The 138,481-nt window shown below is 43.2% G+C and overlaps 13 protein-coding genes across 16 annotated transcripts; 6 read left to right on the top strand and 7 right to left on the bottom strand.

The window, feature by feature from the left end:
- Positions 1 to 42,800: 42,800 nt before the first annotated feature.
- paxbp1 (PAX3 and PAX7 binding protein 1) lies at positions 42,801 to 49,015 on the top strand. Its single transcript, XM_037270687.1, has 18 exons — positions 42,801 to 43,229; positions 43,417 to 43,527; positions 43,692 to 43,886; positions 44,074 to 44,292; positions 44,363 to 44,463; positions 44,573 to 44,796; positions 45,027 to 45,216; positions 45,926 to 46,049; positions 46,648 to 46,750; positions 46,816 to 46,931; positions 47,008 to 47,207; positions 47,286 to 47,433; positions 47,543 to 47,664; positions 47,746 to 47,822; positions 47,901 to 47,967; positions 48,049 to 48,195; positions 48,264 to 48,418; positions 48,505 to 49,015. Exons 1-18 carry the CDS (start codon positions 42,935 to 42,937, stop codon positions 48,623 to 48,625), a joined length of 2,715 nt encoding a protein of 904 aa, XP_037126582.1. The 5' UTR covers positions 42,801 to 42,934; the 3' UTR covers positions 48,626 to 49,015.
- A 259-nt stretch (positions 49,016 to 49,274) lies between these two features.
- Positions 49,275 to 60,863, top strand: slc7a1a (solute carrier family 7 member 1a). 2 transcript variants are annotated; one of them, XM_037270688.1, is made up of 13 exons: positions 49,275 to 49,456; positions 53,480 to 53,754; positions 53,822 to 54,004; positions 54,263 to 54,421; positions 54,496 to 54,673; positions 55,152 to 55,285; positions 56,009 to 56,231; positions 57,046 to 57,182; positions 57,597 to 57,699; positions 58,120 to 58,313; positions 58,398 to 58,549; positions 58,626 to 58,734; positions 59,015 to 60,863. In XM_037270688.1, the coding sequence occupies exons 2-13, from the start codon at positions 53,568 to 53,570 to the stop codon at positions 59,191 to 59,193; spliced, it is 1,938 nt and encodes a 645-aa protein (XP_037126583.1). In that variant the 5' UTR covers positions 49,275 to 49,456; positions 53,480 to 53,567; the 3' UTR covers positions 59,194 to 60,863. The 2 variants fall into 2 exon arrangements, with proteins under 2 accessions (XP_037126583.1, XP_037126584.1); XM_037270689.1 differs by lacking the exon at positions 49,275 to 49,456 and adding an exon at positions 51,717 to 51,959.
- Positions 60,864 to 61,019: 156 nt separating this feature from the next.
- Positions 61,020 to 82,477, top strand: mtus2a (microtubule associated tumor suppressor candidate 2a). Its single transcript, XM_037270686.1, has 16 exons — positions 61,020 to 61,112; positions 67,539 to 69,700; positions 69,780 to 70,032; positions 71,574 to 71,795; positions 75,507 to 75,671; positions 76,218 to 76,316; positions 77,219 to 77,385; positions 77,456 to 77,581; positions 78,004 to 78,070; positions 78,294 to 78,508; positions 78,598 to 78,703; positions 78,778 to 78,851; positions 78,927 to 79,025; positions 79,086 to 79,205; positions 79,267 to 79,364; positions 79,429 to 82,477. Exons 2-16 carry the CDS (start codon positions 67,769 to 67,771, stop codon positions 79,850 to 79,852), a joined length of 4,167 nt encoding a protein of 1,388 aa, XP_037126581.1. The 5' UTR covers positions 61,020 to 61,112; positions 67,539 to 67,768; the 3' UTR covers positions 79,853 to 82,477.
- Positions 82,478 to 83,210: 733 nt separating this feature from the next.
- Positions 83,211 to 85,951, bottom strand: stoml3b (stomatin (EPB72)-like 3b). Its single transcript, XM_037270690.1, has 7 exons — positions 85,776 to 85,951; positions 84,534 to 84,637; positions 84,380 to 84,452; positions 84,229 to 84,311; positions 83,906 to 84,109; positions 83,696 to 83,830; positions 83,211 to 83,577 (listed from the first exon to the last, which is right to left on the bottom strand). Exons 1-7 carry the CDS (start codon positions 85,837 to 85,839, stop codon positions 83,389 to 83,391), a joined length of 852 nt encoding a protein of 283 aa, XP_037126585.1. The 5' UTR covers positions 85,840 to 85,951; the 3' UTR covers positions 83,211 to 83,388.
- Positions 85,952 to 86,413: 462 nt separating this feature from the next.
- Positions 86,414 to 92,215, bottom strand: proser1 (proline and serine rich 1). Of its 2 annotated transcripts, XM_037269723.1 has the most exons (12): positions 91,618 to 92,215; positions 91,473 to 91,538; positions 91,314 to 91,382; positions 91,124 to 91,218; positions 90,935 to 91,028; positions 90,689 to 90,799; positions 90,509 to 90,604; positions 90,305 to 90,383; positions 90,039 to 90,131; positions 87,830 to 89,078; positions 87,217 to 87,361; positions 86,414 to 87,127 (listed from the first exon to the last, which is right to left on the bottom strand). In XM_037269723.1, exons 1-12 carry the CDS (start codon positions 91,666 to 91,668, stop codon positions 87,005 to 87,007), a joined length of 2,271 nt encoding a protein of 756 aa, XP_037125618.1. In that variant the 5' UTR covers positions 91,669 to 92,215; the 3' UTR covers positions 86,414 to 87,004. The 2 variants fall into 2 exon arrangements, with proteins under 2 accessions (XP_037125618.1, XP_037125619.1); XM_037269724.1 differs by lacking the exon at positions 90,039 to 90,131.
- A 187-nt stretch (positions 92,216 to 92,402) lies between these two features.
- vps36 (vacuolar protein sorting 36 homolog) lies at positions 92,403 to 95,636 on the top strand. Its single transcript, XM_037269725.1, has 14 exons — positions 92,403 to 92,587; positions 92,698 to 92,766; positions 92,839 to 92,909; positions 93,046 to 93,160; positions 93,311 to 93,400; positions 93,797 to 93,883; positions 94,008 to 94,040; positions 94,122 to 94,199; positions 94,265 to 94,399; positions 94,464 to 94,529; positions 94,618 to 94,682; positions 95,042 to 95,126; positions 95,197 to 95,273; positions 95,348 to 95,636. The coding sequence occupies exons 1-14, from the start codon at positions 92,492 to 92,494 to the stop codon at positions 95,427 to 95,429; spliced, it is 1,149 nt and encodes a 382-aa protein (XP_037125620.1). The 5' UTR covers positions 92,403 to 92,491; the 3' UTR covers positions 95,430 to 95,636.
- Positions 95,637 to 96,344: 708 nt separating this feature from the next.
- On the top strand, positions 96,345 to 100,730 carry LOC119133808 (thrombospondin type-1 domain-containing protein 1). Its single transcript, XM_037269964.1, has 8 exons — positions 96,345 to 96,494; positions 97,037 to 97,148; positions 97,438 to 97,826; positions 97,957 to 98,620; positions 98,743 to 98,904; positions 98,986 to 99,373; positions 99,442 to 99,874; positions 99,953 to 100,730. The coding sequence occupies exons 2-8, from the start codon at positions 97,097 to 97,099 to the stop codon at positions 100,544 to 100,546; spliced, it is 2,682 nt and encodes an 893-aa protein (XP_037125859.1). The 5' UTR covers positions 96,345 to 96,494; positions 97,037 to 97,096; the 3' UTR covers positions 100,547 to 100,730.
- Positions 100,731 to 100,760: 30 nt separating this feature from the next.
- fgl1b (fibrinogen like 1B) lies at positions 100,761 to 102,524 on the bottom strand. Its single transcript, XM_037269965.1, has 9 exons — positions 102,404 to 102,524; positions 102,274 to 102,330; positions 102,006 to 102,210; positions 101,785 to 101,944; positions 101,622 to 101,719; positions 101,466 to 101,554; positions 101,273 to 101,398; positions 101,146 to 101,210; positions 100,761 to 101,072 (listed from the first exon to the last, which is right to left on the bottom strand). The coding sequence occupies exons 1-9, from the start codon at positions 102,407 to 102,409 to the stop codon at positions 100,892 to 100,894; spliced, it is 987 nt and encodes a 328-aa protein (XP_037125860.1). The 5' UTR covers positions 102,410 to 102,524; the 3' UTR covers positions 100,761 to 100,891.
- A 408-nt stretch (positions 102,525 to 102,932) lies between these two features.
- On the bottom strand, positions 102,933 to 105,670 carry LOC119133880 (transcription factor 7-like 1-D). The gene is made up of 7 exons (XM_037270075.1): positions 105,503 to 105,670; positions 104,844 to 104,921; positions 104,688 to 104,746; positions 104,339 to 104,489; positions 104,125 to 104,232; positions 104,006 to 104,042; positions 102,933 to 103,880 (listed from the first exon to the last, which is right to left on the bottom strand). The coding sequence occupies exons 1-7, from the start codon at positions 105,668 to 105,670 to the stop codon at positions 103,330 to 103,332; spliced, it is 1,152 nt and encodes a 383-aa protein (XP_037125970.1). The 3' UTR covers positions 102,933 to 103,329.
- Positions 105,671 to 106,361: 691 nt separating this feature from the next.
- On the bottom strand, positions 106,362 to 110,563 carry acer3 (alkaline ceramidase 3). The gene is made up of 11 exons (XM_037269941.1): positions 110,335 to 110,563; positions 109,121 to 109,231; positions 108,977 to 109,029; positions 108,789 to 108,841; positions 108,627 to 108,708; positions 108,526 to 108,561; positions 108,269 to 108,327; positions 108,079 to 108,180; positions 107,884 to 107,988; positions 107,758 to 107,803; positions 106,362 to 107,608 (listed from the first exon to the last, which is right to left on the bottom strand). Exons 1-11 carry the CDS (start codon positions 110,435 to 110,437, stop codon positions 107,555 to 107,557), a joined length of 804 nt encoding a protein of 267 aa, XP_037125836.1. The 5' UTR covers positions 110,438 to 110,563; the 3' UTR covers positions 106,362 to 107,554.
- Positions 110,564 to 110,868: 305 nt separating this feature from the next.
- On the bottom strand, positions 110,869 to 113,645 carry LOC119133672 (serpin H1-like). The gene is made up of 5 exons (XM_037269730.1): positions 113,446 to 113,645; positions 112,182 to 112,786; positions 111,827 to 111,925; positions 111,487 to 111,719; positions 110,869 to 111,404 (listed from the first exon to the last, which is right to left on the bottom strand). The coding sequence occupies exons 2-5, from the start codon at positions 112,774 to 112,776 to the stop codon at positions 111,102 to 111,104; spliced, it is 1,230 nt and encodes a 409-aa protein (XP_037125625.1). The 5' UTR covers positions 112,777 to 112,786; positions 113,446 to 113,645; the 3' UTR covers positions 110,869 to 111,101.
- A 1,637-nt stretch (positions 113,646 to 115,282) lies between these two features.
- On the top strand, positions 115,283 to 121,105 carry gdpd5a (glycerophosphodiester phosphodiesterase domain containing 5a). The gene is made up of 16 exons (XM_037269729.1): positions 115,283 to 115,557; positions 116,515 to 116,689; positions 117,025 to 117,128; positions 117,206 to 117,299; positions 117,377 to 117,436; positions 117,507 to 117,605; positions 117,712 to 117,805; positions 118,038 to 118,183; positions 118,291 to 118,373; positions 118,442 to 118,592; positions 118,657 to 118,878; positions 119,065 to 119,210; positions 119,367 to 119,514; positions 119,643 to 119,725; positions 120,266 to 120,378; positions 120,441 to 121,105. The coding sequence occupies exons 2-16, from the start codon at positions 116,573 to 116,575 to the stop codon at positions 120,548 to 120,550; spliced, it is 1,770 nt and encodes a 589-aa protein (XP_037125624.1). The 5' UTR covers positions 115,283 to 115,557; positions 116,515 to 116,572; the 3' UTR covers positions 120,551 to 121,105.
- Positions 121,106 to 121,647: 542 nt separating this feature from the next.
- On the bottom strand, positions 121,648 to 126,344 carry samsn1b (SAM domain, SH3 domain and nuclear localisation signals 1b). 2 transcript variants are annotated; one of them, XM_037270064.1, is made up of 15 exons: positions 126,196 to 126,344; positions 125,784 to 125,915; positions 125,565 to 125,608; positions 125,444 to 125,484; positions 125,261 to 125,335; positions 125,086 to 125,162; positions 124,415 to 124,553; positions 123,974 to 124,341; positions 123,425 to 123,499; positions 123,260 to 123,352; positions 123,030 to 123,153; positions 122,776 to 122,921; positions 122,496 to 122,684; positions 122,261 to 122,414; positions 121,648 to 121,982 (listed from the first exon to the last, which is right to left on the bottom strand). In XM_037270064.1, exons 1-15 carry the CDS (start codon positions 126,217 to 126,219, stop codon positions 121,813 to 121,815), a joined length of 1,851 nt encoding a protein of 616 aa, XP_037125959.1. In that variant the 5' UTR covers positions 126,220 to 126,344; the 3' UTR covers positions 121,648 to 121,812. The 2 variants fall into 2 exon arrangements, with proteins under 2 accessions (XP_037125959.1, XP_037125960.1); XM_037270065.1 differs by having other exon boundaries at positions 125,261 to 125,329.
- Positions 126,345 to 138,481: the final 12,137 nt, after the last annotated feature.

Raw genomic sequence — 138,481 nt, 5'->3', positions numbered from 1 at the left:
GAGATTTGTGCAAAGTAAATGATGTGCCGAGACTGACTGGCAATACAGGTGAAAGGATGTTTTGTGCTTTGTGTGTCAGTGACTTGCTGCATAGCTTGACATTGAAGCCTCTGTTCATGTGTGTTGGCTTTGTTCTATTCGAATATCAATAGTATCCCCTATTTTATACTCTTATGTAAGCCAAAAGACTCTGTCATTTCCACTAATAACCCAGGCTAAACGTAGCTGCGGCTACGCATCACTTCAGAATATAAAATCCGTCCTATATTTCTTTTCTGATTCTTATGTATCTTTTAAAGCAAGGGTCTCAAAATCCGCTCAAAGATTTCCTGGCATAAACTAGATAAGGTTGCCCAAGAGGAAAAGAGGCAAGCCTTATTATCTTCATCTGATGCAAATGAGCAGATGAATGGATTTTATCACGTGACTTGATGGGACTGTGAACCGTCTCAGTTTGATTCCGTCTTTCAAAATGGACAGGCCTGCAGAATTCGACGCTTCAAAGCTTATCAAATCATTGGAATAAACGCGTCCATGTTTTTTTGATGATGATGCACTCGGGAATCCATGTTGCAGATATGAGAGTGGCCCAAATGTCCCAAAACATAAAGGAGGATGATAAAAGTGCTGCTTGTAATATCGACAATTTCAAGCAATGGTGAGAACATCTTCCCACACAAGTTGTACGGAAGGCACGCTGTGTATTTTTGCATCAAGAACAGCACCAAAAGAGAAACTTGACTTTAATTATAATGACTAAGTGTGAAGCAGCCTTAGTCTTCTCCAACCCCCCCCCCCCAAGTTGTCGCCAGCCCCCTTGGATGACTGTGCGAGGAATCACATTAAATATAAACAGAGATAAATGATGGGCAGAGAAATCAAATTGTTTAAACAGCATATTGAATTTTAGAGGGCTGTATTGAATTAATAGGATACGATTTCCTTGTTAAAAATTCATGGCGAGAAGGCGAGGATGTTGGCAGTAATTCCCTGAAAAGAAATGAGTGAAGGCACAGCGGCACTGGTTGGACTAGTCGCAAAGATTAAACCATCGCTGACCTTATTTAACTTTTAAACAAGTGTTCTTAAAGGATATTATACATGCAGCGTGTGCAGCCCAGGGGGTAATCAAATCCAATCCAGTCATTCAGAACAGCTAATTCTAAAGTGCCGCTCACTCTCAAGTGCAGAAAAAGCCAACACACACACACACACGAAGCAGCTTTTTCTTCCACGCCGACACGGATTTGACATACACGAGACCTCTGGCCGCTCTCTCCAGGAAAGGCTTGCAGGCAGCACTTCCGATTTATCAGACTGCCAGCCATCTGAAATCAGATTTCCCCTGAAGACACCATGAAATTATAGATATATTTTCTCTCCCAGTCCACCTCACTAGCAAAGCCCACAGGATAAATATCACAACTCTAAAGCCTTTCAAGCTGCTACAAGCTGGCACGCTGATGACATTTTGACCAGGCCTGTGTTTCTCCCCAAAGCCTGCCTCCAAGTCGCACACAGACTCCAGAATTCCGCGCCCCCGCCCGCCCTCTCCACGTCGCAGCCCCTCTCCACGTCGGTGCCTAGTGGCTGACTTAGCGGTGCAGTGATCCATGCTACCAGCCGCCTGTTTATCCAGGCTAAGTGTTTTTTGCTGTGCCACTCCACTTTTCTCTGTTGGCGCTGACCTGCTTGATTGATGAAGATCGTGAGAGCCAGCTTGTGGCCTTTCGGGTAATCGAAATACTTTAGGGAGCATGGGACAAAAGGGCCAAGCTAAAAAAATTGTCTCCAAGCTTGGGACACGACACGCTTGGGGAAAGTCGGATTTGAGGCGATTTATTGTTTAACGCATGTATGGTTAACTCTCGAGTCCCTATTGGCTTCCAGAATTGTCGTCATTTATAACAAGCAATGCTCTGTTCGCACATTTAGCAGAAGTAACTGAAGTATTTTTGCCATTATAAGAAAAAAAAACGACAACACTATAAAGTTCTCAAAAAATAAAATGCGTTTATTTTAATTCATAATTTGTTTATTATTGATCAATCTGTTTATTAATTTATCATTACAATTCTTGTAAACACGAGAATGTCAGCAAATTCATGGATTGTCAATTTGTCATACACGATTTCATGCGAGAACTAAAAAAAAAAAAAAAAAGTTCATGTTAACCTTTTGTCTCAGCTCGACTGACTTTGCCATGACACCAAAAAACAAGCCAGCCCAAAAGAAAGCATTCATCTCCAAAAGGTCAGCAAGTGTTACAGATGCTTTCACGCTTATTTTTCTGCCATTTCCTTTTGTACAATGTGTCATTTGAACAGGCAGACAGAAGGAAGTTCACCTAAAACCTCTAACGGATTCTCCATACAGTTTATGTCACACTCAAAGCAAGCAGGAGATTCAACTGTGGGCTGTAAAGGCACCAATGTCCTTTTTTTGGAATGACATGACAACTGCAGCCTATGCGGCCCATTTTCCAAAACACTTTGAGCCTTGTGTCGTTCACATCCTCGTGTGTGTGAAATGGAGCTTTATCGTCTCGCTCGGCTGCAGATTCTAAAGCACAAGGCAACTTTTGTATCCTAAAATCATCCGCGTCAATATGAGATGCTTCGCGACCAAGGTCAGTTGAGAAATAAGAAGGGATGCGACTTATGGTCTGGAAAATACGGTAGTATGTAAAATAGTTGGCAAATCGACTCATTTAGATTGCAACATACTTTGGCTTTTCAGCATCTCTTGGAATTCAATAGAATTCCCAAGAGAATTCAACATACTAGTTTCAATTTCCGTCTCAACAAAACGACCTTTGGATTGATTTTGTGTGCGCAAGATGCACCCGTCATCCTCTTCAATGAAATGATGTCATATGGGTCAAATCTGTAGTCCGGTCTCATATCTGATCATTTCAGCGAGTTGTTGCTCTGTAACTGGTGCTGCTGCTCTCCAAGTCTCCTGTCCGTTTATTTCACCGTCTTTTTCTCCCTCGCAGCTGAGCCCACGGGGGCACTGACCTCATCTAAACCCAAAGTCTACGACCACTGCGCTTCCTGTGTGTCCGAGAGGAGATGAGAGCGCCAGACACCTCTCTTATTAAACCTCTGTTTGGCTATAAAAGCTAGGCAGAGACGAGTGGGCATGACCAAACTGACTCTCTTTTGTCATATCCAGGATTACACACTCTAATTGGCTCCCATAGGCCTCTCTCATCTATCAAAAAAAATAAAACGAGTAAGTTAGCACATATAATTCACATGCAGACCAATGAACACTGATAATTGCATTGAAATACGCTTCAGTCTAAAAATTGTAAAAAAAAGGGGATCGAATATTGGAACCTTTTGCCAGATTCTTCCGCTAAAGGCTAATTGATAAGTATTGTTTACGACTTCCTTTTTTTAAGACAATAATTGTTCATGTTAAGTATATTGTGAGTCGTGAGAAGAAATGACATTTGAGGGACGTGAGTAAGACATTTCTCCAATTTGTGCTGTTTCCTTCAATCACCGCGACCGTCTTTGCTCCATCAACAGCGAGATAGTGAAAGCAAAGTCATTTAGGAATATTCCAAATTATTCTCATTTTCGACTCACTGAATCCCCCCCCCCCTCGCGTTTCATATGGCCAGCTCGGTTCTGATAAATCATCCTTCTTCCGACACCCCCTGCCATCAGGCGCATCTCAATGGCCGCTTCGCAGACTATAGATTAATTCACTTTCTCATATAACAATGTTTAATTACACAGCCTTCCGAGCAGCACAGTCACAGGTGGCGATTTATGTGTGTTTGTCTGCAGACATGAGGACTATATAACTGCTAGCTGTCAGATCCATCATCCCAAATAGACGGAAGTGACTTTAATTCCTCCCTCTGTTGGGATGTAATTACAGAGGTTTACTGAGATGGAGAAGACTTCTGACAGAAATAAATATGCAAACTAGCCAGCCTCGTCAGTTTTCTACACCGTTCTGAATTTTGCCCGCAGTCGTTGCTGGGATATTGCACGTTTTCTCCACGACTGAAACTGTGTGTTGATCATTACAAGCCCCCGCCCTCCCTCCCTCCCTCCCAAAATGAAATTCCGGAAACATGACCACTTTGGACAATTAAAACAGCCAATCAAGGCGAGAAAAGCATTTGCGGCTTAAATGATAGGAATTCTCCATAATGGCCATTATACCCTGATACACACGCTCTTGCAGACATTTTCTTTGGATCAGCTAATTGGTGTAAATGTTGGAGCCGCCTCGTTGAGAGGCAGCTGTTTATATCCGAAAGGACACAAAGGGAGAAACCTGCCCTCTGTAATTGGTTTAACCCAACAATTTGGAGGCTGTGGTGCAGCCACTGATTGGGAAGAAGGTGTTTTGTATTACCTCCGCCAAGGAGCTAATGTTTTTGGACACGAGTGTTTCTATGCTTGTTTGTTATCACTTGAAACTTTGCGGAGAGTTGGGACAACGAAGAATCGATTGAATGGTGGGTGTGGATCTGAATAAAGACCGCTAGTCTTCAACGCAAACCTACACCAAAGCCCTGTTAGAAATCTGTGTAGCTTCAGTTAAGCCTCTCCAGCGTTTTGTTTAATAATCTAAAATGGGTATATGAATTATTTTCCAAAGGATCATGACAGATTTAAAAATAGTTCAAAAGTAAACTAACAAAAACACTCCAGCCAAACTAATGTTTCCAATTCTATGTGCAGGCAAACACTGTGCTGATGTCAGCATGTTGCGACTCCTGTTTATCTGCTTTAAAAGGTACACAGTCGATCAATGCTGGGTTGCCGGGTAAATTATTAATTACTTGCTGTTCAAGTAAGGTCTCCACTCTCACTTTCCTGCTTTGGAGATTCTTCGGCCACCGTGAACACTCATTCTAATGCGGAAAGACATCTACAAATATGTAGAGGGCAAATAATCAAAAGGTCTTGAAAGGTGATTTTAAACAATGCAGCAGTCTCAAGGTGGATTTTGTCCCGAGAAATACGTGTGGCGTTATATTTCAGTCATGGAAACCAAGAGTGTGAGATGAGGTGTCCTTGGAGTCAATGTCTCCTTGGCACTCCTTTTGAAATCTGTAATAAAAATCCGTTCAGCTTTTCCACATTTAAAAGAAGATGGCATTTTTATTCACCCCTCGGAGATGTTTAGCATAAATGCACAAAGGCCACCAGTTGAAAGCGGAGAGAGGAAAATGCTTCGTATGTTCTAAGAACGGAATATTGGATTGAAGACAAAGGCTTCTGTGACTATAATGAAATTACCACCGTGACTTTGTCTGAAGCTAGTTGACAGTTATTAGTCTGCTGAGCCAAGTCCCCGGGGTGGCATGGCAAATAATCTGACAGTGGGCGTCAGCCTCAGCCGTAACGGAGAGAAGACCCGACAAGTCTAGAGGCGTTACGTACCAAGGAGGACGAAAGGTGACGACAAAATGAGGTGCTAGTACCGTAAAAGTAGGGCGACAGATTAATAGGATCGGGTTCAGAGGGCGTTACTGTACACGTGGAAGGAAGTACAGCCATTGCTCACTCTGTCTACCATCTGGGCACCAGGTGGCCCCAACCCACGGAACATTGGACGTCCAATCCACTGCCAGATCACGTCGCTCGATCCAGGAAGAATCTGGACCTCAGACCGCGACCTCCTAATGACGTGATTATGACATTCGATACTTGTGTCGATATCTCGAACAGATTATCGACTGTCATCGACTAGATACCATACAAACACAACATTACCAATTATGATACCTCCAAAATATATTTTCTACAACTTCACAAGAGTGTTACTCTACCGCTAAACCAAACCTAACTCTAACCCCTAAGTCCCAACCCTAACGAAAATCAAAACTCATACTGACTCGACCTGAAAGTAACTGGGGAATCTCGTCTGCCTGCCTGTGGCATCGCATTGCCTTTAGGGACACTTGCAATTATTCACCACGTAGCAACTTTAAGGACAAACTGTATCTCAGTCTTAACTTTGCCCCAAAAGCCTGCAGCCTATTTCTACCTGCACCTTGGGTGCTCGCTCGGTGAAGCAGAGCGGAACGTTCAGTCTGGGTGGCAACTGACCCAGATGAGCAGAGCTGAAAGATATTTTGCAACTTTTGACTCTATCGCCCTCACAATCGCTCTTTTACATTCAAGTATTGCTTTGAATACTTTTAATTTATTTGGGGGATATATAAAAAAAAAAAGACAGGCATTTCGTCAAATCAATCATTCATGATTGGAAATTTTTAAGCACCAGCAAAATACAAAAGGGTCCATCCTCAATTTCTTATCTTAATTGGCAACTTGTTTATGTATGTGTGTAAATATGCGTATGTGTCTCTGTCCGTGTGTGTGTGTGTGGGGGGGGGGGGGGGTATTTAGGGTGTGCTGCTCATCGCTCTCTCCCACATTGGCTCATTATATCTGCAAGGAACATATTTATCAAATCTTGGACAAAAAATAAGCATTGGACGACTGGATTATTTTTCTGTTACCAAACTGGCAAATGGTAAAAATATAATCAAACGAAACATATAAAGCTTTTTGTCTTTGGATATTTTTCCTCCCATGATAAATGCAACTAACTTTTCATAATGACCTCCATCATGCTTTAGTCATTCCAGATCAAATCGGGTCAGTGTTGTGGGAGCTTTTTCAAGGCGCCATCATTGTGTATTCTAAGCTGTTTTCACAAGTTGAGTCCACTAAATGATTCCTTGTCTGTGCAAGTGAATAATTGCACGGCTGATAGTTATCTTGCTTATTTGTCTGGCTGCCTTGAGCCATCCAGCCGTACCCAAAGCTCAGCATTCATTGCTGCTCCTCGCCTGCCACCTTTTCCTCATCGCCTCTGTTTGCCCTGCCGTCCTTTTGCATTTTACCTTTGTCTGCACTGGTTCTCTTCACCCAGTTATCTATTTATCTCACTTACTCCTATTATGCTCCCATCGTTAGGTCTATGCAGGAAAATCACATATATGCTATCTTCAATATAATTGTATTCCGTTTTTGCTGTTTTGTATCCCCACACAATGTAAGCAATTTTGAGAAAAAGAATCAATTATAGTTTTTTTAAGGAACTCCATTGGTCTATTTTTTGGGAGGCTTTTTCAATTCTGATCCCACAACAAAAAAGTCCCAGTGATGGCAACAAGAAAAAATCTGATCATAAATTGGGGATTGGATAAGGGGCCTATTGCAACAAAATGATAGTGCGGCAACAAAAGTGGTACACATGTCTCTTTCCAGGCTGCTCATTAAAATCTGATCAATCACAAAGCCTCGAGTCAAAATTGTTCTTGGGTGCGAATGGTTGTTTACCTATGTTTGCCCTGCAGTTAACTCGACTCAGTGCACTTTACAATACGTCAACAATATCATTGATAAAAGTATGCAGGCAGCTCAATGCCAACTCTCTGCCGTTTCTGGGTAGCACGTATGAAAGACAAAAAAAAGAGGAAAAAAAAAAAAAAGGACACCAAGCTCATATTACAGCACTGCCACAAGATGACAGGCCAAAGGTCACCAAGATGAAACGTAGCCCATTGCACATTGAAAGCCTGCATTGCAAAGAGTGACTGCACTAGCATTTTATTTGATATTTTTTTTACGGTTTAATTTTATGGGCTACGCAAATGAACAGCTGCTAAGGGCGCAGTGCTTTGTTGGGTGTTGTGAATAAAATATTCTTGCTGAAATGAAGGTGCTAAGAAGGTAGTAAAACAAAGGATTAACAACTCCGTAGGTGATGCAATTTGGCCTCTCAGTAGCTGAAGCTTGCTCAGCGGGTGAAATGGGTCAGCCTGTCAGCCTCCTGCTTATTAACATCACAATACTTCACAAACATGCAGTGAAGCAAAAATCTGAGCAAGCTCTTTTACTTTATATATGTTCTACTTTTATTCTACCCCCCCTCCACACGCAGGCGTTCAACACCATGCGGTGTTAGCTGCCTTTGACCCCCGTCTTGCTGTTTGAATAATATCCCATTAAGTCTGCACTGACAGTTGAACTAAATCATCGGTGGCTAAGTCCTTGTGATTTTCCGGGGGTCGGACGCGTATTGTCGGAGCGGAGAAGGCAAACATGGTCGTCTTTTCCCATGCGCGGTGAATCAAAGTGGTGTGGAGAGCCTTTCAGATGCACTCAGACAGTCTTTTATGCATTGCGGTCCCATTTGCGTTTTCTGTCGAGCGCTCACACGGCAGATGATGCTGGTGCACAACAACTACTATTAGAGGATGTTAAATGAAATAATGCCCCCAATTTACATTTCTTTTGGTATCAAATTGGGGCACGCCATCAATTAGAGGCCAGTCAATATTATGAAAGCAAGAAAGACAGTTATCTTTACCTTCCACTATACATCATACCAAGTACCTCTATAGAAAGATGTTCTCACAAGCAGTGAATGCTAATTTTTAGTTTTTCTTGCCATTTGAGATTGTTTAAATGACACTTCAAAATGTTGGTCTGTTTACTTTTTAGGGTTGGATAGTTGAAGGTTTCCACTCTTGGAATGTGCTTGAAGATGAAATAAAAACAAATGCGGATTAAGTGCTTGAGTTTAGAAAAAGTAATTTAAAAGTTTGAATAGAAGGATGAAGAGTAAGTGCTCGCTCTAGCCTTGAGAAGAACGGCAGCTCAAAGTGCGACTTAACATTGTCCATTATTATATTCCTATACAGGGACTGCTCTCAATTGAAACATACGTATCTAGCAGCCTAATGCAAATGAAACAATCTTGCTCCTGTATGTGTCCATACATTGACCAACATGTATTTGCAGAGTTAAAACACAAAAACAAAATGATTGCCTTCCTCACATACTCACGGAGCTGAGGTCTCGTGAGATGCTTTCTGATGCATTTTTCCTCACTCAACGTGCTTCCAAATTGCACAACCTTAAAAGGTTTTTGATTACTTTTGAGAGTCCCACATCACAACGTCTTGAAGGAAAATATGTACGAACATCTCATCTCTTTAATTAAATAACACAGACACTAACATCGCAGCACCTCACCAGGTCACAAGCTGTTGATGTACCAACACGCGATTAAGAATTACTGGACACTGATGAGTGGAGGAGGAGGTTATGTGTGTGTGTGTATGTGAGCTCGATGAAAAGAATAACGACTAGCTGAAGATGTTTGTAGAGACACCCACAACATCCTGCAGCTCCACCTAATGAGGAAGATGGTGTCCAGGACTTGCTCTTGTGTGGGCTACTGTGTGTGTATTTATGTGAGTGGAGTTTTGCAAGACCCGGTTTACTTTTAGACACAGCAGCACATGTGATACTGGCACCAGCGGCTTTTACGAGTGATGTGGCGGCTAAAATCATTTGCTGTGTGGGTGTTCAATGTATGACATTGAGCGCCACTATCAAATTGGCTCATGGCATTGACAAATTACGTTTTCTTTCACATAATGAATTAGAAATGACTATTAAATTCAAGTCTGCAATAATATCTGATGTGCCTTTAGGGCTTTACATGGACAATTTTTCCCCACTGTTACATAATAGATTACCCGAATTGGATGGTAGAGTGGACCGGCTAAAGTCTGCATTTTGGAATGTCCCTGGGTTTTGAACACAAACGGCGCAGCAACACATGCAGACAGGCAATATAGCAATTCCTATAGTGAATACGCACAGTGAAAATCCACTTGCCACGCAAGCGCCAAGACTCTCCGTAACGTCCGGTTGCTACCCAGGCTAAACCTATCTCTTAAGGCATTACAGGAAAAGCACAAGAATCCTGAATCGATTGCTTTTTTTTTTCTTCTTCTAACCCTAAAGCAATCATAAGTGTCATACCCTGGACTGGTCACCATCAGATTGCAATTTCCCAATATTGACTAAGCATTACCTATATACTTATTAGAGATTTTATGACAGTTAGTGGTTGACTGTAACAAAATGACTTCGGTGGATGTTATTTCCTATGGGAAGATATGTTCGAAATTAAAACAACTTGGAAGTGAACAAGGCAGCGACACGGAGCAGTTTGTTTGCCTTTGAGAGCTTTCCACATACATCACCATAAATGGTATTTCTTCATGAATTAATCTCCTTCCATAATGAAAGTCATTTGCGTTTCATACTTACAGCCCATGCAAGTTTGCATATTCAACAATAAACACCACTAACAGTCGGTTGCCTCTTATCGGCTAGATTAGGTTTTTGAGCACCTAGGTGAATACATTTGCATGTTTATTAGAGGAAATTGTTTGACATTTGGCAGCTTAAGTAGCTCTTGTATTGAGTGTGTGTGATGCCGGGTGGGCGTGATCCGAGATTGTTGCAGATGAGCTTGTGTAACTGTGGAGCTGACATTTCATTCTGGCAAATACAATACAGTATAGCTTTTCTTTTTTTTAAATGTTTTGGAAAGCTCACACACTGTCAATGGGGTCAAGGGAAGAATTTATTAATTGGTGACTGCAAGGCTCATAATGCCACATCATCTCAATGTATTTATTTATTTATTTATTTATCTATTTATTTCTTTTTAAGTAGAGACATTTTAATGAAATCAAAATAAAAACTATTTGAATGACATTATAATAATATGTGGCAATATTTCTAAAAGGTCCGGAATTATTATTATTAATATTATTATTATTTTATTAAAGATTATATGACTACAGCTGTGATTCTGTGTGTGTGTTTCTTGAACTCTCCCCATGTCTAGTTTACAATATTTGGTAAAGTAAAACTGTAAACAGGCTCACTTGTCACGGGTCTTGTTCCACTGCCCATGATTAGTTAAACGTTGAATCTTGTCCCCCCTGAAAGGTCACCCTCAACTAAGTCTTTTTGACACGCGCACCAACAATAATTATTAGAAGATGAACACACACGTCACGTCTGGTCATTTTCCTCCTGCTTATCAAGAACAGGCTCCATTAACGCCTTGTGATTTATCGTTATTGATTGAGACATTATTGAGAGCGTGACATTTCTACTCCGATACAATCTTTCACCTCACGTCCGCTTTGTGGCAGCAATCCTATCCGATGCGTGTTCTGTCGCCCCCCCCCCCCCTCCCCATCTTAACAACTCTGTCAGGGTATCTTAGCAACACGTCAATCTTCATTCAACAGGCCAGGTAATTTGTAGGCAGGGATGGGCCATGAAACAAGACCATGCGCTCAGCTGATTGTCAGACTGTCTAAATATCTTAACGGCTGCTTTGAATCAAAAACACGGAGGACACAAGAGCCTCATTTGTGCTTGTGAAGTTTCGCACACCGTCTTCCTAGCAGAATAGCAAGCGATGGAGGAATAAAGGCAGCTTGCCAGCTTCATCCCTGCTCCAAGACGCTCTGTGATCACTCTTAGTGCGTCTCCACCCTACAGCAGTCCAACCTTAAATTCAGCTTCCACCTATTTCCTGAATCCATTATGCGTTTTATGCAATTCATCTTCCATCAGCCCCGCTGCGGGGTTAGTCACTTCCTGGAACAAACTGACGAGAGCATGGAATGGGACGAGGGGGAAGTCGCCAAGGGCAACCAAAATTAATCTTAAAGGTGCAAAATAAGATACGCTAAAAATATTGACAGGATTTGCCATCACTCTGGGCAAAAATTGACTTCCAAAACATCAACCATAAATGCAAATCATCAAATACAGTATATATTTATACATATACTGTTTATATAGATTAAAAGCAATATTCTGTAGAGCATTTTGAAGAAAATGCAGCAGTGTTCTCCAACCCAACAGGATCCAAAGATGATTCATTATCATTTAATATCTTTTCCAATTACGTCTTTAAGGACTCGGGAAAGAAAATGATCTCAACGACATAAATCACGAGAAACATCCTTGAAACATAAAATGGATGAAATGACATAAACATCCTGATTGTGCCAACTTGTTTGGGCTCCCAGGTGCGTTTTAGTATTCCCTTCCTGGCGTTGTGTTTTCGATAAGGTCCATTGCTATTCAAGGGTCCCGTCTCAGGGGCTTGTTTCAACACACAAATTTAATGGCTTGGAGGGGGAAGAACACAACATAATAATATTTAGAATATGATGGAACAAGCCAATTAAAGATGCCGAGTGTCTCAGTGGGCATGCGTAAGTGGCCCGGGTTTAATGGAAGTGGAAAATGAAAGCTCGGTGAGGTGCTCCCTTTTGCATTCAAGCTTAGAACAAGCAGTCATGCTTGCAAAGCCTGTCAGTCAAGCGTGGGGATGTCTTTATTCATGAGCAGCCACTGGGCGACCCACTTTCAATTGTTCCAGGCACGATGACATCATCAAATGTCCATCTCTTGTATGGAACGAGAAGTTTGAAGCAAGAGAGTGAGTGGATTACATCATTAATAGCGAGACATAAGAAGGCTAAATCAACAGAGTCATAAAGACGGAATCCGAAATGGATGAACGGGGGGGGGATGGAACTAAATGAAGCCTCTTTGTACCTTCTATTGCCTTCTCCCCTTTTCCGTGTGCAACCTCAGGCCCATTAAACTCACTTTAACATTTGCTACATCTGTAACGTGGCATCTCAGCATCCCTTCCACCCTCCCCTGGGACACCGGAATAATCTCTACTAAGCCTTCAGGGGAGGGAGGGGGAGGGAGAGAGAGAGAGAGAGAGAGCGAGAGAGCGAGAGCGAGCGCGAGAGCGAGAGAGAGCGAGAGAGAGAGAGAGAGAGAGACAGAGAGAGAGAGAGATTTTATCCTTGCACTGACACATAGAGAGAGGGAGAGAGGAAAGGAGCTGGCTAGTGGAGGATAACGACATAGATAATGAGATGGCTGTCAAAAGACGTTTTTTTTTTTTTCTCTTTTCTCTCCCCACCTCGTCCTTCCTCGTGTCCCGATTCCTCAACTTGCCCTGCTGCTTAATCGCTGCAGACTTGCACTGGCTTATTATTGCTATCTATCTATTAGCCTATATCTGCCATTGTTTGGCAAGCGGGTGACCCGAAGAGTGGATGGACGGAAAGAAAGAGGATTATTTTGAGTTCTTATGGTTGCTACCGTACTCGATAATACTTGTGCATGGTCAAATTGCAGAAGTGGTGCTAGCCTCTGTGTTTCCACAATGTAGGTGACAAGTCAATTAGTCATTTACACGAGTGCATCTAGACAAGCTGGTATTGATGTTGTTGTTTTAGGTTTTGGCTAAACAAAATGAAGTGATAGAATTCTTCCAATTGGTGCAAAACTGGAGGAGTTCTGTTCATGTGATGCATTGGATTGTTTTGACAGTTGGCTTGCTCCGTTACTGACCCGCCATTAGATTTGTTTTGCTGAGTGGATTCATCTTAGAGTACAATTTACAGAAAAGCCAAACAATTGGAGGAGCTCTTTATAAAGTGCTCAGTAATGAGGACGCGAGCTTGTTTTTGTGTGCCACTTTTCTGATTACCTCCAAATTGGAGCTTTTAAGGTAAGCAGTGAACGTAAGAGCATAATGAGACAAGACAGGTAGTCACTAGATAACAAATTATCCTTCTAAAGATTCTGTCTGTGTGGAATTGTTCTACTAATGAACTTGTTAAAAAACAAAATAGCTCATCAAAAATATAATCTGCAAACTGAATCGAAGCTGGTTCCATGTGCTTAGCAGACACAGTGCTCTGTTTTGGGAGCATTCTGGTCAATGTCAGGTCATCGCAGCAGACCATTTTGATGTTGACAAGCTTGACAAAGACATAATTCACGCAGCTAGCGGGAAATGTCAGCGATAGGAGCCAGCAGGGGGGCTGCGTGCGGCGGGCGGAAGGGAGACAGACGTGGGACTGACAGAGGGAGGGGGACTGGACCATAATACCAGCAGCATCGGGGAGGGGACCCTTGGGTGACAAGTGGGGATTTATGAGCACAATTATAAGAAAATGTGCAGCCAGGGAGCCTCTGTTGAGCAATGCTTGCTGTTTGGAGATTGTCGATCGCAAATACATAGAAAGTCAAGTGGCTTTGTCATTGTTTATTTATTTAGTGTGGAGTAAACATTTTGGACTCACCAACTTGAGCCTCGGGAGCTTTGCTGAAACTATTTTGGAATATCCGTCACTGATTATTGAAAGCTGCTTGAACAATGAGCCCCTGCAGAAAATCATTTGTGAATTTGGATCACATTGTATTTGCAACGATAAACATCAATGCAAATCAGGACAGAGCTTGCATCCAAAATGTGGCGCAATCAACATACATTAGTTTCTGTTGCGTATGTGAAGTCCTTGAAGATGAGCCAAGAGCAATCGGAAACGCAACAGCTTAGTGAACATGAGGGAAGCAATTGGGCCTTTCTTGTCAACCCACCAACACAGAAGCGCCCTTCAAGACGAGTATCACCGAGTTTCACTCTCACTGGAACAATTAGTGTAAAGGAAGGCTGGGCTCCTGTCAGCTCGCTTTCACTGAGCATTCATTAAATCTGCTATCATCTAAAAAGACTGTGGCAAGGCAGAAAGGCAAAAATAATTGTGTAACTACTTCACCGCAACTATAATTGGCTCAAAAGTACACTATTTAGTACGAGAGTGTGAAAATCTCAAATATTCTTCCATTCTCCACAGAAAACGTGAATAAAGCAGCACCTTTTGACCTTTCATCAAATCTCCTAACCTTTATACCAAACGTGATTAGCAGCAGACGAGATGTAAAAAAAAAAGAAGGTGCTTGTGAATTGTGTCAATCAGACTCCGCTTCTTCTCACTGATGTTGGAATTTTAAGGAAAGGAAAGTTCATTGCACCTGGACAAAAGCCAGGCAAGTATTCGTGCAAACTTAGCCACATCGGCACCGTGCTTCCGTGCTCGAGGCTGACTGAGTTCAATTATTTATTTAGCTTGGCACAGAACGTACCACTAAAAACTTCTCAAGCTTTTGTATAAAATGTGTTGTCTTTTCCCTTTGTAGCAAGTGTGTGAGCCTTCAACTAGCCAAATTGATTTGCAATCACCTCTCCGGCGCTCCAATGGGCTTACAGAGGTTACATTGTCTGTTATCCTCAAAGAACTCCCACCGCGTAAACAAATTTGGCATTTGATTTGGTCGGTCTACGAACAGGAAGAAGCTCTGTAATTTCAAATCGACGCTCATGTGAAAAGTTCAACGACTGGAGCTTATGTAACAAAGTGCTAGAATGTATTTTGCCCGAGGCTTCCGGCAAAGTTTGCTCAACTTTTGTCTTCCGTCATTGTGTGTGAAATGAAAGAAGGCATATACTTTGTGTGTGTCTCTCACTCTCGCAAAGTAGCAAAGGATACGAGTCTTTTGTACTTTTCAATCACAGTTCAACTCCCGTTCGACACCCCCTTTGCAGAAACCGACGGTGACTCATTTGTGCTCATCTACAACTACTGCGAATAAATTCCTAAAAATGACTTTTAGAACAAAAATAACGTGCAGGGATAATTGCATCAATCCCAGTAAATGGTCACAGTTGAAAGGAAGAGAAATAAACAAACAGTCTGGTTTATTCTACTGCAATAGCTAACCAGCTAGATTTGGTGAGACAACTGACAGCCGTGGTGACATTTAACAAACATCTAAAAATATTCTGACATATGCTAATGAGACTCCAGTCTGAATTTTAATTCTTGGATTTAATGTTGTTTTCCTCTGTGGCTAAATTAGTCAATGCAAATGAGTGACGGCAAATTGGACGACAAAACACCTTTTGACATTTTGCAATGATTTCGACATGGTCACCAAAGCGTCTTAAATGTGCTTCTCCCCCCCAAAACAAGAGAAAATGCAGGTATTGAACTGTTTTGACGGAGACACCAAGTGCAGTGACAGGACCTAAAGCTCTTTTCTTCGTGCGAGCGTGTCCTGTTGCAAGTGACACAGGTAGACGGAAAGAGACGCTGACGGTCAGACACTGTGACAGCTTGCGACTCTTTGTGTGTGTTTGTGTGCATTCACATCAGTGACTTTAGGATTTTGTTGTCAGGTTGACGCCTCGGGTGAGTTATTAAGTCGCCTCGGGCCGCCTGAGGACCTTCACTGTCTCCTCAGGCGGCGGGCGGTTGCGTGTGTCCTTCTACGGAGGTGGTTGTGACTTTCTTGTGCTTGCAAACGGCCACAAAAAAATCACAATCTATGCAAAGAAGGGGAAAACAAAAAAGGATTGGAGGGAAAACGGAATTAAGACATGTCTGCTTGTGCTAACGCAAATGAAGGCTTTTCTGGAGATACCTTTACTCGAAAGATTTGTGTTTGTCCTTATCAGGGGGATTCTAGTTTCTTTCACCCTAAGGTTTTTTTTAGATTAGGACCCCCCCAGGCAACCTGCGATAAGTCTACACTATCGGAATATTTCAGCTATGCACCCATTGTGTGCCGGACTGCTGCTGGAATAACAAACGTATACATCAAAGTGTGCAGCACAGCTACAGGTGAAAGGATTTGGTGGATGCACACATTAATGGATGCCACTATTTGGAATTCATTGTGTACTATTAAAAAAACATGCACAATCATTTGGAATGGGGCAATTGAATGAAAACTGAAAGGTTTTTTTCAAACATTGAAATTATTTTCTATCAGTTGGAAATTAGCGTTTGCATTGACTATTAAAAAATCGGAGAAAAACATTATTTGCATTTGGAACGTTGTGTGTTTTTTTTTAATGGATTGCCACTCTTTATATTTCAAATACTTGTTGCCCTCCCTCCCTCCCTCATCCAAAACACTTGTCTTCCATCGTCCTCATTGAAGCTAGTGGCCGGAGGAAACCTCTCCACTTATCTATCACGTTGTACGACACTACTTGCAAGGCGATGAAGTCACAAGCCTTACCGTGGGGAGGCTTATATTCCATTTTGGCACCCCTCACATTATTCTCTCTTCAATTTCAGTGCATGATGAGGAACCCCGGGTCTCAAAAGCTCGCAGCAACGCATCTTCACAGTTATTTCTCCTTCTGTCATAGCGCATTTGAAATGGGAATGTGGAACAACTGGAGACAAAAGCATCTAGTATTTCCTTCAGTGCATTCATTTACTGTGCTGCCCTCTGAGCTCAAATAGTCCCGGGGGGACAGAAGAGGGTAAAGGAGGTGAGCAGAGGGACACAAATATAAACAAATTGCATCGCTAGTGAGTCTGAATGTTATGAGGCGAGATCAAGAAGGAACACAAGCTGTTTGTTTTCTTGCGGCTTAATGACTTGATGAAGGTTGAACACAATGGTTGAGGTCTGATTTATTTGTTGAATTTATTCATTCATTTTCTATCGCTGGAGATGAACTAGGGGACGAGGGGCACAGCACACCCTGGGCATTTGAATTCTTGGCTATTTTGCTCCGCCAGAAGAACAAGAACAGATATTAATGCTCAATTTTGGGAGTGATTTCATAAGTCTCGCTGGAAGCAGGTGACATGAAATGACATGACAGGCCTGTAATAATGGTGGCAAGTGCACCGTTGGGAAGGTTTCGACCATTCTGGCTCTCCCGCTCGCCTCTTTGGGCGCTTCAAATCCGCTCGCCTCCCCGGACACTCTGACAGGCAGATGTTTGGGCTGTGAGGTGAGAAGGTGACTCCACTGAGAGTCATCTCCTCAGTAATTGGCTGTCACACACAGCTTCCCAAAGTTGGCAAATCGGATTGGCACCCGTGAGGGTGTGTGTGTGTGTTGGGAGGGGAAGGGGAGGCCTTGGATAATATGGCAGGGTGAAGGCTTTAACTGCAGGTGCAAGAGCGTGCACTTAACCTCTTTCTCACATTACGGGAGGCCTTCTGTCGCTCACCCACCCACCCACTCGCCTGTGTTACTTCCTCTGTAACTCACACCTTGATGGGTTACTCTAACCTGCTTATTTGCACAGCAGTAGGATGGCAAACGAGGTAAGGTTGTTGTTTTTTTTTCATTACGAAGCAGTTATGTGAAACAAGGAGCAGCTTTCTAATTATATGGAGCATTTTCTTTTCTTTTTTTGCAAGTTAGTCCAATGGAACTGAAGCAAGAGCTTTGTTGACCATGCCTTTTCTTTTTTTGTCAAATTGTTCTCATTTTTGTGCCAATACGCACACAAAAAAAATATTATTGGAAAAATACTCAAGATGTGGCTCTACTTTTCTCGCCTTTTTAAAAAAACTACTATTCAGTCTGATGATTTCTTAATCATGGCCTTATACAAGCAGGACATCCATCCTGCTGAGCTTCCCCTTTCATCAAATTCCATGTCTGAGATCATCACAGTAGCTGTGTGCTCCTAGAAGTGCCCTCTTATTTGTCTCCCTTCGAGTTGCATTGTGTTCCAAACACCAAGGAAAGAGCATATTTTTTGTCAGCAAGAAAAATCAAGCAAAGACTTTTGTATGGTGCGATTCAAAGAAGCAATTTGAAGAAGCGCGAAAACTCCACAGGAGACGCCAGTCGGCTATGTCGGAGTTGGATTCCCGCGGCCTCGGGCTCAAGCGCCAGATAACTTGATGCAAGTGACGTTCTGCGTCATGCCTCAGGTGGCCAGGTGCTATGTATGCGTTCAAAAGCTTAACTTTCTGGAAATCTATTTTGGGGGCACCCTGCTGATAGAATGTCTCAAGAGAATTCTCAAAGGAAGGGGAAGTTAACGTTGAAGAACTATGCGACACTAACAGTATATATGATACATTTCTGTCAATTTCTTTTTGGATTTCAATTTATGGAACACACACTTTGCAAATCAAAGCAAAGCAAAGCAAAGCAAAGCGCTCACTCAACTGTGATTCATTCTTTAGTTTGCGCTGGACATGTTGTAAGGTGAAAAGTGGCAGTGAAGCACGAGAGCATGAAGCCGCTAGTGTGGAAACCTCAGCTCACAAGCAACAAGTCTCTAAGGGATTGTGCCTCTGTCAGAAAGGAGTCTGAAAACATGTTTTTTTTCCTCGACAAAAAGAACCTCGGTCCTCCATGGTTGTTTTTTTGTTTTTTTTCGGGTGAGCACAAAGGGAGCAAAATTTGTTGTTGGGTATAGAAGAGATGGAGTGTTAATGCTGCAAAATGCAATCTATTCTCAGTAAGAGACACAAGCCCTCAAGTGGCTGTGTAGTAATTTGATGGGAGTGAAGCAGAAGATCAGAGGCGATGCAAAATCTCCCCCTTGAGTTTACATGTCAACCAGCTCATAGCGTGAAAATGCTGCTATTGTAGCCATAACAAAGAGAGTCGAGAGTCGATTCAAACCGCAAACCATGACCTTCTTTGTAAAACCCACCGTGCGTATCCACTTGATACCAAACAAAAATGGCCGTCAAGCACAAATAAAAGACAAGCAAAGATTTGATATCGACTAAATCCTCCATAAATCCGGCAGAGAAAAAAAACCTTTGGGTGGACTTTGGGAAAAGTGCAAGTTTTTCCAGAGCAAAGTTCCCAGGATTTGGTGAAGAAAAGCAGCAGTGAAACGTGACCAACACGAATAAAAACAACATCCTCGCACTTGTCAGGTAAGTGCAAAAGAGACTACATATACTGGAGAAGACATTGTCGTTTGATGTGATTCAAAATCTTGAATCCACGTAGCTGCAGCCGGTGTGCACTGAATTCCATAATTCATTTCATGAAGTATGTTCTTTAGTTTTGAGTATGTCGATCAATGTTTTGTGTATCATCTTTGGGGGGGGGGGGGAAATCCAGTGGAAGACACCTCAGCTGAATGTATAATAGAGATAGACCTAAGGCATCATGTTTGGATTTACTACAGTCATTTACATTCAAAAAAGTATGTTGAATTAAAAAAAAAAAGGCTAAAGATGTTAACCTAATGAACGCGACTTACTAAGTTAACACATGGGGCCTATCTGCGGGAGTTAAGTTGTCAATATCTTACGTATTATCAGACTTATTTCAGTCAGCCAGTTCAGTTTGAATAGATTTTTTTTAATGGAAGTGGAGATTATCAGTGGGGATAATTGGGGTCTTTGTTCTTCCCTCATCCCTTCCTACAAGGACACGCAACCTTCAAGAATAACACATCTCAACTCAGACAATGAAGCCCTTCAAATGCTAAATGTACAGCAACAAACACTTTCCATAAGCCTAATAATGATAAAAATATTATTATTATTATTACTATTATTATTAGGAAAACCTCAAGTGAAAAGAAAAGGGCAGACACGGAAGAAAAAAACATGCATCAAGCATACTTGCATTGCTGATTAATAAAAAGTGATTTTAGTGTTTTTTAATATTAAGACAGTAACAGTGAAACTTCACTGCCCAATTCATTTTTATGGGAACATTTACTGTTTAATTTGTTTGCCATCGCTTACTACATGCCAAGCAGGTGTGAGCATGGTCTGCTTCTGCCATCTTCCCGGTGTGACCGTGTTAGAAGAAGCTCATTAGGTTGCAATGATGTTCAAGTATCAATGTGAGCGTGAACAGCGCTACAAGGTTTCCCTTCTGGATTGGTGAAACTGACAATGACAAGAAGATTGATGGGTGGGTGGAATGAAAAGCTGATGGATGAAGCTCACCTCGGTTGCGTGTCAGTAACCATCGGAGTGGAATCCGAGCTGTAGCTCAGCCCTTCATTATGGAGACATCACTTGTCCTCTCGCCGTTACGTCAAGAGAGCCTTTAAGGACGATGGTTTTCCATTACGGCAGCCCCTCGTGGTGAAGAGACTAATTCAACTCTGTATGAAGAAAGTGAAAACAAGTAGTGGTGTTTTAGTCAACAGTTCAATTTGTTGAGAGCAGCTTTTCATACAGCGTTGTTTGTGTGCAGCCATTAACGGGCCCTCGGCACCAGCCGGCTCACGTGTTTTGAGCCACTTCTGAAATTGTACGCAGAGCAAAGCACCTGCAAGAGATAATCACTGCCAGAACTGCTGAAAGGATTTTGTCATGGATTTGAAGCACACACACAAATTCCCTTCCCAAAGCGAGCATTGTCTCTCCATTTGGCAGTTCTATTGAAAAAGGCTGAATTCACCACTGGTGGCAAGAATAGAAGTACAAATAGTTTGGTTTGTTTTTTTACATGAGCATATTATTGATTGATATTTTAAAAAAGACACAACAAAAGGACAAGCTCAACAAGGGCAAAGGTCCAACATCAATATACAATTCTTATGCAGGGTTGAAGAAGTCACCATCAGCAAAGTTTCTCGCAGCAAGCAAACAATGGATACTGCAGGACGCGTACAGTCGTCACCAGCCTACCATTCACAGAAATCCACCTCATTGGCCAAACGTCTTCGCACTAATAGCCAGGATACTCCATATGATTGAAGACACCAACTCAATTTCAGATCTTTCTTGAAAAAGGACGACTAGCTTTGTTTCTCCAAAGAAAAAGGACTTGTTGCAATACCAGACTATGCTAACGAGGCACATTGGGGCCTGGTCCAAGTCTTCTTGGTATCTGTCCAGTATTTGAAGAGATAGCTGTCGGACCTTTTGTTTTGTCCGTGTTCAATGTCACTCCCTTTTTTGTTGGGAAACGTTAACATTTTGGACCTACCAATCACAAAATGAATGGAACACGTTTGGAGGACAAACCTGAATAAATTCATGCCATAATGTGGAAAAAAACGCACATTTGAATTAGTACTGAAAGTCCATTGACATTGTCATAAAGGGTAGAATCACTAAGGTCAACCACAAGCCACTTTTGAACTTCCATCATAATAGGAGAAGTTAAATTCTATATTATATTATACATGCCATATGCAGTTCAAGGAACATTTTTGAAATACAAAATGGCAAGAAAACAGAAGTAACAGCATAAAATAGTTTCTTGAGTCAAGCTCAAACTCCCTCAAGCTGATTCATCTCAGGTGAACTACATTATACCTCACACAATGAAATGTCTCATTCTGCTCCTGGTGCAGCATCAATGATGAAAGTTGGTCGAGAGGGAATGACACTGTGTCTTTTGGGGAGGGCATATGAGCAGCAGCAAACCCAATACCTTGTGTTCCCAAAGGGGGGATCTACTAGAAATCCGAGACAGTTGCTCAAGTCTTCTGCCGATGCCTTCCACTTTGCAAACTCCATGAATTTGTTTTCCCCGCATGTCCAACTTTCTTTAAATCATGAACATGGAAGCAGAAAAATATGCATAGAGGAGGCAGAGTTGACAGAATTTTGTGGAGAAAAGACTGCCACCTTTGTCAGCCTCATTGTATAAGGACGTGTCTGTGTGTGTGTGTGTGTGTGTGTGTGTGTGTGTGTGTGTGTGTGTGTGTGTGTGTCTGTGTGTGTGTTTTGACAACAGGGAAGTATTACCATATTCTGCCAAGCATCCCTACTGAATATCATTAAGTGGCGGGTGACGGGAAAGATACAACATCACAATGGCGCGTAGTCTTGGACCGGACTACGGCAATGAATAAAAAGGGGAAAACGTTTTTATCGAACATTGCATCTTTCAGGCAAGCCTTATCAAAACCATTTTATCAGTGATGTTGCACATCCCTGAGTATTATTTGATCGTATAACACAGGATTGAATAGATTATCACGCTTGAAGAAGGAAGTCTGCACTATGTGTGAAGTGGAATTTTTAAACCGCATAAAAAACAGACAATCCGGACAGTTCAGATCATTTGGATAGTGCTAACAAACATCCCATAAAAAAGATGATTATTCATGATTAAGTCACAAGTAAAGATAAGAATATATTTGAGGTACTCAACATGGCAATCCAAAATAAATTACAAAAGGAAATGATGAAACAAAAATCCTGGAAAAATTGGAAAACCAACAACCCAACAGTCAAATATCTGGGTCCAAACATATTTCAGAGGGGGACAGTGTCCCCCTTGCTCCGCCAGTGCAGCATTGTGCACCTACAGAGAAGTTAACACTCAACTTTTCAAAAGATGTTCCACCCAAGACTTTCGTCATGATGCTGTACGTTTTATGTGTAACCGGCTTCGACGCAGGAGTCGTTCCAGTTGGGCTTTTTACAGAAGCCATGGGACAAAAACCTGTATAATCGGTGAAGTTGCATGAGCTTGCAACAGAGTAGGGAAGGATCATGGCTATCATTGGCTTTAAACTGCTCTTTGTGGAAAAGACAGCAAAAGTGATGGTTGGGAACAGGTCCCTCATGGTGCAAGTAGTGTAAAGCTTTTGCATTAACTTCTTTGTCAGACACTTCAAAGAGCTCGATACGTTCTGGAGCATGGCTGCTTTTCAACACTACATTCTTGCACTGCCCAAATCGAGTAGCGTAAGGCCACGCAAGACGCCGGTGACGGGAAGCAAGGTGCTGAACAAATCATGAGGCTGGCTGCAGTGGGAATTTGAAATATTTGCCCTTACCTTGCGAAGATTAGAAACATTTTGTCTTATCGACACTGACATCACTCCAAGTCATTAATATTCAAGTCAGGTTATTTTTGGAACTTTTCTGGACACACTTTACATCTCAATATATCTTCTGCAATGTTCTACAGTTGAAAATTATAAAATGGCATGGAGGGAAAAAAAACAAAATCTATAGGGTAGCTCTTCCTTCGGTCGATATAGGCGTCGACTGCAGACTGCTGATCATGCGTCGTTAGGCTTGAAGATTTTCGTCGTCCGTGGTAACTGAAGCTGCAATTTATTCTGTTATCTGAAAGTGTGATCTTTAGGAGCATACAATAAGACAGGTTGTGTACTACTCAATAAAAGGGGCCTCTGTATACGCTCTAAATATTTAATAATGTGGGTTGAGTAAGGGTTTTGATAGCGCAACCAAGGCGTGATAGCAGAATTAAAAACCCTGACAACACACACTAAAAAGAGGGCAAAGCCAGAGGCTCTCGGTAGGGAATCCATCTTTGCAAAGATGGATTTCAAAGTGCAGGTGTTATCTTCCTTTTTTTTTCATTCTTCTCTCCACGGCGTGAGGTGCTAAAAAGGCAGGCGCACAATAAAACGCAATACATAAAATTTTATACAGTATTCATCAAGTACATTTAAATTTTCAGGCTTATAGATCATCTTTCATTGCTATGGATTTGTCTGCTTCTTTATAAACGTGTTTGTGATTTTTATAGCTGTGTGTATATGAGGTGAACCTTTTGCTAAAGCTTCTTTTACCCAGTGACACCCAAGCTTGCAGCCAACCATTTCACATATTATTGACAAATATTTCAGACAGGTCCAAGGTCTGTCTTCACTAATGTATAGTTTTGTATCCAGTGAAAGCACAGACGTAATGATTGCTGGGACAGAGTAGTGCGATTACAGAAGGTCATAGCAAAGTGCACAGGACTTAAATGAGCGTTAGTATGGACCTTACACAAGATCACGCGTCCATGTGAGAGAATCCTAATTATAGCCTTGAACAATAATGCTGGCAGCTCTCTAATTGCCAATTACCTCAGGGTCACCACTGTTACCTCTCAATGGCACACGCTCTCCCTTGCTATGCCCCTTCTTCCATTCCTCTTCGCTGGCGTCTCTCATGTGTTCAAACCAAACGAGCTTTCATTTGTGCCAGGGCTTTTTGAAAAGCTGTGCGATGGCCAGAGACATGACAACTAACTAAATGGCGATCATTTCGCGTGGCCGCAGAATTGTCGGAGCTCCCGGATGCTTCTGCACCTCCCGCCGCTGCCTCGAAATCATTACACAATCCATCCCCCCCGACTCCGCCTGGCAACACAGCAAGATGCTAAATCACAGAAAGTAAATGTGACAGGCTAGCTAATCTAACTGTAAACACATTTGCTACTAATGCTGATATACAAACGGCCTTTAGACGATACATAATGGGAATAAGGTGGGGGGGAGACAAGTGTCTTAAGTAAGATGGCGACAGGACGCATCCTGATGATTCAGTAGCGGAACCCGCCGCATAAAATAACAAAGACAAATAAACCCAGACACATCGTGTACAGTAGATGAGCGATTCCCATCTACTGTGCCACACATTATCCCGTGCCAAGAAATAAAAAAATATATTTATGCAGTACAAATAATAATTGTTGTCACATTGCCCACAAAGACAATTTTAACATCTTTATGTACCTGCAAATTCTCATTTGAAGCATTCGTGAGAAAAAGAAGCAATAATAAATCGGGTGCAGGGTATCGGGGGCCGATTCAGAAACTTCTTCAGGATCAGGTCTAACAAGCGCCATAATACTATCGTGCAGCATTTCCCTTTTAAGTAGGCAGTTTAGTATTTTTCCGAGGAGTTCTTCAAACGTCTCCGCGAGAGACAAGAGTGGGTAGAGGGCAGGATGGTGGGAGGTGAGGCTGCCGGTGCGAGTAAAACCAGGGGAGGTGGAGGATTAAAGCTGACAGGGAAAAAGGCAGTTATGTCACCAAATGCTTCTTAGCACTGCAGGGGTAGCGAGTAAATAACGTGTCTATATTAATTTCTCGCAGCCTTTCCTCACCCCAACGCTTAAGCGAACAGCTCTCTTTCTTTGAGATCAGCATTTGCCCAAGACGGCAAAGGTTAAAAAGGATGACTGCTTTTCTATCCAACCCACTCCTTTCTATTGCATCACCTGCATTTACTTTAAGCCCGAGTGGCCATGGCAGCAAATACCAAAGCTGTAACGACAAGGTTTATAAACCCAATAGGCACGCTGTCAGGATAATGCTGAAAGGCTCAGACCGAGGCTTCTGTGATTAACCTTCGCTGCAAATTGAATTTACAGTAAAAAGGTCAGGTGTGTCACAAGAGAATATTTAGATCCACCAAAAGGAGGCAAAGTTGTGTCCTGAAGAGCGTGGCTATGTGGCTTTTTTTTTTTTTTTTTTTTTTTTTTTACTCTGGGCAACAGCAAATTCTAATCAGCCTCGAAAAGTACTTCTTTGGCACCGATTTCAGATCATGTGAGCGAATGCGGTCGTGAAAGTTCAAATGGCACCAGATTGGATGTCATCCACGCTTGCGCACACCACCCTCTAATGCTCTCTTCTGTTTGCTAATTTGACCATTTTGGTGCTCTTGAACATCTGACAGTATTGATCAGAGTTTTGAGGCCATAAGGGATCACTGCGCTGTTGGACAAGCCTGCGGTAACACTACTATTGGAATAAATCCATTAAACGGACCTTTTTTTTTTCCCTCCTCCACAAACTGGCCTTCCATCTCTTTATCTACCCCAGCAGATAAACACAGACACGCACACGCAAGGTGGCAAGCACGCACCTTTGACATATTTGGTATGAATAACAAGCTCTCCCGAGAGTTGCATTGCAGGCTTGAGAAATGTCGGGCCCCGATTTGCGTTTAACCCGCAGCTTGTTATGAAAGCAGGGGTTGTTTATGAACACGACTACTTCCAAATAAACCACAAACAAGCAACAAAATGACACAACGGACATCAGACATTCCAAACTCGCTCCGACACCACGGTCTCTCATTTAGATATGCAAATGCCGGCGCAGGCTCGGCCTCGGAAAAACCAGCAATAATTGGCAGCGGATAATGGAGACGTGTTCAAAAGCCTACGTCGATATTTGTGCATAGATTTAATTTGCGACTGCTGTTCACATTTTATTAATTGCCGCGTTCGGCGTGGGCCTTGTTTGTGTTGTTGTCCTTTGGCTGTTTGTCCGGACCAATTAGGGCTAATCCATCCGGGGGGGGGCAGGTCGGTCAGGGGTTCAGCAGGCAGACGCTTCAGATGTCTGCCTAAAATATTGATTGCTTTCATCCGGCCTTGCTATTGCACGTGTGTGTTTGTGTATGACAGCATGTTTGTTGAAAACAGATGGGGGCGGGTGTTTGTGTATGTGTTGGAAATGAGTCCATCTCATTTACACGCACACACTTGAGCAGAGGAGGGAGGGCATCCCGCATCCACGTTTGTTTGCCTGGCTATTTCCGAGCTCGCTCTCCCTGCCTCGGCACATATGCTCGTAGCACTGTGTCATTATCCTTCTCCGTCTCATTTGTCTCTCCCTACATCTTCTTTTGCCTCGCAGCTTTGCATTATAACCCTTCGTCACTGTCTTTTACTTTCCGGCCGTTCACCCTCCATTTTTCCATCCGAGGCCGCTTTCTATTATTCTGCCTATTTTTATTTCACTATCACTCATTCAGAATCCATTCTCATTGCTTATTCACTCATCTTCGCTAGACTGAGTTGGAATCTCCTCTTCTTTATTCCGCCATCCATCAGTTTTCTTTTTAAATCCCCCACGCCGAGACGCGAAAATATAGAAGACAAAGGTAATCATTCCAGACAAAATGGGGATGCGACTTTGTGCATCGCCCATTTGGATGTTGATTGGAAGGAAGCGTGATGTGACGTCTAGTGGAAACAAAGTCCAATGCGGTGAAAATGTGCTCGGCACTGCAGCATAACAGCAGGAAATGAATGGGGTGGCTCTTCACTTTGTGACATCACAATGTGAGGCGCCACTCTGTACCACCCCTGCAGACTAAGCACACGGCCAATTTCCCGGAGCTCTGCAACGTGCTCAAATACTAGTCATAGCTAGTTTTTTTTTAATGTAATTTTGAGATGTCCTATTTTATGAGAGGAATGAATCGAAGAGCCTTTTGCAAAGAATGAAAGTCGAGGCAGTACAGAAGTTCAAGAGCCATTACCCCAAGATGAGGCAAAAAATATATACCATTAGGGACTTACAAAAAGTGGAAAAGCCGAAGCATGGATAGGATTCAAGCACTCCAAGGAGAATCACAGGTTGGAAGCCAAAAATAGCTACAGGAAAATAAATCGAACCGCTCCGCTAATTTTGGAGTCGCTAGCAACTGCATGGATGTTCAATTCATTTGATTTTTTTCTTTCTCTGAACCAAAAAGACTAAACACAGCACAGAGACAAACTCAACAGAATTCGACATCAAAATTCACAGTGCAACATCCTGCTCTATCTTAATTACAAAAAAATACAAAAGTATTCAGAGATGTCAGCGTACAAAAATAGCTTCCTTTCCCTAAGCTTTGAAATCGCCGCCTTCCCAAACGGAGTGAGCAGATGACAGAACTCGGAGCGGAAAATCAAGCGCTGGCCGCTCTCTTTATAGTGATCATGATCCCATCACCTCTCGCTCATTACACAATTTACAGCTACCATTTCCATCCATCACCATCCGTTCTAGTGTTACTGTGGCAACCTTTACACTTTTACAGCGTGACTCACTGTCTCAGAGAGAGAGAGAGAATTATGTGGGGGCTTAGAGTGAGCCAGACTAGCGGCTATGCTCAACAGCCATTCCAATTTGCAAATAACATTACAACATTAGCAAGTGTGCTTTGTTTTCTTTAAGCGCATGCAAATTCCAAAAGGACCTGCCTGCTTTGATTTTGTATTGTACTGTTTCATGTTGAGAAAAGCTGTTGTTATTCTTGGAAACAAATCTGCATTAGCGCTAATTGCATTGTTTCACAGATGCATCTGCCGGAAAGTATTCATTTCTATTGTTTCAAAGGAATGAAGAGCGATGGGATGAAACACGTTTGGAGCGCTGGGGGGGGGGGGAGCTTTCTGTGTTGTGGAAAAGCAAATCAACTTGTTTTGACTGCAGTAATCATTTTTGATGACTCTAGTTTTATTTTATTGTTGTTGAGAAAAAAGGGATTTCTTGCACTGTTAGAGCATTACCTATAAATCCGGGCATTTCAGTGGATTGACACTCCTTCTTTATTCCTCATTTCAAAGGTTCTAGTTGGAATGCAATGAAATAAATGATTAATGGGGTAGATCAGAGGACCGCTGACTCCCATTAAACATGAGCTCCAATGCGATTGGTTATTTATAAGCGCAGCCACGCCCCAGATATAAGCGGGTGTGCACACTTTTGCTACTCCATTATCTCAGTTGCTTATTTGTGTGTGTGCTAGCTCAAAAAGATGCTTGTTTCAATTCTGCAACTCAAAGCACTTGAGTAAATAAATAACATGGCTTGAATCATAACAGGCCAAAGTGGAAGCGGTCTCAGCTGTTCCCTTTAGGATTTCTCCGGTTAGCGACTTTCAAATCTTAAAACAGGAACAAAGTTCAAACTGAAACAACAATCAGTGATATTTTAGACAAGGCTTTTTGACTGAAGGGAGATTTAAGATTCAAGCGGTTTGTACCGCTCTTTGTTTGACTTGCCTTCTTTGATACGCTCTCTCTCTTTGAGAATCTCCGTCCGTCCGTCCGTCCGTCCGTCCGTCCGTCCATTCCCCTCCTCTATCTGAAGACTGCCGGAGTTGAGGGCTCTATCATTTCATCACAAGGAAGCCAGGGGAATTGCGGGAGCTTGAAACAAAAGAGGGAAGGAGTGAGAGATAAGTAGCACACTTCTATTTTTTTTTATAGACTGAAAAGACACTTGTCTGCTACAATACTGCATAAAGATCAGAGAAATTCAAATGACACTGGTGTGCTTTAATATCTTCCATCACTTGTTTTGAAATAAAAACAGAACACAAAAGGTGATTTTTCTGTGTACCACGAGCTGTTTTGGTTGTGTTTTTATGATTAGAAAAGTTTTGTTTTGTTTTCTTCTTTCATCCATTTTTGCAACCATGGCAGCCTTGAGGAAGTGTTTTTGTTTTTTAGTTGAGTTTCTCTCTCTTTTTCATGTCTTCTGTCTTTTTTTAATTCCTAACATCAACACTTCAGGCATTGTGTCTTGTGAAAAATAATAAGGGGGGGGGGGGGGGGGGGGGAGACATGTAGAGCGCAGGCCATTACATGGTGAAGTGCTCATTTGTGGTATCATTTTAAGTTCTTTAATTAAACCCCAACGGGCAGAAACAAGACTGTGAATTAACTAATAATTGCTGCTTGTTCTTGATCGTTCATTTAAACTTATGAGCCAATGTGTTGAGATTAAATGAAGTGATTTTGATCTGGCGAGAAACCACACATTTACAATTAGTTTTTCTTTTTTAATCTGATTTAAATGAAAAGGAACAATGAACCCAACAACAGGGCAGACTTTGAAAAGTAGACACGTGTGGCCACATAGGTGGACTTACAGAAGTGACGGCGTCGTGTGAGGGACCTTGAGAGCAATAATGAAACACATACACTTTGAAACATTCCAATAAAGTGTCGCATGTCCTCCCGTGTCCTTTGTCTCAATCTCCATTCCGTTAATCTTAAACCCTCAACACGCTCGCGAATGGGCGAAAATGACATTTGTAATACAATTCATCTTCTTTGTGTGAGTCTTAACTTTGTTTTCTTTTCTTTTTCCTGTGGATGGAGTTGAGCTGCCGAAGAAGCGGAATGAAGGATAAGAGCGCTGGTAATCAAATGCAGGTTAGATGAGATAATTGAGGTCTTGAGGCAGACATGAGACGTCCTTGTGTCTTCATCCCCAGAGGTTGGCACATTCAACCACCACTTTTTCCTGCCCATAACAACTCCCGTTTTCCCATTCTTTGAAAATAACTTGAATATTTCTTTCAATTTGGGTTTGCATCGCTCCCCTTGACATCCATTAGCAGATGGAAGACAATGGCAATGAACGACTTCATTTGCTGTCAATTCCACTCGTACCTTGTGCCACTTTGATTTTGCTGGCCCTTTATTTGAACACATCACTGATGGAGAACTTCAGTTGCCATGGAGATAGAACCATCTTAAGCAGCATTTGTAGCATCCATATGTCCTCCAAATATACAAATGTGCATACACAGTGCAAAATCACCAGCTTGCTAATGGACAATTTGTTCAGTTGCCTATAAAGCACTCCCTCACTTGCCTCCATCTCTGGAATTATTGTGCCCCCTACTGGATGCAGGATGTGACCTCCACCAAGGCATTTCTTCACCCATTCATCCATTTTTTTCAAGCGCTGGTCCTCGTTAGAGCGGCGGTCCGCCTCAAACGAAACAACCACGAGAATGGGCCACGTGTTTTTACGAGAGCCGTCAAGGACAACCAAATTTGTTTTTGAATACGTGCACGCTGGAATGCTCGTGAAGGAGACATTACGTGAGCGAGAGGTCATTGTGAGCCCCCAACAACGGCTGATGTTGTTAAATTACACACTTGGTTACTCATAAACACTTAAATTCGTCATTTACGGTGCAAAGATATTGCCGTTTGAAATATTTGGCCTCTAAATTGTTCTAGTGAGCAGACCTTTAGAAGTTTGTTACAGCGCAATTATTTTGGCATCGCAGGGTACAGTGACACTTCCAAAAAAATTGTAAAAATGCTATTTACAAGATTACCTCTTAATAAAGTTTTTGGAATGGTGCCACTGGAGCAGATTATTTCTATTTGCATTGTTTCTTATGGGAAAATTCACACATCCAAAGCAAACAATCATTTCCCCATTGACTGTAGAGCATATCATAGCAATCCACAAATGAGATTTGGGGATTTAGCCAACTCTGGATTTCTGTTTGATTAGACCCAAACCGACTCAGAATTCTATGCGCTCAAAGTCCCGCAGCAAACTTGGAGCGGATTTTCATCTGATCAAGCGGATTTGACAAACTCCCCTATCCTGTGAGCACATAACACAATCCTGAATGTGCAGTGGACGTGTCACGCAAACTGCTCCAAAGTCACACTTTGACTTTTTATACAAAACAACCTCAAATGAACTTTGACCAACTTCCAGCAGCTTTCCTTCAGCCTTCTTCAAATCATTCGGAAAAACATCTCAGCCAGTGTCGCTAAACCGGCAATCACCGAGACCAAAAAAAAGTGTTTTCAATTGATATACGACATCTCACGAGAAGTTTTTATGAAGAGACAAACACCTTGATACATGTGCTCAACTGGCTCTTTTGTCTTTGTCAGTTGTTATTCCTCCATCTCACATCGCTCTCGCTCTCGCTCTCGCTCTCGCTCTCGCTCTCGCTCTCGCTCTCGCTCTCGCTCTCGCTCTCGCTCTCGCTCTCGCTCTCGCTCTCGCACACACACACACACACACACACACACACACACACACACACACACACACACACACACACACACACACACACACACACACACACACACACACACACACACACACACACACACACACACACACACACACACACACACACACACACACACACACACACACACACACACACACACACACACACACACACACACACACACACACACACACACACACACACACACACACACACACGGACACAGCTACGAATCCCCTGAGACCAATTTGCTCCTGCAGGAATATGGTAGGAGGTACAAGCCATGTAGCATTCACCCATTTACCAAAGTAATGAGGCTTGCGACTATTCATGGTCTCTTTTGCCTTTACACGGAAAAAAAACCCAAATGTTCTCGCTTTTTCTCCCCCACACAGTGAAGGAAAGTGCCCGCTTGAATTTGGCTCAAGTGTGGACAACACATTCCGATCCGGGCGAATTAAAGTGGTCTGAACGGCAATTTAGTTCTCTTTAAGGAAGGCGCAAAGACCTCAAAGAACAGTGCATCCACACGCAGTCGAGCTCCGCGCTCACCTGTGTGTAGTAAAATCGTTGGTGGGGAAAAAAAGGCAACCAAGCAAACACGGCGTCTCGAGGATATGAGTGGGATATTTAAAAAATAAAAAAAAAGCAGGAAAAATGCTAAGTAGACATAGATAAGCTGTGACAAGAGGAGATGGAGGAAGAGGAGGAGGTGACTTTGCTTTAAGGATCATTATGGTTTTCCTTGATCCAAAAACTGGTCCTCAGACATTACTCTGCCAAGATGACAGCAAACAAGAAATACATATTTAGCTGATTGATAAAAGCGACTCGCAGTTTGCATGATCGCTGACCTTCACTATATTTATACCGCTGTTTTTTTGTTGTTGTCGTGAGGCCAATGGCTTTCGCCACTAACTAAACTGCTTGGATGTCCAGTTCCAAAGGAAAATCCTTCACGATTAGTATCTCTTGGCTATCCCCCAAGTCAAAGCTAATGGTTTCCAGTGAATTCCAAGGGGATCTCTTTGGAGACACATCCGCCACTTTGATCTCCATGAAGCTCTCGTTGCCCCCTCGGGAAAGCCACGATGATCTTGACAGCTCTCAACCAACGACGAGGGAGCCCGGATGATTGGGCCTTCATCTGCCTTCCCAGTCGCTAAAGTGCCGCCACCTCTTCTGCCTGCCTGATCCCTAGTTGAGGTCTTCTTTGAAGCCAGAGGGCCCTCCTGCCTGGCTGGAGGAATTGCAATCATTTGACTTTCCAATCTATTGGTTACTACAACCACCACCGGTTGATGTTGATTATTAGTGGTAGCAAAAAGTAATACCTCAAGCCATTCTTGAATGTGCTGACAACAGCCATTGTGCTGAACACACAGCTTGTATTGCATGTTCAGGGGACCAATAGACATCAGCACAAATGAGCTAATGGTTATAATAATGGAGGGTGTGTGCTAAGAGTGGAGTGTTGTGCTGAAGTCAGGAAGATTTTTGTTTTATCTTCCAGTAGGTGTGCGTTGACGTTTTTTAAGCCACCAGAGAGTCTGAGGTTGAAATCCGAATTATAGTCATCAAATGTCTGTTTACCTGAAAGACATCCCCCTGCTGTGAGAATTGCTCAAGCAAACAGTCTGAGAGAAAAGACGTGCAATTATCGCAATATCCCACACAAGTTATAATTTCTATTGTGTGGGCGAGCTTCTCCGTATCAATTCTGACTGTCGCACTAGATTCCGAGCGCAGGAAACTGTCATCAATAGTATTCAAGAACTTTAAGCAATGTGAACATCTCTTGACAAAGTAAAGTTCAGGCTAGTGGAAGCGGGAGTTCTTTCTTTGCTGGAGGCAAGATTCAAGCGCAGAACCACAGAACTGTGGCGCACACGTGGTAACCACTATTCCACCGTACCGCAGGAAAAAGCAGCAAAATCCACTATTGTCTGACACAATAATCAATACTTGAGTCATTTTCAAGTCAAGTCACCTTTCCTTCTCCTAACTCATCACATCTCAGCCATCTCGTCATGCCGGCTGCCGTGGAGCAGCAGTAAAGGTTTGTGGCGGCGGCGGCGGGAGAAAGCCGCAATGGCAGCCAGATAACAATGCGGCAACAGCACACTAATTGGCCCGGGGCTTACTGGGAAAGTCGGATGTTCAGTCGCCTTGTATTTGGGGAGAGAAGACGAAGGGAGGGAGGGATGTGTGCAAATGTGTTATGGGGAGGGGGCGAGTGTCAGTTTTGATTACGGATGTGTGAGATAAGTCTAGTCGGGAAATGTTTGCGTGAGGTGGAAAGAATTGTGTGCGTAGGTCGCTTCATGCATTTCTGCCTTACAGAGCTCTAATCAGAAGGGATGGCTGATGCTTTAGCACCATTTTTGTATCAATCCGAAAGAAAAATCATCAACTATGCTCATGAAATAAATTCTGCCATTTGACGACCAACCATTGCATTTTGTTAAATGGCAATTAAAAAAAACAGGGGTTGACTGATACAATAAATCGAAAGAATGCAGATCTGGCTGTTGCAAAAATGTCAACGCAAAAAGCTGATGCAAACATTGCAAGCGTCATCATAGAGCTCATCTTCTTGCCTGCAATCTGCATCATAAAGTGCTCGGCTAAATGGAAAGATGCCATTAGGAAAATGGATTTCTGACATAGGTTGAAAGAGAAGTGGGTGGAAATCATAATGCAAGTTTAATGACGGCAACGGAACATATTTGTGTGTTTGTCTATCCATTTACCTGAATATGTAAATGCATTTCAGGAGGCGCTGGAAACTTTAATAATGTCATGTTTGTATATGTGTTATGAGCTCAGTCAGGTGGAAAGCTCTTAGAAGGATGTTTAGAAGAGCTCCAAAGCAGCCATGCTAGCACAAGTCGGACTTTTTTCTAATTGCTCTTTTCTTTCTCTGAGTGACGTGCGCGCACACTCAAGGCCCTCAATGAGGCACTTTAAAGGCTGCCACGTTCTTTAAGTTGTTATACTAATTGTGAACTCTAAGCCCTTTTTTGGTCGACCAAACAAATAGTTCTATTAGCCGGCGACCGCATGGTTGAGCAAGGGTTGCTAGTTTCTCCTTTCCGCCTTTAAAAAGTCACAGCGACTCTTTTCCAAGGGCTTGAGTCAATCGGTAAGCTGTCAGATGGAAAGCATTTTCAGCGTGTGCTTGTTCCAGCCGCCGCAGCTCAACTCAATCCCGTTTTGCCATTGTTTTCAGTCTTCCTCTCAAACTTGTTTTATTACCTTGACTCTATTGAGCGAACCTGGCTACCAATGAATCGTTGCCCGCCCCCCCCCCCCAATACCTGCACTCAACCTCATGCTTCTCAGGCTCCTATAAAAGAAGGGTCATGGTGGTGTCAGACATACTCAGCAAATTGGGTAGTGGGGGGGAAAAAAAAGACACTTTACAGTGAGTGAAGTTAATCCTGTGAAACTAAAGCACTACTCCACCTCTGTCAAGTGCCTCCGTCCTGCTGCCATTTTTCAGCTTTTTGGAGGGCCGACGTTTACTGTAAATTAGAGCCATAAAGTCGGAAGTAACGTTTGAGCACAAGTTTATTTCTGGTATGAAAGCACACAATAAATTTTGGTGAACAAGCCCCGGAATGTTTGCTTCTTCACATCAATGACATTGGCTACAAATCCACAGCTATATGAAACCATCGGAGGCCTTCGACTTAGCCCGCATTTTGGTTGCTCGGCAGCTGAGTCATTCTAAGATGGTTATAATACGAGAAGGTGAACAAGACGGCTTGCTTTGATATATTTTGTAAACTTTTATGTTTCCTCTTGGATCTAATAAAGTCATGTTTCAATGTGAAGTAAAAGGCTGTAACCTCCAGAGAGGTTTGCTCTGGAGACCGGGAACGCCCTTCAGCTCGGGCAATCATCAGCTGTCAATCATCCTTCGCTCAGCCTGCCAGTGTATGATTTAGATGATTGATGACCATCTTAATAACAAGAGGGTGGAGGGGTAGTTGCGCAAACTTCTACACAAAACCTCCAAAGGTGAACAATAAAATGTGTTGATCAACTTTAACATTGCTATGCATCGGGTTGCCCAATTAAGCAATCCAATTAAATCAATATAAAAATATACGCAAACCTCTGCCCCAAGTCAGCTCGGTTAGAACCAAAATGAACACGGCCCAAAATGATCTATAATCAACATCACAGTTTGGACTGTGCTCTCACACTCAGAAATGCAACCAATTATTTTTTTTTAATTAAACTTGATGGCTCATTTACTTAAAATAATGTTCAATTGTAATGCAAAGGTGCTCTGGGCGAAATACGCATCGGCTGTAATTAGCCACAGACAAAACCTACAGAGAGATGCAGTCCTTTCTTCATCAGAATCTTTGTGCATCAAAAGGCAGCGCCATCTCTCGGCATTACTCTGATGTCTTTTTTCTTTGGTATCAAGTTGCTATGGCTTTTTATATTTCCATTATCACCCTTTGTGAAGTCATGTTTGTCCTGTTTGGCATTTACAGTGTTGCTTCGTCTCGTCCATTATAGCGCGTTCAAAGAAGCACTTGGAGGGCCCAGGAAATGAAAAACGGCAAGTGCCACCTAAGATAGCATCAAACATCACTCAAAAGTGAGTGTGATGCCCATTTCCCAGAATAAATGTGGCTTCAAAACAAGCTTTGTTCTTCGATTGCCCAAGTTACTTGATGCACTTTTAGCCAAAGACTTGTGCTTGGTGACTACGGAAGCTCACTATTGAACAGAGAGGTTGTGGAGTTGTTCCACAGCGAGCGGATGTCAGAGTCAGAAGGGTAAAAACAACGCAAAATCATCCCTGAGACACACGTCGTTACCCAAACGCGTCCCAATAAACGGTAAGAGTTGGGCCGGGCACGCTTCTTCATCGACCCGTGCGAAAATGCCTTAAAGTGCATCGAGTGCGAACCCCAGTGAGAAGGCAGAGTCAATATGAGCCAACGGGAGCGATGATTGATTGATCCCACGCTAGCCTAGTGGCCTTGCCCCACTTTTCCTCTCCCTGCCGATCTTTGGGCTCGTGCACGAGTGCGAATGTTCCCAAATTGGATCTAGATTCAGTCAAGATAGATTAGCCTGCTCGAGTGGTGTGTGTATTTTTTTCCCCTCCCACATCTAATGCACACTAAACTGATAGTTTGCAGGACATTGTGTTCTAAGACTGAAAACGTAAACAGGAAGTGGCGACTCTGTATTCGGGGCAGTGGGGGGCGGTGCCCCACCAGATGCAAGAACTTGGTGCATTCAGAGCCAATCTAGTCAACTGTTTACGATTGGGTAGGATTTTCATTCCCTAATTTTGATTTCACAAATGTATGTTAAATATGTGGAAGCAGACAAAAAACATCCACGCTCATATTCACTTCGATGAACCTTTGACTAAGTTTTAGAATGAACCATTTTTCCTCCATTAGAAGAATACATCAGACAGAACACTATAGATTTACTTTTCTCGGTTTTCAATTAAAAAGACTCTCGTGAATAAATAAACCATCATGAAAGTCATCCATAGTTCAGATATGAATTCAGAGGATTTCCCTCGACTGCTTGAAAGGATTGCATTTTGCTCTGTGAAATTGTGATAACGATAACGAAGCAATTGGACTTTGCCGATAGATGTATCAACTCCTTTCTGACACAGTCAAGGCAACAAAATCAAATAGACAGCATTTCTTGGCCTTCCTCTCGGTCAGACGTGCGAGTGGAAATAATACGCATTACTTTTACCGTCGAGGAGGAAATTTCATGTTTGACTAGCGCCGTGGCGAGAATATGTTGAACTCCCCTCCGGATTCTTTATCAGGGTACATATTTTAATGAGGCGTGCACAGACGGAGACGGGAAGCGAGGTCAGCTTTAAACACGGCGATTAGCAGTTCAAAGAGAACAAGCGGGGTTTCATCTACCTCTCCTCCTCTCGGCCTTCCCTCCGCTCGCACTGGCTTCCTCTCATCTTCAAACGCGCTGGGTGGAGGGTGACGGATAGCCTCTCCTGGGTCCACCTACGGGGAGCATGGAAGATAGGACGTGTAAGGCTCGAGGACGCCTTTGTTGCCTGCTTGCTTGCTCGCTCCTCTCGCGGGGCATCGATTAAATCAAGGCCCCGGTGTGAGGCCTTCTGCTCTGTTTGGACCCCCGGTTACTTTGCTGCTGTTCTTCGGGGCCTTTCAAATGTCATCTATTTTAATTCAGGTTGCCCCGAAGGCACATTTTCTCCTTATGCAGGACAAATAAATCACTCAAAGAAATCTCACAGCCGCGCGGAATCCTAAGTAGTTTTTGCTAACCTGCTGCATACCAACTACTTGAAGAAGGACGGTGATGATTTTTCATTCTCAATAACACCTCTCTGCACTGTGGCAACAGCCATCATTTTTTCATTCATCATGACTCGTTCACCCAATGAAGACACACAATTAGAATGGTTCGTTCATTCCGATGTGCGTGACTTGGCCACTGGGGGGCACTATTATACACTCACGAAGACTCCAATGAAGAAGAGTTTCACTACCGCTGTGACTCGGTAATTATATTGGTCGTTTCTCGTAGAGGATGAAGGATATATGCTTATGTTATCTGTCTCTCAACACCAAGTGTGAGTAGCCTCGCCGCTATAAAATAGCTCTGCCACCAGTTGTCATGGTAATGAAATCCATACTCTCCATTAGCGCAGCAGTATAGCGAGGCAAGGGGGAGCAGTGGCTCATGTGGATGAGACAGGGCCGCTCCGGAAAAACCGGCTAATTAGAAAAAATGGAGTGTAAAGTCATCCTTGGGGTAGGAAAGAGACCATTTTGAATTTGGAGTGACTTTGAAGCCATTTTCTTCTTTTTTTCGACAAAAAAACTTTCACCCAACTCCTTGGAATATACAATTGAATTGACTTTCCGTGTTGAAGTGTCTTGAATCCTAATGACAGACATATGCATGAGGCGACGGTATCGATCCAAAGTAAGATTGGTGGGCCGTGCCAGAGGTGTCACGCATTTCAGTCGACATGCACGGAATGGATTTGATAATAGGCCAAAGAAAAGTTGAACAAAATGAGCTTTTAGAGAGAACTGTGGGAATGCTGCCCGTCTATTTTTTTTTCTTGAAGAGCCTTTGGAGCAATCCTCCCGTTGTTCCCTGTATGCAGTTGCTCTTGGCAACTCCCTGCTTGGCCTCTTTATATTCGGGCGAGTATGACACAGTGCAGTGCGGGGAATCTGGCATGAGGGCAAAGCCAAAACCCTGCAAAATAAAGACTTCAATTTTCTATGGGCTCTAACTCCTTCCCGCAAAGCACCAGAGAGCGATTGCAGAGCCAGAGGTGTCGTTCCAGTCGGCTTATCATGAGGCCCAACGTATTCAGGGAGTTATTCTTTTCTAATTGCTCTCAAATCAAGGAAAAATAACTTTGGTCAAGTTTTAGGAGACAAAAACTCCCCACCGAGAGCGATTGCTTGGCCTCAAGTGCTGCTCTCGATGACTCGACTGAATGATGCCACAAAAAGTCATCGTTTCTCTTTCCATGTAATCAAGCATGTGAAGCGACCAAACGTGGAGGGGAAACTCCTCAAGAGATGTTTGAGATCCACGCTGGGAGAGGATTTTCAGCGGGGAAAATGAGAGGGAAGGAAAAGTCAATGCAAGGTCAAGTCTTTTTTTTTTTCTTCCACACATGATGGACTAATGAGCAGTCAGATCCGATGATAAATGAGTAGAGAAAGCGTGTAAAAGCACTCATTTGGTGCAATTTGCCCTCATGAGAATTTAGTGGGAAATCTTTCACAAAGTTAAGTACAATATTGAGACAGTTTTACAGCTACATGAAGTCTAGCGTGAGCTGCACACACATACACACGGAAAGCTGCTTCCTATTTCACAGACTGGACGCATTGCTGTCATCGATGGGAAAAAACGATTTGATTTTTACTCGCATTGGAATAAATCACTAAGGAGAAAATACTGAAGGATTTTACTGAATACGACTAAATTCTTGAAATAACGAGGTATTATGTGAACGGAGGCAAATTAAATTCAACCGGATTGAATTAAAAGGGATTTTATTGATTATCATGGCGAATGAATGTAAATCGGTAACGATTGTTGGTAATCACCCCGATTTATCACCGCACTGCACTATTTTGCTGGTGTGCTGAAAATGTGCACAATGATACACTAATTAGCCAGGCTTCCACTGAATGGCATCTGGTTCATATTCTAAACACTCGCATTAAAAATTCTCTTTTGCCATTTTCTCCCGGCGTAATTCTCTCCAACAAGTGTCTCCTCGGCGCAGCAATTCCTGCACCCCCATAGCGGCAAATGAAAGCTAACTCGATGAGCGCTAATCTCAAGGCCATTAAGAGCATTGGCGGGATGAAAGAATGGTAGCGGAGCAGATGAAAAGCTTCTTCTTCTCCTCTCCAGCGCTGTCCGCTGATGAAGGAGTTCACAGAGTGTTGGTGGTGGTGGTGATCATTGAGGAGATAATAAATCTAAGTGGATGCGCCCTACGCTCTCTAAGACAACAACAGTTTGCGAGGCGCTCTTTGCCATTCACCTCAGTCTTTGACAAACAAACACGAGCTTGTGGGGAGCTAAAGAGAGGTTTGAGTGTGTGGCTATGACAGGAGATGAATATTTAAGCGCCGAGCCGCAGGTGGAGGAGCTGCAGCCATTTCAGCAGGCTTCTTGAGCACATCATTTATTTACCAGTTCAAGAGACTTCAAAGTGGGTTTAAACATCATCATCTTTTTTCACTCTGTTGGTCTTTAAACAGGCACATCGTTTCCTGCTCTGCAGCTGCCTGCCTCGCTCGCTCGCTCGCTCGCAGGTGCTGTGGTGGCGGAGAAGCTACAGATCACTCAAGGCAAGGCTGATTAATCGATTTCTTGTAACTTTCTTTTCTAAGTTGACCATGCAGGAAAAGCACAAGTCAATTTAGTAGGCTTCACAACTTTACGACAATATCAGGACATAAAGCTTAACTGAATTTTGTTGATGAATCGAGTTTTTTCTAACTTGATTTACCTATTTTTAAATTGACCATACAGGAAAAGCACATATGTGTAAATTTAGTAGGCTTCACAACTTTATGACAATCGTGTTGACAGCCGGCTGAAAACGGAGCTTTTCCATTTGTGGGTGACTCATTCTCCTCCGAGTCCCTTTCACTGTTCAAGATCTTTGACACAACATTCTACTTTTTGTTAGAGGCCATTTCCCAGTGAGAGCGTACACAGAAGGAAACAGTAAAGAAGGCTGCTGCGCAAGCTTGTTTCCAATGTTTTCTCTTCTCCTGTGTAGTGTGAACTATCAGTGTCCTTGAGGGATCCATATTTCCCTTCCGTGAGATTCCTTCACGAGCCAAGATGTGCAAGTGTGGCTCTTGGTGATTAGACTTTGATGCTACCTTGACTGATAGTTGCGGGAGGAGGAGGAGGAGGTGGAGAGCGAAAAGGCAAGCAGACACGCTGGTACTGCTGCTGACACAGTACTTTACTCTGATAACTTTCTTAGACTTTTAAAAGCGTTTCCTGCTCTTCTGCCACCAAAACAAGGTCTTCGCTTAGGGAGCAGCAGCGTTTCAATCAAAGAAGGTTGAATTGATGAGCTGCATCAATGTCATGTGAAGAAGCTGGACTGAAAGCACAGGACTCTTGTTTAAATCCCACCTTCCGGCATGCTTTGACTCAAGGTCGACCTCAGCGTGCGCCTGTGCTTATTGGCACTGTCTTACTCCAAGTGTGGTGGACTGGCTTGTAATTCCTCCTCAGGCGGAAGACTAAAATGTTCTTACCTGGCAATTTCTGATCCTTTGTTAGAGATAACAATAGTAATTCATCTACAGTTGTCGGATTTATTTTACATGGGCGTTTGTATCATGACGGCAATCTTCTGCCTTCAAAGGACGTTATTACCTGAAATCACAGGGATGTGATCATTCCAAAATTACATGTCTGCCATTTTAATTAAAAAATGGGCTAACAGTACTAAGAAATCATGACTGCTTTAATACTGCTGTTTCAAAAAAAAAAAAAGGCTAATTAATGAATTCTGACATCCTAATTTTCTCCAAGATACCAAACATAACCTTGCATTAATGAAAGTATTTAGCAAAAGGTGAAAGGTGCTGCTCTTGTTGCCCTTCAATTAGTGTGCCACTTGGAAAAAAATAATAACTCTATCTTCATTACCTCTTGACATGCACTCTGTGTGTTTAATAAACCAGGGTAGCCAACCCTGATGTTTGTTCCATCAGTGCAAATGAAACCAGGGACTTCAATCACCTTTTCAGTTTCTGTAGCCAGTGCAGGCAGTTGAGATTAACATAGCTGATTTAAGGCGCAATCCAATTGAGAGAATTATGAAATATCTCCTAGACAACGTTGCGGTAAGTTTTATCAAACATGTCACATAAAGCCGAAGGTGGAGGCTTACTTGATGACCCTTTCAAACTGCACTCTTGATGCAATCTGTAGTCGTGCTGGCTTGCAGCAGATACAGACTGGATCAAGAAATGTCATTGTATTTCATTAGCATTCATACATGAGTGAACTGTGAGGCCTATCTTTAGCCACTTGGAGGACATTTTATTAAAAGGGGCAACAGTGCCCCCAAATGGCTATGGACTCGATTCGCTGCTTTGCTGCTGATGTGATTCTTTACTCAATCTACTGCATAGTCTAATCAAAAGGTATTTGAAAATGAACCGTAGAATATTGTTATGGTAACATGTGGGAATTATGATGACATTTATTTTTAATTGCATGGTGTGTCCATGTGCCGTATGAATCTAAGATTACTGAACTCTTAATTTAGCAGTTCAAATAAAAAGTGAAAGACATATACATATATATTCATTGCACAAACACTGATATAGTTCCTAATTTAGCAACATTATTAGATTATTAGACTAATTTAGATTATTTTGTTGCTGACCGATGCACTTACTACTTTTGAGCAGTAGAGGGAGGTGTGGTCACTATAGACACTAGACCAGTTACATTTTGAGAAAGAAGAAGAAGCGCATTCCGGTAGAAAATGGCTCGTTCGGAGAATCGTTGTTGTTGTTAACTCAGCCGTGGTCGATCATCGCACTAAACTCTAAGCATGCTTGATCTCCGCTGACAGGCAAAATGTTTAAAAGGATCAAACGCGCAAATTTCCGGCGAAGAAACGAGTCCGACGAGGACGAGCGGGAGGAGAATGTGCAGCCGATGCTGGCGCCGACGTTGTTCGGGCCTGTTTTGGAGGAAGTCCCGTTCCTGGAGACGTCCAGCGGCAACAACGACGTTAGCTTAAGCCCAAGGAGCAATGGCTTCGGGGCCACTTTTAAAAGCACCAGGAGGGACAAGAAGGTGAAAGACAGCGTTCCGACTGTCGTACCCACAAAAGCCAGTTTGCTGAGTTTCGACGATGACGAAGAAGAAGGTACCGCACCGGCTAGCGTGTTGTGCCGCCATTTTCATATTGTTAGCCCATTTGGTGTTTATTGAAACTCACACAGCAACAGTAAATGCTCGGTTTTATGTAACAGGACAAATCATTAACAGACTGACAAACAAACGGGTGCTTGATCAATCCGTGTTTATCTGTGTCGTGACATGGCTACGAACAGAAGGACCAGAGGTCTTCCGAGTCAAGAAGTCCAATCATAGCAAGAAAATAGTCAAGCAGCTGAAGAAAGAATACAAGGAGGACTTGGAGAAGGGTGGTGCCGTCAAAACAGGTAGAGAATGTCCGCAATGTCACATGAGCTGCACCTTTTACTGACACCTGGAAAGAATCTACTGAGAAATTTGACAACGAATACACATTCACCGGCTCTCGAGCACTGTTTGGCACGTCTGCCTTTCACTTTGTTCATTGTCTACCTTCCTTTGTGCTCCATAGAAGCAGTGCCCCAACCTGTCATTTCTGTCAAAGAAGAACCAGTCAGCAAAGTGAGCAGTGAGCATGGCGAGGGCGAAATGGAGGTTGATAGTGCTGATGAGCCGAGGGACGACGTGAGAGGCTGTCAAGTGCAGAAGAGCAGCAACACTGCAACGACATTCAACACGCTCTCCTCCCTCAGCACTTTGAGACCTGGTACCACCATTTTGCACCATATGTTAAACAAAGGGACACACTGGTTTGCAAATGGGGTCTGGGCATCTATTCAAAGTCATTTGCAACCCCCCAAATGGACAAATGTTCCCCTGCAAGTGTTTTCCGGACCCTTTTGACACATGCGCTGGATAGCATTGTCAGGATTTCATTTTTGTTGCTTCTCTAGGAGAGATCCCTGATGCAGCATTCATTCATGCTGCCAGAAAGCGACGACAGCTAGCGAGAGAGCTCGGGGGAGACGCCCCGCTTGTCGAGACGGAAGCCCCTAAGAAACGTATGGCGCAAGAAGACCAAGACTGCAGTGACGACGAAGAGGAAGAGAAGCGGATCCGCTTCAGCGGCGTGCGGAGCAAAACCCAGAGGCAAAAGATCGCAGAGGAGATAGGCAAGTTACCTCGTTCGCCGCGTTGGGCATCCGCCTTTTGCCACCGTGACCGTTGGGCGCATGTGTGAAGGTATCGAAGGCAGCGACGACGAGACGTTAGATCCGGGTCAGGATGAAGAGGTGAGCCGGTGGGAGCAGGAGCAGATCAGGAAAGGGATCAGCATACCACAGGTGAGTAGCCACACAGCACTCTCTCCTGAAAAGCAAAACATATTTGGAGCAGTTGTTCTCCCCTACAATGCACTTAACAAATCGGCATCATCTCGTCTCTCTTGACCAGGTCCAAAGCAGCCAACCAGAGGACCCCACGGCCTACTACCACAACAGCTATGATAGTCAACCTTACGGCGCTGGTTACAGCATGCCCTTCACGTACACCACGGCGCCTCCGCAGGCCGGCAAGCCCCCGGGCTCGGCAGACGGCCCTTTGGCTCACTTTGGGCTGTCTGTTAGTGACTTAGCCCCAGTGCCCATTGATCTGGTAAAGAAACGTCTGCAGGATAGGTAGGTCATGTACAAGATTAGTCTCCCTGTGCTCTGGTGTCTGAGACCCCGTAAAGCTACATAAAGTACAGAGCTAGTCACGTACTCTGTTTTGTCAGAAATAACTTTGTACAATTTAAGCCCTGTGTTGCATCTAATTGCATTCTGTAAAGCAATTGTTCACTTGACCTACTTCCTACACCGTTGCCCCCCCCCCCCCCCCTCCTCTCCCCCGCACGTTGTTTCCGCAGGCTCGGTCATATGCGCACAGGCCACAACGGCAACGTCAATCGCTACATGCAGATCCAAGAAGACCTCACTGCCTCAGAGAGCGCCATTGTGCAGCTGGACGGCTCGTCCAATGACAATGCAGATCAATATCAATTCTTGCAAGAGATGCGAGGGTATGTTGGAGACTTGCTTGAGTGTTTCGGTGAAAAGGTAAGGGAGATGATCTGCTCTCTGCTTAGATGTTTTGTGTCTTTGTATTGTGACCACATGATGATGCTTTTGAAATAATCACACGAGATAAATATGATTCTATCACTTAAGGTATTTACAAGTAACTGCCATTAGGGGTGAAAGTCATTCATATTTTTGGGGCACTAACTTTAACCTCTTTTATGCAAAATTGGGGCATCATAGTTAGGACATCATTTCATTTGTTTTGTACATTGTCAATACTGTTGGAATGGATAAGTTGCATGTTTAAGTGTAAACCAAGAGAAGTCTGTAGAAAACGGTGCTATACAACACAATATGATGTTCTGTGTTCTAAATTGTAAATGCATGTTTAAGTCTAAAAGTTTGGGTCTTGCAGCAAGAACTACGAAGGAGCTACGCACATCTTCTAAACTTTTAATTCTAGGTATCGCTCTAAACATCACAATTAACGTGACATTAAGCATTGACTTTAAATGGATCCCTTCAATCGTAGCGGAATATTGCGTGTTGAGTAAAAGCAAATTGGTCCTTTTGCTGTAATTGACAGCTTCAACCAGTGGCGAGTGCTTTGCTTTTACTCCACAGCGGTTATATTCCACTTGTTTGTTGCATGTCACAATCTCCGTCCCGACAGCGAGGCGTTCCTGTGACTCCGAGCCCCGCTTTTGTGTGGTTCAGCGGTCACAAAAGCCGTCGTATGTTTCAGGTGCCTGCCATCAAGGAGCTGGAGGCTGCCATGCACCAGTTACTAAGGCAACGGGCCTCACGACTCGTCCAGAGAAGACAGGATGATATTAAAGATGAATCGGCGGAGTTTGCAAGCCTTTCAAGTCAGTCCATCTCGAAGGTTTTTATGATTCATTCGAACGGCCCCGTTAGTTGTGCGTGCGTGGGCGAGCTCGATCGAGTCTGCGTAGTTGGGACGGATACCCTTTAGCCCCTTTAAAAAAAAAAGTTTGATCTGGCTTGTATGTGTCTGAGTGAGCATGTACACGAGAAATACGTATCATCGAGTTTTGCACGGCCAGGTCTCACTGTCAACAGGATGCCAGTTAAGTCACTTAAAAGGTGACAAAGACTATTTTGTGATGAGGTAACAAGTATGTTGCAGTCTGGTAAGTGAACAGGGCATGGTCTTCACTAATTTGCTACCTTGAAAAGGTGTCATGAGCATTATTCTTCTCGGGGCTCATTTTTCCTCTTCTTTAAAACAGATTATTGATCCAAACGTCCATCCTGAGTACAAACATGGATTTGTGACAATTATAACTCATTGCCGGAAGCACATAACAGCTAAGGGGTATCTTACAGCAAAATGAAAAGATTTAAAGTCACTGTCAAATGTTTAGCAATGTTAAAGTGACGCGAGGCTATAGGATGATGTCATCCTAACCCGACTGGCCCTCACATTACTCTCATGTCTTACAGATAAAGCAGTCATGGCTCCCAGTCTGGACTCGTTCGGTCGCGATCGCGCATTGTATCAAGAGAGCAACCGCCAGAGGAGGATAGCGGAAAGAGAGGCCCGGCGGTAAGACAAATAAAGCAGAAGTGGAGTCCCAACACACCGTCTAATGCTAGTCTTGGTTTTGTCAGAGCTCGGCGGCGTCAAGCACGAGAGCAGAACGGAAAGTGGGCAGAGCATAAAGAAGGCTTGTCGTCCGATGACGAGGAGACCTCGACCGACATCACCGGCTTCGGCATGGAGCACGGTAGGAAAAACAAGATGAGACAGATTGTCAGCCATCAAAACAATAGATAAGCAAAACCTCGTTCGTTGCCTTTCAGAGCGCATCATCAGAGAATGCAAGAAGGTTTTTGAGGATGCGGTGGAGGACTTTCATTCCCTGGACTACATCAAATCCCAATTTGAAATGTGGAGGAAGGACTACGCCGACAGCTACAGAGACGCTTACATTGGCCTCTGCCTGCCCAAACTCTTCAGCCCTCTAGTTCGACTGCAGCTCATCACATGGAACCCTCTTGAGGTCAGCTCTGGTTTTTGGACTCCAGTTGTAAACTGGCAAAATCTCAAAGCTTTCTTTTTTGTTATGCCTCGTCGCCAGGCGCCGTGCGCAAACTTTGAGTACATGGTCTGGTTCGAGACGCTGCTGTTTTACGGCTTTGAGGAGAACAGCGCGTTGGAGAAAGGAGACAGCGACATCGGCCTGCTCCCAGCTATCGTAGAGAAAGTCATCCTCACCAAACTGACAGGTAGCAAAATGGACATAGTAGTACATTAGCGTTAGACCTTTTGAAGGTGCCACTGTAATTGTCAAGCAAAGCAATGGCGCCCACGACAAGTGTTTCTGTCTTTGCGCAGTGTTGTCAGAACAAGTGTGGGATCCGCTGTCAAACAGTCAGACGGCACGGCTGGTGGCTTTCATTCGCAGGCTGATGAAAGGTTACCCAACCGTGCTGCACGGGGACAACCAATACACGCGGGTAAGGTCTACTGGCAACACCATCCTCATAGGGATAGTCTTCACGCGAGTCTTCTAAACATACTCTGTATTTACTCGTCAGGAGTTGTTGAAAACAGTGGTCCTGCGGGTCAGGCAGACATTGGATGAAGATGTCTTCCAACCTCTCTACCCCAAAAAGTAGGCTGCACTTTTGCTAAAATTGTCTCATAAATATTGTTATACAGTATATTGCAATACTATTGTGATTTTGTTCAGTTTGCTGGAAAACAAAAATGGTGGTCCCTACTTATTCTACCAGAGACAGTTCTGGAGTTGTTTGAAGGTGTGTAGAAAATCCTCCACAAAGCCTTTTTTTTTTTAAATCCACTGCAAGTAACAGTTGCTGTTTGTCCTCTCGGAATAGCTTTTGAGGAACATCTTGCAATGGGAGGGGATCATCTCTACTTCTTGTCTGAAGGACCTGGCTTTAGACAGCACTCTGAATAGGTACATCCTCTCCGCGCTGCAGACTGCAGACGTCAGCGAGGACAACGTTCACAAGGCCCAGAAGGTAGTCTTGCTTCATCCAGATTGAGGCGAGTTGTTGCAATCGGGTGCTCATCATTTGCCTTTTTTCAGGTGGTGGACTGTTTGCCAATTCAGTGGTTCAACGGACTGAAGGGCCAGCAGACTTTGCCTCAGTTGGAGCCGCTGTGTCGCTACCTCGTCCATTTGGCCAACTCGCTGCAGCGCAGCAGCGTGGGCGCTTCGGATGTCGAACGACGTGTAACAAAGTAAGACCGTTGTTTAAAGTTAAAAGACCGATCTCAGCGTCCACTTTTTGGAAGCGTGGCCTTGACGCTGTATTTTATGCCCACAGGGATCAAGTGAAGGAGATTTTGAAGATGCTGATGTATATGAAGGCTGTGAACCACATCATTGCCGTGGCAGCTGATCAAGGAATTAAAGACATCAAGTCTCTGTTGGAAACCAAGTCATAGACAGAGACACAGCAGCACCGACAAGTTCTCCATCGTTGGGCTGAAATGTGCATACTGAATAAAACGCCCGTGTAAATATTGTGAATAATGTATAGGAAGGTTCTTGTCTTCATGCATTTGTCTAGTACTCTTGTATGATCCAATCTAAAAACACTGGCTACACACCAACAGTGCACATAAATACATTTGGATAAAACCGTCTCCAAAAATACAGTGCATAATGAGCTATGTAAAAACTCCTCTCACATTCATTTCTATATATGCTAAAAGTGACACACACTGCTGCACCACACAAAATAATCCCACCAGCACCAACCATACACAACACATCGAAAAGTCTGCTTGTTTTATCGTTTGATTGCTTGTGAATAAAGTGTACATTTGGAAATACTTTGGTTCTCTGACATATTTATGAGAATGGTCAATTATTTCTAAATGCTGAAATAGTCAGATCATTACAGTTACTGTACACTACGTCCACTTTTCTATAGTTATTATAGGCATACATTTAACATCTTTAATTTATGACTCCAATAAAAATGGGAATACTTTTCCGAAACTCACTTCAACGAACGAAGCCAGGTCGGTTACTATTACGCAATAACGACGGGGCGGGGCGGGGCGAGCGGAGCTACGTAATGCGCCTATGTGTAAGAGAGACCACGTTTTAAACCAAGTGTCCCCGAGAAAAACACCCTAACCTTTCTGCTCATCTCTTCCAACGGATCGAAAAAGTTTGGACTTGTACCTGACGCCGGTGCGCACGTGGTGATTTTGTGTGCAAGAAGATCGTTTTCATATGATCTGATGCTCTCGTTCAACTTGTACAAAGTAAGTAAGCGACATGTTGCTTCCCTACTACTGCATGTGCATGCACACAATACATAGCACTGTGTTCTCCTGCATGCAACGACGTGTACAGAAATTCGCTGGTACATTGCATATCACTTTTGAGCCCACGTCACGTCCACACAAAAAAAGAATTTAGGATTTGCTGTCCCATCAACAACATTGCAATCCGCCTATGCAGCAGCTCCAGTCCTTGCACGCATAATTATATAGAGCAAGAAGTAAGAGAAACAATGCATTTGTTTAGCTTGGTTCACATATAAACACTGCACATATTCACGTCCGAATTTCACGAATTCACTTGTTTGAATAGTGCAAACTTACTAGATAGGATACAATTAAGTTCTTTGAAATTGCATTTGAATGAAAAGAAAAGTATCACCAAGTGATCCAAAAGCTAATTTGGGTAATGACACTATCAGGGGAATAACCAAGTCATCTAAAACCTAATTGAGAGAATGACACAATCAAGTTGAAGTTAAAAACAGCAATGCAATCAGCAAAAGTGATGCTGTGAAAGGACTATCAGGGCCACGTTGACAACTGAAAGCACTCAAAATAAGACAATGATGTCAACATCAAATCTTATTTAAAGGATGTGATGAGGGGAGTGAAACTTATTGCAAAGCTAGTCGGATAAAGGGAACAAAAGCAGCTCATGTGTACTGGATGGAGTGCAATGGTGCAGGATTTAAATGGTATACAGTACGCCAGCAGTGCCGAGGGGGATGGGAAGCATGTGGAGTGATAGCAGCAAGTGGTTCCAAAGCAGACATGTGAGGAACACATCAAAAGTTGGGTCAAATACATCAAAAAGTAAGTTGCACTCGAAGTAAGCCACAACATGTAAACGCCACATCTGTCCTTTTGAATAACGTTCCATTTCTGTCCACCTTTTGGCATCTCGTGCATTTCCAGAGCGTCTAACTTTAGCCGCCGTGAAAGTGGGTCACCGGTGGTCTGACTGTCAGAATGAGAGATATCCTCGATGTTCAGCTATGTATATCTTATGCAAGCTTGTGTGGCGGCTTTCCAGGTTGTCTGAAATTGGACCCACTCGCCCGCCACTTCTATGGGCTGCTATCGTGTTTATGTTGTCAGTAAGACTAATGTACAAAAAAAAATTGGCTTTTAAAAGCAGTTACAAATGAGAGCAGTTGTTGCTAGAGTAAATAGATTGAAATGTGTACGTAACAAACACACAGACAAATGGATTCGTGTGCACAACATCACATCAAGGTATGAACTTGAATTTGTGAGAGCAGCTTTCTATGAAAATTTTCCAAATTGTCATGGGGTGCACTACCTCTGCTCCAGTGCATCTGTTCTAAGCAGGTAATAAATGAGTCATATGGGGACGTAATTATACTTGATGGGAATTTGAGTACTAATATGAGGAATTTGACCTCCTTCCATCTGTACACCAAAACAAGGACACGTCCAGCACGTGTTGCCTTTATTCTTGTTGACGAGCTCAGTTTACAAGGTTAGTCTAGTGTAGTCTTGCTCAACTAAACAATCATATTTCAGGGTTTTTCTTAATTCTATCATATTTTGTTAATCATATCAAATATTTTCATCAACCTACATAGAAACTACAATTATTTATTTCAAATAAAATGTTCTTAAAGATACAGAAAATGCATCCACTTACAAACCACAATTATTTTTCATTTTTTAAGTAGAAAAATTCTTGAATATAAAATGTATAGAACATATAAACTACAATTAATTGTTATCATCAATCCACCCATTTTAGCATCTACCAAAGAAACTGGATCGACTTGAAACATTTTTTAAAAATATATACTATCTTAATAACATATGTAGCTGTTTTTTTATATAGTCCTGCAATATTTCCTTGTGTTATTTTCAGAACGATGCTGAAGTGATCGCTAAGTGACCTGGACACAATTTAAAAGGCCTCATATGTGATAATATGCTTTCGATAAACACATTCCAACACTCTGAACATGATGTTACGGTTCTCTCGGAGCCACCGAAATACCTTCCACTCGACTCTTTGTTCTGTTCTGTTTTTAGCTCCATCAGAATTACCGCCATCAATCACAGTGCAGAAAAGAACCCTCACGCACGTAAATGTCAAGCAGTGTCTTCTCAATGCTCCATTTTGATTGGCTCTCAAGGAACACACCCTTGTTTTTCACTTGACACACCTCCATTGAAGGGCACTACTTCAAACTTGCATACACTCATCAACACAATGAACTCATTTCATTAACACTAAATAATCCAACTTGAGTGCTCATAAGTGGGTTTTAGCAAACCGTTCCAATTTCCGACTGTCCACCTTCACATGATGACGAGTGTGTATGCACGTCACTGCCGCTTGGAATAGCTGTGCCACGTGATTGCCGTTTTGGAACCCTTTAAGTCGCCGCACGCTTCTCGCCAGAGCCCAAAGAATAGAGAAGAAAGGTGCTATTTAATCTCTGGAGGTGCACATTAGCAGAAGACAAGCTAAGTAAGTTACTGTCACTATTTTGTAAACAACGTACCTGTTGCTTTGTTTCTTTCATCTATGAAAAAAAACGTATTTTTGCATTTGCGCTGGAAATGTTTCAGGAGTTTTTCTAACATTTTCTCTTTGCTTGGATTTAGAATTGCATTTCCCAGTTCCCCGTGGCTGATTTATGATGTCCAAATTTGCGCTGTTTAATTCTACCATCAGACTGCTTTTAACTCGGCACTCTAAACTTAGTCACTGAGGGTTCGTACGGTTCGTAAAGACAGCGTTGATTTACTGTTTCTGTGTGTGGTTCTGGAAGCACTGGACCAGTCAAACTATTTTTACGCACGCTTTATTTATCTCTCCCAGAGGAGGGGCTTTTAACGGTTAAAAATGTTGCAACACGTTGCATTGTGTAAAATGCACTGTTTGAAATGAATTTTGCCGCAATTATCTTGTATAACTGTATGAGGTGTGTCAGAAAAGTTCGAGGACAGGTGTTTTCCTCTTCAACGTAATCCATCCTGGAATCAAAAGCCTTCCCTTCCACAATTTCATGTACTCCAGGAAGGAGTGTCACTGTCTTCTTGTTTTCATCTTCCAAATGTATCCCTTGGATGAAGAGGAAAGTGAGCCATTTGGGCATCTATCTCTGTGAACGGGAGGGAGGGAGGGTTGAAATGTGTGACATGACTCTTATCACTGCGCATGACCTTGCAGAGTTTGTGTTACCATGTCAGTGAGTTAAAGGAAAGGCGCCATCGTCTGCATGACCGCATGATCATGCTTGAGCTCTCTTTTCCATGGGACATTGTTGTGGATTCTAAATAAGATCCACCTCCCGATCTATGCCTCAGCCTGCTCCCGTTCTATGAACTTAACACTAAGGAATGTAGACGAGCTGTCGGACAGCTTGTTATCATCCAGGGAGTATTTTCCACCAACAGCTGTGCCGTTATGCACCCCAAATCAGAGATGGCAACTTGGCACATTAACAATAAGGCATTTTGAGGAGAGCAAGACGAAACACCCAAAGATGAGCACACAGTCAGTTTTGGTGCTTGACCTTTCCCAACCGACTCGCAGTGAGGATGCTCCATTTTCGACTCTATGGATGGGGACTGTCCAAATGAGTAACTTCCATTTTGCTTGTGGATGACTAAGAGACTCAACCGTTGAGTTATCAATCTTTGTGTCAGAGGGAGTAGGTGAATTGTGTTACGTAACATGTCAACAACACATCCAGCAATAAGATCGACGTTTGACTTTTTGGATCCTTGTCAGAAAAGGTAGATTTGGGCTGTGTTATGTAACACAGGAAACTGCTCGACTTAAGTTTGTCCAGTATGTCCACAGTGTAGATCTGATTGCAAGTGCGGCCGCTAAAAGCGTTCCCACAGCAATGCCAGTGGATCAAACTTCTTCTGTATATAACTCTACGCTTCAAACTTGAGCTCATTTCCTCCAGCGACAGAGCCCGTTCGATTGTGTTTTATCACGGTCTTCCTTCCTTCCTTCCTTCCTTCCTTTCAAAGGTGTGCGCGGCGGCCTCTTCCCTGTGAGCCTTAAATCGCGGTCAACCGTCTCCACCTGGCCGGAATTTCCTTCCCCACAGTCGGACCAATGGGGCTGGACAAACTTGTGAGATTTGGGAAGCAGTTGCTGAGGGTCAAGGTGGTGGACTGTAACACGGATGATTCCCGCCTGTCGCGATGTCTCAACACGATGGACCTGGTGGCGCTGGGAGTGGGCAGCACGTTGGGGGCCGGAGTCTACGTGCTGGCGGGTGCCGTGGCACGGGAGAATTCAGGTAATGGAAAACGCCCGCCGTGCGCCGTTTCAAGACTTTAATTCTGAGCTTTGCGTTGACCTCCCAGGACCCGCCATAGTGCTGTCTTTCCTGATAGCGGCTTTAGCGTCGGTCCTAGCCGGCTTGTGCTACGCGGAATTTGGAGCTCGTGTTCCCAAGACTGGCTCGGCTTATCTTTACTCTTACGTGACCGTCGGTGAACTCTGGGCCTTCATAACCGGATGGAACCTCATACTGGCCTATATCATCGGTAAGCCCGCAAATACCAACAAGCGCAATGACTTCCAACATGAAACATTACCCCTAACCAGCCAATAAAATGTGACATGAAATAATCGGATCCGACAGAAGTGTGGCTGCAAATGTTCAGCGTGATTTCCGATGTCAAATTGCAGCCAAGTGAGCAGTCGAAATGAAACGGATCTAATTATAACTCGCGTCAAATGTCCTTCAAATGAGACAGATATGACAAAAGCATTGAGTCTCAATTGATCTTTCTGCAATTCAGGTACTGCAAGTGTGGCCAGAGCATGGAGCGCCACTTTTGACGAGTTGATAGGGAAGCGCATCGAGGAGTTCTGCAGAGGCTACATGCAAATGAATGCACCAGGTGTTCTGGCAGAATACCCGGACTTGTTTGCAGTTGTTATTATAATCACCCTCACAGGTAAAATAAATGGCCCCCAATCCACCCCGACCACGTGGTTGATTTTTTTTTTTTTTCCTCTCTCCTCACCTAAGGTCTGCTGGCATTTGGAGTAAAAGAGTCTGCAATAGTCAACAAGGTTTTTACTTGTATCAACATGCTAGTCCTGTGTTTCATGGTGATCTCCGGCCTGGTCAAAGGTACCTTGAAGAACTGGTACCTAGACCCTGATGAAATCCTGCATGCCAGTAATAGCAGTAACTCCAGCCTCAAGTAAGGACATGCTCACATACACCCACCCTCACTCACTATTATTGACTGTTTCAAGTTGTTTCAAGCAGCAATAATTCCAGTTTATGAAACCGCCACTGATTTTGTTGTGATTAAAATGTCGCTAGTAAACAGCACTGAAACTTTGCATCTCATCAAAAATGCACCAGTTTGGACCCGAACGATAAACGAGACACAACTGGCAGTCAACCACCGTACCAAAAATACAGTATTTTACGAAATAGTTCGAACTCAGTGTAATATTTTCATATGTGATCTCAATCGCAAGGTGTTGCCAATTGTATTTTTTAATCAATAATATTGCGATTAAGTTAAGGCGGCTAAAATTCTATTCTCACTATTTGCAACCTACAGGATTGAACATCTTGCAACTTTTGACTATTCATATGTTCATTGCACAACTTCCGTATATCCGAACTTCTTTCCAAATATCTCAGATGTCTTGCTCTCCTGTATTTAGTTTTACAGACGTCTTACCAACTCGAGAGCAACTCGGTGTTGGTGGCTTCATGCCATTTGGTTTCAGCGGCGTCCTGTCTGGAGCTGCGACCTGTTTCTATGCATTTGTTGGATTCGACTGCATAGCAACCACAGGTCAGTGTCCATTTACTCGGTCGGCCCTGGAGTCTTCCTCTCATTTCCCCATGTCTAATATCAGCGGACATACTTTTGGGGGGAGTGTAACTAGATCTGGAGCAGAGATCATGTCCCCAAAGCTTGTCCAAATATTTAGCGCTATTACCTAAGCAGGGCAAAGACAAACGTGAACGTTTTAGAGCGCTTGGCCCGATATGAACCGTCCGGGACGCCGGTAACGAGAACCATTCGGACGGCCTTCCTTTTATGTACTGTACCTTCTAATCTGTTCACTCTGTAAAAGGCTTGTAAAAGCTTCCTCTCACCTCCCCTCTATGTTCTGAATTGTAATTGGCTCCTGTGCCGGTCGGTATACCCTTGGCACTTACTCGAGTTTTATTTATGAAGGCGCTTCAGCCCGACACATGGCAGAAAGACTTTAGTGTGTGTAATCTGGGTCAGTCAGTGGATTTGACAGCAAAAGGATCCAGCCACACTCCCTTCATCGCAATGCGATTTTTGACTGCACAAGTCCCGAGTGTTGGTCTCAGGAACGCGATGACGTCGTTGAATGTGTTTCGGTCTCAGCGGTGCAAAATAAGCTCCTTGTTCAATATGCTAACTCATTCAATCAATCAGTTTGCCCTGTTTTTCTACCGTGTTTACCGGGATTCTGCACGCATCCATCGAGTCCGACATAATTAGGTTAACATTCTTGTGTTTTTAACATGATCCCCGCAGGTGAAGAAGCAAAGAACCCTCAGCGAGCAATCCCGATCGGCATCGTGTCTTCGCTGCTCATCTGCTTCGTGGCCTACTTCTGCGTTTCTGGCGCCCTGACCATGATGATGCCGTACTACCTGCTGGACAGTAACAGCCCCCTGCCTGTTGCCTTTAAGTACGTGGGTTGGGACGGCGCCAAATATGCCGTGGCGGTCGGCTCCCTCTGTGCGCTGTCCACAAGGTAGGCTCTACGTGTGGATGTGCTTTCAGTCTCTAGGTCTTGGCTTGCTAAGAATTCAGACTAATTTTGTGAACCAAGCAATGTTTTTAATTGCATGTCGTCCTCATCCTCACTGCATGTGTGGTAATATTGACTTTGTTATGTATGTGACAGACTATACTAAATACTACTTGTGTGAGATAATGCCATATATTTCTCACCACCTCACATATATGTTGGTTACAATATTTCCTGGTCCCCCTCCCCCCACTTCTGGTAGCTTACTGGGCACTATGTTTCCAATGCCCCGTATCATCTGGGCTATGGCTGACGACGGGCTGCTTTTCGAGTTCATGGCCAAGATCAGCCCGCGTAGCAAAACTCCGCTAACTGCAACCCTCGCCTCTGGCATGGTGGCAGGTGAGACACTAACACGCATGCTTTCGAAAGGTGCTGTCCTTTTTAATGTTGATAGAGGCCAGGATGCGGAAATGTCAGGAAGCAATACCTGAGCATGCAAAAGGAACCAACTCATCCTCTCTAATGTTTCCATTCAGAGGATGAATGCATGATGTCGATTATTTTGTAAAACAAGTGGGGTTGGTTCTTACTCGAGACAAACTTTCTGCACGCAAGCGTCAAACTAGCCCAACGTCACGGCCCTGCTGCTTATGCGCCGCTTTTTCCATCTGTGGCAAGACTGCGGCTTTCCAACATTGGCTTCCTGTTCTAACTCATCGTTTCCCTTCTCCCCTACTGACCTTTCTCAATCCGCCCCGTGCCCTGTTCTCATGCCTGTCACCCCCAATCTGTTGTTTACTCCACTCCACCCCAGTCTGTTGGGTTCCATGTTCCCCCTGCCTCGTATCATCTTTGCCATGGCTCGAGATGGCCTGCTCTTCTCCTTCCTGGCCCGCGTCAGCGAGAGGAAATCCCCCATAACATCCACTATGACTGCCGGGGTTCTGTCTGGTAAGATGAAAAGGGGACGCTATGACGTCTGCATGCTGATACACTTTTCGGGCATTTGTTGAACGCAACGACAGTAAAGCAAAAACGCAACGAGTGAACTCGTATAGAATCTGCTGTCGACCACAGCTCACACTCACACGCCACCTCTGAAAGGCACATATCTAACGCACACCACCATTTTTCTTCTGCGATAGCTTAGCTGTTAGAATACCATCAAACACAAGTCCAACCAACTCATCGGACAATTTCCAAGTTTCGTCATAAAGCCAGTTCAGTCAGGTTAGGTCAGGTCAGGTCAGGTTTCTAACTAGGAAAATGTTGATCTGATGTGAAAGATGCCAATAACTACACATCATATGTGGCAAATGTTTTTGTGATCAAATTCCTAACAATTGTCACTTTTCCCTTTTCAAGCTATCATGGCATTTCTGTTTGACCTGAAGGATCTGGTGGATTTGATGTCCATAGGAACACTGCTGGCCTATACATTAGTGGCTGCATGCGTCTTGGTACTAAGGTCAGTGAAGCACTGTCACAAGAATCAACAAAAGGTGCTTATGTCAGCCCCTTCAGCTACATTTGTCACACGAGCAGGACACAGTTTCCTGTCAAAGTCAATCTTGCCGAGTTTGCCCTGGGTGATGAGTAGTAATAATGCCTGCCACCAATAAGCGCTTCACGAGTACGGTCGCCACCCTCGCGCCGCAACGTCTGCTCTCCAGCAACCGTTGAAATTGAGCCCTGCATCCTTACTGAATGTAATTTCACACTTCATCATCTCTTAGACTGCCGCGCAGATTACGACAATTTACTAGAACTGCGTTTGCGGTCATTATGATTGACAGTACTCGTAAACAGGCTTGGTTGCAGCGTGATGGTGTATTACGGTGAAGACGCTGCTTTCCGAGTTGAATTCTGTGCTCGTTTGATTGCCCAGGTACCAGCCCCAGCAGCCCAGTGTGATGTATCAGATGGCCAATATGCAGGAGGAGCTGGAGCAGAATGACGGCAGTATGGGCATCCTTCCCGGTGTAGAGGAACGCTTCCGCTACAAGACATTATTCTTCCCGGACCACCATGAGCCAACCTCTCTTTCGGGCTTCACGGTCAACATCTGCGCTTCCATAATGGGTACGCCAACGTACCCGACCTACTTTCGTGCAGATGTCACAACATAGGCGTATAAATTAAATGGAACATTTTGTTGCGATGCAGGCCTGCTGATCCTTGTATTCAGTGCAATGGCAGTCCAGGGAGGCTCGGCTGTGTGGAACATTGTATTTCTCAGTATCATCTTCATCATGTGCCTCCTTCTCACTTGTATTGTCTGGAGACAGCCGCAGAGCAAAACAAAGCTCTCGTTCAAGGTTCGTGTGAAACGAATAGAAATAGCACTCAACCAAGTGAAACTGACTTGCTACTCTGTCTTATTTTGCTCTTTAGGTTCCGCTACTACCGATTCTTCCGGTGGTCAGCATGTTTGTTAACGTCTACCTGATGATGCAACTGGATCGAGGCACTTGGATACGCTTTGCACTCTGGATGGCTTTAGGTAAACATTTCTTTGGGTGTTGGCAAGTATGGCAGAAGCAACGGCGCTTTCTGACATGCGTAACGTTCGGCTGCTGACATTGCAGCCCGTCATATTTGTTAAGCAAAGAGACCGCCGTTGTTTGTTATCTCGAGCTTTTTAACAAGCGCTCAGCAGAGAAAAAGCATGCAGATGTTGCAAAGGCTTATCTTAGCTCCTTTCCAAACATGCACCGAGGGTCGAGCTAACTTCGGTGACATCATCGGGAGCTACAGTGACCCGTGCTTCTGCTTTCCTGCAGGCTTCTTGATCTACTTCTGCTACGGCATCTATCACAGCGCCGAGGCGGCGGGCGCCCGATCATCTCCGGGCACGGAGCTGATCGGCTTCCAGCGCGATTCTGTATCCACAACACCCGAAAAGGAGGCCTTCCTGAACAACGGCATCGATGTCAGGGAGGACGACGACGGAGACTTGTAGGGAGCTTTGTTTGACATACATGGCAGCAATGATAATGTGTCATTTTTCTAAACATTAAGGTATTGTTTGATAAAACTGTCACATTCATACACGGGTCGTATGAAGCTGCTATATTGGACATTTTGCTGACGTTTTATGATTCAGCTGTCTTATGTTCAAAGTTATTTGTTGCCGACATGAAACCAGTTCAAGTTCCTGGGTGACCGTAATACTTTCTATTTGTTTGTCTGGGTCAGATTAGGCCTGCAAACAAGCAGCTTCTTTTATTCCCTTACAATGAAATCAACATGACAGTGTTGGACAAGTGACTTCCAAAATGTTACAAATGGTCCGGTGAAAATTATGAACCGACGAAACAACGACCGAAAAGCCAACTAATAGCAGTGCGGTCAAACGAGCTGGATTTAAACCGAGTTCGAGGAATCCCAGATTTTAAAATGCCAACGGACACTTTGTGTTGGTCCAAAAAGTGGACTTTTCCAAGCAAAGGAACATTTTGCCACCCCAGTGCATGGTGAAATGATTTACCGTTCTGATATGCCTTCTATTAGTCATGCCTAAAGTGTTCCAACAAAATGGCAACGTATTTCTTGACATGCACCAGTATATTCTATAACTGTCAACGCTTATGTAAGTGATGTTGAAATGTTCCCCCTCTTCTGGCAGGACACTCCCAACACAAATAGCTCATCTCTAATGTTATTGCTGTCCTTCACTGGCAGCACAAATGGCTGACTGCACCTGTTGGGGCAGCAGCCGAGGATGCAGGTCATACAAAGATCAGGTGTCCAAAAAAGGTCAACTAGTTCTAGTTTGGAAATAATTGATCCATCTGTGACGAGTGCTGAGCATTTTCACAGTGCTGGCTGCTGTGTCCTTTAGCGCCCCCTAGCTTGTTACATTGTTTATTGTCAAAACAATGTGAAACAAATGCATTGTGTGGATTTTTTTTATAGACATCTATTTTATTGACTTATTATAGACGTCACAGTTTTGTATCATTCTATACATTTCCCCATTATCAAGGCCTTTCAATCAGTATTTTTTATTTTAGTTAGGAAATAATCACAACTAAACAAATGCCTGTATTTTTTTTTTAAAGTTTGTACAAATTAAATATGGCTTCTATTTACATTAGTCGTAACTATTTCTAGGTTGCGGTTAAGGTCTTATTTTTAAGACCAGCAAGTAGTGTGGTTATTTACAGAATATAATAAAAAATATGTATATATAATTTTTTGTTTATATTACTTCAAGTAAATTATTTATAAATGCGGGAGTGGTGTGTTATTTTCTATGTCTGGTGTATAAATTGTCTGCAGATGATTTGGTACCAGTGGGCTTTGTGTTGTACAGTTACAGGTCTTCTTTCTACAAGATTCTAAAGCACGATATGAATCCAATGCATCATCATTATTATTACTATAAACCAACTTGTGTCCTCAGGATTATTAAAAATCCCTCTCTTCACTAACCATTGGAAAAAGATGAGTTGTGAGTTGAACAGGTTTGTGTAAATAGGACCTTAGCATCTGCTTGTCATCTAATCTTTACTGGAGATGTAAAAATAAAAAAATGAAATATTGTGCTGTACAGCTGTTCGCTTCTTATAGTCAGAAATTTGCTGGTGCGTTGTCTGGAAGAATAAAATAATATCCCCATTGTTTGAATTATTGCTGTCTTCATTTTGTTTGGAAACAAACGTCTATGCTGGACAAATCCAGCAGGGGCCACTGTGGTAAAGAGCGATTAGGCTGAAACATTGCCAGGAGTGGCTGCAGCATCAGCACCATCAGCTCCTCCTCCTCCTCCTCCTGTCCGCAGCATCTCTCATCTCTCCACCTCTCTTAGCACCATTTCCTCCAGAAAGACGGAGAGTGCAAGGCAAACGTGTGTTTCTGCTGCCAGTGCATATGACGGTAAGTCCTGAATATTTTTGACTGAAAAATACATTTCGTGATTTTCTAGTTTGCATTATTTTCCGTCATTGAATGAGCATCTTACGCCTGACTAATTTACATTCATAAAAAAAAAAAAAATGGATGTTCACTTATTTCTATTCCTCATACGAGAGGACCGGGGGTTTATTTAGGTTGATATGCGCAACTTGAGCCGCAGACCCGACTGAAAAGCTGAGTGACGTGAGGTCAGACGGCAAACATTGGGCCGGTGTGATGGATGCGGCAGGTCAAGTCGCTAATGATCATGTGTAGCTTATCAGAGCTTGGGGTGGAACTCCCGCGATGATCCACTGTACACAGGGATGACACCGGTGGGGTGGGAGATATTAATAAGTGGCAGGCATATCAATGTGGACGTATGAACAAAGGGCCCAGTGAGTTGAAATTTCAATGTGATTTGACACACTGTGGTGCTGACTTAACTCTTTCCAGATGAGGCATGAACAATTGAGCTTTCTTTTGGGAACACGTTTCTATTTTGGTTCTTCGTCTCGAAAGTCATTCGTGGGCTTTTTCTATAATGTCCAATCCCGAAAAGCTTTGAGTCCGTTTTGCAAGCAAGTGTGTTTTCAGTTGATACCGCTGGCGCTGCGGGCATGTGAAGAGAAAAGGGAGGGGGTGGGGGTCAACAAAAGGTAAGCACATGGAGGACATGTCGTCCACAGACGGCCGTCCGTCTCTTGTCCTGATTGAGTGTTGTGTGACGGTCAAGTTGTCCTTGAACTGCACGCGTGCACAAAGGAGCTCACTCGTGTGCTTGTTAGTACTTCTGATTTTGTACAATTCTTGCACTGTACAATTATCTGATCCAAAAAAAATGAAGGTTGACTTGAACTAGATGTTGCCACAATTGCTTTTTAGTCTAATCTGGCCAATATGGGCACAGCACACAGACGTGTGATTTGACACTGCATCAAAGCGTGGTCGCCTACGGCCTTGGCTTGCGCTGCCGGTCGGGGATGCTGATGCACGCGTGATTGATTCATTAGGCCTGACCTCTGCGATGTCTGAACAACGATCAATTCAGCAGATCTCTTGCCAGCGAAGGGGGTAGGTAGGGAGGGTGCGACTTTGGTAGCTTGCGGTGTCGGTGCAGGTGAGACATGTCAGGGTGTGACCTTCAAGGTCATTTTATAGGACAGAACTGGGGGGCAAGGGAAAAAATAGAAAGAGGTGAAGGGGAAAGAGTACAGAGAGCATGCATGTGATGTCACAGAATCTTGCCAATCCACCCGGCAGCTCTATTGTGGGGCAAAGGAGCATTTATCACTTACGAGTCTGACCACATGATCAGATTGGGACAACTGTACTTATTTTTTGCTTTTTAATAGAGATAGGTGATATCAATCAGGAGCTAGTCATTTTATTTGAATGAATTTGATTATTTAATTGTTTATTTAGAGGGAAATTTTATGCATCAGCACTTGGTATTGGTATCAGTGACTAATCAAGATTAGAGTAGAACAGAACTAAAACAAGGTACTTACTTTTTAATGTTGCCATTGCACTCTAGTAAATCTTTTCATTGCCAGGTCTATTGTGTTTGTTGGCACATTGCTTGAACCCAAAACAAATGCAAATCTATTCAATTCTGCAGTGGTGGCTATTATGTCATGGATTTTCGAAATGTGTGCGAAACAACAAAGAGGGCTCCCTGATCTTTTTTATTTGGACTGTGAGAAGATGCAACGTGCGCGCTCCAAATTGCCTTTGTCTGGAAGGTGGCTTGCTTCAGCTCCTCCCCACAGTCACAGGCAGGACACTGGATAAGGAGGTTGAACGCAGAGAGGCAGCCGCTGCTCGCACTCGCTTACAACCAGCGTACACAAATCCACGTGCACACTCATTCGAACACGGCGCAACAATGCAAAAGGCTCGAATGCCTAAAGTGACCATTCAAGGATGGCACAAAACTGCCCCAACTAACATGAAGTCCAAGAGCTCATTCTGTTCATTTTTTTCACAAAAAAAAAATCAACACACTCAAAATAGAGGTCATATGTTAAATAAAATAAAAAATATCTGCTTCTCTCTATAGCAGCACCTTCCCTTTTTTTTTTTTTTAAACAGCCAGTTCAATGCATTACCATATTTTTTCCACCAGAAGCAGCTCGCTCTATGGTTTGCCTTCACCTCAGTGATTCTTTGCCAGCTCCCCCTCCCCCAGCCTCTTGGTGCTTCAGTGCCACTTGTTCATTGCATTTACACACTTGCACATTACAAGGCTAGAGGGAAAAAAAAAAGAAAATTGTAGCTCGCACTCTTTCTTTCTCTCGCTCTCTCTGTCTGTGCGGCACCTGTCGTACAGGGTTTTTGTCTTCTATAAGAGTAACAGACATGACTCAGACGATAAAGTGGATGCTTTCTTTATCCACGCTGTCTGCACATTTCCTGCTTTATGTCTGTCTGGCTGGCTGGCTGTTTGGTACATTTGTGTGGGCAACAGCGAACTTCCTGGCGCTCCCAAATGGAATCCCACGCATTTATGCAATCGCAATCTGGTTGCATTTCTTTCCTTTTCTTTGTCTCCTCCTACGGCCATGAATGGTTTTCGTCCAGGGTGGAGGGGCTTTGCTAATAACAATGCAGAGCCACCGAGCAAGAACTTCTCCCCGTGGCCTTTAGGTCCGTCGTCAATAAATCCATAAACACAAACCTGACAACAGCTCACACTCCGCATTCTATTTTTGCTTTCTTTTCTTTGTTTGCTTTGTTGTTTTTCCTCCGGTCCATCCTCATAAGACACATCGTTGAATAATTGCTATACTTGGTAAAAGCATGGTGTAACAAAACCAATCAAGGAAAAGGTTTGCCAAATTGGTTCTTTTCTTCTTTGTCTCCTCTGGCCAGTCGCCAACTGAGTGCGTAGGTGGCGTCTCGACAAACGGCGCACGTTGAAATGCGTTTGACTTTCACGGCCTTCCATTTTGAAGGTGTCAATTGTGTTAATGAGCGCTCTATTTTTAGCAGAGGTGTAAATGGCAAATGGAGTCAAAGCCTTTTGCGCATGCTCCCCGCAATTATCAAAACAAAACAGAAAAATCCTATTACTAGTCTACGAGTATTTTCTGATGCATTCTTAGCAGGTAGCGGACATTGCCCGCAACGTGCAAATAAATCAGCTTTTATTGCAGATGATCCGATTTCTACTTCCTCCTCATTCATCACGCTATGAACAAACACCCACTCTGACCCCAAATCCTGTTAGAGCCTGCCTTGTGGTGACAAATGAATTCCCCCTGGGTTACAAATGAGCATCGGAATATATCTGGGAGGGATATGAGAAAGGGAGAGGGTGGATTATTGGAGTTTGAGAATGGGGTTTGATTGCGTCAGCCTACTTCATTAACTCTTGTTGTTCTTTTTGCACATTCAGCTCCTCATAAAAAGAATCTTAAAAATTCCTATCAGACAGTTTTACATTTTTTAGCCCATTGCAACCTCTTGCATTGCCTGGGTTAGCTTATTTCACGTCCACAAAAGCCATAGGTAGTCTTTAGTAATTCTATTGTGTCTTCTTCAAGCGTATCTCTCTGCTGTTTAGCAGACGTGAAAGGGAGGAATGGCTGCATGATTAAGGCCATCTTATTCCTCAATGGATGCTCCCACTAAGCTTTATCCTACTGAGGGATTCCAAGAACATGAAAGAAAGTCAATGCGTAATAGGAGGGAATTTCTATTTTGGATGGCAAGACAAGCATGTTTGAAATCTATTGGAATCAATTGGCTGGCAAGCTGTCACGGAAACACAATTTCTCATGCATACCTTTGAGCCATGGGAAAGGGGTTAAAAATATACATGGATGAAAAGGGCGTCATTAGAGATGAATTACAAGCACGCAAATAAATGGTGCAGTCGCAGAGGAGAAAGTGTCCATGTCAAGCCATAACTGCTCGACTGCTTTTTTTATGTAAGCCCAGCGCTGAATCTAATTATGTGGTGTGCGACCACTCCACAGTCATAAATTAGAGCCATGCTCACGTCAACGCGCTTTCCATTTGTGTCCTCACTCTCTGGGAATTTACACATTGAGAGTGCGGATGATGCGGCAGGAGTGTGAGCGCAAGTGTGCGAAGTGGGCTTCCCCCCTGGGATCGCGCTGTGGACAATCTGGCTGCTCTCTGTTGGGGTGGGGGAGCTAGAGCAATAAAGGGAAGTGCCAAAGACAAATGGCTTCTGTAATATCCACATGTGTCAAAAGTCAAAGTCTGCTTTATTGTCAATTTCTTCACATGCCAAGACACAAAGAAATCGAAATGACGTTCCCACTATCCCACGGTGACAAGACAGTACACAATATACATACAAGTAAACAACACAAAAAATAAAAACAAGAAGGCACAAACAATGAATAAATAAGCGTGATGAATAAATAATAAATAAACAAATAACATTTGTGCTACTGGAGCCACAACAAAAGCCAGTGTGTGTGAGCACATGAAGGTTTGTGCAAAACAATGAGCTTCCCTTAACTGCATCCTACAAAAAATGTCAACAAAGGCTTTCTTGAACATCTGTAGACTACTTAACTTGGTCTTATTTGTCTATACATCACAAAAACAGACTTTTTATATCCACTGTGGCAACATACAAAGCTTCATTTCTTAGACCCCAATGACTGAAGTACTACTTTCCTATTTAGACAGCCAGCTTTTGTTGCATATTAAGAGTTTCAGATCGAGCGTCTGTTTCCCTACACGAGTAGCAACATTTGTGCTAAACATAACATCCTGTTTCTAATCGTTAATTAAATTCACCACTAATGTCAGCTTTAAAACTAACTGGGCTCAGATAGCACAACATAATATAGACTGTCAGTGAGAGCCATTACGTGCTCATTAGAAGTCTATAAGGGAAGTTACCTTCATTAATTCCTTGTGATTGGTTCAAAAACAAACAGTCCTCTTTCCCCAGCTCTTCCTAACATCCATATGTAGTAGCTGTATCATCTAATCAACAAGCATTCTTGCTTGAAAATAACATTTTGACAATTTCACTTTATTTCCCGTTTTATCTACTTGTTGGTTTTATTTGAGTTCCCTTGAGAGACGTTGACATTAAACTCTTAATTTGGCTCTGGTTTTCATTGCCTTCGGGACATGGCTCAAGACGACTAACCAATACACGCCTGCTCTTAGCTGGCAACAGAACGTACAGTATGCATGAGCCGTCCGTCGGTTTAAAAGCATCCCGCTAACGTGCGAGTGTCTCTTTCTGGCGCTGACCTTTCTCACTCACTAAAGACCATATGTGGATTGTGTCGTTCTCATGGATGGTATCGCCATGACAACGGAAGCTGGGCTGCTCTTTTTTTTGCATCTAACATTTCTCCCAGCGGAGTTCAGATGTCATGCGACGCAAAGAAAATCTTTCTTATAAATGCTCCTACCTTGTTCACCTCATGCTAGTGACAAGGAATACTCCTTTGATTCATACTGTATTGCATCATGTAATGTATTTTTTTTCTTCTATAAACAATAGCTAGCACGGCCGTCAACACTGAGATCGATCAACCAAGACGTCATCTCGGTAAATTCTCCCCTTAAAGCAGCGGTGCGCTCACTCTCACAAATCCTTCTGCTCTCCAAGCTTTTCAGATGATTTCAGTGTCTGCTCTTGTAATTACCAGATCATTTGTTTGCGTGTGCCAATTGTGTGCAAATATTAGCAGTGAGGCAGAGTGGAGATGAGAGCACGCTGATAAGCCGTACAATTTGTTTGTGCCCGTCTACCGACATAATTTGTCCTCATTTCGGAGCAGCTCGTGTTCCAATAAATACCATGCAAACTTGGAATCATTTACAATAGAACCTACCAAAACAAAAATGGACACGACGCAGTACAGTTCTATAGGTACTGTATAAATATTTTCATAACAGGCCAGAGCAATCCGTCAAGATCCAGCAAACTGTCTTTCTGCTATCATGCTTAATATCACATATAGGAAAGCCAGTGTTCTGATGTTGAACACGAGCGAGTGATGGTAGAATTAGCCATATGGTGTGCTTGAGGAGAGTGTTAACCCCCCGTGGAGATCAGGCCAACAATATGGATTTATTCGTACCGGGCTGCTAGTTTGCTTTTGCTCCTCAACACCAGCATGTTTTCACATTGTTCAAAGACTGCGCCACATGAAAACAAAATACATTTCAAGTTCAGCAGCCATGCTTCATCACAATGCACAATTTATGGAGCTGACCTGAATATGTAATACTCTTGCTTTTACATTTTGAACACACAATGATTTTGATTGCAGTTATAGGAAACACAAAACTGTTTTGAGACTTTGCAAAGAAAAAGATCTAATTACAGAAACTGCTTTTGAAATGACAATATATTTATATTATAATCATGGTCTTACAGTCTGGCTTTCTTTCTTTCAGATTCAAAAACAATTCCTCAATGCAAAGTCCATCACAAACTGTTTTGCTTGCTCAAAGGGAACGCAAGATGAGTGGTGAACTAATATAAAAAAGAAATCCTCACAGCGTCACAAAAACCTGGGCAAAAGAGACTCTTATAAATCGATCAATGGCCTCAGGCTCCCCAATTTCCTTTGGGATTAATAAGGTATCTGCCTGGTATCTTTGAGCGCTCAAAAGAAACAACCAAAATGAGCATCCCAACTAGTTTCAAGGGACATGGGCTTGTTGAGAGAGCGGAAAAGATGGCAAACAAAGCTCCAATCCAATTCCCTGGCACTGGCGATGACAACGCCAATCAATTCACCTCTTTGAGTGATCAAGGAGGAATGTTAGAGGACACAGGATGCAATAAGACCTCACTCCCACCTTTGGTATCACAAAGTGAATCCCACGACAAGATGATCATCTGGGGCTCTGAGCAGCAGTGTTCCGACGCGGGGTTCCGTGAGATCGAGCTTGTGGAGTGTCCGGACATACATCCGTTCTTGAGCAACCCAAATGAAGAAGAAGACGAAGATGGGGGAAGCACAGGAGAAGGTAAAGATGAGGGGCCAATGTCGATATCCTCCAGTTCAACCGCCAGCTCGACTTCAACTGGGGTGAGGAGGAACGACAACGACAGCAACAAAGTGGAGAGCAGAAGTCGGAGGGACAAAGAGGAATGGAGAAAGAATACATGTCGTAGTACAGAGCAAGTGGGAGGCTTGTCCGAAGAAGAGAACCCTAACGCGGGGAGAGGAGGGCTCAAGCAGTCCAAGTCGGAAACCAACGTGTTTGTCTCCAATCTGGCCACAATGAATCTCAGTGGAAGTCTGTCCAGCACCCTGGATTCTACTTTTATCTGTCTGCCCAGCTCTAAGCCCGACATTTGTTACGCTACCTCAGCCCAAGCTCCAAGAAGGCCACATCAAGTAGATGACAAGCCTCCACCATTGCGCTATCAGGAGAAACAAGATCAATGGCACAGTCAGGATGAGACACAAGATGAGAGAAGCCAGTACAAAAATGGATCATCCTCTAATGGTGGTGGTCTGGGCCAAAGACGAAGGGCTGGATTTGAAGAAAGGGTTCTACCGCCAAGGCAACAACAGCTCGTCAGACCCCTTTGTCAGTCAGAAATGGGTCGAGCTCAAAACCTAGCAGAGCTTGGCGGTCAGGCTTCTGAAGTTGGCCGATCAACATTTTCACAAAGCCATACTCACACCGGCGCAAACAAAAAGCTTACAAAATCATCTCTACGTGAACCATCCGATTTTTCACACCTTTACAACACATATGGAGTCTTCCAATCTAGACAGCCCAACCAGGAGGCCAAAAAGGAGGTTTTGTTAGTGGAAAAGCAGCAAGCTTCAGTGACAAAGACCTCCTCCAAATCTTCCACCATGGAGAGACAACCCCAGACTCAGTTCACCTACAGACGGAATTGCTCCAGTCCCAAAAGAACATTTACACCTCCCCATTCCCCTCTCAGGACACCCCAGGGCTCACCAAACAGGCAGGCCTCAATGTACCTCATCTCAAAGGATCCACGTAGAGGAGGACTTCAACACCACACCCCATCAGGAGGAAGCCCCGATAGAAAGGCACCAGCTCAGGGCCACGATATGAGAGCACCAGTTAAGACCAACCTAACAGGAATCCCTCAAGCGCCTCTAAACAACCAGCAAAGCTCCCCCAACTCCAGCCCCAAAGACAGCTCTCCTTCACCCAAACTTAAACCCAAAGGAGTCCGTCCAAAAATTATCACTTACATTCGGAAAAATCCTCAACTGAAGCCTCAGGCTGTTGACGGACCTTATCAGGTATCGTCTTTACCAGCACGCTTGTCCACATACGCACATGGTACAGGTGCAACACCCAGTTCCTTCAAAGATATTCCGAAAGGCCCCTTTAAGCCTGAAAAGGAAACCAGAGGGGCACCAGTACTCAGTGCCTCCAACTTGCTTTACGACAAGTTCCACAAAGACATGCAAACAAATATCTTCCCGTCAGGGGTGTTGAGTCGGAGTATCCGAGCGCCGGGACTTACAAACACCGTCCCTCCGACGCATAACCACAGCTATACGGCGCCCCCAAAGCTGGCCAGCAAAACGGACGACTTCTACGGAGCACACTCTGAGGTAGGTCTCTTTTTTATTTCTGATCACACTAAATACGGTTGTAAAGTATAAATATTGGTTTTGTATGCATGGTTTTTAGGTCGGGAGATCCGCCAGTTTTAAAGAGAGTTTTGCAGATGACCCACTACAGCTTCGGACAGCTACTCAGACTGGAGGAAGCGGAAGTCTCTTGCGTTCTGGCAGAGGTTTACGTTTAGGCTTGGGAGCTGTGACCAGGACGGCTTCCGCCTCAGTCAAAGGCAAAGAATCTAGTGCGAGTCAGAGGTCAACAATCAGCCAACCGATTCAACAAGCCTGCTTAGCAGCCAGCCAGAAGAGCCGCAATACCGCAGGTGAAAATTTTGTCCAATTTCATTTTATCTTGCTGAAATTTGACACACCAAAAAAAGCTGCTATCTATCTGCAGGAAGTAGATGTAGGAATGTTCTGCCAAATTTGACCTGAGATGAAAGCAGCTCATTAAAATGCATTTGCTCAAATTCGGCTCCATCCAGTCGGAGGATTTGAAGATGCACACTGCTCTGAGCCGGCCGGCCGGGGGGGAAAGGTCCCGCTCCGAGAGGCTGAGTCCATGAAGCAAAAAGAATTCCTACCCGACCCGTTTTCACTTCCCCCTCCTTCAGATTCATTTCGACTTCAGACAATTCACCTCTGGCACCTGCAGTATGTTGCAATATGGCGGTCACGGGTATACTGGAAATTTGCTCATCAACTAACCCACTGATGGGTTGAAATTCCATTTCTCACCTCCATAAATATTTAAACGGCTCTCACCCCGGGTCTAATATGAAAATCAAGCTATAGTGCACCAATGTCTATCATCTCTATACATAAGACTATTAGCATCGTGCTACTCTAAGTCCAATCTTTTGATGATAATCTTTGTTGATTCATGCTGCTTGGCCTTCTGGGACCTGCAAGCTTTGAAATGAACTCCAATTAACTTTTAATGAACGTCACCATCTTCCTGCTGGATCCATCTCACCCCCCCGAATGCCAGTTGTACAAAAACTAATCGGCAATCTAACACTGCACAGCATTCGTTCCCGTTGAGGTAGTAACACACCTGCAGCCTCATTTCCTCTTTCCGTTCATCTGTGTGTTTTCAGTCAGCGGCAAGAGGAGCTGTGCTGTTCAGGTTTAAGTGGATATTTGTCACAATCTATTCTGTCACTACACACTTGAAAAGGAGAAGCAGAAACAGGGCCAGGAGGGAAATTGGGACATTTATCTTTAATGATCCACAGTTGTGCACTCGAGAGCAGTGAACTCCAATCTAATACTCAGAGCAATAGGCTAAGAGGCGGTGCCGCAGCAGCGAGAGCACCTTCGCTCGCCATTTTAGCCCAATACCCATGAAATGGTTTTGTTCATGGATTGATGTGTTGGGAGTGGGAGAGAGGAAGGGAGGCCTCCCTGCCTTATCTTTGCAGACAGCAGGGGATAATGTTCGAAACCTTGCAAGACCCTAAGGAGTGTGTGTGCATGTGTGTTTACCACGAGGGGGGGAGGGATTCTTCCCTTTGTCCAAGAACTGGGCTTTTTTTCTATCCGTGTATTTTCCCAATTGATTGGCTTGAGTGAAGGATTTCTTGTCAAAACAAGCTAAGCTCCAAATTGCTCTACGCATTTTAAAACCCTGTGACAATGCTGGCATTAGATTGGGAATGAATTCAGCCTACAAGGAGGACCACACAAATCCAAAAGCAGCATTCTTCTGTAAAAGTGTCAATGGAGCAAAGTCCAAATAGAAAGCAAAATCAGCACATAATGATGAACGACTTCAGTGCAAACATACAACGTAGCAGTGTTGCCCTCACGTAAACATACTGCTAAATATATTTCAAACTCTTGACGCAATTTGTTCTTCTAGCTGACGATGAGGTTTTCGCCCCTGAGGCTCCGGCATCGGCACAAGCACAGCCGGTAAACGGCAGATCCCTACTTCCCAAAGCAAGTCAATCAGGCCTCCGCGCCCCCGGCTTCAGCTCCACCCGTCTCCCCGTGGGTCGCCTGGCAGCTTTCGGCTTCGTCAGGAGTTCCAGCGTCTCCTCCGCGCACTCCAGCGACAGTGACCCCAACAGGGCGACTCACCGTAAGTGTGGACGATTCAATATTCTGCCTGTGCACTTTCCCCAAAGGCAGCACGGGTTGATGCATTTGAAAACACCGCACGGGAGTGTCATTAGCATCACCATCTTGTTTTCATTACCCCTTTTATGCCTCATTTGCATAAACACTCCCCATCCACATTCATTAGGTCAAATTTACAGCGAAAGCTGCTTTCTTCTGAACATCTTTTAACACCGCTTCATGAGGGCTTACAGTTATTGGCTATTCCAGCTACCGCTTGGAACTTTTCAGCCACAGAATTTTCCCCGACACGCGCAAAGATGAGACCAAACCCTTCTCTTTTGAACGATTGTTTTTTTAATCGAGCAACTGGAGTCGCTAACTGCCTACTCATGTTTTATGCTGCAGAAGCATAACATCACAGTACTCCAAGTATACGGCGCTCTGGTTAGTTGGCTGAATTTGAAATAACGGCATGCCTTTTTAATGTGACCTACATAGCTTGGCTTTTTCTCTCCCAGTTACAGCTGACGTAAGCTCCTCAAGCTCTGGCGTACGTCACGTTCGCCGTTACGTAATCTGAGCGCTTGTTTCATCTCCCCCTCCGATTGGTTGATTCAGAATGTATTGATGTATCTTCCTCAAAAGGAATATACATTTGAGACACAAACACCACAACCTGGTTTCAAGAAATGGAAGCAATGTGCAGCAAATTTTGCATTGTACAAGTGGCGTGTTGCCCAAGTTCTTGTGGGAAATAACCAGCTCGTGAGTGACTGTACAAGATGTCAACATGACAATTAGAAGGAGAGCGTTGCACAAGTAATCATGGTTTGGAACTATCAGGGGCATCGTTTGACACGGTTTACGTGTGTTGGAATGAGTGTTTGCCCTACCTTAGTTTTCCCTCGTCACGCAGGGATCCTTTCCCCTTAAGGCACGCCGAGAAATCCGATCAAAGAGCTGTCGGATTGACAGATGAGTGTTCACACATCCTTCCAGCGTTAGTCAAGGGAGTTGTACCAAGCCGGAACTTCATTCTGAAACAAAGAGAATAGGAACTGGGCTCAGCACCATTGATCCATACAAAAACAGTCTCATTTGGGTTCGGGATGATACAGAAAGCGGTGATCGTTAAGAAATACGGAGCGCCATATGGAGGAACGTGGGTTCCCCCGAGTTGAGGCTCCCCATCATCAAAGCTGATCAACCTGCTGTGATCAATGAGCAGCGACTGAGATATGTGGCATCAAATTTATTCAATCTGAAAACTCTATTGCTGCCAAAATCGACTGGCCTCTTTCAAGATAAAGTTTCTTTAGAAATATGCAGACGGGAAAAACATGGGCAAAATATTTTAATGGCTCAGTTGATCACGTCTCGATACCATCCGCTTCATCGTTTCGGCGAGCCGTACGAGGTCATAGTTGTCACAAAATCGTTTTGTTGGACATGCCCCCCCGGGCGCCACAAACGCTAGCGTTGAGCGTGCATTATAGATCAGTGGCCGGAAAAGCAATCAAATGTAGTTCACAAACGATGCCCTCGTATATAAAGCTGTATGTAAGTATTAAATTCTATCAAGTGCGGCAGTATATGTTATCGCACCACATTGATTAGCCATTAACACCATCCTGTTGTCACGTATGCGAGAGAGAGAGAGAGAGAGAGAGCGATGCATCCGTGCGTGTCAAGTACAGTGGGAATACGCTGTTAATTCCGCTGTGATTGGCAGCTTCTGTTACAAAGCTGGGAGGGGGGGGCGACCCCGGCGAGTAAGGCCCATTCGCTTGGTGGAAATTCAATAGTCAAAACAAATACAGTATTATCGCTGCAGTCAATCTCCTCTTTAGGCGATAATAAAATAACGGGAGCGGTGTAGCAAGGCTGGCACCGGGTGGAGAGTGGATGTGGCACCCCAGATGCCACCACTCGGAGCTGAGATCTGCTGTGTGACTCATGCTAGCTCACTGTGACCAGATGGTTTGCGTGCGTGGAGTAGAGACGCACACGATATGAGACAGCCAATTGGATATGGATGCCGCTTGGCAGCAAAAGGAAGAAAAACTATCACGGCAGCCGTGACGGACGGCGTTGATGCCCGAGCTCACACTTGGTTTCATCACTCAACGTGCTGACATTTGATTTTAGATAGTGATACACTTTATACCAGTCCCTATTTGTAATAACTCATCGAAATGATTCATTCTAATTTTCCACGACAGGTTTCTTTCTTTTCTATCTGAACTTGCATCTAATCTTCGCCACAGACTTGGACTCAGGTTCATCTCTGCCAGGCTATTACTTTGTGTTTTATGTATGCAGCTTTAACCTTGGCCCACCCCAACACACACACACACACTGCTTCCGACATGCACTACTTTGCATTCCTAAGCGTTTTCTGCAGATACGTGGTGGAGATATGCTCTGTTATTAAATTTTCAGGCCTGTAAAAGTGCCTCTACGCTACATTAACGGGCACATTTCCACAGCAAAAGAGATGATAGTGATATTTAAAATCTGCTCAGCATCATGGCTAAAGAGCAAAGACCGCTGCAACTTCAAATTTCCTCCAAATGGACTAATAGGCGGAACAAATGACAGACTCGCCGTTAAATTGCACAACGTGTCGTGTGTGTGGCACAGCGCAGAATGAAGCTGACGTGTGTCGCGGTGTTTCACAGACAGCGGTGAGGTTAAGCCACAAAATAAGATGGATTTAAAGTATTAAACTTGTGTTCTGGGATCAAGTGAATGCACATTTCCAGAATCGGGATTTGCAAGGAGTCAAGATGATGCTGCTGCAAGACCTGGCCAATAAATCAAGCATTGCTTTTTTTAATAACTGTGGTGTTTTTCAATTTTGTCAGCGGCTCGCCATCCGAGCAGCCTCAGCTCATCCGTCTTGATATCTCTTTTTACATTGTTTGCTTCCGCCTGAGCTCAGCTGCTGTGTTCCTTCTGACTTAATCTCCTCCTCGTGTGCTCGTTTCCATCTTGGGCTGCCGTTTTGCCAAGCAGTGCTCTCCGTCAGCTTGTCTTTGCTATTCATGAAATCCATCGATCTGGGTTGTTCGTTTTTTTTTTTGCATAACCACTGGATCTCTTTTGTCTATCATTCACATTAGACTTCGAGCAGTTTTTGAATCAGATCTCTATAACGGCGTAAGAACTCCACATAGTATTTTGTTACTTTAGTTTTTTGTTGTATCTTTAAGGGTACCGGTATAGTTTAGCGGTTATTGACAGATTTGTTTTTTTGAGAGAGAGCAACAAAAACCAAGAGAGAGCAATAACAGTAATTGTGTTCCATTTCACAAACTATGCTTTCTGTCAGCGTTGCCAGTGTACAAGAGCCGAAAGAGAGTCGAAAAGGAGCCGATTGAGAGCCTAATCAACTGCTTAATCTGTCACACAGTGGTGAAGAGCAGGCGTCGCGGCATTATCGATCGGGTACGAGGAGATCGACCAAACACGCAGTGTGAGAGGGTTGAGTTATTTTATAGATTGTGTAATCTATGGGCTTTGAGTGCACTTGCAGATAGATCAAAAACAAAAGCTCCTTAATAAATCGAACTAAAATGATTATTTTGAGAAAAATAATTATATATATATATATATATTTTGTATTTTATATATATATATATATATATATATATATAAAATACAAAAAATAATAAATACTAACAAATAAAATATATAAATAAAATAATTCAGAATCTGTCTATTCCAGGTCTAAGTGTGAGTGAGGACCCGCCTCTCCATAGAGTGACCGGCGCACCTCCATTAACGGATCACCAGAGAGCTGCGCCATGTCGCAGCAACAGCCTTCAACCTCCGTCTACCCCGGCACTACCGCGCCGATACCTGCCCGCTCAACCAAGAAGCTCCCCTGGGGGTCAGCAGAACCGTAATTGGTTTTTTTAATTGAGTTTTCTTTTCACTCCCTGCTCCACTTTAATGTGGAGTGAACTACAAAATGAAAACACCAAACGAAGGTTTTCGTGAAGATTTGTTCAGAATCCACTTTTTTTCTATTTGAATTAGTTTCTTTCTCCTTCCACCGACACACCCTAACCTCTTGATAAGACACTTTTGTTAACTACAAAATGGTTCCTTGTCGCCCCCAATTCCAAAGGTAGCACATTTCACACTGTTCTAAATCCAGCCACGGATCACACCCACTCCTACACCAAATCTAATCTGACACACAACAAAAGGATTGATATCAAAACAAGTCATCCCGAGTATCATTCTGAGTTGAGGATTGTTTTCCGAGTCGTGGAGAGCAGCTGACCCAGATTCTTGTGAGATATTAAGCACTTTGACTTTTTACAGAACTGTTTTCTCTTCTGACTTTGAATGAATCTATCTAATATTTTATTACTGTATCAAAGTATTATGACCACTCCCTTGTCAAAACAGTGTTTTTTATGTTTAACAGTTGGCAGGAAAGAGTTCCAGCGGAGTTCCGAGGTAACGCGCTCCCTCCCGTCCTCCCCAAAGAGGCTGGCAGTTGTTCCACCCAAACCTCAGTCACCAGGTCAGTTAACCATTCTAACCCCATCACTCATGATAAACAGAAGAGGCCTGGCTACATCATTTTATTCTTGCTAAAGTTGCCTTTATTTCCACATGAGTGCAATTTTGCTGACATTCTTTTCTACTCAACAGTAAGCATTTTCTCTCTCGTACTCGCATTTAGAGGTATTGACAGAACCGAGGAGAAGGTGCATGCGTGGCAGTCTGATGAGGAGAATAAAAAATAAATTAAATTGTGTTGAAATGTGGCCGAATCACAGCTAAACTTGTCGCCACGCTAGCGGAAATCATTGTCCAGTTGTTGCGTCATCATTCATAAGCATTATGGCAAGCACTCTTTTCCTTTGGTCTCCATTCATTGATGGCTTTGGGTACACCCTTCCCCTCTCATTGTATCACCCCCATGGATTTTTTTACTCATTATCTGGGTCCCTGCCCCTGGGTTGTCATGGAGACCGCTCCCCATGCGTTCATTTGCTGAATGATAAGGTCGAGGCAGTCAAAGTGTGAAGCAGGGTTTCTGATTCTTAATATTAACTGGGTCTTTTCATTTATTTTATTTGGACTTGGTGATGTTTGCTGTCATCAAATCATTTTATTGTAATTTATTTTGACTTAGTGATGTCACTACATGTCAAGGTGACTCACACATGGATTTGCGTTGCCATTATCGCCATCGTTAAACGTAATCTTTAACTTATTCAAATATGCAGCTTATTCCTTTGCCAAAAGATTCAATTAACTTTTGTCGAGCGAGCACAATATCATTAGGTCAGGGCAAATTGCCTTGGTTGATACTCATTAGTTTGATTAAGAATTTATGCAGATTCTGTGGAAATATTTTAGAGGTCGTACTTCATCGTTGCCATTCATATATTTATTGACTCCTTCCCCTCCCTATAGTGCAGTCAGGTCAGCGAGCTGCAGGAGGACCAGCCCGGGGGTCTGCCCCCCCTGGCTCCCCTCGCCGCGTTCCTCCCCTGAAGCTGCAGCAAGAGAAGGAAGATGCTCAGCAGAGAGAAGAAGAAAGGAAAGCACAGCAGAGGGAGAAGGAGGAGCAACGTGAGGAGGTGAGAATCAGGGACAACCCGTGCAGGAGCATTGCTGCTCTTCTGATTCTTTTTTTTTGGGTCACATAAGCTGGAGAGGCTGCGCGGATGCTGTGAGCGGCAAGAGAAGCAACTGAGGGCCCTTGAAGAAGAACTGAGGAAGACCTCTTTGGGTTTGGAAGCCTTCATCGTCACTACTCAGCATTACCGCCTCAAGGTGAGTGCTAATTTAATCACATACAATATTTAACAGCACCACGAGGTGGGATTCACAGCACGGTCCCCCCCGAGCGTGATGATTACGAGCGAGATTCTTTGTGAGAGGTTGCGGGAGAGTTCAGTGTGTCACCGAGCATCTCTCTCGCAGCCCTCCTGAGTGGTCTGGAATGATTTAACCCGTGAGGTGAGCGGAGGGACGTCTTTATGGCTGCCGTCTGAGTGCAGCAATCACAAGCCCCACGGTCCACATCAATAGAAAAGTTGTTCATAAAAAAGGAGCTGTCAGCGCCACCTGCTGTCTGTTACAGTGCAACTACAGATTAAAAGACCTTATGGTGTGGCTCAACCATGAGAGCTCAAAACTTTTTTTTTTACTATACCACAACTTTCAATTTGCACTTATTTCTTTCCCTCCTTCAGAATGAAACCGCAGAAGCGAATGAAACAAACTTGCTCCAGGAAATACAAAAGGTCAAAGAGCAACTGGGTGAGTTGACATCTCTCAGAATTTCCTGTTCCTTCCATTTAACTTGGTTTACTTCTATTCTTTAAACACATCACAAAGTGGAAACAAATACTGCCATTTCGGGCTCATTTTGCATTAAGGTCCTTGGAACTATTTCTCCGTCGATAAAAATTCCTTCCAAAATGACATTTTAAAGAAGTATTGTGTGAACACACATTGAAAATGCTTCCAACTCATCCCTCAGTGTCCAACTCTGCAAACTGGGAAAGACTCAAACTGGAAAAGGCCGCCGTGGAATCGGCATTCGATCGAGAGCTGCAGGAGCTGCAGGTGCAGCAGGAAACGGAACTGGCCGCCGTGGAGGAGAGCCTACGCAAGTGTCACTCGGCCGAGACGGAACACCTGAAGGCTGAGCATCAGTCGCAAATGGAGGAGCTCAGGACCCAGCAGCAAGAACAGGTGACAAGCATCGGATTTGATTTCATACATTACTCAAAACATTTGGGGTCATTGAAAGTCCTCATTTGGTGTTTGTGCTGTGCGTGAAGGTGGAGGAGATGACAGCTCACCACCAGGCAGCCATTCAGGAGCTCAGAGATATGCATAACATCACCATGGCAACACTGCATGAGGAGCATGCCCGAACCATGAGAGGTACGATTGCAGCTCACGTGAAAAATAACAATTTGACCTTTGGTGAGTCACACGAACTCATTCCTCCCTCACAGACTTAAGGAAAGCTCACGAGCAACAGAAGATGTTCCTTGAGGAGGATTTTGAGAAGCTAAGGCTTTCTCTTCAGGTATGCTCCAACGACATGATGCTTGCTTTTAGAGCCAAAGCTGGGAGGAAAAACCATGTTTGTTTGTTTTTCTAGGATCAAGTGGACACGCTCACTTTTCAAAACCACAGTCTGCGGGACAAAGCCAAACGCTTTGAAGAGGCGCTGAGGAAGAGCACCGACGAACAGATACTTGTGAGTTTTTACTAAGGTCAGATGATGGCGCTATAACTAAACATGTCGCCATGCTAACAGGATGCCTTAGCGCCGTACCAGCATATTGAGAAGGATCTAAAGAGCTTGAAGGAGGTTGTGGAAATGAAGAACCAGCAAATACACCAGCAAGAGCAGAAGATCGCAGACCTGGAAAAAGTGGTAGGCTCCCCTTCAACCATCACTTTCACATGTCCGACAAATAAATGTGACTTTTGAGCAGGCCCAAAAGAATGTGTTCCTGGAGGAGAAGCTCCAAGTTCTGCAGCAACAAAATGAAGATCTGACAGCTCGGATTGAAAGGAACCTCACTTTATCCAGGTAGAAAACACCTGTCACTCATTGCTTGTGATCCAATTCATCTCCGATTGTGCTGTTCCTCCAGACAACTGTCCGAAGAGAACGCCAACCTCCAGGAATCAGTGGAGAAGGAGAGCACGGCGAAAAAGCGACTCAGTCAGAACAACGAGGAGCTGCTGTGGCGTCTTCAGACCAGCCCGTTGATGTCTCCCTCGTCCTCGCCCCTCCATCGCGCCTTCTCTACCTCCCCCATCCCGTCATCTCCACTGTTCTCATCGTCACCTGCACCTCCACTGGGCTGCCACTCCCCCAGCCACTGCCAAGGCTGCCCCCAGCAGCCACAGTCCTCCTCGCCCTTCCACACGGTCAATCGGAATTACTCACCCGGCCCGGGCACACCCACCCACAGATCGGCAACCAATCAGAATCACTCACCGGGCCCGTGCACACCCACTCATAGAGCAACGGCCAATCGCAATTCGGTAGCCTGTCTCACTTTGCAGAGATAAAAACTTATTTGATTTAAAATAATAATACTCTCTCCTTGCCCTCGCCGAACGTGAAATGTATTCTGTTGTGTCCACAATGACATCTGAAAGTCTTAAACGCTTTGACACGCAAAGGTCATTTTTACCCAACATGCAAGATGACTCATTCCAATGAATTCACTTTCGGGATCAACAGAGAGAGGAAGTGGCACGCGAGAACAAATTCCTCCTGTGCCCAGAACGCAAATGTATTCTACGTTAAACACTCGCCCATTGGGTTGAGTTCTGTTTTACGGAGCTAAATCCCCAAACAAAGCGCCTTACTTCCGCCATTTCACCAGCAAAAGTCAATTTTTATTCAATATTTGTCCTTTTGAATTGGTTTAAGGGAATTCCTCTGCCTCACCAAGATATAATGGATTGTCTTTCACTTACCATGGAACCTCCAATGTGGAACGCAATCAATTTTAGCACACTAATAATTCTTCCCAAATGTCATCATTTGCGGTTTAAAAGTCAAATATTTGCATAAAAACATGATTGGATTTTTTTGCTTTGACTTGCAAACAAAATCTTGACATATGAGCACTGAATGATGGCAGTGAACTCAACTCAGTCTGGAAAATAATAAAAAATGGGGGGGGGGGGGGGGTAATCGCTGGTTCTGATACTACCTCTGAAAAAAAAAATTTCCAGCTTCTTCCCCATCTGTGTAAAAGAGGCTTCAAACCTATTTGTTTTGCTACTTAAGCACGCATGCACTGTGAATGTCTTCCAGTCTTATTATTGCTGTGGTTTGTTTGCCTATTTATTGAGCTAACTTTATGAGGGAAATGAATAGTACAGGGGAGAGAGAGTCTTGAAATGAAAACAATAAGCTAGAAACAGTGGAACCTCCAAATTCAAACTTTTATTTTGAAAAATAAATTCATTTATTTCAGCTTGAAATATTTGCTATGAGAAAATTGATTAAGAGGTCATATTAAGTAGGGCTGCAAGATTATAGAAATGGCTTCTCTCAATCTAGAAAACAATATCATGTTTAACTCAGCATCGACTTGGGGAGTGATATTCTTCAAATAACTATTTCCTGAAAAATTAGAACGCTCTTCAAAATGTACAACTTTTTTGACTTTAGGGGCTCCACTGGCAGAACGTTATACTTCAGTTTGTGAAGATTATTTTAAACTCTTCTTAAAAGAATATTTTAAAGGGAAAAAAACAGATGTTTCTGCTTTATCAGAACATGTATTTACCAGTATATGTTCTAAACTTTTTCAAATTTCTCAAATGTTATCATTCAGGGAATTTCACTTCTTTCCAATGTCTTTGTTTTATAGCTTCTACTTGGTCCATTTTTTTTTTCCTTAAGAAAAACAAATGCAATAGAAATCAACCAGGATTGTAATGTACTCACAGGGTGCTCATTGGGGCTGCTTTGACCAAGTCATCCTGATTTTCAATCCGTTTACACCAATGGTGTCCTGTTAAAGAGCGGAACAGGTATTTAGTCTTTGCATGAAAACAAAATGCTGTAAATAAACTTATGTCAGAGAGAATGATGAGACAAAAGAGTTCTATGAGGGCACTGGTCATGTGTTCTTTTACAGCAGGCAGTGGGGGGGGGGGGAGACCTACACATGAACTAATGATAAACATTTGTTCAATTGTTGCGATTTAAAGATTGTAAAAAAGTCCCCAAAAGATTGCCCACTGCCGTGTTACAGCATTTCGTGTTGCACTTTTCTTTTTCTCAAAACAAACTGTAAAGTTGACACTAATTAGCCATACCAGCACTTTTAATAGCCATGAAAAGCAAAGTATGTCATGACGAGGGACTACAAGGGTTTTTTTTTTCTACGGTTGGTAGACAGGGTTAAAGAGAGGAACGTGAACGGGAAAAAAAATTTGTACAAAAACTGCCAGTCACTCAGTCACTGTGTTTTCAAATATTTACAATTGTACTTCAGGGTCACTTCAGGTGTAAAAAGAATACCGTTTACAACAACAGTTTGCAACAATAACAGCTACATATAATTTAAACAAGACCTGACCAGTGTGTCCTGTGGACATCTGTATCTCGCTCTGAATGGGGGGGGAGGGAAATGTAATGTATTTTCTACCATTCACGTGATTTGATGAAACAACCTAAACAATACTGCATTTGTAGCAGCCATTTAATGTCAATATGTAGCACTTAGAATGAGACAAGTCATAATTGTCTTTTACACAAGGGTTGCATTTGTAAATTGTGTTTTGTTTGAAAGCACTATTTGGCTTTTTGTAATTTTTTTCCTCAGTCATTTAATTTCAAGGTAAATGACACCATTTGGTCCTGAGAGAATGAATGTGTTTGTTCTGGCTCTGATTGTATGTTTGAATGTAAATACATTTACCACACAACTTGTGTCTTAGTGCACCAAGAAAATAATAGAAGCATGCTTTGTCAGTCTTTGCTATTTCTCTGCATTGAACTTCTAGCATTGTAATGGTCGACATGTAGTTCTAAAGTGTGGCAGACCAACTTGATGAATGTCATTTGAAGACAAATGTATGTATGTATATGTTTGGAAATTGGTCCTGCGCTTATCAACCTCCGTTGTGTTAGAATAGCTCTCACAAGAATTAAAGTTTACTTGAACATTCTTACTGTCTCCATTTTGCACTTGATGAATTTGTGTTTCGTTTAATCATTAAACCAAATCAATTGCAACTTACCGGTGGATGTATCTGCAGGTATTTTGCTCCTGATCGTCCACTTCGGTGCTTAATTGGATATTTTGAATCCATTTATTGCATCGTGTTGACTTGGAGTTTGCAGCAAGTCGGCGTGCTGATTTCGCGTTTGCAGCAACGTACAGGTGCGGAATCAGGTGATTGCCATCTACAGATTGATTGGTTCTCTTGGTGCATTCAGGAACATTCGGAGTTTTCTTATCGCACAGGCGCAACTCTTTACTTTTGCAAATTGCGATATTTTTCAAAAGTACTTTTAACAAATACGATTTGAATTATTATTGCATGATTGAAACTGAGCGCTACGTCATGGGTAGGGATCAATGTGAAGAGCCCACATAGATTTCTGAGATAAAGATTTTTTTCTAAATACATTTAATCTTTTTATTATTAATAATAATTAATAACATTCATCATATAAAGATACGTATTTTTTTTCATGGTCAATTTCAATACACAACACTGCAAGGCTGTAATGTATGGAATTGATTATTCAATTCCACAACTTTCACAGGAAATCACAATGTCCCATCACTGGTAAGCGAGTTAGCTAGCTAGTCAATAGATAAAGTTAAGAAAACAAATCAAGAACCCATTATGCCACTTCATCAATTTTATGTAGGTGGAATGTATATATCTTTAATTTAGTGCAGTAAGAGAGTTTTTATTTTTAAATTTGATCTGGCAAAGCACGCAATGGTTACTTTAAAAAATAATAATAACAAATGACACACAGGCACTGATTTTGATGATAGCAGTCATCCAACTCTGTTAATTGCCCATTCAACAAGTGCATCTGAAGAGCAACGTCAACCCTGTCATCACTTGCGCATGAAATGAGAAATCATATCCATGGGCAGGGGGAAGATGATTGTGGAGTTCTTCTCTGCGGCGATGGTGTTGAGGGTCTGCAGGTAACGGAGCTGCAGAGCTGACGGAGCTTCGGCGATGACCAGCGCTGCCTCCTTCAGGGCGCGGGAAGCGTTCATCTCGCCTTCTGCGGCTATCACCTATACAGACGGAGTAGTAAGCAATGGGTGGTCCAAAAGCTTCTGACCCAATGTTGGGTTATTTATAGCCAGCAAATTGGGTTGGGGTTGCATACGTGGAAAACAAGTTTCCTATTACCTTGGCTCTGGCCTCTCGCGAAGCCTCGGCCTCAGCAGCCATGGCTCTCTGCAGCTGATGGGGCAGCTTCACATCTTTAATCTCAACACGTTCCACTTTGATACCCCAGTTGTCAGTAGCTTCGTCCAGATTTGACTAAAAAAGATATCATGGGAAATAATCTTGAACCTGTCTTTAGAGATTTTTACTTGTGAATCTGTTGATCCTTACCTGCATGCTGTGAGCAATGCCCTCTCGGTCAGACAGGACCTCGGCCAGGTTCTTGGTGCCCAAGACGTTTCTGAGGGTGGTTTGGGCCAGCAGGCGGGTGGCAAAGTCAGCGTTGGATACATTGGCTACAGAAGCGATGGGGTCGTTGACACGGAAGTACACTACGCCATCCACGCTCACTGTCACTGAGTCCTTTGTCAGAATCTGGAGGAGGAAATAACATTTGAAATCTTGTATTTGCAATTCGTGGGCAAAAAAATAGATATGTAGTCTTGTCGATTGAGTAAGCAAGCAATGATTCTGAAGGTTTGTGCAATCGTTACCTCTTGCGGAGGGATGTCGAATGAAACAGTTCGCAGATCAACTTTAACAAATGAATCAGTGCAGGGCAAAATGAAGAAAATTCCTGTGGAAAAACAGTGAACAAACATCAATGTTCCCATCAATGAGATGTGAGACATTACAAAAGCATACCTGGTCCTTTTCCCTTCTTGTCTGTGATGCGCCCCAGTCTGAAGATCACAGCACGCTCATACTCTTGAACTATCTGCAGAAACAATCGTGCAAGACCTCAAACCACCATCAGAGCCAAAGGAAATGAAACTACTTTTCTTTTTTTTCCACACACCTTCAAACAGAACCAAACGGTGAAGGGGAAGAGTAATAAAGTGAAGACGCCGACGATGATGACTATGAACCATCCGCAGCATCCCAAAGACCCCGTCTTCTCAGCTGCAGTGACAGAAAAGAAATGGATCATTTAACATTGGTGTGTTATCAGAACAGCAGTAGGACAATACCGGGATTGCGCAATACATGATTAGTTTGTGGTCATCTCATATTTCCATTGAAATGGTTTAGCTCCTCCCCCTTGTGTTGAGGCAAACAATAAAATGTTGACTCAAGCTTTATCATGTCTCCTTTGCTCATAAAGAAACCCATGAGTGTCCCTGGGAAGAGTTTGTTTTTCAATACGCGTCATAGTTTCCACTGTAAATCACTTTGCAATATTACGAAAGGATGACCCTGAGTTTGATCCTTTGTAAATATCCGCAGAAGGAATGATAGTAATCAATTATATTGTAAATAATAATAATTATAATAATTATAAAGCATCAATTTTGCTTTTTCCTTGCGCAGACAATCGGCATTGTTGTCTTTTTGAGGTCGGATCACATGATGTGCACTTTCCCCACCACTGAACTAAAGGAAATTTCAGTGTTGCTTTAAACAAATGACTTGGTCGCCGCATATCACACAGCATCATTGCGACACTGAGTCAATCACATGATTGCTTTTTTTCCCCCTTTATGGCGCTCTGAGCTGTGTTGTAATGTCACTGATTTTAATAAATCAACGACATCATTATCTCCATTCATAACAAAACATTATACACGCATGGTTTTAGCCATATAGTAAAACAGGAATGTAAATTAAAATCTAATGTGTCATATTTGACAGTGAAAATAAATCAACAATAAAGCACATGACATGTCATTTAAATTCAGAAAGATCTTAAATGTACTTTTGCGCCATGTCTTTTGTGGAATGATAATACTGTGAGAAAGCGCTGTGCTCAATGTCCACGGACGCACAAACAGCCCACAGTCACATGCTTTGGAGACGGACGCTTTATCTCAGTGTGTCTCTATGACGATGGAGCTATACAATGCCCTAGGCTGCTTTGCACCTTCCTTACCTGCACAGGTAAAAGCAATACACACAATAAAGTTGCTCTCATGTACATTTGGCTGATTGTAATGTGGTTGAAGCGGGAAAGCTTGATTATCAAAAGCAGCAAACCATCCCAAGTGTTTGTATGCGATCATCTTAAAAGCTACAAATGGAAGAAAAATCAAGTGAGACTTACATATTAAGACCTCTTTACTCATCCCCGTCGGCCTCTGACTTTCCATTCGGTCCTCCATTTCCATATACTGGATGGAAAAAGTGAAGTGAGAGAGTCACTTGAGTGAGAGTGCGAAGAAGTGGGACTAATCAGCAGGAAGTCATACGGGGACCTTTTAAAGCTGCAGTTTACCGGATAGCTGAAGGTGTGGTTCTGTGCCACTGAACTTTTTTTCTTGTTTGCACAAACTGCGACCGCAACCACGACAGAAACGATACCGGTTTTTTTTTTTTTTTTTCCTGGTTTCATTAGTGATGCTGCTGTGTAGTTTGTCGAGAACAGATATCCTGATTTGAGAAACTATATTGCTGAATAAAAATTTAAAAACCATATCCACAAATCAAAAACTGATTCTGTAGATAGATAAATTGCCAGATCAATAGAGCAATGACTTGCAGCTATCATGAGAATTGAATAAACAGTTCAGGGTATTTTTTTCCATTGTCGACATGAGTCTCACGGCCAGTGACACGACTACAGGAAATCATTTACCCACCCTTCCAGGTAGTCCCTGATGACCGAATGAACAATTGCAAGTAGTGTGATATGCTAATTTAATGATGTGCCATTCAGGAATCATAATCACTTTTGATATGCACGTCTGTGATTAAACGTAAGAACTGTGTGTTTCTGTTTATTCAAGGAACCTCAATTCATTGGCCTGTCACGCCATAAAACACAGAAAAAGTTACAGTATCTACTAGCTAAAGCAATAAAAAAAAAAGTTTTTAAATCCAAAACAAACAACAGTGTAACAAAAGAACTTTCAAAGCAACAGTCGGAATTCAAATGTAAATTGAGGAACATAATAACACTTTGTTTGTGTGACAGCAACAATTAGTGTTTCATTGACTAAAATAAGTTCTCGGAACAAGTCCGTAGCTGTCATCACACCTTTACACGATGAGTTGTCAACATAATATGGTCATTTCATTACATGGCATCACCTATTTTGACTTAATTCGTGCTGGTAAAAGCGACAAAAAGGCAAGACTAACATTAAAACTACTCACATTTGACTTAGAAAAAACAAGCTCATATTTACATCTGTTCACTAACGCGTGAACGATTCCTCACTCATTTCATTTCACAGTCTTCTGTCTTCAGTTCATAGATTTGCTGAAGGTCCAGACGGGGTATTGAAAGGGGTGCTCAGCATGTCATGGCAGTAGATGAACAGAGGGCAGCTTTCACTGCCAACCCAACTGTGGGTGCAAGCCCGGCTGGAGGGGGAAGGGGTTTCCTGGTCCTGCGGGATAGTTGGCGAAGGCGTTGGCCTGAGGAGCTAAGCCCTCCAAAGTTGTCGGGTGAGCCTGGAAGAAGAGGAACCTTCATTAAACCAACTTAACAACCAGACGTCTCAAAACGGTGTATAGGGCTTTCCGGTAAAATGTGTGTGTACCTGCAGCAGGGCAGGCTGCATAGCTGGATTGTGGAGGCCACCGAGAGCAGCAGGGGAGGCGGCAGGAGAGAAACCCGGGACACCGGGGAAGGACAGCAGACCCGGGAAGGCGCTGTTTCCTTGAGCCTGGAGGCCACTGCTCAACCTGGAGTACATGTACACAATTCACCATCATTTTACCAGGGGCATGTAGAACAGGAGTGTGTCAAATGTCAACTTTAGGGTGTGGCTTAGTGGAAGAAACGGTGAAATTCTCAGGTCATAGTAATCAGAAGGCAAAGTCCATAAACTGCACCTTGGGTAAACTGCAATCGGTAGAAGATATGCCACGTTCAAATAGGGGGTTTTTGTGATATCTATGACAAATCATTTCAAAAGTTCTTTCACCGTTAATGTTACCTGTAAAGCTCAACGTTTTGAGATGTTCAGTAAAATGAAGCATCTTACCTCCCAACAAATATTTCCAAAAAACATACTGAAATAATGATCCTGTCTTTATTTACGCCCAGATGTTAGTGTCAAGGTTCAATCTGATATTGAAGTTAATGGTGTATCTGCTGCAGTCTGGTGGAGGAGCATTTAACTGGATGGGGATCAAAAAATGGTGACCTACCCAGGCTGAAAGTTGGAGCTGAAGGCAGAAGCGAAACCAGGTAAAACCGGCGATGATGCTGGGACGCCGGCTGCCGCCGCCGCCGCCACTACCGCCGCTTGCATTGGCGCCACTGACGCAACGGAGGATGGAGCGGCGCCTGCTAATCCCATGAATGAAGGCAACACGGGGCTCCCTGCCCCGTGCCCTCCTGAAACTCCCAAGCCTGTGAAAGCGGCCGGGCTTGCGCCAGGCGGAAGGCCTGGGAATATAGAGGGTGCAGAAGTCAGGCCAAGAGCGAAAGGAGAGGCCGCCGCGTTGGCTGCCGCGTTGGGAGCCAGGCCGTGGAAGATGGAGTTTGGGGAGGGATTCGCCATGTTGCCCGATGACGTAGGAGGAAGGGGGGAGGAAAGAGCGGGAAAAGGGGACAGGCCCGGGTAGTGCGGCGGTCCCGGGCTGCCAGACAAAGCCTGGAGGCCGCTGATGGCGACGGGACTGGCGAGGGAGACTTGAGGAGAGCCCGGTGGGTGCGAGAGCCCCAAAGAACGGGCCAGCGCAGCCTGGGCCGATCCCGGTGCCACCAAAGGGCTAAGAGAGGGCGTGCCGGAACGAGAGGTCCCCTTGAAAGCCGAGGGCACCGGGCTGTTACTGCCACTGCCGCCGCCCCCGCTCTGTCTGTTCATGGCTCCAGGCCGACCCATGGCGGCCTGAGCCTGGGCAGAATGAGCGGGGGAAGGTTTGGGGCTGGGACCAGGGGTTGAACGATTGGGAATCACTGGAGCAGTTGGACTTTCAGAGGGGGTGTAGCTGCGGATTACCGAGCCAGGGTGATTACCTGCTTGTATGCTATGGAAAGGGTGCTCAGTAGACTGGGCAAAAGCCCTCTGCGGCGTCTGAGACAGGACCTCGGCACCGCCGTGGGAGGTAGCGGGGGTGCCTGGTCGGGAATGGAAAGGGGAGAAGCCTCCGCTGCCAGGACCAGGAGTTCCACAAGGGGTACCTGAGGGGGTGTGGGCTTTAATGACAGAAGATGGCGACGGAGTAACGTGGCCGCTGGGGGTCTGCGGAGCCGCTTTGATGACAGATGGTGACGGAGCGGGTGAGTTGTGAGAGGGCACCATGCCGGGAAAAACAGGGGTGATGGGAGTTGGCTGGGACGGGGAAGCTTGCGGTGGGACAGGGGTGGACGGCGTGGAGCCGTGAGGGATGAGCAGCGGCCCGCTGGTGACGCCTGGCGTGGTGTTCTGAGGATTGCCTGGTTTGGCGTAGCCTAATGGCAAAAAGACATCAGGATGACTGTTATTAGGTACCACTGTAATGTTTGAAGCCAACACTTACAAAACCATTCAAATAGAGAGACCAAGTGAACATAGAGAGAATCCCCCACGTGCAAGCTTGGGAGATGATCTTAACTTTGGGTGGGTTGTCTTATCATCATAGTGGGTTTGGCCTTTTAGTTATTAACAGGGCTCATATCACTCACTTTGAAATGGAAAAAATACTTTATTTGTGGTTCTGGCCACATGCCTACCCAAGAGAGTGAGACATGGTTTTGAAGTTGAAGAGAAAAAAAAAAAGAAAAAGCAATGCGGGTTAAAAATCCCCTCATGAGCTGCAAGCATGAATCCAGAAAGTCCAGTGGCGGCATTAGTCTGAAGCTCTTTGTGCCAAAGCAACCAAATAATGAAAACGAGCGTCTACATTGACTGACCAAAAAACAGCAATTTGATGCAGTTAGCATATTTCCTCAGATACCTTGACGACACTGCCATGTAGCTGCAGAGTAGACATGGCATCTGAACTTTAAGTGCTTATAGGTGTAAGGTGGATAATTCAGCAGCATAAGATATTGGGGGGGGGGGAAAAAACATTGTCCACTATTGTAATTACTTAAATACATTTGTCCAGTACTCTGCAATTGACTCAATGTCACCCCTGGCCACCTACATGAGGAAATACAGTAACCACAATTCAAGCCGTACTCCAAGATGATATCGTACTGAACTGCCGTAAAACGTTTTGCTACAAACAATACTGTGCAGCGATGCACTTTATTGACAGTCGTGCGAAATCAAATGAAGAACTTTACAGCCTTAAAATGTACCAGCAGCTGTTATTTTCTGGTCATTCAAAAAAAATAAAAAGCATATTGTGCGCCATTAAAACTGCAGAAGCGCAGGTAAGCAGCATGCCAGCTTCAACAGGCTTCTACAATCAAGTTGAACCATACCTGCTACTTTGTGGGCAGAGTTGTAGGGGGGAGGGGGCACATTGGCCGTTATGACCCCTCCCATAGAAACAAGGCCTGCGTTGTTGTACGCACCTGTGTAGCAGTTGCAAATACAGTATTGTCATCGGCCACCAAACACCGCTTACGCAGTAACTAGACTGCAATGGAGCAGCATCGGACTTGACGCCCCCACCGCCACTCGATTATATTGAAGCTTTTTTGTTATTAGTTTAGAGGAGGGCTCAGCTTTGTGTGTGGCCTCTTACTCGGTGCAATGGTAGCATGGGGTCTGCACGGAGGTATGGGGTAGGGCACGGGCCGGTGGGGGTTGTAGCTTGAAGGGAACTGCAAGACAAATCACAATAAAATGAAAAAAAGGCATCGGGCACGAGAAAAGGGATCGACATTTTTGGTTTAGTCTCTTCATTTGCAGCACACCATATTAATCATTCCATTATAAATGACCTTACTGGTTTGGAGGTTCCGATAATTCGAGTGGCAATCCCCTTACTCTCCATACTGGTGTCATCTTTCTTCTCTCCTTCTTTCTTTAAGGGAGGGATTCCCTGTTAATGGGCATTAGATCACATTTTCAGCAACCCCTTGAAGATGGGCAAGGCTTTATACGGTTTCAACTTTACAGGACCTACTGGGAATGTGCCAGTAACCAGACTGGGTCTGCCTTTTGGATATGGATTTCCCGGTATCATACCGCAGGATGAGATCATGGCGACAGGAGCTTTGCAACCCACTTTACATACCTAGTGGAAAAAAATGGTCAGTAGACTTGATATTTAAAAATCGATCCAAAATAAAACACAAGTAATCACTTATCCGATCACAAGATGGCACAATATCTTTTAAGTAACTTGCTTATTCACTGAATATATAAATACCTGTTCCAGAATTCTGCGAGCGCGCTTTCTCTCCGACAAGTGTATGCGAAATAAATCCTCTACAGGTCGGTAATTTTGAGCATCTGCAATATTCCTGCAAAGAAATGCAGACCAAAAATGTTCGTGGGGAGCTCTAGCAGTTTTATGCGCAATGATCTTTCAAGGTGTCACATTTGCTGATGCACTCACAAAGCGATCAGCTCCAAGACCATAATTCTGTCCTTTGAAAAGGTGAAGCAATTCAGAATGTTGGCAACTTTGGTGGTGGGGATGGCGACCATTTTCTACAAGAAAAACAATCATATGATCTATTAAACATGGCAGTAAGGCAAGCTTGATTTATATTTGACCCTTTTCTAGCATTCTAAACATTACTTACATGCTGCAGCGCCTTTACTGCTTTCATTTGAGGTTCTGCCCAGGAGAAGTATTTAAGTATGTCCGTGACCTGTAAATGGTCAAGGAGACAACTTACAACACTAGATTGCTTAGTCTATTTACCATAATACAAATGCTATGTATCGGTGTTTCTGATTACCTGTTCACTGGAGAAGTATCCATGCACCTGCTCAATGGCCTTTATCCGCTGATCGGTCAGGACACACTGAATAATACACAAATGGACCAATCACAAATCTTTCTCTTCATCATAATTGTACGGCTTTTCACTATGCGAACTTTACCTTCTTTATTTCATCTATGACGATGTCAAATGACTTCTTATCCATGATCATATAATTAAAAGACCGCCTGTTTTTACATGCGTAGTAAATCCACTACTCACAGTAGAGCTGATATTGTGATTTGCGATAATTTAAGATGATCTAAAAGTATATAAGGCCAAGCTATAGTGGCCAAAATAGAATACTAGAAGAAAACATATTCTAAATCGTCTATAGATTGTGGTATAGTTATGGCAATTTTCAGTGATCTCACGCGACTTTCTTCCAGTTGGAACAATTCTACAAAAAAAAAAAAAAAAAAAGGAAGCGAAAATGCCGAGTACACTGCACAACCTGTCTTCATTACATCCCTAACAACAAGCTAGTCAACATTAGCTGCCCCGTTTACGACTATAGTTGAACTAAAAGGCGTTATGCATTCAGGGAGAAAGTTTCATCATCAGCTTCATTTGTTTTCTTCCAAACCCGATTCTAGAAATTATTAAAACAATGGCATAAAATGACAAAATGAACAAAAACGCGACACGACTGAAGCTCATATGCTAGCTTCCACTGACAGCTGGCGCTAGTCAAGTCAACATCGTCAGGACCTCTGCAAGGCAGCTCGACAGAACGCCATTTGACTGTTGCATAAATATGAGAAGAGTCGACAAAATACAAATTATAAGCAAGAAATGTACATATATATGTCTAAAATTTAAACTATATCATAGTAAATGGAACATACATTTTCCCCCCGATATGGTTTCATCTGTTTTTGACAGGCAGCACTGGGGCACCTTTCAACGGCATACAAACAGGAAGTAAACACAAGATGAGGCGTCCCGGTAGCTTTTAACTGCAGGGGAACGATCGGATTACCATATCATAAGAAATGGATCGATTTTCGTGGTCAAACGGTTTTTTGGAAATAAATGAGACTTTAGTTATACAGCAACAAGGCGTCAGATTGTATGATGGTGACGACAAGGTATATTCATCCCTGCGTGCTACGTTCAGTCTTAGACAAGCTAAATTCTACATGAATTAATCGTGACATTTGTTGCATTGTCATTAAGTTTGTTTCTTGCACTTATATAGGCCAAACTAGATGTTGGAAATGCGTTGCTGAGCACCCATCGCTTGATATGGAGGGACGCTAAAAATCACGTAAGGGCTTGTCTTTGATTAAATTGTATGTACATAATGTAAACAACAATGCACATATGTTATTTTTCACAGGAGTGCTGCATTTCTATGCCATTGTCACAAATCTTGTTTTTTGAGGAGCAGGCAGCGGGAATAGGGAAGAGGTGAGTAACCTGCACTGTACATATGTATATAGTACATGTTTATACATGTAGTTGTGAGTTTTTTTTTTAGAACGTTCATTTTAAATAGCATGCATTTGCCTTCAACTCTTATGTCTTGTTTTCTTCTTCGTTGCAGTGCAAAGATTGTCATACACTTGCATCCAGCTCCTGCCAACAAGGAGCAAGGTCCTTACCAACAAAGCAAGTTTTCCTACATCAAGCTCTCTTTTAAAGAACATGGGCAGATTGAGGTAAACCCCACCACTATTGCTCTAAAGTGACTTTGGAGTCCTCTATACAGAAACTTAATTCCTCAGTCACCTCGGCCGTCAGGGATCCAACAATCAGTGTCAGTTTTCCCATAATATGTCCACTTGATAGTGCTTTTATTTCATCTCAAGTTTTTCAGGAGGCTAAATGAGGAGATGATACAGAAGAGATGGGAGAACACACCCGCTTCGCAACCAATCGAAATAAGACGCGGCTCACAGGTTTGAACACACCCTCTCGTTTCTTTCTGGTGTCGGTCGGCTTTTAGATCGAGGGGGAACATTCTCATGTGATGACTGTCCATTTAAAATACATCCCACTGGATGGCAGTGTTGCTTCCCTTTTTTGTGTTGAAACTGTGCATGTGTCCCTTTATTCACATCATTGAATTGGCTCTAATGAAATATGCATCACAGATCACAATTTCATTTTCATACACTTTAAATCCCCTCGAATGAAATTACAATTACTCATGCAAGTGGTATTTAACCGTATGAAACTATCTCTACAAAATATATCGACACTCTCTGCTGACTACAATTTGTTCCTGCTGTCTTGGTTCCTCTACTCTAAAAATGTGAAACGATTTCTCTTTCCTTTCCATTGTGGTCTTGCAGGCAGGAAGGACACGCGCAGTCGGGATTGTTGGCATTGAGCGTAAAATAGAGGAGAGGAGGAAAGAAACGGACAAAAACATCTCAGAGGTGTTGTAAAATATCTTGGCTGATTGTGTTGTGGCCAAAGTAAACAAAAATGCCCTTACAATCAATACAAACATTGAATTGTGACAATTCTGTGCTTATTACACTTTTTTTCCCCCTTCTGTAGGCCTTTGAGGATCTCAGTAAGCTGATGGTAAAGGTAAAGAACATTTGTTTGCGTGATAAAAACAATTAGTGGACTTTACCAAGTGTGTGTCTTCTCTCTTCTCCCCTCAATCAGGCCAAAGAGATGGTTGAGCTGTCCAAATCCATCGCTAATAAGATAAAAGACAAGCAAGGGGACATAACAGAGGATGAGGTCATAACTTGAGCTAATCAAGGTGGATGCTTGCACCACAATAACGTGTTATTTCTACTTTCCAGACCATCCGCTTTAAGTCCTACCTGCTGAGCATGGGCATCGCTAACCCCGTCACCAGGGAAACACATGGCTCTGGCACACATTACCACATGCAGCTGGCTAAACAACTGGGGGATATGCTCCTGGCCCCTCTGGAGGTAAGCATTCCATACCACTTGGGCCGCCATCTTTAAACAAGTTGATCATTATCGACCTTCTCAGGAGCGCGGAGGCATGATGGCGCTGTCCGAGGTGTACTGTCTGGTCAACCGGGCTCGAGGCATGGAGGTATTCCGACCATCCAAAGTAACACAACCAAAGCTTCATGGATTTAAAGACGCTAACAGAGATGTTTTTTTTGTCCTTGTTTTGACAGCTTTTATCTCCGGATGATTTATTGAATGCATGCAAAATGTTTGAGCCCTTGAAACTCCCACTGAGGTGTGTTTTTTTTTTTCTTCTAAGAAGCTTTCCCACAGCAATTCCCACATAAAATCAAAACGACATACAAAATAAGAGTGTGGTCAGAGCACACTACCTGCACGCTTCCCCTAAACGTCCAATCCTAGAATCGCCCCCTTGTTGACCTACATAGAAGAACCAGCCAGGCTTTTCCTGCCAGGCTTCCTGTTTTTCAAAATGTTGACCACTTGGGTCACTTCCTGAGATTTTGTACCGAACAAGACCTTCCGCAGTAGTCCTTCACTTGTATGGCAAAAGATGAGAAGGAAAATGGCATGACAAAAGATTGTCAAATCACGTGAACATGACATGACAGCAGCCACTTTTACCTTGCGCAGGCTGCGTGTATTTGACAGTGGTGTGATGGTGGTCCAGTTGCAGTCTCACAGCGAAGAGGAAATGATCGCCTCAGCCCTGGACAATGTGAGCTTCGCTGTTACTTCTTGGCAAAGAAGTCACGTTTGACGTTATTCCCTTTCTTCTTTCCTATCAGGTGACAGAGAAAGGGTCTTTAACAGCAGAGGAGTTTGCTAAACTTGTGGGTCTCTCTGTGCTTCTGTCTAAGGAGCGGTAAGTGTCAAATATGGTGATGCATCACCATCATCGCAATGAAACAAAGATTGTCTTTGCCCTCCATATTGCAGTTTGCTTCTGGCTGAGAAGATGGGCCATCTTTGTCGAGATGACTCCGTTGAGGGTTTGAGGTTCTACCCAAACCTCTTTTGAGGTTTTGCATCCATCCTGGATTCAATAGATAGGTGTCCTCGCTGTGCATTCTCTGCTTCTTACATTTAGAACTAATAATAACCTATTCTCGTCAAACCAAAGTCTACACAATTCAGCTTGGTAGCAGTCAGTCACAATGTGTCAGAAAGGAATGTGTATGAATGAATCTTGTTGTAAATAAATGCCACCTGGGCCTCTTTTTTTCGATTTGTGTTTACTGCTGTGGGTCACTTTCATTGCAAAAGAAGCTCCACTTTCTTTTTTAAACGGTTCTCCAGAGGTAACATCAATGTATGCCGACCAGACTGATGAAATTAGCCAGCCACGTGGCTCATTTGGGAGCAGAAATGAGGAATCCTAATGAGGTGTAAATGCACAAATTAAATGTATAGGGTAAACCTATTGACTGAGCCCACTGGATGTGCATTGTTTTAATTGGAATATCCGAAGAACCAAAGGATGAAAAATGACATGAATAAATGATCATAAAAATATATTGCTTTGCCATAATGAATATTTTAAGCAATAAACATTTAGGAACACTTTGACCTTTCACACTGCGGTATGTATTTTTGACTAAACCTTTTTTGTGCCTAAATTATTTTCACACCATCTCTGCAAAATTCGCTTAGTTAAACACATCATGCACCAATATCCCTGAAATGGAGGGGGGGAAAAAAAGATCAAATATGAAGTAGTTGATTTGGGGCTTTTTGTGTGTTTTCTGGGGGAAATTACATTCTTTTAGGAATTAGAAGATGATACAATGTTGTTAGTTACCTGAATGCTGTCAGTCACTTAAATGTTGGACAGAGGCTGAGATTCCCTGTTTGGCATGCACAAACTTGGTCAATAAAGCTGATTCTGATTTTGAAAAGCAGAGGGAAAAAAATAAGACCGTAAAACAATGGTGAGCACGCGAGGTGTGTCTCCCACTCATTTGAGCAGCACACGACAACTGTGGACTTCTCCAGACATTGGAATCAATCCGCAGTGTTGTCATCGTTCTGAGCGAAACCGCGGAGACAAACACACTGATGCTGCTGCTCAAATGAGTCCGGACGCGTGAGTACACATTTTTATCAGACATTTTCTCATGTTTAAGGCGTCTTTTTCTTTGTCAAGCAAGGTTGATTTTTTTTTTTATGATTTACTGACTTGTGCACAGTGTTAAAAAGAAAAAGATCATTTTTGGCCTGGATTAAGATTGATTGAGAATGCGCATTGCGACCAATTTTACTGTTCACAAAGTTGCGCTGTTGATGTCAATTTGATTCAGATTCACTCATATAGTCTAAACCTAATGTACATTTTCTGAAATGCCACGTTTGCAAACTTTTTTTTGTAATTGGTGTTTATGAAGCGAATTGCATATGGTTGTATTTAAAAACAAATCACAAAAGACAATAGGGAACCGCAAAAGAAATGTGAACAAAAGTATTGGGACAGTTGACAATTCCAAAAAGCATTTGCTTTCAATTTCCCACTTTTTGTCGTGTTGAATCCTAATATTATTGAAATGAATATGTGGACCTTTATAGGCTACATATATTTACAGTATGTGTGACATTGACGAGCAATTTTGTACTGCATTTTTGCGATTTTAGAACCAAGCAATGGTAGAAGAAGGCGGCAATGAGGTGTAAGGTGAAGAACGAGACATCGGAATGCCACGAGCTGTCTCCTTTCTTTCTCTGTTGCTTGGCCTCATGGGATATGGTATGTGTGACCAAATGGACTCCATCAGTGATTGTCAAAATGTGTTTACGGGTATGCGTACTTCCTCTATTGGTTCGTGAACACTGCACGAAATGTTCCAACTGTGCAAAACATTACAGCGGCGAGGGCTACTTATAATACTGCATGGTAGTTTGATGAGTGCGATGCCTACTGTGGATATCATCAAATAAAATACAACACTTGCATTCACAGTTCTATTTTCTGATTATTTTGTTCCTTAAACTATGACTAACACCTCTCATGGTCTTTTCTGTGCTCTCTGGTCAAGCTTTGGCAGGGCTCAACATCTGGCCCTCCTTCCACGTTGCCCTTAGCAACGCCAGTGTATTTGTGGACTACAGCACAAAAACCAACAGCAGCCTCATCGGCCATCTGAGTGTATCTCTGGTTGACATGAACACCAACACCACCCTTCTGACCCGGACTCTGCCTAACAACCAGTCTGCTGGTAGGGTGGAGTTCAGCTGCTCCTGTTTCCTGTATGCTGGAACTTTCCGCTTCCTGCTGAAGCAGATCAGCACGGCGGAGGAGTCCCACGCAAATGGGACGGAGCGTTCGGAGAGTACCACGTGGTGGTGGAGTTCAGAACTGCAGGTGCAGTGGCCCACCTTTCACATTGCGGTCGAGAGGGTCGGGAACCACTCGGGAGCTTTTCAGGCAAGTACCAACTAAAAATCGAGTCTTTTTTTTTATTGTAGCAAATGTGGGCCGGAATTCTGAAGATGCTAAATCCATCATGAGGATTGATGTTTTCATATTTTGTTGACTTTGCTTTTCCTCTCTCCAGATCGGCTTATCAACCAATGAACACTTCCAGCCTTGCTCCAGCATCGTCCAACCTGCTCTGCTGCTAGAAGTCAGCTATATGGAATACAACCAGATTGGCCGAAAGGGCATCAATAAGGTGCAAGCCCGCACGCTCCATCCCATCCAACCTCTCCGTTCCCAGATGATCAAGCTTCCCTGTGCTTTTCCATTCACGGAGAAAGACTTCATACAAGTATCCCTGCGCTCCCCCCATTCAACGCAGGAAGTGAAAAGCTCCGGTCCTCTCTACCTGTCCCATATCTTCTTCTATAAACTGCTGGTGGAAAACGCCAATACCTATAAGAGTAGGTGTGAAGGGACTGTGACCGTGAAGCTCGTAACTCCACCTTGTGCGCACATTGACGGCAAAGTACTGTTGTATAAGGACGGAGTTGTTGGAAGAGGGGTCGCCGTCCCCTCTGGGACGGCGGGAGCAGGAGGAACAACAGCGATGGGCTTCGGGCAAGAGGAGCCGTCTTCTCCTCCGTTGGCTTTTAACTGGCTCACTCAAGGAGAGAACGAGACGGAATTCAACTGCTCTGTTTTTTACCCGGGAAGGAGTAAGTACTGCTTCCGATTTGTGTTTAACTACAGCCGCTCGCCTAGTCCGGCTCAGACCTGCCTGGTGGTGCACAGGAGCGAAGGTGAGCAGTTTGGTGTTCCTCTATTGTAAAATGTCTCTTAGGCATGATGACCTCAACGTGTATTATCATTCAAGTGTACTGTTTAAGATTAAAATGTTCTTTTTGTGTGTGTGTGTGTCAAGAATCATGGGGACCCTGGAAACAGTGGAGTGTGTGCAGTGTGAGCTGTGGAGAGGGTGTCAGGGAACGTGTGCGGGAGTGTTTGTTGCCCTCTGGCGTGGAAGGGAAGCAGTGCACTGGAATGGTGAAGGAACAGTCCCTCTGCTCCCTGGAAGACTGTGCAGGTACTTATGCTAATGCCATCAAATCAGAATATTGCCAAACATGCAACGCTGTCTGTACGAATGATATTTCTCACCCTCCAGCATTTGCAGCTCCATCTCTTCCTCCCGTGCCGGCTGGAGTCGGTCCCTTCGGTGGCAACGTGGTGGCCATCGTTGGCATCTCCCTCTGCCTGGCCGTCATTCTGGCCACCGTGGTGATTACCCTGTGGAGGAAGCTCTGCCGTACCCCTCAGTGCAGCTCCGTCCGTAGAGGCTCCGCGCATTCCTCGGGCGGGCGCAAACTCTCCGACGAGGCCTCCGTTTGCGGCGCCGGCCTCCAGAGACCGAGCTCGGTCGGGGTCGGTTCGACCCAGATCCACAGGCCTTCCCTGGGCGGTCCTCCTCTTCCTCAGACAGCGGTGATGCCTCTCTCACAGGATCCAGAGAGGCTGTCACCCACTGGTCAGAAGGTCCTGCCTCCCATTTTTGGGTACGGAATTGAATCAGCTTTAAAAAGCAGTCAGGTTGCAGTGTAAAATGTGTTCCGTCTCCTCCTAGGTACCGCTTAGCTCAGCAGCAGTTAAAAGAAATGAAGAAGAAGGGCTTAAAGGAGGCCACACAACTCTACCACGTGTCTTCAAGCCCGGTTCACGATACTTCGCTAGAGAAGCCGACGTCACCGACCAATTCCCACATTCCATCACCCATCGCATCCCCCTTTTCTGAGCCACCGTCGCAAACTTCTCGGATCACGCCGGACCGAGCGGGTCCCAGAGTGGATCTCATCTTGGGTCCTCAAGTATCCAAGTGGCGAGACCGCACTGCCGATTGGGTGGAGATGGTGGAGAGGAGCAGCGTAGCAGGTGTCGCCGACAGACCCGTGACAAACACGTATCACAAGAATCCAAATTTCCGAAGGACCTCCAGTTTTACGGAGACAAAACCTCAGCCTTCATGCGCAGGACACTACCGAGACAGAAGCATGACTCAGGTGAACGTCACAAATTTGTCATTTCCGTTCTATTTTAGATGATCAACAATTGTTTAATTACTATAAATGACTGTTCAGGTGGGATGTCGCACCCTTCCTGAAGGAAACTCATGGTCCAAAGAGAGAAGAGAGAGGTCTCCATTTAGCGCCTACCCCATTCCAGAGCATGATACCCCAAAGTGGGCCCATTCTAGACCCCAGAGGGATCCCTCAACACAGACTTCCACTCCTTATCAAGTGAAACACACGGGAACCAGTACCTCGACGAAACACGTGGACCACTGTGGCGCTGAGGAGAAACAGCCGAAGGGCAGAGCGGGAAGCGGAGCTCCTCACGAGGGAATTTCAGGGATCGGCGGCCCACTCACAAATCCTGACTGTCAGTACGGAGCAACCCTGAGTGTGGAACGGGCCGAGCAGAACTGGAATCGCCGCGGTCCGTCGCCGGTCCAGAGGAACATGCTGGCACGGAAATTAAAGGAGGCTCAGTCCTGCTCCAGCGTCAGAGGGCGTCAGCGTAGCTCCACCTTCAGCGTGTCGTCATCCGAAAAGAGGGAAGAACACGGCCGCCCGCGTCCCGGTTCGGGATACTACGTCGGCACTGAAAGCTCCGCTTACCCCCTGAGTGAGGCGGAGCAACGGGTGCTGCGTTTTTCACCAGACGAGAATTAGATCACCAAGAAATGTGATGAACTTTTCTCAGGAGAATTGAACAAGATTCAAGTCGTCCAGATTGTTTTGTAATAGTTAATCATTCCGATTGTGCCAAATAACATCATTTTTGTTTTCAGTGAATGGGCATATTTTTGATGTGTTTCCAACAAAGGTTTAAATAAAACGTTTTGCCACTGCTTTATATCAGATGAAACCGTTTTTCCACACAAAACCTGCAATAAATTGAGGCCATTTATTTTTATCATGGGTTATATCGCTTACATTGCTGGTATCGCTTGCCTATTTGTAATGTTGATACGTTACTGTCAAAGAGTAATGACATATATGATGTGGGCGGCAGATTTAACCTTCCCCGCCACCGCTGCCCATGGCGTCCAAGAAAAGCAGAGGACGAACCTTCATGGCGGTGTGTCGAAGGGAGTACCAAAGGCCCCTCCACGTGCCCCACACGATGCCGTTATCAAACTGGCCCTTGTACTCCCCTTTGCGGTAGAATTTTCCATTCAAGTTGGCAAAATGGCATCTGTTGGCAGAAAGGAGAAATAAAGCATCAGCATATTATCTCCAGATACGACGTAGTGTTCTCGAAGTCTCACCTGTTGTACCACCAACCTGCGTTGTTCTCCTGAGCACAACTGCCTTGAGTGTAACGGTCATTGTCCTGTCCATGACATCATCTTTAAAAAGGATATTTCACACAAGTGTGAGCAGTCAACTACTAACCTGATCCCTAGTGCTGAACTGCATGCTGCTGAGACCCGCGGACCAGCGCTCCACCATCCCCCCACCGCCTGCTAGAGCATCTCCAGCTTTTCCGCTGTACGTCTTGTACCGTAGCCGGTAGCGATCCTATTGGAAAATCATCTATATGACTCGAAAAGATGCAATCATGAAAGAGGAGAATCGCGATACCAACAGCTTCATTGCTGATGCGGAAGTTCTCATAATACGCATGACTTCGCTGTCCCGCCCAGTCCATTAAGTCTATCTTCACCAGATTCCGACCTTGGGACACAAATACGTAGTCAGTGTAAATAAATCGACAGAATGTAATTGTCAAATTCTTGCTTACCGTCCGACAGCAGGGAATAGATGTGCTCATTTCCTAACCAGAACTCGTCATTCCACAGCTTGAAGTCGCCAAAGCCATCTCTGTAATCCACCCAGTCTCTTTGAAGAGACACACATATATGAACAAGATGATGCTATCAAATCATCAATCATCAATAGAACACCTGTCAAAGTCCACTTTTCCATTCCGCCTTCTCTGGAACACTGTCCATCCTCCTCCGTCGTCCATGTCGCAATAGACCAAAACTGGCTCTTGGTCAATTTTAGGTCTGATGCGGTAAAACCCACTGCTTGGTCTTATTCTGTCAAACAGCTCAGAGCAATCTAAAAGCATAACAAAAGAGAATGATTACAAATATCCGATGACATATCGGACTGGTTGTACCTCGGTCGTGGACCATCAGGCTTCCAGCTGGCGGAAGAGGCGTCGTCAGGGTCGTGTTTGAGTCCGACGGAGGAGTCGGAGCAGGTGAAATCTGCCGGAAGAATTGGTGCCGCTGCAAGTTTTCCACCTGCCAAGTTCTGATGACAAGTTTGTTTTCCAGTCTCTTTATGCTTCGCTTGAGAGCTGCTACATCTGGACTGCATCCCTTTGAAAGAAAAACGGATTCAAAATCCATCGAGCCACAAGTAGGACCACGTAGATGACTCACCGATGATGAAGTCTTGGTTGGGAAAACCAGGAAAAACATCAACATTGGGAAGGATGTCTAAAATGATAGCAAACATTTCACTTCAATGAAAGATATATTTAACGGCTCGACGTACGCAGTATCTACCGACCTTCATTTTGCAGCGTTCCTTTTGTTGTCTCCGGACTCTGTGTTCTGCAGTCGGAATTGAGTTCAAGATGGGTTGGGTTGGTTCTGCATGGTCCGCATTAGAGGAAAAACATTGCCAAAGGTTTTTCTTCCCCTCTGTCAAGCATTCCATCTTTCAGGAAGAGTAGCTGAGGTCATCCTTTTAATTCCGGGAATGACTTTGAGCATTGATTTCATTATTTGTGTGGTGGTGCACGTGAAAAACGTACGTACAGCAATAGAGACGATTCCATTTTCTCAGTCCTGAACGACGCTTTTTAAATAATGCCCGAGTGTGGAATCAGGTAGACCGATATATTGTTTTATTGTCATTGTGCAGAGTAGAGGTACATAGCCAATGAAATGCAGCTAGCACCTAATCAGAAGTGTAAAAATAAATTTTAGACTGCAACATAAGTGATGCATCATGTTATGTACAATGATGTTATGTACAATGAAACAACCAAGTTACAATATACAAGTCATATATTATTTAGTATGTAAACATATTTACAGTGTCAATTAGTTGAAGAGGTTAAATCTGTGCAACATATATAAATAGCGCAAATACCACGTGGATAAAAGTGAGTGCCATGTTGGGAAGTTGAACAAGATTCCAGCATGGATGTTCTTCCTGAGCTTAAAAGTTGAAGCTGGACCTCATCTCTCAAGAGTCTTTCAGTTTGCTTTGTGTGCATTTCCATGTGGAACTTAATGGCATCTTAGAAGAAAATAAAGTGCTGTGGCATGTCCATAATTAAAAACAACAAAAAAAAACCCAGTCAACTGAGGATTCATTAAAAATGGTGATTACGACGCACACGCAGTAAGTCTGTTGTGCAGTTTCTAGATTCTCTTTTTGTCTTGGCTCCATCCTCCGTCCGTCCGTCCGTCCGTCCCGCCTGAGCCTCAACAGCCTCCGGTATCAGCAGCAGTGATTCCTAAACCCTCAAAGACGCAATGAAGCCTGTCTGTGCCTAACTGCGCGGTGGTGGAGGGCTTATTCTGAAAACGCTCGAGTAAGCTTTGGAGCTCTTCCTCTAGATTCAGTGCGGCGGCAGACTGCTCAGTCTGTGTGGTGGACGATTCTTCTTCAAATCGCTCCAGTATAACGTGGAGCTCTTCCTCTAAGCTCTGAGGCTCCGACGAATTCACAGTTAATGATCTGCCCTGTTTGTCATGGGGTAGGGGCATGTAATTGACGCCGCTCAGAAGCTGTGAGAATTCCATCCCGGATGAAGTTGGAGCGGCTGGAGGCATGAAGTTATGCACAAAAGTAGGAAGGCTGGCTTTAGCCTGCTGCTGCTGCTGCTGCTGTTGCTGCTGCTGCTGCTGCTGCTGCAAACATGCAAGGTTGCTCACAGACTGGGATTCTGCCAGTGTAGGGTATCGTTCAGGCCCCATCATGCCCGTCTGGACCGGAGCCACGCACATCCTGGTGGGCTGCGGAGCTTCTGGATCTTGATGGGAAAAAAAAAAAACATTCGGATTAATATCAGTCCACAACAAGTTGTGTGATCTGCTTGAATTTCAAAACTATCTTGACTATCAATTTGTGTCATGCAAAGAAAAAAACTACCTGTACCGGTACCATTGCCCCTCATCCTCTTCCTCTTTTTGCCCTACAGGATAAAAAAAAAAAATCATAAATCAGCAAATATGAACAATATATCCCAATCAATGAACAAAATATTGGACACACACATAGTTGTCACACATGGACCAGTTGGGATACAACTGGGCGTGACGTCTCCTCTCAACATCTGCTTCTTCGTAGTATTTGGCCTGGTCTTGCTGCGGTAGTGAATTCCACTGTGCACACATAGCAACAACTTGGAAATGTGGCTATTTGATGATCTGATTTGATGCATTTTGGTGAATTGAATCTTTATATTTGGGGTCTCCGGAGCACACTCACCATTTCTCCCAGGATGACATTTACTGACGCGCTGTCTTTCTTATCCAGTTTTCCCATGAGAGCTTTGCGATGCTTCCTTGCAAACACCATGAAGGCATTTGGTGGTTTCTTTATGTACTGGTGGTGCTCCACCTCATCGTCGGCATCTCTCCTATTAACCAAGCGAGACGGTTCGTTTTGATCCCAAATAAAAATAGAGACATTTGACATCACCAGACAAAAACAAGAGCTGCAGTGCTTTCATCCAAGTTTGATGATTTGAACTATGGCACGAATGAAACATTCCATTTGGATTGCAAGGGGAACATTGTTGCAGGTTCAAATCTGAACAGGAGTGTTTGACACTTACATAAAGACACCTGGAGTGAGATTGGGGTTCCCTGGCATCATCATTGTTGTGCCTCCCATCTGAAAAAGAAAACAAAGCAAAAAAGGAGCAATAAAAAACTGTCGCAGTAAAAAAAAAAAAAAAAAAAAAATGTCCGGTGGCCAAGTCAGGTTTTACCATTTGTGGAGGAGCGGCAGCAAAACTAACTGATGTCGGTGGAACAAAGTTTTGCACGGGCCACCAATATGGCACCTGCTGTGGAAAAGGCATACAGGCCATATTACGGCATTGCCAAAACACATCACATATACCAGCAGTGAGCACATTTAGTATTTCATGATCTAGCTCATTTTCTATCCGCCCATAAAAATACATGAAAAGATGCATTTGAGTTGTTTGGCCACAAATTGGATTGCACTATGCCTAAAATGCCTAGAGAGCAAATGGACTTTTTTTTCTGCAACAAAACCTGCAGCCAAGACTTGAAAACTCATCTATAGACTTGTAAAAAGTGACATAAGTAAGATTTCAACTAAATTGTGAGAAGGCACATCAAAAATGTGAAAAGTTCACAATAGGGAGAAAGGGAAATTATATTCAACATTTTTATGCAAATTTGCTGTAAGGTCTTCTTTGGGTAACACTCCAAGAACTAAATGTGATGCATGATCCAAGATGGTGACCTAATATTTCATTGTGAACTCTTGGATATCATTCCATTTGAGCTCTGTTGGAAGTAAGCGATATCACATGCAAATTGCATCACCATGTAAGCATGTCAACAAACGTGGAAGAGCCTCCTCAAACAGCATCTCATAAACGGTTTGCATGCTTACCTGGCCATGACTGTAATATCCTGCAGCACTGTTCATGTACATGACTGGCTGAGGTCCGTTGAACATGTCCGGAGCAGCGAGGGTGGGACCTTGCTCCGCGAAGCGAGGTAAGGCCTGGTAATTGAACCGCACGTCTCTCGGATCACAACTTGGCCACATTTGATCCATTTTGTCACATAGTTTGCAGCGAGCAATGCGGGAGCAGCACCAAAATGGCAAGATTGCACATCTCAAACTCAGGTGACTTGAGTGACGCGTGAGGAACACGCACAGATGGGATGACGGATTTCACACAGTTTTGTAAGCGATAACATCAACTTTCACATAAATAAAACGTCTTCCGTGACACGTCTTACTACACACACGTTTAAACGCTACAACATCACGTCATGCAATTATGACGTCCCACGTGTCAAGCGTCAGGATTTGCGATGCGCGGAGGGCCTCGCTGAATTTCGCAGTGCCATTGGAAAATGCATTCATGAATTCATCAGAATTATACAGAGATTTCAAAAAAAAATTAAATAAAAATACAACACTGATAAGTAGTACTTTGGGGGTAAAATTTGGATTTAGGAAACAAAGGAATTTTAAATAAGGTGCAGGAACAATTACAATACAATAATATAACAAGATTAAAATGATAGCGAATAGCCTAAAATACAAATGCATGCAGTATCTCAATCAATAAACAAACAAACGAATACATTTTAAAAAATAAATTTGGGACATTATCAAGGATTATGTTCATGGCTCAAAACTAAGGATGTGTAGGTATAAAACGTCAGGCTGTTCCAGAGAGAGAACTGATTTTTTTTCTTTTCTTTTTTTGTTCACGTTTCTTAAGACCAGACAATAATCGGTGAGATATTTTCTCTTTTATTTACCAACAAAGAGCGGACAACATTGAATACTGGCACAAAAAGTGAGGAAGCAGAATTTGTTTTTCTGGTCAACATCAGCATTACATGATCAGTAGTAGAACACACCACACAAAGCGAGGTACAGATGACCGAGGAATTATTTTGATACGCACAAACAAGGCAGTGTGGGTTAACCTGCACACCCACGTAATAAGGCACCCAATTTTCTAACCGTATCCAACTTGCTATCATTCCAGTCAAGATTATAGGCACAAACTGAATATTTGTCTTCCATTGTGCTCATGTTTGCAAGTGTGTTCATACGAGTCAGCGGCTCCCTGTGCAACAGTAATGTCACGTCTAAAAACATAAAATAGCCTTAAAAGGATGTTGAGCAATGGAGTCATACCAAATTGACTTCAAAGCCCGGGTTGCAATTTTCTTTCCATGGTCACTTTCACAGTCAAAACTGAAACGTTTGGGTAAAACTAATAAGGCCTCTTTTCATGGTGCAATGAATGTTCCATTTATATTCTATTGGTCTTTTCAAAAAGTTTGAACTTGGTGTTGATCTTGTTTGTTAGCTCTCTAGGTATTTGTGATACTTTATAGCTGGACCAAGATTAAACTCTTAATTCCCCTTTTAATTGAAAAAGCAACTATGGCAATGAAAATGTTACTGTTATGAACATAAAAAAACAGTAGTGTTTTTAAGAAAGTCAAAGTCTGCCATTAAATGAGACGATTCTGTAACCCAGAGCGACAATATCACATTGCTCTACGTTCAAAATGACACGACAACACTGTTTGAACTGGTACTCTCCCTTCACTTGTTTTGCCAAACCTCAGATTCAATATTTTTGCATTTTTGAACATCCGTAACCCTAACACATTTTCCCATTTCACTTTATATTATGTTTGCATTTGCTGTATAATTAATTTAAAAAATATATACAAACATTAAGGCTAAGCTAATAAATTATGTTTTAAAAGAAAAAACAAATGTTTAATTTCCAATCAAACTCAGTGCTAAACTGTAATCAGTTAATTGGCCACAGTGCAGAGCCATGGTGGAAGGGTCCACACTGCTCCCTAGCGATGGATGGGTTGAGCTCCCAGCAAGTAGACGGCGACACCGGCTGGCTGGTCCTTAAGTTAATAGCCACTATTTCTCAAGCGTCCCTTCATATCAGCTTGTCCTTTGTGGTTCAACATGAAGAGTGGGCCAAACTCCACATAAAAACTAAATAAAGGGGACATTTGCAAATGAATCAATTTTTCAATTGTTGTTAACATTGAAAATACAGCAAACTGTCATATAAGTGAAGTATTAAAGATGACAAGAAAATGCAATCAAAACTTGGGGGCCTTTGCCTATAATAATCAACATACCTTTACTTTTGGTCTGTACTTGAGGTAGGTTGTTCTGATTTGCAAACTGAAAATAAGGGGGAAAAAAAACACGTGAATGAGCTTGGACATGTTTCATCACAGCAGTAATGTGAGCGAGGCGTGTACCTGAGAAGTATGTGCAGATACGAGCCCAAGCCTGTGAAGATGTGCCACCAGGCATGGAACTGTGTCACCACTCCGACACCAGGGGGCAGTCTTTGTCTACTGGCTCTACCATGCAGTAAGCAACAAGACAGTCATATGACCATTTGGAAAATAACTGGAGTGCAATTAGAGCCACGATACATTAGAAACAGTCACCTTAAGGAGTCACAGAAAATATTGTCAATGTTCCACAGAAGAAAGCCTAACAGAAATATACCCAAGGAGGTGTAACACAAAGGCCGTAACCATGGGTACACCCTGCAAATGAGACAAAAGGCAAATTGTTATTTTCGTAATATTAACGAGACGAGATTTCCAATGCAAATAATCGACTCGGCCAACTTACCATGTAACAATGAAGACCGATCGCAACACCAGACACGCGACTAAAGCGCCGTACATGACCTGAAAAAGACAAGTCATTCTGAAAAGCAGCTCTATTCATTGGTAGCTCTGCTCATTTGAAGATAGAAGCTTTGGCGTCTATCGCCGTCAATGGCAGGGAATGAGTTTTCCATGTTTATTTAAGAAGTACAAGAAAGTGAAGGCACACTGAGCCCCAAAAGCAAACAAGCAAGATCACAGAGCGGAAGACAAACTCACTTGGTGAAACACTGGTTCCTTCCACTGTAAATAGACCTGCAACAAAAAATCCATTTGGGAAAAATGCAACAAGAGCCAACAAAGTGATAATAAATACTCACCACAGTTACTGTGACGCTGAAGATGAATAATAACGCAACAGGAAACCAGCTAATGCTGTTCCCTTGTTTGAAGCACTCGTATCTAGAAAATAATAGATGCAATGTTCTTATGTGTCCACTGTATTGGGAATCTTTAAAAGCCTGAAAGCTGGAGCCACTTACAGACAGTAGACAAAGACACACGTGCTGTAAATCATTGGCAACTCGTCCAGCAGCTGCAAATGGCAGTCAACAAAGCATGCATTGTGTTATCGACGTAGAATTTGATTTTTTTTCCTCAAATAAATGAATAGTTGCCTCAGTGCACGATTTATATTGTGCAACGCTGACCATCACTTTGACTTGCTTACCTGCATTTCATAGAGCAGTGTCATGTGGAAGCACCAGGAACCAACACCGACAGCTGAGTGGCACAAGGAAAAAGTCACTGGAGCCTTTACGCAACCTTACGATGACTTGAGCATCTTTTTAAAACAGTCATGAAAAGGACTGACCTGCAAGTCCAAGGAAAGAGAAGATGTAGCACAACTCAAGGCCATGGCGAAATGTCTGGATGGCCCCGCAAATGGGAGGAAGAATCATAATCAGGTTGCTTACAGTGTTCCCTGCGCAGGCAAGCAAACCAGTGCATCAAGATTGTGAAGATGGTGACAGTTCAAGGACTGCTTTGACGTATGACAAAATCTTGCTAGCTATCTGAGGAAAACTTCCACAACTCTATTATTGTCTTTGTATGCTAAATCAATCAATAACTTTGGACTAGACTGATTTATTACAAGTGCAGTGGAGATCTAAAAAAAAAAAAAAAATCATGTTTCTACCTGGGTGCGGTGATGTGCAAACAAGACCTTATCAGTTTGAAAAGCAGAACACCTCGAGTGTTTTCTCAACTGACACATTCTACTTAGAACTGCAGGTGACTGATCTGATAGACTTTGGTTAGTGACTAAATACATGTATTATCTGTATCATACAATTACTTGGTTACTTTGCAATGAACCATGTAGAAGAATGGCACACATTTGATTCAAGACAAAGATTTGGAGTATATTCTTTATCGCTTTTAAAACATCGCTGCATTCCAGGTAGTCATTGTTACCTGAATGACCGTTACCATGCTGAAGCACAATCCCTGTGTCATCTGTATAAACAAAAGCTCCAACTGACAGAAAGGGGCGGGGGGGTGAACAAAACGTGGCTTTTGGGATTTTATTTTATTTTTTTAATCCAATTTTGGGTACCATTACTATACTTGCACAGTTTGATTAGGGAGGTAGTTATTTGTATTATTCTAGATGCGTAGTTGGGCACTAAGTGGTTGCATAATTGCCAATGGTGCATCTAATAAAGTGGCCAAGTATAGTCAACAATGGCTTGTTCAAAATGGGCTGTTATCACGAAGAACATCCGAGCCAGCTCAGATCCTGCTGCTATTGTTTCTTGAGAAACCTGTTTTTGCTTTTTGCTTTCTTTGTGTCATGGTCGCGGCGGAACACCAGCCTGCACGTTTACGAATGAGCGGAAATGACATGGGGAATATTAATGCAGCAGAAATGCACCTTTTTTGCGTGGGACGGACATATTGTAGTCGCCGACTCTGGTGGTATGTTCAATGTCGTGTGAATATCAAGCTTGCATCGCATTTCGATGACAAATAAAAAAAAAACACATGCATTGTGTTGACGCATGAACCTATTGTGTTACTCACAGAATTCGGCGATGTAGTATGAGACGACATAATTCTCTTCGCACCAGTCGAGCGTGGAAGTGGGCCGCCCCCAGTATCCGTGCCTGTCCAACGAGGGAGCCATGATGGGAGCGGAGGAGTTGGTGCGGGCGGCCACTAACGGATTTGGAGTCCCATCCCCGTTGCGCGAACGCGGCCTATGACAGCTGGAGATGGGAAGCAGTTCAGCACATTGGGGCGTGTGACGTCATTGCTCCACGTCCCTCTAGTGTCATTTGACGTGTACTGCTCGCCAGTGCTATGCATACTGTACACTAGAGGTCGCCAAATATTTTCTTTCTCATTCAGATTGAAAATTTGCCTAGGGGACATTGTGGAAAAAAAAGATCTTATTCAAATTCCAGCATTCCACAAACCCGCCCAATGAAGAACAATGAAAAACCTTGGATGAATACCTCTTGGTCATATTTGAAACTGAAATGTCAAGACAAACAACGAAGCTTCATCACCTTTTCAAAATTCAAACTGTATTTGACAAACCGTATTAGACTGGCACACCGAGACAGCCTTTTTTATTTTATTCAAGTAAATTGTATTCAAAGTCATTTGACAACGTTGCACCAATGATACCGTCTTAAAGGATGCTCTGAATAAAGACACTCCTTTTCAAATGCTTGTGGAATGGTATCAGTGTGTGACAGGAATGTACTTAACTAACTAACTATCTCTCACACACACATGCACACGCGCACACTCACACACGTAAATAAAGACAAGTCGGCATGTGGTTATAATTCATCCCTCATCTTTTCTCCCTTTGGCCTGACCATCCTGCCAATAAACAAGATGGAGTTGGTCTTCTTGTCCTTGACCAAGAAGATGAAAGGATGGTCGACATAAAAAAGTTTGGGGGACTTCAGCTTGTCAGAGCTAAATATGCTCGTGTCCATCTCATTTCCTTCCGTGGACAGTTCCATGGTGGCTGCATGGAAGACGCTGGACAGGTAGAGGTCCTTTTTCCCAGAGATGTTGGACAAGTCTGCTTTGGATTTGTTCACTGCCTCTGTCAGGCCCAACTTGTCAAGATGTTTCTAAGGACGAATGGACAGATACGTAGATCATGCAGGATGAACTATTTCAAATGTATTTGTTAAGTTGCTGATAATTACGTACCTGCAAGTTGTGACTGACTTCCATGCTCACTTTGGGCATTGACAAAGCCACTGGTGTCTGCTGCAGCTTACTCAGCCAACTATCCAGCTGCTTCTTGTTCAACATTTTCTCAACTCTCTCCAGACTTTCCACTTGATGTGGCATGATGAACACCCCACTAGACTTCTTATGAGCCAGCGGCATGTTCAGAATCAACACATTATTGGTCGCGTCGTCGTAGAAGTCGTAAAAGCCTGGTAAAACAAATGATAACATTGTGGTGAATCCAAATAAAACAATATTTTGATTTCAAATCCAGACATTTCATAAGATGCTGTTGAATTCTACACTGCCGAACTACCTGTGCGGTGCATCATCTCTATTGAAACAGTGTGGCTATGGGAGGCCATGAATCCACGCTTGTCAACCATCTTGGGATGGAACTGCTCATCCCAGTGAGCTTTAAAAAAAAAAAAGTAAATTCTAATATCCGTTAAACCATCCATCCTTCCGCTTTTCTGACGTTGGGTCACGGGGGCATAGCGTCCATCAAATAACAGAAAGAAAAAAAATAGTTTCGCTATTTCATTTGTTTTGATGAGGTAACCTGCATCCCAAAGTCAGCTCGGTTGGTTCCAGCGCACCCGTGACCCAAGTGAGAAGAAGCTGCATAGAAGATAAATGGATCAAATACTATGATCAATATTTCTACTTACGTTTGAAAAACATAGCGTCGATGATCATGGCACCATCAGTCTGTTCTACAACCTTTGTGACTTCAGGCACTTTGCCATCAGTGGACTTAGCAGCCCATTCATTGATGGCATTCAAAGCACTTTTCTTATCTTTGAAGTTGATTTTGGAGTTGTCACAATTGTAATGTTTTTTGCTGCTTTTCACAAAGGCATCCACAAATTTAACAGTGTTGGGTCCATACAGACGCTTGCTCATCTTCCAGGTGACGTTACGTGCCTCGGGGTCGCTCACCTCGCTCAGGAGCTCGGCCAAGCCGGAATGCAGCCGCTCGTCTGTCACTTTGGCTGCATTCAGAACACTTTTGACTTGAGAAGCAGTCGAGGCTTTTCCTCCAAGGGCCACCAGACCCAATGAGGAGGCCACCACCACAGGAGAAATAAGGATGTTTTCCACATTTTTCTCCTTTGCCATTTCTTGGTAAAGACTGAAGGCTAAGTTGGCGCTGTTGTCAGCCAACGTGGTGGCGGCTTTACTCAGGACTTTGTCGGCGGATTCGGCCGTGGCGGCCGATGCTGCTGTGGCCAGGAGGGCCAGCGCTACCAAATGTATCCACATGGTGAAAAGTCTAGAAGTGAGAAGACATGAAGAAGAAAGGGGAAAATGAAAGGATAAAAGGCCAAATAGCTCGAACTGTATAATATCGGAAAAATCCAATTTTATTGAATGCACAAAATTGTGTTCATCTTTAGGAATATACAAGAAAAGCACAATTATGGCCTGCGCTCCAGCAAATGCTCGTTTTTCCTCTGAGATATATTTAGAAAATAATATCTGGGATAGTGGGTTAGACATGCAATTCAAAGATCTCTGGAGAAAAGTATTACATAACAGCCACGTAGACAGCAGCTGGGTGTATCTTAGCCCAAACCCAGGTCAATTTAGGTCTCAGAGCCTTGGGTTAACTATTATTATTATTTTATTTTTTTTTTTTTTTATTAGCTGAGACTATTATAATCAATAATCACATTTCTGGAAAACCATTTTGAAAGTCATACAAAGACTAAATATGTGCAATATGTTTCAATTGTAAGTCAAAGTGATTGACTTTGTCTCTGCTGTGTACTTCAACTCGATTTTCAATGTAGAATAGTTCCCAAATGCCTACAATGGCATCACTAGTGCATATTTCAATCTTAACTTGTGATCTCTTTCCACATGCATGCCTGGGCAATAACACTCCTCACAATACTCGATCCCCTCCCTCTATTTATACTTGTATCTTACCTTATTAGGCCTTTTCAGCAATTCCAATGCTCGCTCCAAATCTCTTTCCAAACACAAGTCGGACTCTTTCGAATGTTTCTTTTCTGAAGTCAAATGTTGATGAAAGAGTTGCAGGATTCCAACTCAGTTTTCAGTGAACAAAAATCCCTGCGCTGGAGTCTTGTTTCCACGATGTCCCGCCCATGTATCCAAGGGCAGGAGGAGAAGAATCCTCCCCGCCCCCCTGCTAGGTCCTAAAGCCCTCAATTGCTGGACTACAAGAGCAGTCAGACACCCTGGATTGTTTTTTGTAGGACCATATATGTTAAAGCAAAACATGAAGTTGACTTTATTCATGGAATGTATTCATTCGTCTCTGAAAAGTACACAAGCCTCTTGAGTATGTATTCTTCCAGCTGGTTCTTCTGGGAATACGAACTTTGGCAAGTGAACATTCTCGTTCCATATTTCCCACTGTGCCCATCCCCCCGACTGCAGGAGTTGTTGTGGATTTTTCAAGCAGGACATGCAGGAAGTTGCAGAAGAAGCGGATGTGTGTCCGGTAGACTGCTACTCTTCTCATGCATCTTATTTATTTGTGTTGAAGTACATCAGGCCTTGCAACTAAATGTGTTTTTAAATCGTTTTCATTGACAAATTGTCCTCCAGATGATCACAGCTTTTCTAGCTGGAAATGATTTGCCAGGCCTTCACTGCAGCCACCTTGTCAGGAGTGTCCCCCAGCTATAGCTTGCATTATTCAGCCCAGATGTGAAGGGCAAAGGTCAAGAGACAGAACTGAAAGTGACAATTCTTTTGCAGTCTTTGCATTTTTAATTTCGGCTTTTATATTTCCAACTGAATTAAACTGGAAGCACACAACAGATTTGAATGAATGACTTTGTTTGAATTCTCCAGGAAGGTAGAAAAGTTTCAAGTGCCCTCTGCTGGCTCGATTAATATTACCACAAGAGGTCCACAAAGAGCAATGAATAAATTGAGTCAAGTTTGCAGTATTAATAATGCAGTTCCACATTATTATCATTCATCAACATCGTTATTATTATGATTATCATCATCATCATGCATGTTTGGGAAATTGTCTCTAATGTTAATGTGAATAATGCCTCATAATTTTCATCTATGGTTTAACTCGCCCTAAATCTGATGGGACAGTCTGCAGTTGACCCAAAAGTGGACAAGCGGTATTACATTGCTACTACTGACTTGAGTGAGTCCCACAGACCGTGAAGTGGCCCTCACTGGTGCATGTACAATGTTTGGGATTAGAAGGATCTGACCTAAAGCTAAGGGTTAATCTCTGACTGTTCTTCTCGGAATAGATCTCTTACAAGACGAGCTGACTCAACTACTCGACCTGTTTGCCATCTAACCCTAACCCTAGAGTGAAGTTTAATGAAATCATTTCTCTGTTATTAAACATTCCATTCTGCACCTTTAACTTGGCTCACAACACAAGAAATCCCTTAACACTAATGATTACCTCCATCCTACATGTCAACATTCAAAAGTGGTAGGAAGAACAATCTCACTTATCAGCGTCCGTCCACCTGTTGGACATCATTCATTAAACAGATCAGCCAATTGGTTTTGTTTTACGACATGGGTCATTCCAGAACCAAAGGACAATTAAGGTTCAAATATTTTTTACTTTGTGGTTACATTTGAAGGAAAAATGCAGTAATTATATATAATATTAATTATAATCATATATTTTCCTGCGTTAAGAGACTTAAAGAAGAAATAACATGGAATAAATCTTTGACCATTGAATCAAGTACATTTTTAAATTTCAATCTAATCTTATCTAATGAGAGTAAATGGTGTGCGCCATAGCTCCTCCCCCACACGGAGGAGCGGATTACGCGCAAATGAGAGGTGCACTTGCGTCTGTCTCCAGAGCAACAGCTATTTAACAAAAGATTAGAAGAAAACACATGAATGCAAGCTTTCCAACTCTTTTGTATTTGGGGGGGGCATTGAGCGTTTTTGGGCTCACGTCTGATTGGAGCAAGTTCAAATGGACTTTGAAATAACGACGTCATGTCAACAACACCCGAGGGCTTGAATCTTGCAAGACATTTGGACGTCTTCAAGTCTTCCTGTTTTCAGGTAAGAAAACTCCATTGCCCCTTTAGATGATCTCTTCGAGCTTCTCATTTATAATTAGAATTAAGCCTTGCAATTTGGTTTTCATGATGTTTTACTGTATCAGACCTCAACATTAGAATGATGGCATGCAATGTGGTGATTAATGGCAAGTGAGTGAAAAGAGATTTCATGCATGCATGCATGCAAGATGAAAATGAATGGCTGATGTTCTATGTACATGTTTTCAAAGAAATATTGAGTTAATGGCATCATCACACATGCATAGCAATTGAATCCAAGCTTAAAATATTCTATAAAAAATTTGTCATTGTTCCTAGAATGATCACTTTTCATTTCAAAAGCACTAGATGCATCGGTACTCGCTATCAGTGTGTCAGCTACTGGCATCAGTCGAGACAAAAAGTGCTATTATTGAACATCCCTAATGTGTAGGTTATACAATTTTTATGAAGGAGTGAATAATGAAAGACTAAAAAAAGTGACAGAAATAAATGACCAGACTGATATAATGGTCTTTTGTTCTCTGTCATTGATCTTCTTGAGTCTTGGTTAATGATTGTAATCATGATTCATATTCTTCATTATTCCATCCATTTGGTTGCAAATGGTGGTGGCATTATTTACAGTTTGGAAAATATAATTGATTATTATTATTCCCTCATTTGCTTTTCATGCAATTTTATCACACACACCTTTAAATTTCGCTGTGTATTTCGCTTTCCCTACTCTGAGGTTTCTACCCCAAACAAAGTAGTGTTGTCACCACAATCTTGTTTTGTGTTAAACAAACCTTTCCTAACATGATGTTACAAGGTCATTTGTTTTGTATTACTCTATCTAGACTTGAAATAAATACAGGCACAAATATGTGAAAACAAATCATTCAGTCATTTGTGTTGAGAAAGAAAAGGTATTTTGTAAACAAGGGTGGCGCACCGCCTTTTTGGTGTTCTTCAGGGTTCCCAGGTCTGTGTGGGATGCTAAGAAACTGCTGGTGCGTTGTGGCTAAAGGAGCATGGTGAAACACCAACCCTTGCAGGTCTATGAAAAGCAAGTGCTTGTGTCCTTTGTCACCGGCATCTACGGTTGTCGTTGGAAACGCTACCAGCGCTCGCAAGACGACACCTCCAGGGTAAGACCGTACTTTTCGTAGATTTTTGGATGAACACATTTTTCTTCTAATTACCTCCCAGTGTCTTACGTAAGCTGGTGAGGTACCAAAGCTGATCACTGGTCAACAGGACGTGTTAAGTGACCTATCATTGCCTCGCTCTCCTTTCATATGGAATTACCTCCTGATCCTGTTAACTATTGAGCGAGCGAGTCCTTGAGTGCTGGACAAGCTCTCCTTCATGTCGCTTTATAATATGTTGAAAAACAAACACATTTGAAGAAGCCATACGATTGCAAATGGAATTGTCAGATGCACAAAGATGATTATGATTGATTTATTTTCTTTTTTTACAGTGGGAGTGTTTGTGGTTTATCCTCTTGTGCAGCTCCTTTCTCCTGCTTCTTATTTGGGCCTACTTCTGGTTGGCGGCTCAAAATGATTTTGACGAGTTCAACTGGTGAGTCCGCTTTTCAACACCCCTCATGTTATTTTCGAATTGTTTGGAATGATTTTGTGATTCTGTTGAAATTGCAGGTCAGTGTATAACCGCTCTGGTGAATGGAGGGATGAGACCATCCCCATCCTTGCAAGCACCACCGTGGGATTCAGCTACATTTCAGTCTTGGTGGTGAGAGGGCCTGAATAAAAATCATCAATAAATAATAATAAACATTCATTAAACACAACAAAATTTTTCTTCATTAGATCTTGGCATTTTTCCACATATCCTTGGGACAACAGCTGAATCTCTACTGGCTCCACAAGGTGTAGTGAGTTACTATATAGTATAGCTTTGCTTTATTTGGAAGTTTTTTCAATGAGCTCATTTTGTCAGATGGGAGTGCTGGCTACACTTGTCACTACGATCTCTGGTGTTGTGTCTGTTGATGACATATGGGCGGATGAGTGGGACGTCCTGCTAGTGTCTCTGCAGGTTTGTTTATACTCCAAACAAAATGACATAGGAAAAAAAAGACTTGAATTGTTTATTATGGCCACAAAAAGATTTGACTGTCACTTATTTTGTGTTCTTCTTTTAGTTCACAGCACCATTCCTTCACATTGGCGCTCTCACAACAGTCACAGCTCTTAGCTGGCTGGTTGCCGCTTATGTTGTTCGCAGAGAAAGATCTAGTAAGTGTTTGCTTCAATTTCATCCAGACCAGAAAGTAGAAGAGCTATGTTTTTTTTTCTTCTCAAACAGTGACGTGATTAAAATGATCCTTTTTGTGTGTGGATCTGTTTTTCACATCTACTGTCAACTCATGTAGTAGGATTTAAACGGCTTAACAATTCCTCCAGCCAACACATGCTAAGCCTCTACGTTGATGAAGCATAATCCATAAAGCTCACGCCTCTGTCTTAGATTTCCAGATGATGGTGTTAATCACCTACATCATCATTGTGATGGCCCTTTATTTGGCACCGCTCACATTCTCCTGCCCCTGCGTAATGGACAGTCGCCACCTCAGGCCTCGCCCAGACGTCATCGGTCGACGAGGAGCTCCTATGGTGAGGTGTTTTTTTTGGCTACTGTTGTCGCTGTTATCAAATAATATGTAACGATAAATCAAATCATGAAATAATCATAATGATGATGTTGTCTGTTTATCTCTCAGCTGGCCCCAGAAAACACCATGGTGTCCTTCAACAGAGCCCTACAGCATGGAGCCAGCTCCCTGGAGGCTGACGTCACTTTTAGGTGATTCAACTCCCATTTTGGACATTTTCATCTTGGTCTTAAGTCTTGAGTTAATTTTCTATCTCTAGTATGGATGGCGTTCCATTCCTCATGCGAGATGGCACCTTGAGACGAACCACCGATGTTAGCAGGGTTTTTCCTGCCAGACAGCATGATGATGCCGCTTTCTTCAATTGGACAGAGTTACGTTCCCTTAACGCAGGTCGCTGGTTTCTGGAGGTAAAGGATCACATTGATACGCACTCGTAAAAAGCAACTCATTGATATGTATCTGTGTTCTTAGAGGGATCCTTACTGGACAGTAGAGACGCTAACCGGGAGGGATCGGAGCAGAATAGTCAACCAGACGGTTTGCAGTTTGCTGGAAATGCTTCGTCTGGCAGTCAGGGGCAACGGCTCGGTGCTTCTCAACATCCGAAGGCCCCCCGCAGGCCACCCTCGCTTTCGGAGTTGGTTCACGGACACAATGTGGGCTGTGCAGAAAGCCGGCATTTCCCACAAGAGGGTGAGGACTGTAGCTCCCTCTTGCGTATATCTGAATTCTTTTAATATCGTGTCGCTGGTGTGGGGCCACCGCAATCAATTTCGTATTTATTTATTTAGTAACGAATCCAAATGACTGTGCTTTATTTGACATTTTCTGAATGTGAATAACAATGTATTCCATCTGTTTCACATGTGTTTGTGCCAGGTGACATGGACCCCTGACACGGACAAGGGGAGGCTCCGGGGGTTCCAGCAGACCACAAATGAGAAGCTGTCAGTGGCAGAGATAAGGCAAAGGGGCATTACAAGCCTGACGCTTCACTACAGCAAGGCCAGCCACAAAGATATACAGTAAGGAATTTGAAAAGTGGCCGAATCTTGAAGAACATAACTTTAGAATGAATAAACAATTGCCAAAATGACTGAATTTGGGTTATCTCTTTACAGCTATTGATGTACGACCCATGTATTTTGCAGACATGTACCTTACTTCCTTCCCCCATGCAGGGAGTATCTGGCCAACAACGTGAGCGTGACCGTCTTCCCAGTGAACCAGCCGTGGCTGTACTCGCTTCTGTGGTGTAGCGGGGTGCCTTCCGTCTCCTCCGATGCCCCCCAAGTCCTCCGAAGGGTGCCTTACCCCATCTGGCTCATGGTAAACAACTCTCATGGCTGCCATTGCAGCAAGGTCACACACTGACATATTTGTTGAGAGCGTTGTCTAGTGGTATTGTCTGGTAAGCGCTTGATTTTTTTATTATTATTTTTTGCTGCCCCTTTCAGAGTCAGAATGCTTACCGCTTCATCTGGATCGCCTCAGATCTTCTCTCACTTGCTGTGGTCATAATAATTTTCAGTTTCCAGAAGTAAGTACACATTGTGCAGGGACGTTAATACTGTTTTTGGTTTTAGCAATAATTCAACTTATTTGTAACTTCCTATTTTGTGTCTGACTCCACCGACCTTGTTTCACTCGACTGCTTCAAAAGCGACTGTGCGTTTTTTTTTTCTTTCTTCACTCTCCCCCTTTTATCTTGTCAATGTTTTCATGTTTCACCTCTACGCTCTAACCTCTTTCCCCCCTGTCCTCTTTCTTTCTTTCTGTCTGTCTGTCTGTCTTTCTCCTCTGATGTCCTTATTTTGTGCGGTACTCTGTCTGATCTGCATGCAACCTTCCTCCGCTGCCCCTTGGCATCTGTCAGCTATCATATGATCAGGTAACCGCTACAGCTGCCTTGCCCTGCCTTTGTTTCTTTCTCCTTGTTTGTCCTCCTTGTGCTTTTTCTGCCTGGCACCCATTCCTTTCACCAAACAGTTTGATGCACAAACTGTACCTTTACAACCATTTTGTGTGCATCAACACGTTTAAATGCGTGCTTGTAATATATGATTGAAACATGGAACAGGTGGAGGATGAGTGGGATGCAGAACTGTAACCCCGAGCAGATCATGCTGAGCGCTGTGCCGCTTCGATCTAATCGGGATGTCAACATCATGAAGGAGAAGCTCATTGTTTCAGGTAGTACAGCTATAGAGCGAATCGGTTTTTCTTTGTTATTAAAAATAATGTATGTCTTTCAGAACTCAACAATGGGCTAACAAGCACAGAGGAGCTGTCGTTGCATCCCGAGAATGGCAATGCCAGATACGCTCACGGAAACTCATTTCACACGGAACAAATGGGATGCTAGATTACTATTGTAGTGTTTTCTATTATAGTACATGTGTCTATAATACACGTTCGGTATATTGCACTTGTTGGAATACACATTTCCAAATTGTTAGTATGCATACATGCAAGCAAAGCTATGGTTTTTAAATAGTTTTTTTTAAAAAGTTGAATGTATTTTCTTTTTCATTATATTCTGTGTTTAGAAAGTGGACTGTGTATTATCTATGTATGATACATTGATGTAAATAGAACATATTTTAAATATTCTTCCATTATGAAAGACTTTTCAGTGTGGTTTTTTTGGCCAATGCGCTTTTAGGAAATCCCTAGAATATTGAGGGTATGCATTGCAGGGCTTTGAAAGTCTCTGAATTGTCAGTATCAGATGATATGACTGCCATACCACCATGTTTTGAAAATATTGAATAGTGACATCTTTCACGTGGATGCCTTGAAACCGATATGGGTTCAATATTAAGGAAGGATTTTTGTCATTATTATAATAATAATTAAGATTTGCATTTTCACCACTTTGAACAGCTGAGGAGTTGTTAATAAAAGTGATTACATGGACTGGAAATTGGTCAGACTTTTCTTTACCTTTTAAATACATTTGATTGTGCACTTGGAGATACTTTTATAATCTGTTTGGGGGATATTTTTACTCCGTTCAGTTTGATCTATGATGTATTTTTATCGTTGATGTCCCAGTCTGTACCAAACAAGGTAATCATGGGTGCAGCCAAAAGGTTTCTCCAATCCGCCATCTTTATTACCCGGAAGAACTCAACGATGCCGAAGTGGAGATTTGCCGAAAGACTTGGTTTCATTGAGGGTTCACCTCCTTCAATCTATGGAAACGTCCGACACAGTAAGGCGGTAAGCTTGAGATGACACACAAATTATAAACTGTATTTTAACTTTAATATTATTGTGTGTCTATGATGCCCTCGTTTTCATAGCATTAGCTTAGCATCAGTCTTTCTGCAGATTTTAGCAACGTGCGCTCTGTAGTTTTACTTCTTGTGGATGCATTTTGAGATGAATTGAACTTTGACTACATTCTGAATTGATGTTATTCAGTCATTTTATATGGTTTTTTTTCCAATAATTGATCATCACATAAAATATTTTACTTCTGCAAACAGAAATCTTACATTTGCTCGGATAAATTGTTGGGGTTGGGAGTCCGAGCTCAACATGAGCATGCCCCTGTACAATGTTTATAATTATGTTGATGCAAGTAAATATAAACATTGGTTCGGGCCATTAGATATCATTTCACGAAGCTGTCATCTGCACAGGTTCGCAAGGAAATTGAAGCTCTGTGTCCTCTCGGCTGATGTCAGAGGTCATGTGGCAGCCAGAGTCTCTCAGGCAGGTATTTGTGTCTCCTTTGGTGTTCTCCGTCTTGGCCTCTTGATTGGGCTCCTTCTCCAAGTGACAATTAGCTGTGGTGAAGAAAACATACTGTCACAGCGTTGCCTAGGACTAAGGACTCTTCATCTTTAAAACAAAAAAAAAGGTTTAGGTTTGTTAGCTTTAAAATTGCATTTAAAAATAGATAAGAATTTGTACAGTGTCAACATTCAAAAATGAGATAAAAACCTTTCATTCAAAAGGAATGATAATGAAGCCAAATGAACTTTTTCTTTTAAAAATTCCGAATCATCTTTCTATAGTTCTGACATGTATAAAAGGTCTGGCATGTGAGTTCCTCACTACTCACTGTAACGCAGTTGTTGCAAGGACTCGACAGCAGCGAGCAGACGATGCCTGTGCTCTGGATCAGTCACTTTGAGTTTTGTCAGGTGATGCTCCTTCAGCCTCATTAAGTCATCTACTGTTTGATAGCCGTTCTGCTGCAGAGAATTGGAATATTCCTGGCAATACAAGTGCACAAGTTCGAGTCAGCAAAGCACTCGGTGATATCAAATGTTTTGGGCATGACAAATAAAAACAACCTCCAAACTGAGGCGCCTCAACACTTCATGGATAGTGGATCGACATTTTTGTCTTGCTTTGTGTGTCTCAGGAAGTTCCTCCGTGAACTCATCCACGTAGATGAATTTAAAGGTGCCTATTTTGTTGTTCAGCATCCCAGTCCATATTCCCATGGGGCGCTTGTGGATGATGTCAATCACGTCACCAACCTGAATAAGACGTTATTTATAATGTGGACATTCAATTGGGAATATTGACACTTTTCACTTGAATATTTCTTCACTTCTTAGAGTTGAATACCTTGAGTTTGAGGGATTCCGTGTCATACGGACTCGGCGTAAACTCTGTATGGACTCTCGCTCGACCACAGAAGTGTCTTGCGCAAACCAGCTCATCCTCCAGCCGGAGACTGTCTCTGTTACTGGAACAATCACTTGTGACTCCACCTGAAATGGGAAATTACAATCAAATGATCCTGGGATTTGGATTCAGAAAAAGAAAAAATTGCAGTTGGCCAGTGATTCCAATTGGAATGATTTTTCTTGTATTCTTACTTGAGGAACTTTGTCGACTATAGAGGCTTTCCATTGAATTACTGGAGAGCTTGCATCCTTCAGCGAGTATCCTTCCGACACCAGATTCTCTCTTCTTAGATTCTGCTTTTGGGGTGTCGACACGCTGCAATAAAAAGAAACATTTTCTTGATATGCTCAAGATTCTTTTTTTCCAGCAGTGGCAGTCAGATCAAATGATCTATCCCATATAGATGGATTTGTGGACGTACGATGACAGCTGTAACTTCTTTCTCCGCTGTGGTGTCAGCCCGTGGTGGGTCCTCAGTCTGGTTCTGGCTTGGTTTGGATCCATTCTTTTCCAGCTTTAAAACAAACGGTATAAGAGAGCTGATGATCACAATGCACACTTTCAAGATGGGTCGGTAAATGCTTACCAAAGAGCGTGTATCATGTGATTTCATCAAAGGCGACAGCGCCGTGCGGGTGTGAAAATCTCCAAATTTGATCATCTGTCGGGGCAAGTGGGAGATTAAATGCTATGACAGATGGACGACAGCTGCCCAAATGATGTATTCCTTGGCATTTTTTTTTTTTTTCTGTTCTGAATCTAGGTCAACCTCCAAAAGCCATACAGTGTTTACATTGAGGGTTACTTTAGTTCAAACTTCAAATTATATAAATATATATATATATATATATATATATATATAATATGATCTATCTAATCTATATATAAAAGCCATTTATAGCCTGTACATACCTGTAAGGGAGAGTTGAACATCATCTAATGTACCGTAATTTTCGGACTATAAGTCGCGGTTTTTTTCATAGTTTGGGTGGGGGGGCGACTTATACTCAGGAGCGACTTATATACATATATATGTTTTTTTTCACTTTTTTGGGCATTTTATGGCTGGTGCGACTTATACTCCGGTGCGACTTATAGTCCGAAAATTACGGTACACAATGGCATGAAATCTTACCTTGTCTTGTGTGGGTTGAATATCTCTGGTTGAATCTGCAATTGTGGCTGATGAAAATTCCAATTCTTTTCTGTCCAGTTCCCGAATCAGACTCTCAAAGCGTTCCCATTGCGTTGCCTGAGGAAGCAACAAGTGGCTAGCGCAAAGCCACGGCGGCTCGTGTCCAGGTGGGTGGCACGTAGAATAGAAAGGCGAACAGGCCTGAGAACACTCAGATGGGTTCCAAACACATTTCGTCCTTAAATCCTCATTTGGGGTTTTTACTTCTTCTTGCTGAGCGTCTCCAGAAGATTTTTTCTCAGTCCGTTTGCCGAGGCCGATGCAGGTCAACACCGGGTTGCTGTTACTTAACACGTGTGATGAATTATCTGGCAACAAGTCCATTTGTATTATAACAACAATCACGCTGTCCCAATGCGGATACAAAAGTCAAATACTCACTGCTCTTATTCGGCCGGTTCTTTCCTTTTCCAGAAGCATCCTGATTTCTTTTTTTGGCTTGCACCAAATCATGAAACATCTTCAATCTTCTTGCTGTGGAAGTCAGCGCTCCATCTTTCTCTTCTGCACTTTTACCACTCTGGAATATCACAGCGTTCATACTTGAGTGAGCACAATGTTAAGACTAGTCTTGTCATTTATTCTTCAGCTGTTTTCCTCAAGACTATTGGCCATGTGAAAAGAGTTAGGTGCAGGGTCCTTGAAAGAAGATTAAAGGTTATAAAAGAGATTAAAGAGAAGGGTGAATCAGATTTGGCAGACAGTACAAGCGACCACGTTCACTCGCATGCTTGCCTTCAGTTGTTTTCAAACATCAGGAGATTAAAGAAGTAACATTTGCGGGAGCTTCTTTTCACTACTCGGTCGGACACGTAGAGGACAAACGGCTTGTGTCACGTCTGCTCACGTGCGATGACACGTGCGCCGACACGGGCATTGCTACCTGCATGCCTGGCGCACAAAGTCATGTGAGCAAAGGATTACGCAAAGCTAAACTCTGCTCAGCCGGGCGAATCATTGTAATGAGTTGTCTTTGAGTGACATTTGAAAATCTGACTTTGAACGTCTCTCTGAAAATAAAAAGTCAGTGTAATATAGCTCTTTTTTTTTACCTGAACTGGTAGAGCATCTTTCGTCTTTCCAGACTTCAGCTCCTTCGTTGGATCTTCAGTGCTGCTTTGACAGCTGACTTTTGAGGTCCATGTAAAGATCAGGAAGGAACTCAGTTAGACAACATTTGTGTGCTGGCTGATGTCATTTCAATAAATGCAAGAAATCTTCACCTACCCGTCCTTCGTTCTGTCTCTTGATCATGAACATCATTTCCGAGAGCCGATGCTGTCCAACAAGTATAATCTGTTTCTGTAAGAGAAAACACCGTTTACCAAAAGCATCTTTATACAACATGTGATTCAAAAGATAAACATGATTAAAGAGAGTCAAATATGAAAGTAAATACTTTCCACTAACCTGATCTTTCGTTTTCTATTGCTGAAGTTGGGATACAAGACCTACAAAAATATTAAGAAAAAAAGTTGTATCATAGTTGACTTAGCTCAACTTGCTTGCCCCAATAAAATGATGCACATACCTTCTATTGTTTCTTTTTAATCGTGCATTATTTGATGTTTGGACCTTGGGGGGGGAAAAAAAACAAATGAACTTGAAATATAAAAAGATAAGAAAGCCCAAAATGATTAAACTATGAATTGTTTAAATAATGACAATGATATTTTTAACTGGATTCAAATCTGCCCCTATTATGCAATTGCGGTGTTTGACTGACTTGTGAGTCGTCTGATAAACTTACATAACTGATATTTGGATCTGAGCCAGTCCATTGAGCTCTACGCCTTAGAAGAGGGCTGCAGTGGTACTTTGGTAACACGTCCTTCAGTGATGAATCGTGGGGTGCTTCATAGATGCTCTCTGAGGAGCCATCCTGAAGACAAACAAAAAAAAGTTCCAAATTTAAAAAAACAGTCAGTGTTCATTATTATGATATATCATAGCACTTGATGTAAAGACAAAAAATACACTCTTGTATAGTTTAAATAGGCAAGTGGTCATAATATTGTAGCTAGTCTTTGTATTTGGATTAATCATATGAAACAGCCTACAAGAGAGATTCGTGTCAACAATAACGTTGCAGCTCCTCTTTATCGCTGCAAGGATTATCTTTCGAGTATTACCAGATATGTTCGGCAAAAATTGATTCTTACCAGAGTGAAGCAAAACAGATTCATGATTCATCAATCGCTGTGCCCAAGACAGTCAAGCCAAGTGGAGCAAAAAGAAAAAGACACAACTCTGTGATGTCGGACTACTTTCCCACATCCCACCAGTGATGTAAAGGCTCACCCATGCTCACCCCATGCTGCCTGCAGCCCAATAGCCTAATCCCAGTTTAAAATCCCTCCCTAATCCAATAGATGCAGTGAGCCGGCCGGCACTGTCCAACACAGTCCGGGCCACCCGTTCCAACAAAACAATCAACAAGCACACAGACGGATGGACGGATGGGCCTTTTGTCTGGAATGATTACAATGAAGGCCTCCTAGCGGGCAAAGTTTGTTTGGCTTTTCCCCCCAATAAGGTTAAACGTAATCCACTGTGCTTTTTGTGTCTAAAGGTTTTAATATTACAATTAGTAAAAGAAAAGAAACAGCAAAAAAGGTCCAGGTGGATTTGGACAGCAACAGTGACTTTTAATAATGTTGTCACTACTATACTATACTATACTATACTATACTATACTATACTATTTGAAATAAGATCTTCGAGATGTGGGTGACTGTAGACTTTGCAATTTAATAAGATCATCTGTAATTTGGCATTTTCTATTTGGCGAAGATGTCCACTTTCAGGTGGATTTTGGCCTTTGTAAATCTAAATGGAATCCTCCAGGAGATGGCAGTGTCCTCCCCTTTGAATTTCCACCACTGCCTGCCCTCCCTCACTGTTGACTACCTCGGATTCAATTGAGATCAATTCTTGCTTTCGTCTCTCCGTTGAGATAATGCAGGTAACAAAGTTTAATCTGTTAGCTCCGAATGGCTTTATTTACATTATTGAAACATTTGCACTTTATTTTTTATCCCCCTCTTGCAGCCAACACCTTTTACTGCTCTGAGTGTTAGTAAGAATGGCCGCCGTGGGATCTTGCTGTATATTACTTGCATAAATTTTATTCAGTGCAGCAAAAGTCATTCTTGCACCTTAATTAAACACTCTAATTCCTTTTTGACAGTCTGAATGAAATATGCTCCATCATGTAATACGCCCTTCACTGCACAAAATTACAATATTAAATCTCGGTGAAACTTTGGCCCTATACCTGCTGTGGTTACAGTTTGACCTCTAGTTTGAGTTCAAATTCCGCCATGTTTTTTCATAGAGGAGCTGGAGGCAACACCTTTGACCCTGCGTCCAACCTCTAGTTTATCCTGACATTCCTGTGTCGACCTCTGACTCGGTGATGTACAGAGTCTCAAGCCGGAGGTGACCTTTCTTGCAACCTTTTGAACTTTCGACAACCTCTCGTCCCAGTCAAAAAGTGAAACGGTCCGTCCCCTTGGAATACAGTAAACGACCTCTTGTCCGCCAAAGGTATGCATGTACGGTGACCCCTCTGACCTTTCATTAGTGCTTCCTTTTATTACGCCGGTTCCTCTTTGCCTCGTCAGCACAAGGGGGATGGTGAACGAACGGAGGGGAATGAGAAAGAGGGAGGAAAGCAAAGGCACGAGAAAGAGCGATGGCAAGGCAGAGAGAGAAAGTGATAGGAGTGCAGAAGACGGAGCCAAGGAAAGACAGATTGGCAGCATCTGCTGTGTTGACTAAAATGTCACCTTTAAATGGCTTCCCTCTCCTTGATGCTGGACCTCCCTATCTGATCTCCATTCTCCTTGGGAGTTGAAGTTGCCATGAGCGATGAAGGACACAACACAGAGCTTATATAAATAGGGCTCCGGTTCAAGATAAGCGTATAGTCAAAAAGAAATACTATTTTTCATACCTCCCACGGCTCGACGGGCGCCGCCGAAATGCTCCACCGTTTGAATGTTAAGTCAAAGGTCGGCGTGTCACGTATGACTAAGATAATTGGATTTTGTGCTGCGCTGACATTGAGAGCTGTTATGACCTATATCATACAAATACTATTTCCCGGAGCATTCTGTGGATGAATATCTCTTCTCAGCCTGCGTATGATACATAAGCCTCTCCTCCCTTTTGAAATACTTGAAAATTCACCATGGAAAATGATTGTAGTAATCATTTTAAAATGAGCCTGAAGTTATTCACACTTGTGGCTGGAAACGGAAAGAAAAAGTCGTGTTAGTATTCAAAGTAGATCTCAAATGTTAAGCGTGCCCAATCCTGGTAACAATTGCAGACTGTGAATGGCTTGTAAAAAAAGAAAAAAAAAACCTCACAAAATACCTAAAAATAGACCAACCATCATTGTGGCTTTTAGATTAAAATCGACACAGCTAAATCTGCCCTGAAGCAAACGAGCCACTTTTACGTCTTGTTAAATTCTTGGGGGGGGGGGGGGGGGTCATCAGGATTCTCAGGACTAGGTTAGATCACGCTGACATTGGCACCATGTGTTGGCACAGCAGTGTCATTCTTCAAGCCACTTCTATCCTAAATGTCACACTCACAAAGCCATCTCGCCATCTCCAGTCATGTGTCCCAGGGGCCATATTCACCCTTCAACCATCAGGTTGGAGTCATGTCACAAAGAGGACATGACACCAGGGCCAGTCAATTGCCGAGGGCACGGAACTGAAGAAGGCCCCCGAGAGATAGCTGACATTGGTCCATATCAACGACAAAACAAACAATGATGCTGCTTTAGATGTTGCTTTGACAACAACTCGGGAATCATTCGCAACCAGCGTTTTGCCAGCTATTGCCGGTTTGATAGCCATTGAAAGATGGCTGATATCAAACTTTAAACCCCCAGGGTCATATAGAAAAGTCACAAAATAATTCAACATCAAATATAATAAATATAAATAAAACCAAAATAATGAAACTTAACATTGAAATCATATTTTCATTGACAAAATAAACTTTAAGCAAGCTTTATGTTGACTATTTAATAAAGTCCACCGTCTTGTTCTTTATTTTTGGTTTGGCCTTCATAGTTCTTGTCTGCCCCGCCTCCCAGGGATGTGGAAACCTTTTCCCCAACTCTCTGTTTACTCCTCTTTAAACTAATCTATTGTGTCACTGTAGGTCGTTAAACTTATAGACACACTGAGAAATGTAACGAGGCTAAGCGGATGTGTGATCACGGCTAGATTGTGAGAACCCCCATGAACACTTTTTGGTGGTGCTTCTACTGTTAGCCCTAAATAGCCTTTGGTCCATCGTGACCCAGAGTTCACCAGCTATGCGTTCATGATCACTTTGGATGGTGACAACCTGCCCAACATCTGATGCGAAATCATTTTGGAGTTTGCAAAATGAATTGAAACAAAATCTCAAGTCAAATAAGTGTGACAGGCAATTTCAAAAATGGTTGAAATGTGTCTATGGGCAGAATATTTCCTGTTTTACAAGGTTTTCTTTTCACTATGCTGCACTTGAACAACAAGACGTGTTTTTCAGCAGCTGCATAAGCAAATATCAAAGGCGCAAATCATGAAATGCTTCCTTTGCATCTAAAGATAGAATAGGATAAAAGTGTTGTCAAAAACATCAAATGGATAATACGTTTGTGACCTAGTTCCATCCCTTCGTATGCTCCATTGTTCTGGATAATGTCAATTAAAAAAATCCCCGCATAGGCATGTAAATCTCTACAAAGCCCCTGTCACTGACAAAGGGGTTTGTCATTGTGGGCCAGGCGCTGTGGAAAGTAGGACTCGGCTCGCTTACGTACAACAACCTACACATTCCAAATGAGAAATACCACATCAAATGAAAGTAACTGTCACTTATCACCAACATAATCCCACTTCTGAGAATCCAAACGTGAAACATTGGTGCTGCTTGCAGCTGACAGAAGACAAAAATGAGAGAGTTTGACCATCTTTACAATTTCCACACGGCCACCATCTATGAGTTCACTGCTCTTATGGATGAGATACATATCATCTGTAAAGTGTTTGGATGGAGGTTGTTCATAAAGGTGAAGTGTATCCAGAAGGTCTCAGGGGGCAGGTGATGTGCCACAAAGATGGCCCCTGACATCTTCCTCAAAGGTGTTTCAGACAACAAATAGCAGTTGGGCCTCCTGTCAGCCTGCGGGCCAACTGGGGGTCATGCATGACACTCTGCGCCTTGACAGCACAAGCCCCCACCCCCCCCCCCCTCCTTCTTCCCCGTCCAGCGCCAGGCTGAAGCCCCGTCACGAGAGAGACGAAAAATCCTTCTTTCCTTAAGGTGCAATGAAAGGTCAGGAGTGTGCGTGACTCACCACGTGGCCTACCTTGACATCATCGGGGAGCCGAGCTGCGGGGAAGATGGGATGAGGAGAACGAACAGGTGGACGAGGGATGGTGAGCAGTGGCAGATAGGTGGCGGGAGTAATGAGTCGGTAAAAGGCGGACAGAATGACAGGGTCATGGTGGAGGCGGAGCCACATGCAGGTTGAGGTAATGGACTATCGGGACCGACCGTGTTTGTCTTGATGCGCCCAATCCTTTTGTTGTGTGGCTTGTGTTGCGGATGTTTGATACACATTTGAGGCTTTTTAAGCATACTTCCTGAACATGCCCTGTTTTTTCCGCAACACTTGGCTCCCAGTGGACGATGTGATCACTCGCTGTACTCTCTTTTGTTTCTTCCAAATCCTTTGGTAGTGCATTTAACAGCCCCGCCCCGACCGGATGAGAAAAAGAAAGTCAAAGAAACTTTTGCTCGCAAGAAGTTTGTCCCTGCAATTAAAAAAAAGTCAACTTACATAGTTGTTCTCTATCCATCCAGTTTCTCTACTTAATTGAACATTCTGTGAATGAGATCTACTCACAATTATTCCACCACACTGCCTCATATTTGTATTTCCATTAGTACTAGTTTAAAACCTAAAACCATTTTATTTGATATTTATATTATATTTATATTATTTATAATATATTTGTGTTTTTTTTTTCAATTTATTATTATATTATTTATTTCATGAGTATTTTATGATTTTTCTCTCTCTCTCTGCAGTGTTTTTGCCACCCGAGAAGGCAAAAAAAATATCAAAAGGCATATCAGATAGCACTAGCTTATCGGACATTTCCCCCGCATTTGGATTCCGGAGGTGTCTGCCACTTCATACCTCTCTAATGGCTTTCTTTCTCCATCAGTGCTGTCTCACTATCTGACTCTAATGTAGTTACGCACTAGACATTCTCTCAATATTCAACCAATTGCACTTTATCTGCCCGCAGTGCTCAGTGGCATTCGTTCTACCTGCTCGCAGATATCAAGAATTTAAAGCCAAGAGCACTTGGTCTTTGACAGCTTCCTGAGTCTGAATAGCATTGAGGGAGGCTGAGTGCAAGATTGAGATTGATCAGCAGTGAGACAGTGGCTGCGCCGCTTGCTGAGTGTTTTTGATTTTTTTTTTAAGGTCACCCTCTCCAGAGCCAAAAGGCCACATCAATTTCGGAGCCCTCATGAGGAGGCGCCGCATATTCTCCTCCATCACTCAGCCCCCCCGTGGAGAAACGACATCTGAAGGTGTACTTGATTTGTGCGGAATCGAGTACCTTGCATGATCAGAATAGAAAATAAACAGACCCAACGTGAGGGGGAAAAAAACAAGTGACACCGGAACGTGTAGCCATGGGAAGGCACACAGCTGGAAGCAAAGCCATTGTCCTGAAAGAAGGTCAAACTTTCTGTCCTTTGTAAAACTTCATAAACACAGACAAATCTGTATCAAATTAAAATGTACATGTATAATTGGCCTCGGACAGATCCACCAAAGATCAACTTGAGTGCATCCACATTCACTCGTACCCATTTCGAAAGGCCTGCTAGGACAAAAACAATGAGGCGGCGTTCAGACAGCTTCAGGGAAGAGCAGCGAGTGGGAGGCCACTTTAAGATAACATCACAAAACACATAGACAAGGAGAGGGGAAAAGGAGGGAGGAGGGAAGACAGGAGTCATCAGAGATCAGGGTGACCCTGTGCCACTCAGGAACATCTTCTGCCTATAAGCTAAAGGAAAACTCACCAGCTTGCGACAGAGTTATCTGCCCCCCCCCCCCACGTTAACGTCACTCAACCTTGACAGTGGCCATGTCCTCATATAGCGGGGCAAAAAAAAACACATGGCCCACCAAGCATTTCTCAGAAGACTACAGTATAAAAGTCACAATCCGGTGGTAATAGGTTGCACCCAACTTCTTTGTCAAGGGCAATATTTTCCCACGTTGCTGTTGTGTCTGTAAGGTACTGACAGGGATTGAGTGAGTGGCCTAACAGAATCAGGCTGTGTGAGAAAGTATTCACTTCTTCCACCCTCTTTGTGCAATTGTGGTCAGACTCCAGACTGGATCAGACACGCCTCCTTCAAGATTCAACAGCATTACAAAAAAGAATTCAGATGCTACCTGTTTAACATGACTTCTGCACTTGCCCAAGTGTAAACTTGTAAAGGCCAGCATTAAATTGATAACCTCGCCACAAATGACTGGCCCGTGTTGACCCCGTATGCTTGGCGAGGCCTAAGGACACGCTGAAATATGTCTGGATGGGATTTAATGCAGCGGCCGGCCATCCCCTTCTTAACCTGACCTCTGTGAAACATTGTTCCTCTCTCCCTCAGGTCCTTTGTTAGTACAGCACTTCTTCACTTGATGCAGTCATTTGCATTTGAGCAAATAAATCGCCACCTGTGGCTCTTGGCCCTGCTACCGAGTGTGACTCTCCAGCCACTCTTCTCTGAAGCCATCCCAAGGTAAAGAGGAGGGAGGGGGTTGTTTGTGCTGCTCCAAATGTGAGGAGTGAAAAGTTGAAATGAGTTCAAAAAGACACAATAAAATTCGTTCAAATGATGGCAATAGAAATAATCCATTTTTTGATGGATGCATTTTAATTATTAATCACCTGCCACGCGAATGCAAATATGTACTGTATATTCTTGCATTTTTTGAGTGTGGTACTGTTTTTTTTGTTTTTTTTTAAATATATTTTGTTTTTTTCCTCAACAGCTGTCCTTCCCAGATCATTTATGGTGTGTTTTTTCCAAAATAGGTTTTACCAGTTTTACAGTATAGCCACGAGGTTTCAGAAAAAAATTCCACCTGTTGCTGAACTTAACCTAATTAATAAATACTACTTAAATTATTATTATTATATGAATAAGAATGTTTCTGCTTCGTTTGGTGGTGTAGTAGATCACATCGTGTACTTTCAAGAAGACATGATTACCTTGTTGTTGACTGGCAACCTCACCAGAATGACGACATGACTTTAATTCTTCAAATGGCTTATTATCCAGAATAATCAATAATCAGGAGCCACATAGCCATGATGGCTGCGACAGTTGACATTTTGGAAATGCGCCGCGGCCGATCGTGCCAGGCTTGACCGAGACTGCAGATCAATAGCCCGCTAGTCAGTCGCCGCAGTGGAATCTGGGAGCTTCCTCTGGGTCACAAAGGAGTGTGGAGCGCAGGGCAGGGCAAGGCAGGGCAGGGCAGGGAAGGGAAGGGCAGGGGCTGCTCATGTTGTTTAAGATGGAAGCCCGAGCAAGCGCTGTGTGTTTGTGTTGCAGTCGCTGATGCGTGAAATGGAACTCAGGTAGCCGAGCGGGCCTCGGGCCTCGCTTGTATCTTCCGCCAAGTGATTACTTTACTTCATTGATTTTTCTCCCTCCTCCACTGATCTGAGAAGATCACTGGAAAGAGAGAGAACAAGAGAGGGAGAGCACGGCGAGGAACCATTGATTGACCTCGTAGCAAGATTCAACGATTGACAGCAGAACCTTGTGCGGTATTGCTCCCTTTTAGCCCGTTAATCGATGACCGAGATCCCCGTACATTCGGCGAGTATTGCTTTATAAATCCTTACAGAGAGGAGCGTAATCTTTTCCGAGCCAAACGTTCAAAAGATGGAGTTTAGTTTGTAAGAACAAATCTCATGTCACATGACCGAAAGAAGTGCGAAAGGTGTTAAACAAATTGTAAGTTTCATTAGCATTAACATAGCGGTGACTTGAGGTCACAAGGTCAGTGTTACACTTTTCCCGCTCGCACTGTATATCAATGGATCTTCACCAACCAGATGAGCGCAAAACATGTCAGTCAGTCAGTCAAAGGTCAGCCCTAGCTAGAAAATAATTGAACAATAAAATGTTATCCTTTGCCATTGGGTCAACATCTTTGTTCTTATCCAGTCAATAGAGGAGGTCAAATGCAGGTATATTGCTTGAGCATCGTTAGACACGGAACCGTAATAATTAAGACCTGAGACCTGTGCTTAACATTGGCAAACTCTGGCTCTAGAGTGATAAGTGCATGATCCGAATCAATAAGATGCACAGACCCATTGCCACGTAGGAGAAAGAAAATCAATATTGTTTTATTTGCTGTTATAATAGGCTTGTCCTGTTGCAAATGAGCTCTGTGGCTACCTTAAATGTGTCTGCTTGCGTCCAATCAGCAGGCAACATCTTCAAATGGACTGTTTGGTATATTGCTCTGTTAGGTTTGTGATTTTGGGCCTTCAAGCACAGATGGGGAAAGTAAGGTCTTTGGAATGTTAATGCTGTCAGACACAAATCTGTCGGCTATATAATGAAAAGCCTTGTACCCATTAATCCTCCTCATATGTTCTATAGATACAGAGATGGGACAAGTTAATCTGGATTTAGCAAACAAGATTCATAGGATTGAGCCTATGGCCATGTCGGTCGGGGTGGGGATGAGAATAATGATTTATAAGATTGGAATCAGCCAGGTAATGGATGGCGTCGGGCATTTCCGATAATAGAAGAAAAGGTCTAGAATAGAAAGTCATTAATAGACTCAACAAGTCTATTCATTCAGAGAAAATGTACCTTGTCCCTCCTCTAGTTGAATCATAGATCACGCTAATGTTCTGGAAGATTTAACCTGCCATTTTGACTCACTCTCGCCAGCCACTTTTAATTTTGGGTGGGAATGTTTTCATCAGCCTGGTACTGATACTGTCTTAAATGTGTTCTTCTCAAATGATCCTTTTCTTTGCTTGGATACGTGACTTTCTTGCTGGTACAAATGACATTGTGTTCATTCACATACGCAATGAAAACCTTTTTTAATTTTATTAATATATATTTTTTGCAATAATCAGATTGTATTAAAAGTCCGATCATTTCTGACAAAACTTCCTAATAATCAAACAGTTTTGAAAAAGCTAAATCTTTATCTGGTTATGGCTAGCAACCAGTCCAATGTCTCGAAAATGAATCAAATCTTTTGCGCCATTCTAAAGGTTTCTTGGAATTATGAGCACAAGCTCCAGCATTTTAATTCACTATGAATGCCTGATATCATTGTCAATGCTTATCGCCCATATCACACAGGTGTTGAATAATCTGGCTTCACCTGAACGTGACCTGGTGAAAAATAATCCAGGAAGTAGAAAGGTACTCAGTAAAGTGTTGCCCTTCCTTCATCAAATTTGAACACTGTGGTTTGCATATCAACGCCAAGGCTGATGGACAAAGAACAGTTTAAAAATAAATATTTCCTTACATGTCTAAAAGTGTATTTGAGAATTGCAAAAAAAAAAAATTAAATACTCACCAATATATAATTAAAATGAACTCTTTGCAATGATGACCTTGTAATGTTGCTAACTAAAACCATGACAACAAAATCATTTGTATATATTTGTATTTGAAAATAGTAAATGAGCACAAAGGTCAAAAAGGAGGCCGACTGCATCTGAGTTTTGACTGTGCCACCTTTTCTCCCACCTTTCTGTGATTGCAGGTCCTCCTGAATTGTCCATTATTACCAGCACTCATACAAACAAATCAATAACACTGCACTTAAGGCTACTTCACCCCTTAAAGATTGAACCCCCCCTGCTCTCTCTCTGTCATCACCGCCTCCACAAACTTCATTAGTGCGCTGCACCAGAAAATATTTGCTACTGTATTGCTCCTTTGCCATAAGTCTCCCGCAGTTTCACCTAGGGGCACTATTTTGTTGTGGGCGCTAATAAGACTCCATAGATTTGTGTGTTATCAGTGACAGGCGTGGTCAGGGAACAGAAGCTCTCTCCAGCCTGCCACCCTTGTTCATCAGACACTATAACCCACTTGCCCCCGTGGCTCCGGCCAACTGGCCCTTATGCCCCTCTGACACATCACAGCTATCCTTAGTGGGTGTGTGTGTTGGGGGGGGGGGGGTCTCTAATGCTGCTGCTGCTGCTGGTACCCACAGCACTGCCTACTGCAGCCAGGCCCTCAATGGCCCTCGGGCTGTTCTGTCTGTTCAGCATCTCCCTTTAACCTTCATCTCGGAAACAATAAAACAAGAGAACAGACGGGAGGAGGCGGAGAGAGAGAGAGAGAGGGAGGGAGGGAGAGGGTGTGAATTTTTGTGTGTGTGTGTGCGGGGGGGGGGGACGGAGAAAGACGCAGCAGCGGCGGCGGTAGACATTTGACACATCTCCTTAAGCCAATGTCTACTTTATTATCTTTGGCAGCCCTTATTGGTAGCACTAATCAAGCGGAAGGCAGGAGCGCTGTGTCGGAGGCTAACACCGCGTGTGACAAATATATTATTAACTGGAGGGAGACGGGCGACCTTGGCCATGTCACCTGAGGACCCCGCTGGAGCTTGCTCTGCCAGCAGGAAACGACCTTCATATGAAATCCCCGCAGAGGTCAATAAACTAAATAATTCACAAAGGTTATCATGCTGAAATTCTGCTAAAAGAGACTCGGCCAGAGATGGCAAATCTCTGAACTAAATGAGAAATGGTGTCCTTGTCACCGTGCAGTCTCTTTATCACGTTTATATGAGCGTGTCAGGGGACGATGTAAATCCCGAATCTCTCTATTTCGTCACTGCCGCCACTCTTCTATCGATCCGTCATTCTTTGGCAGAGATGCTGGGGGTTGACAAGGAGGCTTAGGCAACAGCATTTTTCAACATAACGACTCTATTTACAATCATATTGACAGCTTGTATGTACAGGAGTCGATCAGTCCGTCACCGTCACCTCATTTGCATACACCGAGATGGCAAATTACAATTGTTGCTACGCATTTGTGTTTCGGGCTCAACAAATCCTAAACAACACAAGAGAGAAATCAAGGCAAATCTATCCTGGCGGGCAGCAGACACAGTTAAAGGTCACAGTTGGAAAAAGCAACAGCAGGGCGGGGTCAATCATTGAATCTGTGATATAGTGGTAAATGGCTTCAGTTCACCATTCCTACGAATGTCATTTGTCGCCAATTTATTTCAAATTAAATGATAGATAGATAGATAGATAGATAGATAGATAGATAGATAGATAGATAGATAGATAGATAGATAGATAGATAGATAGATAGATAGATAGATAGATAGATAGATAGATAGATAGATAGATAGATAGATAGATAGATAGATAGATATTCATCAAGTGACTCCACAGCCAGTTAGCAGCGGCTAACCTGCAAATTATTTTGCAAACTCTGCTCATATTTTTATGCTTTCCAAACGACCATTTGGAAGGGAAAAAAAGTGCTCAATGTAGCAGCAATTAAAATGTCATTTCAAAAATGTCATTCTTGTCGCAATAGTGTTGAAGCGTGAAATATTTCACAGCTCAAATGGTTCAAGTTGAATGTAAACAGCTAGTGTCTGCCGCTGTCTTAGCATCATCTGCCTTTGAGGCGTCGTAGCAGATCGGACACATCAGAGCCATCAGGGCTTGTCATGAGGAGCAATCATGTCTTCAAATAACATAAACAGCCGTGCTCCTCCAGGAACAGATGTGAAGAGATGACATGCATATCAAATTTCCTGTGCGTGTGTATATACGTGTCTGGTGAAGAAGTGTGACTTGAGGCACTTGTGCTATAAAATGAATGCAAGTGCTTGAGAAGGGTGGCAAAGAGTGAGTGAGGGATAGAAAAAGGAATAAGAGAGACAGGTGGGGGTGCAGGCAAGGGATGAGAAGGATAGACTTTAACTGTCTGAAGGACAAAGCTACTGACCCGCGGATCATTCCGAGGATTGCCTTTCAGTTTCAGAGCAAGGTCAGGCTGCTTATTTTACCTCCGTGTTTTGGTTAATCTGTTTTTTGTGTGACACAAACAAACACGCACGGACGGCCTGCACGTACGCACGAGTGGAACACGCGCACGTCCGTATGCAGATGCCAAAATTAAGCCTTCTCAGAGCGCCTTGAAAGAATCGCAGCCAATGTCGGATTTGCTATCAATAAACATTAGATGCGCTGGCTTTGTGCCTACATGACGATCGTACTTGTCAGGAATATCAATTGCTGGGAAAGGTCGTCACACGCAGCTAATGTCTAAAAAAAAAAGAAGGAATAAAATATT

Source organism: Syngnathus acus, chromosome 14 (genome assembly GCF_901709675.1).
Source record: "Syngnathus acus chromosome 14, fSynAcu1.2, whole genome shotgun sequence".
Taxonomy (NCBI): Eukaryota; Metazoa; Chordata; class Actinopteri; order Syngnathiformes; family Syngnathidae; genus Syngnathus; species Syngnathus acus.
This window is presented reverse-complemented; position numbering and strand designations above follow the sequence as displayed.

Coding starts and splice junctions, on each gene's coding strand:
- slc7a1a (XM_037270688.1), top strand. CDS start 53,568: ATGGGGCTGGACAAACTTGTGAGATTTGGGAAGCAGTTGCTGAGGGTC. Junction 54,674..55,151: donor AGCAGTAACTCCAGCCTCAA/GTAAGGACATGC, acceptor TCCTGTATTTAG/TTTTACAGACGTCTTACCAA. Junction 57,700..58,119: donor GCATGCGTCTTGGTACTAAG/GTCAGTGAAGCA, acceptor TTGATTGCCCAG/GTACCAGCCCCAGCAGCCCA.
- mtus2a (XM_037270686.1), top strand. CDS start 67,769: ATGAGCATCCCAACTAGTTTCAAGGGACATGGGCTTGTTGAGAGAGCG. Junction 76,317..77,218: donor ACCCAAACCTCAGTCACCAG/GTCAGTTAACCA, acceptor CCCTCCCTATAG/TGCAGTCAGGTCAGCGAGCT. Junction 79,365..79,428: donor AGGAACCTCACTTTATCCAG/GTAGAAAACACC, acceptor CTGTTCCTCCAG/ACAACTGTCCGAAGAGAACG.
- fgl1b (XM_037269965.1), bottom strand. Junction 101,399..101,465: donor TCCGCATCAGCAATGAAGCT/GTTGGTATCGCG, acceptor ATTTTCCAATAG/GATCGCTACCGGCTACGGTA. Junction 101,073..101,145: donor GCAGGTTGGTGGTACAACAG/GTGAGACTTCGA, acceptor TTCTGCCAACAG/ATGCCATTTTGCCAACTTGA.
- proser1 (XM_037269723.1), bottom strand. CDS start 91,668: ATGATCATGGATAAGAAGTCATTTGACATCGTCATAGATGAAATAAAG. Junction 91,383..91,472: donor GATACTTCTCCAGTGAACAG/GTAATCAGAAAC, acceptor GACCATTTACAG/GTCACGGACATACTTAAATA. Junction 87,128..87,216: donor TGCAGCCTGCCCTGCTGCAG/GTACACACACAT, acceptor CTCTTCTTCCAG/GCTCACCCGACAACTTTGGA.
- LOC119133880 (XM_037270075.1), bottom strand. CDS start 105,670: ATGGATCAAATGTGGCCAAGTTGTGATCCGAGAGACGTGCGGTTCAAT. Junction 104,922..105,502: donor GATATTACAGTCATGGCCAG/GTAAGCATGCAA, acceptor CCTTTTCCACAG/CAGGTGCCATATTGGTGGCC. Junction 104,043..104,124: donor GGTCCATGTGTGACAACTAT/GTGTGTGTCCAA, acceptor TTTATCCTGTAG/GGCAAAAAGAGGAAGAGGAT.
- stoml3b (XM_037270690.1), bottom strand. CDS start 85,839: ATGGAAATGGAGGACCGAATGGAAAGTCAGAGGCCGACGGGGATGAGT. Junction 84,453..84,533: donor CCGTTTGGTTCTGTTTGAAG/GTGTGTGGAAAA, acceptor TTGTTTCTGCAG/ATAGTTCAAGAGTATGAGCG. Junction 83,578..83,695: donor CGCGAGAGGCCAGAGCCAAG/GTAATAGGAAAC, acceptor CCGTCTGTATAG/GTGATAGCCGCAGAAGGCGA.
- vps36 (XM_037269725.1), top strand. CDS start 92,492: ATGGATCGATTTTCGTGGTCAAACGGTTTTTTGGAAATAAATGAGACT. Junction 93,401..93,796: donor AAATAAGACGCGGCTCACAG/GTTTGAACACAC, acceptor GTGGTCTTGCAG/GCAGGAAGGACACGCGCAGT. Junction 94,400..94,463: donor TGCTCCTGGCCCCTCTGGAG/GTAAGCATTCCA, acceptor CGACCTTCTCAG/GAGCGCGGAGGCATGATGGC.
- paxbp1 (XM_037270687.1), top strand. CDS start 42,935: ATGTTTAAAAGGATCAAACGCGCAAATTTCCGGCGAAGAAACGAGTCC. Junction 44,293..44,362: donor AAAGATCGCAGAGGAGATAG/GCAAGTTACCTC, acceptor GCATGTGTGAAG/GTATCGAAGGCAGCGACGAC. Junction 46,932..47,007: donor CGGCTTCGGCATGGAGCACG/GTAGGAAAAACA, acceptor GTTGCCTTTCAG/AGCGCATCATCAGAGAATGC.
- gdpd5a (XM_037269729.1), top strand. CDS start 116,573: ATGGTGAAACACCAACCCTTGCAGGTCTATGAAAAGCAAGTGCTTGTG. Junction 118,184..118,290: donor GTCGACGAGGAGCTCCTATG/GTGAGGTGTTTT, acceptor TTTATCTCTCAG/CTGGCCCCAGAAAACACCAT. Junction 118,374..118,441: donor GAGGCTGACGTCACTTTTAG/GTGATTCAACTC, acceptor TTCTATCTCTAG/TATGGATGGCGTTCCATTCC.
- LOC119133808 (XM_037269964.1), top strand. CDS start 97,097: ATGCCACGAGCTGTCTCCTTTCTTTCTCTGTTGCTTGGCCTCATGGGA. Junction 98,621..98,742: donor GGTGGTGCACAGGAGCGAAG/GTGAGCAGTTTG, acceptor GTGTGTGTCAAG/AATCATGGGGACCCTGGAAA. Junction 99,374..99,441: donor GTCCTGCCTCCCATTTTTGG/GTACGGAATTGA, acceptor GTCTCCTCCTAG/GTACCGCTTAGCTCAGCAGC.
- LOC119133672 (XM_037269730.1), bottom strand. CDS start 112,776: ATGTGGATACATTTGGTAGCGCTGGCCCTCCTGGCCACAGCAGCATCG. Junction 111,926..112,181: donor CGACGCTATGTTTTTCAAAC/GTAAGTAGAAAT, acceptor TTTTTTTTAAAG/CTCACTGGGATGAGCAGTTC. Junction 111,720..111,826: donor AGAGATGATGCACCGCACAG/GTAGTTCGGCAG, acceptor TTGTTTTACCAG/GCTTTTACGACTTCTACGAC.
- samsn1b (XM_037270064.1), bottom strand. CDS start 126,219: ATGAATCTGTTTTGCTTCACTCTG. Junction 123,353..123,424: donor CACATGATACACGCTCTTTG/GTAAGCATTTAC, acceptor TTTGTTTTAAAG/CTGGAAAAGAATGGATCCAA. Junction 123,154..123,259: donor AAGAAGTTACAGCTGTCATC/GTACGTCCACAA, acceptor TTTTTATTGCAG/CGTGTCGACACCCCAAAAGC.
- acer3 (XM_037269941.1), bottom strand. CDS start 110,437: ATGGCTCCCTCGTTGGACAGGCACGGATACTGGGGGCGGCCCACTTCC. Junction 109,030..109,120: donor CTCTTTCCTTGGACTTGCAG/GTCAGTCCTTTT, acceptor TGTGCCACTCAG/CTGTCGGTGTTGGTTCCTGG. Junction 107,609..107,757: donor AGTACAGACCAAAAGTAAAG/GTATGTTGATTA, acceptor CCCTTTATTTAG/TTTTTATGTGGAGTTTGGCC.